We start from the raw sequence: 144,179 nt of genomic DNA, 5'->3' as shown, positions 1-144,179 counted from the left end.
TCCTGGTTGCTATAAATATGTTACTCTTCAAAAGATCCCATGAACAGATTGGCATACGCCGGCGCAGCGCAATTTCCCATCGAAGCTCCGTTTAGTTGGATGAACCAACGATTGTTGTAGGTGAAGTAGCTATAAACAATGTAAATTGCATCAATTCCATCAAGAAGATTTGTAAGTCTTCTAGGTAGGTGCTATATAGTAAGGCTTTCTCAATGGCTTCCAAGCCCTCTTTGTGTGGGATGGCAGTGTACAGGGTTTTTACATCAACGGTCGCCATGATGGTATTATCTTCCAATTTCACCTGTTGCAATTTTAACAGAAAATCGGTGGTGTCCTTGATATGAGATAAGTTTTTGTTGACCAACGGTTGTAAATGTTTGTCGATGTATTTTCAAACTGGTTCATGAATGCTCATCTTTGTCGACACTATGGGCCGACACAGTGGGTTGTGTTGATCTTTATGTACCTTCGGTACAAGTTTTCAGTATTACTTGTAGGGTTTTACCAACATGACCAAGAAAGAGTTCGGAGCAATTGAAAGTATGGCCAGAAACGAAAAAATAATTTGTCAGAAAGCTGACAAGGGAGGAGCAATGGTGATACTTAACACAGAATTCTACGAGAGAGCAGTTATGACACATCTGGGTGATATGAACACATATATGGAAATTGAAAGAGACCCAACAGAAGAAATACGTAAAACCCTACAAGTAATACTGAAAAAAGCAATGGAAAGAGGAACCATCAGTGAGAAAACCAGAAACTACTTAACACAAGAGAATCCAAAAAGTCCGTCTATGTACATGGTACCGAAGGTACATAAAGATCAACACAACCCACCGTGTTGGCCCATAGTGTCGACAAAGATGAACATTCATGAACCAGTTGGAAAATACATCGACAAACATTTACAACCGTTGGTCAACAAAAACTTATCTCATATCAAGGACACCACCGATTTTCTGTTAAAATTGCAACAGGTGAAATTGGAAGATAATACCATCATGGCGACCGTTGATGTAAAAACCCTGTACACTGGGGGGGCGGAGCTAGCCTGCGTCGATGGTGGACGCGTGAGCTTTCGGCTCCTTGCCTTAGCCCCGGAATAATCCTGTTAATTCATCCTAAGAAGTGTCCAATCTACCATAGCGGGCTCTCCTGCACCCTCCGACACCCCTAGATTCTGTTGGGTGCCTTTTGGACAATGGCTGCCGAGCCTCTCCGAGTGGTTTGAAGCACGGCTCCTAGGCGCCTCGACGGCGGAGGACTGGGCCTGACGCCGCGTGCTATCCCGGAGAGAAGGCCGGGCGACGTCGCCTGACGTGTGGCCTCAGAGTCGGGTGTGGGCGGATTGGTCTCCGGCCGGACTAACACTTGGATTTTTCCTTCACCGGAGCGTCCCCCTCTTGTCTGCTATCGCCCCACATCAGAACGACTTGTCTTCCCAAGCGGGGGGTCCCCAGCAGGGCGGACACTGTGCACCCGAACCACGAGGCGGAGCAGTCGCCATTTCGGAGCGATCACGGGAGCGGATTCACCCTGCGGCGCCCTGCTGTCCCTGTGTCCCCACGCCACAGCTGAGCGACGATGCCCGGTGCGGACATTGTTGAACTAATATTACCCAGTGTCTAGTGAATGTGGGTATCGCTGGAGTGATTGGAGACTGTTCGTCCGCCATAACGGACGCCATCTTGGCTGCACCGTGCCTCCGGCACAGACCCGGTATCTAGTGGCTGTGGATCGCTGGCTGGTGTGTCGCCCGTACTACCCTTGCGGCCTGCAGACAGCGAGGCACCTCTTGGTTCTGGGTCCCACTGTGGCAGGAGCAGAAAATGGGGAAAAACGACGCCACTCAGGCGAAGCTCTCCTTTGAACGGCGTCGAACGAAGGGACCTGATGCGACGGCCCCGGAGACATCCCCGAAGGTGGCCACTGCGACTGCCCCAGCGTCCACAGAGCTCCGGGACATGTTGGCCGCCATGGAAAAGGGCATCCAGGACAGCATTGCGTCTGTGGGCTCTAAAATAGACGCTCTGTCGTACCCCATGGACTGCATGGCGGAGCGAGTGGACAAACATGCGGAGCGCCTGGACATGGCGGAACGTCGACTCACCGAAGCAGAGGAAGCCCAGACCGAGTGGGACAAAGATAGGAAGCAGTTTGGTAGACTTTTGCAGGTTATCCGTGATAAAACGGAGGATTTGGAGGCGCGCTAACGCAGGTCCAACATCCGTATAACAGGTGTGGCGGAAACGACGCAAACTGGGAAGATGGAGCTCTACGTCGAAAAATTGCTGAAACTACTACTCGGGGAGGAGGCTTTTTCCCCCATGTTCATCGTGGAACGGGCTCACCGTACGTTGGGCCCACAACCGCAGCCAGGCGCGCCTCCTCGCCCCATCATCGCGAAGCTCCTTAATTACCGCGACAGGGACATTGCTTTGCGCTTGGCGAGGGAGAAGGGTAAGCTTCAACATGAGGGTATGGACATCTCCCTCTACCCGGACTTTACGGCCAAAGTACAGGAGGAGAGACGACAGTTCACGCCGTATAAAAAACAACTGCGTACTCTGGGCCTTGACTACGCGATGCTGTACCCTGCCAAGCTTCGCATTAACACAGGTGGGCGATCATATTTCTTCACGGATCCCAAAGAACTCCAAAAATCCCTGAAGGTATGGACTCGGGAGCGAAAGGAGGCTCGGCAGAGTCAGGAAGACGACGCTGGCTCAGCATCAAACCTGGAAGAACAAGACTAGAGGGGCTCTGCCGGAACATTTGGCTCTTCCTACCGAGGGTAGGACAGGTTCCTGCAATCTGGCAATGCTGCGCCACCCCCCAAGGGGCGGTAAGTCTGGATTACATGAGAGCTGCCAGTACTATTTGGAGGGGCGGCGGCCACACTGTTCGGACATGTGCTTTATGGATTACTGGTGAGGAGATTGTTAAGCACTGATAGGGGAGGGGATCTGGACACTGTTGCATTGTTGGGGGGTTGGTAGGGTGGGGGGGGCTGTTATACTTGCTTCCCGATGGGCACTGGATCACAAGTGGGGCAGGGACGGAGTGCCGATCTGAACAATTTCATTGGGACAGTTGGTGGTGTTGTACTATTCTGGCGCGCTTTGCCCAGGTGCCTTTGGTTGTGCGACTCTCCAGGGAGTTGAGTATCGAACTGACGAACACTCTGCTATTTTGGGGGTGATGGGGGGAGTTTTTGGGACCTGTCTGACCTGGTTGGGGGTGGTCGGCTGTGGGTGGGCGGGGGAGTGGGGGGTGGGGTCTGGGGACTGGGCAGTTGGGGTTTTTTGCCTTGGGGTGTTTGAGGGGTTTGTGCGTAATGAGTGTGGACTGCTTCGCGGAACTGTACCTGTTTGGGAATGCCGGCTGGCGAATATGGGGGCTAGTGTACTGCTGTGTTCTGTTTTGCCCATCCCTGTTGCTACAATGATTCATAGGCTCATGGAATGTCTAATGCTGCACTGAATGTTCCCACATGTGCCCAGCATACGCTGAAACTGATAACCTGGAATGTTCGGGGCCTGAACGACTTTCGTACGTTGAGGAAGGTCCTCGGCTACCTACACAGACATCATGTCGATCTGGTCTTGTTGCAGGAAACACACTTGCCACTCAATAGCAGGATGTTGCAATCTAGGGGGTTGGCGGGGAATATAGTGGCAGCAGGCTTCACGACGCACGCCCGTGGGGTGTTAACCTGGGCCAATCCTACATCACAACTGAAATTGATCCCGGTACATGCAGACCCGGAGGGCAGATACGTCCTAGCTAGATGTGTGGGTAAGGGGCTTGACATACTGGTAGTCAATGTTTATGGCCCCAATTATGATCACCCTGAATTCTATGCGACTCTGTCCGCCCATTGCAGGTCACATGCTCAGCCTGGGATGTTGTGGGGAGGGGATTTTAATTTCGTGTTTGACCCCTCCAGGGACCGCTCCGCGGGCCCTGCTCGGCGTCCGGTGGCCTCTGCCAACTATATGAAAGCCGAGTTGACCAAATTAGACCTGGTGGATGTCTGGAGAGACAAACACCCCACGAAGGGCGGCTTCACGCACTACTCGGCCTTTCACAACATGCACACTAGGATAGATTATTGGTTAACATCTCCTCCGGTCCTTAGTGGTATCAGCGCGTGCGAGGTTCTCCCGCGCACACTCTCGGACCACTCCCCCATTCTATTACACCTCTCCACTGCCAGGAAGGGGATACCGGCCTTCACCTGGAGGTTCCCTCCTTTCGCTCTGCTAGATGATGCCTTCCGGGGGGAACTTGCGGAAGATATAGAACAATATTTCGCTACTAACCTAGGCTCGGTTGAAGACTTTTTTACGGTCTGGGAGGCTTTCAAAGTGTTCATCAGAGGAATGGCTATGTCTAAGCACTCCAGTGTGCTACGCTCCATCAGGCGGGAACTCACCGCTTTAGAGACTAGGATAGCGGAACTGGAGAATCGACAATTATTGACTCTTAGTACTGCAGATGGCCCGGCGCTCACCCAGCTCCTGTCGGAGTATCAGACTCTGGCGGATAGAGAGATTCTCTATATGGGCAAATATGCCACTGCCCGAGTGTATGGTGAGGGGGATAGGCCAGGAGCCTTGTTGGCTCGCATGGTTCGGGGCTCTCGGAGGCCTCTGGTTGTTGAGGAGCTAAGGACCCCGGAGGGTGATACAGTCATGGAAGAGGAGCAGATACCAGGGACCTTTAGACGCTATTATTCTGAACTGTATCAGTCGAAGACGCAAGGTGTGGAGAGCGAAATGGACGATTATTTGGATCACATTGCCATGCCATTCCTCAAGAACTCGGATAGGGAGTTTTTGATGGCCCCCTTCCATGAGGACGAAATCCTGAAGGGTCTTGCGAGCATGAAATCGGGGAGTGCGCCGGGTTCCGACGGCCTCACGGTTGGCTTTTATAAAGCCTTCAAAGATATTTTGCTCCAGCACTTGGTTGCTCTCTTTGATGCTATCTGCGAGGATGGTGAGATGCCACTCACCATGCGTGAGGCGTTGCTGATCACTATACCAAAGCCAGGGAAACCTCCGGACCTTTGCGGCATGTACAGGCCACTAAGTCTGCTGAATGTTGACGCAAAGATCAATGCCAAAGTCCTCGCCAACCGGCTGGCTTTGTTGGTGCCAGAGCTTGTCGCCCCGGAGCAGTCAGGATTTGTCCCATGCAGAAATTTAACCTACAATATACGCACGGTGCTGGGCACTATGCAACATGTCAAGCAGGAGAACAGTGCGCTGGCAATATTCCTTGACATGGAAAAGGCGTTCGACTCGGTTGAGTGGCCTTTCATGGTTAGAGTGTTATGGAAGCTGGGCCTGGGCGAACCGTTTCTGCAGAGAATTGGGGCGCTGTACCATCGACCATCTGCCAGACTGCGGTTGGGAGACAGAGTGTCGGAGCCGATATACATTGGCAGGGGCACTCGGCAGGGCTGCCCTCTGTCACCGTTGCTCTATGCACTGGTCGCGGAACCCCTTGCCTGTGCTATACGGGAGTACCACAGTCTGGAGGCTATAAGCTTTCCCACCTATAAAATAGGGATCTCGACGTACGCTGATGACACCTTGCTGTACGTCCGGAACCCGGAGTCTAACCTGTCTGCGGTTCTTCAGGAGGTGGTCCCTTTTGGATCACTCTCGGGCCTGAGGGTGAATTGGGACAAGTCCATCGCTTTCCCTCTCACCCCGGTGACGCAACCCTTTGATATGGAGTACCCACTGCAGTGGTCCACCGACTCGGTCCGGTACTTGGGTATCCGCCTGCATACTGATCCCGAGGTCCTGGTTAGGGATAACTACGGAGTTGCATACAATAAATTGGTTGACGACGTCGATGCCTGGGTCAGACTCCCGCTTTCCCTTTTGGGCAGGATCGCTATTATGAAAATGATAGTGCTACCCCGATTCCTGTTCCTTTTCCTAAACTTACCAGTGGTTCTGTCGAGATCGTTTTTTAGACAACTTACGCACGTCATGATCCGACTGGCCTGGGGCGACAGGCAACCGAGAGTACGGTGGGCGACTCTGACGCTCCCCTGTAAGATGGGGGGCTTGGGGGCTCCGGATCTAGAGCGCTACTACCGAGTTGCGCAGGCTTCACACCTGCACTCGTGGATTCACGGTGACGCACGCACGCCGCACCTCATTCTGGAACGGTTGTTTGCGGACCCGCTCCCCCTGCCTGTCACGATCTGCCTCCCGACAGATCGATCAATCGGCCGGATGGACTCTCTTAAAGCGACCAATCATGCCTGGCACTCCCTGATGCGATCTCGCGGCTGTGATCTTCTGTACTCCCCATTGATGCCTGTAGAATGGGCCATCTGGCTGGACCCATTGGGCGAGAGGGGAGTGGTCGAGGCCTTGCGTGCTCTCGGCATAGAGAAAATGGAGGATTTGTTCTCCGAAGGTACTTTGAAAACCTGGGATCAACTTACTCCCACAGAATTGGGCCCCTCCTTGCTGCAGAAATACCAATTTCACAGACTCCGCTCTGCGTTCCGGTAGGTCCTGGGCTCTTCCATGGAGGAGCCTGAGGAGATCCCTAAACTGACCCATATCATTAAATCCAAATCACCTGCAAAACTGATTTCACAGGTCAACAGGTTGGGAGTGACACATCAGCGCCCACAACCCTCTAAAGCTAGAGCGGCCTGGCAGGACGATTTGCAAACCCCCATAGACGACGTCATGTGGCGATACTGCTGCTCCAGCACGCGCAAGATCTCCCTGAATGGCAGGCACAGGCTGGTGCATTTCAAATTCCTCCAGCGTGTGTACTATACCCTCCGAACGTCTGCACCGCTATGGCCTTCGCCCCTCTGCGGCGTGTGAGCGCTGCCGAACATTGGTGGCTGACTTCTTCCATTTGGCGTGGCTTTGCCCCGGTGTACAAGCTTTCTGGGGGGAGGTGTTTACGGAACTTGACCAGATTTTGAGGGAGACCCTCCCGCGCACTCCGGCGCTTGCGCTCCTTGGTTACTCTAAGCCGTTGGCCCCTTCTCTGCGCCGGCTGGTCAATATGGCCCTGCTGTTGGCCAGGAGGGTGGTTGCAGCCTGTTGGATGCGTGGACCCCTACCTGCCAAAGCGAGATGGTTGAGGGACCTACAATACTGCTGCACTCAAACAGAACTGTACAGCGAATTGTTACCGCCCAGGAGTAGGCCAAAGAATTTCTGGGACCTTTACAAGGAACACCTGCAAAAGGGGGAGGAGGGCGACTCTGACACCTCCGAAGTCGTTGATCTCCAAGACCGGGTGTTGGAATAGTGGTTTGAGTGCATGAGACTCTTTCCCCGAGGGGAGTGGGATGGGGTGAGTGACGGGGTGGGAGGGGGCTACACTGAGGTTCTTGACTCTTGGGTCGGTTGGGGGTGGCTCTGGGGGGGGCAATCCACTTACGGTGGGATGGCGCGGGACACATGGCAGGCACACCTTGAGGTACTCACGACTGCATGGTGTTAGTAGTTCCACAGGCACACTCAAGGGGGGAGGGAGTTGGGAAGTAGTTGGGGTAGTTCCATTGACCTTATTTCGATACAAGACCTTCTTGCCGTGATTACAGTTGGGGATTGCTAGTTGACACACTGTTCTAATAGCTGCACACGAAGGAGCATCGCTCTTGGTTATACTGGAATAGCGTCACTTCACCACGCTGCCGGGCCTCCGGGATGCCGGCAATAAGGCTGTGTACGGTACTTCTTGATTATTGCTCACAAGTTCCTTGTGTTGTGTGACACAGTGAGATGTGAAACTGTAGAGACTTGGTGATGTCAATGGCTTTGCTTTCAATAAAGGTCTTTTAAAAAAATTAAAAAAAAACCCTGTGCACTGCCATCCCACACAAAAAGGGCTTGGAAGCCATTGAGAAAGCCTTACTATATAGCACCTACCCAGAAGCCTTACAAATCTTCTTGATGGGATTGATGCAATTTACATTGTTGAACAGCTACTTCACCTACAACAATCGTTGGTTCATCCAACTAAACGGAACTTCGATGGGAAATTGCGCTGCGCCGGCGTATGCCAATCTGTTCATGGGATCTTTTGAAGAGGAACATATTTATAACAACCAGGAATGGGCCACTCATCTTCTCACCTATGTGAGATTCATAGACGACATCTTCCTAATTTGGAAGGGGACACAAGCATCTTTAGAACAGCAACTAAAAATTTTGGACGACAGGAACGACAGAATAAAATTCACCTGGAACATAAATGAGACCACCATACAATTTTTGGACGTGGAAATCACCAAGAGGAACAACACCTTCAAAACAAATCTCTATCGAATACCAACAGATAGAAACAATCTGTTACAGTATAAAAGTCACCACCCTCAGTCACTTAAAAGACATCTTCCCTACTCGTAATTCCTCAGGGTTATGAGATTGGTCTCTGAAGATGATGATCGCCAAGAACAACTGAATATAATGGGCAACAGATTCATATCACGGGGATACCCGGAGGACATCATCAAAAAATCAAAAGAGAGAGCCCAAAAGAAAACCAGAACAGAATTACTGACTTATAAACATACAGAGAAAAAAACACGAATAACATGTGTGAGCAAATTTTCGAACCTGAGCGCTCAATTTAAAAGGATAATTCATAAAAACTGGCAAATAGTTAAGCTGGAAACAGACTTTAAAGGTATATTTGATGAAGAACCACTTTTTGCTCATACCAGGGGTAAAAACATTGGAGAGTTGTTAAAAACACCAACACAAATGTCAAGTCATCGGACCTTTAAAGGAACAGAACCTTGTCTAAATTGCGGAAATTGCCACAACATTATGAAGGGTGCAAGTATTAATCACCCGATGAAAGGACATAAAATACCCTTAAAAGTGAACGCCACATGCGATACTACCAACATAGTATACTTACTGAAATGCCCATGTGGCAGCGTCTACGTAGGCCACACGGAAAGAAAACTAAAAGTTCGGCGCAACGAGCACAAAAGTAATATAAGAACACAGTCATCAAAATCAACAGTGGCCATGCACTTTGTCGAAAAGCACCATAATATCAACCAACTAAGGGCATGTGTATTGCAAATAGTCCCTAAGAAAGAAGGAACAATGAACAAAAAAAATCTCCTAAAAAGAGAAAACTATTGGATTTACTATCTTTGTAGCCTGAAGCCCAATGGAATGAACGACAGGACTGAATTTACATGTTACTTGTGATAAATTCTTGCATTAATAATGTTATTACCTATTCTGAGAAGCAAGTATAGCACTACATGTATGAAAAATATGTATTTATGTGCCCGCACGAGCCCGAGATTGATCTATTAGTAAACACCTACAATGATCGCGCAGCGACCAATAAAAAAAGTCTAACCCACACATAGCGCATGCGCGAACCAGCGCGTAGTGAGCAAAGAGTTTTCGAACTTCGAGCGGAGCGGGCCGACTCCACGGGAGCAGAATGAGTTGATTTCACTTTACGAACAAGGTGAGGAATGGCGGACATAACCACCAGATAGTCAGCCGTTATTTACGGGGTAGTAGGGGTAGCGCCCACAGCACAATGTAACTAGCGCGTAACTAAGTAGCAAACCCCCAGCTTTAACAAACTTACTTGAAACTCGATACAGTTACCCATAACGGTTAGACTTAACATACGGACGTCAACTCAAATCATAGGAGCAGCTTGATTCTTTATTTATAGCGCGTAAGAAACGTTCAATGTAACGATACATGTACTTAGTAAATGTTTTGTTTATTTAAATTGTAGACGTTCCCTGACGAAGTTGTGGACAAACACCGAAATGCATTGGAACATGGATTGTCTTGAATTTTGAAAAGTATGAAAAGTGAATAAAATAACTTTGGATTTTGAACGCAATTAGAATATGGAGTAAATATTTCTATAGAACGATTGAAGATTGAATTGTTAAAGTAAAACTACGCTGGAGGTTCCAGCAAACATTTCATTTGGGCCACATACGGTCTTACGGGACTCCCTTTACAAAATGCACCATCCAAAGGGGGGCACTCAAGCTTAAAGAGAGAACGGATTGCCTTAGGCTAACACTAACCATGTCTATCTGTTGGCACTCAGACACGTCAGCCCTGAATAGTAGAAATGCATGTCTCCAACATGAGTGGGTGCTATCTTGAAATACATCCACACTCAGCGGTCCACATCAAGTGGCACAGCAGACATCTGCACACTGAGTGGAAGGTTAACTCAACCCTAATTTTCACACATTCCGTTATATGCGCAAACTGTTAAAGTTAGTAAAGGAGCAGGAGCCTGCACTTTTTTTTAAACAGCCACATACCCCTTACAAGCACATGAAACAGTAGGTTTGAATTGGATTGCACATGTACAAGCTTGAGAAAGTGTTGCCTTTATGTTTTGTAAGATTGAATGTATGAATGCACCTCAGGTCCGCACTTTGCAGCCCCTTATAATTGTTTATTGAGGTTACTTTCAAGTCCATGGCAAGTATATGTTCTACAGGGCCTGCGCTGGTCAAGGTCAGTTTGGCAATCCTTGTGACAAGTGCCATTGTTCATGTAAGCATAGAAACCAGACACTACTGTAAGCTCACTGAAATGGCAAGCATGTTTTTTTATGCATTGGCCAAGTGAGTAGCGAAGATGAACAGTCATGGCTTACCAGTAATCATCTAGTTTAGGCAGCACAGGTATAAATATATTATCCAAGCAGTGATGTTCTTCTTGTAACATAAAAATTTGTATTACCATTTAGACGATATACAGAATAATTTTAATAGATTATTTTCTTCTAAAAAATGTTCTCTGTTACTCTGTATCTTCACTAGGTCTATGATTTAGGTACGATTATCCAGTGTTATATTTAATAGGACAACTCTGTTTAAAATCCAACCACAGGTATCTGCTATGTGATAAATGTTTTCAGTCTTTTTTAATATTCTTTGCCTAGCTTCATGGTAGTCGTCACAAGGACTGCACTATTCAAACCGTTCATGTCAGCATCAGTCACACATTCTGAGGCTACTGTTCAATAGTGTGACATTCTCAGAGTGCAGCAAGAGCCACTGGGCAGATGTGTTTATGTTGATGCTGCAGTAATTTTACCTGGTAATTTCTCAATGCAAAATCCTCATGCTACCTCTATTTACCACTGAAAAAGGTGTTGGGCTCTTGACACCATGCATTACCTTCAGGAGACTTTAAATAATCATGAACAGTCAAAAATGCAATTATTATTTAAGCCAATGAAGGGAGTTGTTGAGTATTTTAAAGGGTTTTTTTTCTAGTCAAAAGTTAAGTTTTCTCTGACCCTTTATTCATTAGTAAAATATTAATCAGGTTACAGAATTTGGAAACACATGTAGAAATGAAAATGTGGTGCAAAATGTCAGTCAAAACTCTTAAAGAGTTTCTAAGAAAAAGAGTCTTGCAAGGTGAATCAATAATTAAATAGTTTGCAAAAATCGCCCATAAGAGAAATAATCGCATAAGACAAATAAATCCTTTCAGACCTAATAATTAGTCAAAGCATAAACTTGGAATTTTAGCATCTAAATCTAAAAATCCTTTCTATCTGTTTCTGCTCTCTGCATCTCTGTGTCTAAAAGAGAAAGCAGCCCCTCCATCGCCAGACCTCAAAGGAATGTGGCCTGCTGTGCCAAAAATATGACGTGCAAGGACTCTCTGAAAAAATATGAGCAAGGGAACCCCCCCCCCCACCACCTGGCTCTCCTCGGAAGCAATCTAACCCCAAGCTCTCACCACACCTCCAAAGAGGTCAATATTTATACTCTAATTCTTGGCAGACTACACAAAAATGTTTCATATTAAGAAAAGCTTGTACTTGATTGGTTAGCCAGTGATGGCATGATCTCACCATCCTGACTCATTAAAAAATTCTAGAGCATACCAGTTTTAACAAAAGAAGCGTAAAATGATTAATACATTTTATGTTTTTGCAACATTTACTAGGAAAAAATGTTTCATTCTGATTTTCCTTCCTGTCATATCGTAGGCAGGAAGGATACTTTAACTAACACTGATACATTGGAACGATCACAAGAATGTACAATTCACAGTGGCCTTGACTCCTTCGTGTCTTGAGGAAAGCTGGCACAAGCTTCGCATGCTCTCTTCTTTTAATGCAAGTCACAGCCTTGCTGGTTACACAGGCAGCCATGTTATTTTAGGCCCAAAAACAAAACAAACAAAAGAGAGTATTAATTTCATGTAAATCAGTCCATTATGTTTTCTCAACTCCATACTAATACCCTTTATGAAATATTACCTAGCCAAGCTATTCATTTAAAGCAGCTTCTCTGATTATTTATGCACAACATGCAAAAAGTGCAATGTACAATGTAGCATTTTTATGCTTAAATATAAATTTAAAAAGCGCACATAGTTAATACATACATGCTTTAATGTTTTAAATAGCTTTTCATGCTAAAAAGCGTTCAGCCCCATGTGTAGCGTTTGGCGCATTATTAATTCACACACAATATAAAAGAGGTGTTATAAACTGAAATATTTTTTTATTCAAATATGCAACAAGCCAAAGTCTCTTAAGACAGGAATAGTGAATCTACATTGCAAGGGATAAACTGGGAAGAGAGAACACATTCTATGGTTATTCTTCCCAACTAAAAAGGTCACTTAAATCACACGTTTTTCTCTACACTGCATAAACACATGTTAATTCAGCACAAGCATTTCAGACTGACTAGGCCTCACTTTCATATTTTCATGTGCCATGTTTTTAACTTGCACCAAAATGTGTGTGTCAATTTAAATGCAGTCTGTCTGAAACACAAAAAATAAAACAATGCTTGACTCCAGATGGAATTTTCCCTCTGTTGGAGCTCACTGAGATACGGCTACATCAGAACTGAGGTTCTACTAGAATCAGGACGCTTAAAGGTTTGGTTGACGTACCTTCAGAATTCTGAGTAGAAAATGGACTTATAAAATCCTTTGGATGTATTTGTTACCTGACAGAGCTGGGAACTAATTATTGTTTTTTTACAAAAAATAGAAAGTCAAAGATCGTATCTCATGCAGTAACTACGGAGAGTCCAACTTACTCCAACATCTACTTTCATAGGGATCACTATTTGAAAGATAGATATAAAATGATCATCTGAAACTTTATACTCGGATTATTCCATTAGAACTTTTTCTGTATTGCCAACACTCGCTTTTCTGTACCCCCTGGATATCTGGGTTGTACTATCGGAAGTGGTCCTGAAGAAGGTGGCCTTGAGCCGCCGAAACGCGCATCGACCAAGTGCGGGGTCTCACATTGATCTTGGAGACCTGAATTCATGATTTTACTTCCTTGTTTCAAATGTTGTGGGAATGTGTGTAGTTTGAGTGAGAATGTGGAGATTGCTATGAATGTGCGTAGATGTTAGCACTATTTTCTTTTTCCAGGGGTTCACTGAATTATGTACTAATTTTCAGTCATTTAATTTGATATTAATGTCTGATTTATTGGCACTTTACTATGTCTTTCTGTGTTCTCACTTTTTATATTTATAAAAATGCTTTGTCTTTATAAAAATTGCAAATCTCATAATATTTGATGAATTCTATAGTAACGTTAACTGATGCAAATTTATGAAACATATATGTATAAACATGGAATAAAATATATATATTTTTTTAAATATTGCAAGTCATGGTTCAGTCTCTGTCACCAATATCTGAATAATTATTTGCATTTTTGTCATATTATAATTATGTGGTAGATAAGGGATAATTGTTCCTTTTTGTCCAGATGGAATCTGCTCCATCAAGCCACCCTTCTGATGATTCAAATCATAATCACATGATTTATAATTCATCATACATATTTAATTTCAGAGGTGACAATGTATTTTTTATTGCAAAAGCTGAGCATATAACAATTTTACTTCTATTTCTAAGGCAAACACACGTTTGGCCTGTAATCAGATCATATGTAGCCCAGCTCAAATGTTTAGTGCAGAGTTCTGTAAGTAGCTTCTTGGAATTGTTCGTCTTCTTTAAAAAAAAGTAACTAAAATAGTAAAAGGAGAATTCAACAGGACAGTTTCAGCATTTCTTTGCTTTTTGTCATCACATTGCCATCGGTATGGCTCATACAGTGTGGCATTCTGTACCTTTTTCCATGCAAATTAGAATACCTAGGTGCTGAGAAACTCTGACAGAGAACCATCAATCCGTTGCACTTTTTCAACCAAGGCCTTTTACTCTTATTTTCACTTTGATCAGATTCAGATGTTTCACCACAGCATCTCTCAGATCAAAGTCGTTGCACCATCCATTACTCAGATCTTGTGTAGCAGCTGCAATCTGGTGAGAAACTGCACACTGTACATCAACCAGACCTACACAGTAATGGCTAGTGTTCTCATCAGTGTTTTCCAAAAGTGCATTTGCATATGTATTTTCAAGCCACTTTGATGATGCTGAAACATAGTCTTTTGCAAAAGGTAACTCAGTGCTGCCATTGTGTTGCTTTATTATGCTTGACACTTCAGGCAAATAGCTACAATCCATTCCTTGTCCAATCTGTTGTTCTGCACTCATTCTTTTTGAGGCCTCATTATGATCTGATTCAGAGAAACTAGCAATCTATACCTGGGCATCAGTCTTTGCAATAACACATTTGCCACTATGCAGTTGTCATTTTCCTCAAAAACAGGTCTGATACAACCCTGTTGTTCTGCTTCAAAAACATTTTCTTGAACCTCTTTTAATTCAACTGTAAAGATTGCATAGAATGTATACGCTAACAGAACACAATTTTGTGCAATTGAATTAGCATTTCTCTCTCCCATGACAACAGTGACTTCCAATTGAGCAGATATACTGCATGTTATGGTAAGGGCAATCAATTTCGAATTCTGGGCTGAGGTAACTACTGAAAGCCATGAAACTTTGACAACATAATGTATAAGGAGCACAGCATGTGCTGCTTTTTTTTTCAGAACAAAAGCATGTGCTGCTTTTAATGTGTCATTGTTACCTTTCAAAAATGGGCCATCTACAAAATGGATATTGTTGTGCCGACTCAGACGTTCATCCTTAAAGTCTTATTTTGGCTTTATGCCTATTTTCATGACATTTAGACACTCATTTTCAGTTTTATCACAAACCAATTCATGTGCTAACTTTTCTGTTAAGTTAGGGTCAAAGGTCATTGGGAAATACATTACAGACCTTTGAACACATTCATCTTTTTGAATAGGCAATGAGAGAGCGCAGCCCTCCCTCTCACTGCAAATTGGTGTATTTTCTTTCAAATACACTTTCATTCCTAGTGCTGGGGTGCAACACTTTTTCTCTTTCAACTATAGGAATGTTTTGGTGCAATTGTGGTCCAACGGAAGCAGATCAGACACACCCTTGTGTGTCAGTCTCAGTAAAGGCTTAGCCACTAGGGAAAGGTTTGGTAACCACTCCCTACAGCAGCTAACTATTCCCAAACATTTCCTGACTTCTTTCTGAATTTGAGATGGATTTTTCTAGAAATTATTTCCACTCTCCCTGGTTACACCTTTCTACCTCCCTTTCCATTTTTGTGTCCCATGTATTTATCTTCTTTTTGACAGTACTCCTGACTATTCTCATGCAATGGCACTGTGACATGAACTTGAAAAAAATAAATAAAAGCAAGCCATTCTTCTATTGGCTGGATTCGGTACCACAGGACAACTTGGAAAAAATATGCTTTTAATCTGCACTATTGTGTTCTTTTCATTTATTTTCTGTGAACTTGTGATCAGAAATTACACAAACTTCCAATCAATTCCATCAAAAATCCTTTTATTAGTAAAATTCCTGCAACTGATGGTATTCCTGAATACATGTCATCTGGTTCTAATTTTAATAAGACATGTTCTACACATTTTATTAACCTGGCATCCTTCTCTGTGAACTCTCTTATTTCTGTGTTTATTATTTCTTTCAAATCAGAAGGTAATTTTTCGACTGTCTTTTCTGAAAACAATGCTACAGCTGTCTCTTGTTGTGCTACTTTAAAATGTACATCCTCATCAGTATTCTGAAAATAAACATTATCTGGTGTATAGTAAACTGTGCTGTTAATTGGCAGAAAATTGTTTTACTGCTAGGCCTGACTCACAGACAACAGTTTTGTAATTTTCCTCCAATGAGCCTATTTTTGGTGCAAATTCTTCTACAACTGGGGTTGTAATTTCTTTGTTTAAATCTCCTGCAACTAAATCTGGACTTTCCACTGCCTTCACAATGGACTTTGTAAATTCAGTATTGTGAGGGTTAAAAATCGAATTTTCAAACACAGCAACCTGTTGGACTGGGTTCTGTTTTTGCTTCTGGAAATAATTCACATTTGCTCTGGACAACCTATGTAAATTAATTTGAACATTTTCCATATTTTGTGGGACCACCTGTACTTGAAAAATTCCTGCCATTGGTACCTGTTTCTGAACTGACATTTGCTTTTGCTTAGCTGGCATATTTTGCATCTGCATTTCTCTATGTTTTTGTGCATCATGTTTAAATTTATATTTCTTCTTCCAATGCTCAAATCTGTTATAAATGTGGTTAAAGGAAACATTTTCCATCAGTACAACATCCATACCTCAATTTGCACAAACCAAAACACCTTTACTTCCATCCTGCATAACAGCAAATTTTCCTTGACCACTTTTTACCACTGCTTGTGAAACATCACCCTGTACCACACTTTTATTCTCTGCAAACAACTGATTCTGAAAACTTTTCTGTGCAAAGCTTCTCTGTACCATCATATGTTTTTCTTCAACCTCTTTTGGATTCATTCCCTGTCCGGCACCATAGTATCCTTCATTCTTCAGATGCCCATCTATCAGCTTTCTTTGCAAACCAACCAATATTTGCTGTGCGTTCACACTGATCTGATCAGAGAATATTAAACCAATAACCAACTGAGTCACAAATAATCTTATGCTAGTGGCATCAGGACATTCTCTACCACTGTGTTGCTGAAACATTAAACACACACTTTCACAAAACTCATGAACCAATCTTTTTAGCTCCTGTTTTGTTCTTTTAATCTGTACCCAATTAACATCCTTTGCTGGCACTCTGCCCTTCAGGAAAGTAATCACTGCTATGTTTTTCTCCATTACAACAAAACATGATGGTGCATTCATGCAAACCCTTTTCATTGCCTCTTCACTTGGCCTTTGCACAACTTTAGATTCAAACCACAATTCTGTTTGCATGGCAATGTAAAAGAACATTTCCAAATTAATGCACAAATCTTTTAAAATGTCATCAAATCCATCAACTTGTGGGTACCACAGCATAGGTTTGTCTCTCCATCATGGGATTATGTTAAAAAATGCTGCAAGTTCACTTTTATTCTGTGGCATATGCACATACATTTCTCCCACCTTTTCTCTCAATAAGTAAGCAAATGCTTCTCCCTCATTCTTCTTATTATATTACTAGATCTGGTGGCTTCTTTTCCTTATCCAGTTTCCTTGCTAGGTCTGGTGGTTTCTTTTTCTTCTCATGTTTTCTTGCCCACTTGTCTCCTAATTTCTCAAACCCATTGCATTAAAAAATATATTGTATGTCTGCAATGTGCAATTGCATTCCTGAAGAACACATCTTTTCATTTTCTTCATCATCCATATGTACCCTGAAACTATTCTGAAATGGAAAATTTCCTGAAACATCAATTTCATAATTTTGACCCAAATCTGTCAGTCCATTATGTGTAGTTAATGCACAAGCAGCTGTTTCCTTAATCAGGGAAATGTATTCTTTTTCCTGACACTGGTTCACATTTTCATAATTTAAACAGCAGGGGCTGTTCAGTTCTTCAAGATCAAATGCTGAATTTAAAACACTTGCAGCCTGATTCATGAAAAACGGGATTTGCGATTCTCAAATAGCGAAAAATTGCGAATCGCTATTGAGAAATCGCAAATCTGAATTAATGAAGATTAGCGATAAAAAAATGTGATTCGCACGCGGGCGCTAATTCCATTTGCGATTAACGATAATCGCAGAAAAATCGCTATTTCCGGCTATCCGCGTCGGGATAGCGAACTCGCAAATAGCGATATCGCTATTTGCGATATCGCTAATTGCGAGATCGCAAATTTGCGAGATCGGGAAAACGGGAAGTCGCATTTCGAGCACAGTGATGACATCACAACCAGGAAGCAGCCAGTTCCCACCCCCATTCACCACAGTGAGGCAGACCTCGAGGGAGCAAGTGGGAGAGCTGCTGCTGTTCTACTGGTGATTTGTACTCTGCAACAACTTTGCTGCCATGTCAGAGGAACCTGTTCCTGGCCCCAGCAACACCACAGGGAGGAAGAGGAAGCTCAAATTCTCAGAGCAGGAGCTCGAACATTTGATTGAAGGGGTGGTGGCCAACCATGCCAAACTGTTTGGCAAAGACTCCAGGAGGGTCCCGGAACAGGAAAAAAGGAGGATCTGGCAGGGAATAGCCTCCACCGTCAACTCCGTGGGTGTGGCCGATAGGTCACTAGATGAACTTAAAAAAAGATGGTATGACCTCTGAGGTCGTGCCAAAGAGAAGGTGGCGGAGCGCCTTGGAGAGGCATCAGGCACTGGAGGTGGCGGACCTACAGTCCCTCCTAACACAGCCTTGGAGGACCAAGTGGAAGACACCCTTGAGAGGGAGGCGTGCATTGGCTTCACACGTCTGGACTCATCCCGCCCCACCCAAGACACCCAAGGTAAGTGGCATGCGACTGCGACCCTGTCCCCTATGAATGTCCATGACCATATAGGCTCCCAGAATGTCCCATAGTCATGCCATTGTTGCACATCAGGGAATGCCCTGAAGCATTGTGGGAGATGTAGTGTGGCCACAATGTAGTAGTACCACAATGCAGCCAGACAGGTTCCAAAGTACGCAAAGCCACAGCCATTCAGGGAATGTCACCCAGCATGCATGTAGCATCTGCACGTGTGACAGATACATGCAACTAATGATCGTCCACTTACCCTCGCAGGTGGCGCTGAAAGCAGCGACAGCGAAAGGCTGCTAATTGATGAGGAGCAATACGGGATTGTGGTGTTAGTGTTTCTCAAGAATGAGAAAACGTCCGCACATATGAGCAACACAATTCTCTAAGCTCGTATACGTGTATTGTAAGTTATATACAGTTCTTAATGTGAGGTGCTCTGTTGTCCTGTCAAACACCCACCACCAGGAGTGTTAAATTAGCAAAAAGGGGTTTTTGCTAATGTTAAGTACCAAAGAAAAAACAGGCATTAATCATAGTGAGAGTGCTTGATTAATGCCTGTTTTTTCTTTGGTAATTGATGAGGAGGCCCAGGAGGAGGAGGCGCCACCACAAACACAGGCACCAGCCCCTGCCACTGCAACAACACCAGCAGCCAGGTCCACCAGCAGTGTGCCCCCTGCGTCTGGCGCACCACCTACAGCCACAGCCAGGCCTGCGACTATTGTGCCCCCTGCGTCTGGCGCACCAACTACAGCCGCAGCCAGGCCCGCGACTAGTGTGCCTCCAGTCCCAGCCGCACCAGCAACGCCTGCTATGACACCACCAGCAGCTGGTGCTACAACATCTGGGCCCGCTACAGCGGCAACACAGCGGCCAGCCACAGTGTCAGGCCAGCAGAGCAGGCGTGGCAGGTCTCGCCAGCACACCACTGCAGCAATCAGCAGGAGGGGCAATGGACAGGGGCTGGTGCGTATGAGCGTCGAAAGACGCATGTTGCGTATCCATCAGCGCCAGGCACGGCAGCAAGGTGCCATTCAGCTCCAGCTCTACAAGATTGGGCGCAATGTGGCCGGAGTGGGTGACCGCATGGACCGCATGACGGCGGCCATGGCAGGTGTGGGGGACCGCATGGACAACATGACTGCAGCCATGGCAGATGTGGGGGAGGGAATGGCCAGCATGACTGCAGCCATGGAGGCCAACACTGCAGCGATGACTACTCAGCGCAGTGCAGCACGCCGGCGCCACCATCAGCTCATGAGCCGGCTGGCTGCCTACAGCAGGTCCAATTATGTTGCAGCCAATGCAACTTCACAGTTGTCACGGCGGTCCATAGCACAGCAGCACCAACTCATCCAGTGCTGTGAGGATATGACCAGGGTCCTGGAGCACCTGACCACGGCGGTGACAGCACTACACCCTCCTGCTCTACCTGCCACTGTTGGGGGTGATGATGTAAGTGAGGCATCCAGCATGAGCATCCACTCTGCCTCACAAGTCCCGCCACTCAGGCGCAGCACCAGGCCCACGGCAGGTACAGGTGCCCCGGACGATGATGAGCCTCAGAGGCGCTTGGGTGGAACGCGCAGGAGGCGCGATTGACTACATATGACAATTACAGGCACAGGCTGACTATAAGCCTGCCACGTCCTTTGACACAGCAGTATGCAGTAATACTGTTAGTAGAATATAGTTGAACTGGTACCATTTTTGTGATTGAAACAAATATATTTATTTTGCAGCACACAGTAGCGTTGTGTCATTATTACATTTTGCATGCATTAGTGATATGTGGGGTGAGGGAAGAGGGTGCACTAGAAACTGTTCGCTGTGATGTGGTTGCGACGTCTGTGGCCTTCAGCTGGGTTCTCCCCGCGTGCATGGCGCGCATGTGCAGGTGGCCGGTTGTCCCCTTCAGATTCACTGCCAGAGATGTCGACAGGTATCCGGCGCTTGGTTGCAATGTTATGTAGTATTGCGCAGACAGCCACAATGCGGCAGCACACTGCAGGACTGTAATACATGGCCCCACCTGTCTTGTGCAGTATGCGGAACCTGCTCTTGAGCAGGCCAAATGTCCTTTCTATGCAATTCCTTGTCCGTATGTGTGCTATATTGTAGCGCCGTTGCTGGGGTGTAGTAGGGTTGAGGTATGGGGTGAGGAGGTATTCACGGAGGGCGTAACCACTGTCACCTGAATGAAAGGAGCAGAGGGTGATTGCCTGTGCTGCGCTGCTACCTAATTGCAATGTGACATTGTCGACAAAGTGTACTTACCAAGTAGGTGTCCTTCCCCGAAGTCTCCCCTGGCCAGTCGTGTGTGGAGGCCGCTCTGCCGGAATATGAAGGAGTCATGGCTACTCCCTGGGTACTGGGCCACAATGTCAGTGATGTATGTCTTAGCATTGCAGACCATCTGTATGTTGAGGGAGTGGTAGGACTTGCGATTGCGGAACATATACTCCGTGGCAGCTGGTGGGCAGATAGCGATGTGGGTACAGTCTATGCATCCGAGTACATGTGGAAAATGAGCTACATTGTAGAATTGTAGCTTGGTCAAGTCCAAATCCTGTTGGCTGGTGGGAAATGTGATGTGACGGTGTAGCTGGGTGAGCATGGCGTCAACAAAAGTCTGGAGGCAGCGTGACATGGTGGGCTGGGATATCCCCCCAGCAGCCGCTACTATCCCCTGGAAGCTCCCGGAGGCCAGGAGGTGCCGGCTACACAATACCTGCACATGTGTAGGCACCGCATTGGTACGCCTTGTTGGGTGCTGCATCAGGGGGTCAAGGTCCTGTATTAGCTGCATTATCATTTCCCCATTCAGCCTGTATTTTGCATATATCTGCTCTCTGGTTTGGCCCAGCAAGGTGACCCGCTGGCGGAAAATCCTGTCTTGGATCCTGCGTCTCCTCCGTGCTGCTCGCTGTAGCCTTCAACGCCTGACCACCATGTACATTCCTGGCATTGTGGAACTCCTAATGCTGCTGCTGATTGTCCTTATGTGTGATTGGTCAGGCCTGTACCTCTTACTGATTGGCCAACGGTTTTTTAAATGGAAATTTTTGATGGCTTTTATGGTTACCACCTGCTTTGATTTTTGGGTTTTTCGCAATTTGCGATTTTTCATGAATGCCGATTGCGATAGTATTGCGAATTCGCTATTTATTTCGCAGAATCCGTGGATTGTCGCTTTTTCCGATTCGCTAATGCTCTCCTACCGGGATTCTGCGAATATAATTGCGAATTCGCAATTATGGGTTTGCGAAGTCGCTATTTTCTTGTTGAATCACCATTACGGATTTTGCGCCCGCAATTGCATTTTCGCAGCGATTGCGGGTGCAGTTTAGCTTCATGAATCAGGCGGTAAGCTGTTTCTCTTTTTCAGGTTCTGGGTTAATTTGTTCCCCTATGCTCTCTATCTTTTTATTCACTGCTGCTTCCTCAAAGCAAGTTTGAAAAATCCCATTTTCAAATATATTTATTTTATCCTGGGCAGCAGATGTTGTAAATACCATTTTTCCCTCACCTTTTAGTGCTTGATCTATCTGGGGTAATTTTTGTTCAATAATCTGTGCTCTTTGAACCCTTTGAGTAGGGACCATATTAATTGGGACAATCATAATCTTTCTAGGCATTATCTGTGCATCTGCAGTTTGTCATTCTTGGACTGAATCAGTCACATTTGGAGCAGTAACATCTGGAGGTATCACTGTCAGTGCTGAATCAACAGGTAGTGGGTCAATATAAAATGTCTGCACAGTTCTCTCAATCTGTTTTCTCTCTGTACAACAGAAGCAGTAGCCCCTGTAGTACTTACTGATACACTATTTACAGTATTTTTCATGATTCAGGCAGTCACTCATTGAGCGGAAATATTGCAGTAGAAATGTTGGGGGCAATCACACAAAAATCAACATCACTTGATGAAAAGCAGTGCGGCAAATGCAGAATGATGGCACATATGTATCAAGAGTCATCAGCACTAAACAAGCGTACCTGTTGTGCAGAATATGAACGGCTCAGGCACACAGGTGTCAGCAGTGCCACATGTCTCAAGTCATGTGTAACAGCAACATCATAAAGCACACCAGTTTCGAAGCATCCATCACAAAACATGCGGGTGAGGCAAGACAATAGTTGCAGGTGCCCACTCTTGGCAGGCTTAGAGCTTCGGACCTCCTCAAGGCAGTTCACTTATGTTAGACTCAGGTTGAACATGCAGATCCTCTTTCCACAGAGTAGTCACCTCTAGGGTGCTTCTGCAACAGCAGTAGCAGACAGAGCTGCTTCCTCAGTCATATGGATATGGTTCTTAATGCTTCAAGGAAGACATTTCTGATTCTAGCCCTAGCCTTCCTCGACACAGGCTGCAGACTTCCAAGACTAAAAGATGAACACTGGATTGATCAAGCCCAACTGATAAGTTAGATGCAGAGCTAACCCTAAAGCTTTGGATCACATTCGCGAAGTTAAGGTGCATTTTCTTTGCATTATAATGTGCATGCAAACCAATTTCAAATAAAGCTGTCCTCCAGATTTTGTGTATTCAAGCTGCAGGGGTGGGGGTAGATGTAAGCAAACTAGCTTTGCCTTTCTCTATACCTTGCTACTATAATCACCTGCAATCTCATGATAGTTGTATCACAACATGGCTGTGGTGCCAAGAGCCACTCACATTAAATGGAAGACAACTTTTGGTGGGTTCCAACTACTAGAAAAGTAAACAATTGTATGGTTCAGCAATATGCCAGAATCACATACAACACTTGTACAGAAGACTTGTGACACAGGGTTGCCACATAGTAGTGTTTTTCTCCATTTAGGTTTCCATGAATAAAAAAGAATGAATAATGAATTGTAGGTTGGATCCAATATGCAAATGCTGAATTAACAATATTAAAGTTGAATGTTTGATGTATGGAAATTTGTTTATTTGCATATTTTAGTTAGGCCATATTTATATGAAAACTCTGTTTTCATTGTTATGGATACTGCTCTGTCATTCCATCCTGTATTCACCTCTTCCCATCTTTTATTTCCCTGTGCATCTTTTCTCTTCAGCTCTGAAAAGTGAAGACAAAGTGATATAATGGTTTTTTACTGTTGTGCTTTGAATGAATTTTCTTGTATTTGGTACTGTTGCAGTTTTCAAGACCCATCCACTGAAGGACTGCTTCCATTCATTCATGTGAAGTATCATTGTTGAAATGTCTTATATTCGTTTTAACTGCTCTGGATAGAGGTGGCATGGAATATGCAGGATGCTTTCTTGAAATGACATAGTGCTTAAATACTTAGGTCATGACATGTTTTATTCTGATTTGCCAAGAAAGTTGTTGCTTTAGATCATACCAGGATGATTCTGCTGTTTTCCCTAATTTGTTATGGATAATTGTGTAGAAGAACCCCTTGATTGTTTTAGAAGACATTTAGATAGACTTTCCTAAGCTAATAGGGATGTGGCCCAATTTATTTATGATTTTGCTGCTCATTTAGGAATTAGAATGATTTTCTGATTTTGTATTATTCTGCATTTAAGAACCTTTATGGCTTTGACTCTGTAATGCCTATTTTAGATTTTGTAATAAATCCCTTAAACATTTCTTTGGTCTAGAACTCAATTATTGAGGGGTCCCACTCATTAATTTCTGTTACTCTGCTCAATTGATAAGGGGGAGCATGCCTTTTCATGAAATAGTAACCCATAGGAAATCAGAGCAGCACTCCCTAACAAGCTTAACTGCGTGATGTGAGATGAGCTAAAGACTGCTGAAGCAAAGTCGCTCATGCCCACTAGCTGGATGATGCACATGTCCAGGAGGTATGGAGCTAGGGGGCAGGGGTCACTCATAATGAGTTTAAAAAAGTGGTGGTGAATGTCAATGCCCAAGCTCTGGGTAAACGTTTTGCTAAGTAATTACTGCCTCAGCAGTCCCATGTCTGAATGGTTAAATCATCATATAATAACCATTGGAAGCAACCCTACTTGGGAGTGAATTACCCAAAATATGCAAAAAATAGATTGCTGGCTTTTCGATTTGGGGTCTTGCCAACACTGGACCACCTACCAGAGTGGTAAGTCTGACGCAAAATGCAAACTTTGCAAGGAGTTGGAATCCGTCCTAAAATAATATGTTTGTGCCCTGAATTACTTGAACCCCCTTCACCAGCAGTTTAATCTCATGAATGTGCGAACCTGTCGACAGGGCATTAAAGCAGCCCTACACTCTCAGACTGGTTAAATTCGTGTCTATATTTTTACATATGTTGAGGCAGCTTGAGAATGCAGACCGGAAGTGGTGCCATTCCTATCTTCTAACAATGCCATTTCAAAAAGGTCTTTCAAATGTTAACTTCCACATAATATGTGATTTTATTTGTTCACACATGGATCGCTTTCCTTCGTGAATCCTATTCTAGGTCTGTGTTTACAATTTATAGCAGTTAGCAATATTAGTTTCGCTCTTCTTTTGCACAGACACAATTGTATTTGCTAGAGTTCTTTTTTGTAGTTGAATAATGAGGACTTATTGTACTGATAATGCCTATACTCTGTGATTGCAACTGTTTACATTTGGTGTGTCAATAAATCACAGTCTCCTTGTTACATTTGCACTTTCAACTGTTTGTAGAGGCACTTTGGCACTTTAGTACACTAAACCACCCGAGTAAGCTTGAGTTGAATATGACATTTTCTTTAAGTTCAATATTGGGAATTTTTTCCTCACTTGAATCTTGAATCTGCCTCAACATATCTCCATTGAACAAAAAGGCATTCTCCTCTAAAAGAAATGTCATCATGTCCAGGAACATTATATTATATTCAAAGAGTACCAGAGGTCTAGCTCTCAAGGAATGTTCCACTGCCTCCATACCCTCATTGTGTCTTATGCTCGTATACAAGAATTGTACATCCAATGTCACAAGTGTTCATGCACTCCAGTAGATTTTGAAAAATAATATTTAAGTGTAAATATGAAGGAGTATAAGAACATATGTGTTGTTCAAACCTGGTATCATTTATTTTATGCACAGGATTTTATGTCTAAAAGATCGTGTGCAACTACTGTTTAGTCAAATGTTTCAGAAAAAATACATTTGGCAAACATTTGTTTTTTATTATTTTACCAGGAGATCCGCTTGAATTGTAAAAGCGCGAGATAACCATTTGAGGTTGAGGGACGGAGAAATGACATGGTTGAAGGAAAGACTCATTGGAATATTCAGTATGTTTTTTATATTGTCTAGGTCAGCACATGCTCATTTTCTCCTTTAAATAATGTGGCTTAATGTAAACTCCCATCCATGAGCAAGCGTTGGAGAGAGGTATTGGCCTAACCGCTAGGGCGGTTGACCTTGAATCCAGGGAACTGGGTTCGAGTCTCGGCAATGACGCTGAGCAATATTGTGATTCTGGGTAAATCACTTAATCTTCCTGTGCCTAACAAATAAAATAAATGAATGTGTCCTCGTGTAATGCAACTGGTGCTCTGATACCCGATTCGGGTCAAATTTGCGCTATATAAAACTCTGAAAATAAAGATAAAATAAAAAAATAAGTCTTGAGGACACAAGCCATAATGCGTTGGATCGGTTATATTTTGCTGAAATAAAATTAGACACATTTGAAACACCACCATTCGGCCTGCGATGTTATCTCTGGCTTTGTGTTGCAACACATTGGTGTGCTTTTGAAATACACACACACAAATGTACTTTATGGACATGTTGCAATTACAATAAACTGCATGAACTTGGAGTGTGTGCCCTGTCTTCATTCAGGATTTCGGGAGTTCAAATCAGATATATAGGTGTCCCTTCCTGCACAAAAACAATCATCCTTGCAATGCAGGCACCTTTGCAAAATGGTGCAAGGGTGCCTGCGTCGGCACAAGGCTGCCCATTGGGCACCAATGCAGGGGAAAGCAAAGGGATCCGTCATATTGTTGTAGATATGACGCATCCCTTTGCTTCCAAAGTGATGCAGCGTGGCGCAGCCAAATAGATTACAGCACCGCGCTGCATTACTTTGTTGTAGATAAGGCCGAAGTGTGAAAATGGAGAATGGGATGATGCAAATGCAAGGTGGTGGAAATGAAATGATAAACAATAGTGGGATGTGAAGAAACGTAGAAGAAACACTGCTTGTCTCTTCTGTGGTAGTATTGGGCATTAAAAACATGAGTGTCACCAGAATCCAAATAGAACTCATGGAGGTGATGTTCCACAAATGCAGAAAAATGGAATTATCCCTATCATAAAATGTTCTGAGCAGTGTGCAGAATCAGAAATCATTTAAGATGTTGATACCTTCAGCACCAGTGATGCAGTAAAAGATGAGAAACATAATTCTCTCTAGTGCATGGCACTAATAAAATCAATTGATTCTGAATGATGATTCAGCAGGTAGTGGGGAGGAGAACCGCTTAAAAGGAGCAGTCCTGGAGGTAGACCAGAGGACCCATATCCTGTTGAAGAAGTCATTGGTCACCCTGTTTCAGGTTATAATGATACAGGACTACCCATTCTGTAGCTCGTTATGTAGGCGGCTAACACCAATCTCTCTTGGTAATAGAAGTCCAAGATGTAGAGATCAGAAATATACAAATTGATCATCAGGTTACAGCAAATGTTCCAGTTAAAATTGCTCACATGGAAATCTGTTGGGTAGAGACATGCTTTGCAAAATTAATTATGTGACTTATTGCACAACGGATGGTGTTGCAATTGAAACACAAGAGGCCAGATGTAGGTAGACATTTACCGACCAGTAACGGACGATTCGGCCGTTACCGACCGGTAAATGGCTATTCTAGATGTAGTTGGGCTATTTTACCGATTCAGTAAATTTATCGATTCAGTAAATTTACCGAATCGGTAAAATACCGAATCGGTATTTTTACCGATTTGGTAATTTTGAAATGTAGGTGGGACTCTTCTGAGTCCCACAGGCCTTACCGAATCGGTATTTTACCACCCAATCCAATTGGGGGGTAAAATACCGATTCCAGGTATGCATGCACATGTGTGCATGCACACCTATGGCATGTGACAGACAGACATGCCCTTAGGGCATGTCTGTGTGCTACATGTCACACATGCATGAAATCGGGGTGCTAGAGGGTGTCAAAGTGACACCCCCTGCACCCTTGCAACATTCGGTATTTACCGAATCGGTAAATACCGATTCGGTAATGCCCATTGATTCCTATGGGCTTCAATGCACATAGGAATCAATGGGCATTACCGAATCGGTATTTACCGATTCGGTAAATACTGATTCCTACAGAATGGGTAATTCAATTTACCGATTCTATCTACATCTCCCACCTTCTATTTTACCGATTCATAAATACCGAATCGGTAAAATTCTGTATTTATGAATCGGTAAAATATACTTACCTATATCTGGCCCCTGATGATGTATCAGAGTTCAAAATAAAATGACATGAGCTTGGAGTTCAGGTGTTCCTAGCACTAACAAAAGAGGATCTACCTCTGGATTTAAGACATGATGTTAAATATGAGGTCTTTGATTGTTCTGGAAAATAAATTGAATAGATAAAGAGAAAAAAACAGTTAACACAAAAGTAAGGCCAGAAGCAATATTCTCTAGAACTAAACTGTAGAGACTTACAAAAGAAGCAGAAGTGGGAACCATACCAGTGATTGGAAAAATGATTGACCAGGGAATCCTAAGGAGGTATAAAGCAGTCCTTATAATTCTTCATGAGGGGGATAAAGAAAGTGGATTATTGTTCAAGATCTTCAAATGACTGATGAGATTGTCATTCCATGCTGTCCGGTGGTACTGGACCCAGCAGTAATTGTGTTTCCTCTTTCCAATTCCCTCAGATGGAGAATGGTATACAGTCATCCACTTAGAAAGAGTTTTTTTCTACTCTTCTTCACAAAGAGAGTCAATACCTCTTTGCATTCCAGTTTTTAAATAAAATTCTCACGTGGTGTAGGATCCCCCAAGGGCATACAGAAAGCCCTTCCATTTTTTGTCTAATCCTGAAGAAAGATCTGGAAAATTTGAGGTTACCGTGTAACTCAGTTTTAGTGTAGTATATTGATAATTTGCTAGTCACATCCAACAAAAAAAAGTACTGCAAACTTAATACAATTCATTTTTAAAATATTTAGTCACACATGAAAACATGTACGCAGATTAGATGGAAATATATTGTGCATTACAAGATAAGACAGTTGTACAGGGAAATGAGAATGATGAATCAAGAATAAGCACTAAACAAAATGCAGAAAATGTGAACTGTTTGTTTATGAATTCAATTAATTTTTTTTAAAGAGAAATTACCAAGATTTGTATGTTAAAGATGAAAGTATTTCCTTCCAGATGCAATGTTGTATTCAATAGGTAAATACCTTCATAATAAATCACATGAAGGAAGGCAAAGTATGATATACACATTTAGAAAATTTTGGTAAAATAGAGCAGTTAGAATTGTTACTGAAGACATATGCGTCAGGGGCATGATATGTCAAAGAAACAATCAGGGCAAGAACACATTAACAGTGAAGAATCATATTGGCAAATCAGAAGGCCCACTTTTAAGACTCGAAGAAGATTTTGTAGAAATGCCAGCTTGTAATGGTTTGAAATACATCTTAGTCATTGTCTGCTTGTTTTTCTAAATGGGTTGAAGTCTTCCCCACCCGGATGCCAGATAGCCAATTGTTGTTGAGGGAGTTGATACCCCAATTTCGAATCCTGACTTCTATTGAGGCAGATAGTGGTTTTCATTGTAGAAATTAGGTTTTGCAGATAATTGGTACTGCATTCCAGATAAACGAGAGATTTCATTGTAGTTATCATCCTCAACCTTCAGGTGCAATGGAAAGAGCTAATGATACTGTTTGGAACAAATTGGGCAAAGTTTGTGCTTCAAGTGGTTTAAAATGACCTGATGTACTTCCTCTTGTTTTTAGGAGAATGAGAAGTACTCCTGACAGAAAGAGTGGTTTGTCGCCCCTTGAAATCATCATACAAAGAGAAATGAGGCTTGAATATATTCCTTCACCTACATTTAGTTTCAATAACTGATGACATCATGCTAGATTACTGCGAAAGCCTAAAAGCATGTCAGGAAAACGGTCTGGAGGAGAGGTGGCATGGACCCTATCAGATGATGCTGATGACGTATACTGTTGCAAAGTGTGGTGGAGTGCATCAGTAGATCCATGCTGCCTATATGAAAAAAGTAAAAGTAACAGACCAGGAACTTGGCAGAATCAGTCACTGGATCACACACAGACATGCAGAGTCAAACACAGAATTAAGCTCAAGACCAAACTTATGTTCACAGCATGAATTCAGAGGGGGGGGGGGTAATTTTCAAACTGGCAAATAAAGCAATGAACTTGTGAAATTTCAGGTCAGGGAAAACACTGGGGAAGAACCTGAAATGTCCAAAGTCCAATTTCAAAGCAGGGATCAGAGTGAAGGGGTGTTACAATGTCAAAACCAAAACCATGAGTGGTAGCAAGAAGAAGTAGTCTCGGATCCAATCAATGAGAAGGCGCAGTTGACAAACCGAGTCACAGGAACCCACAGAGGAAGAAAGCAGCTTGCAGTAAACAAAGTAGACAAGGCTGATCAAGTTCCAAGGTCAAGTTCAAGTTGAAGTCCATTATTCAGTAAAGAAACCCTGACAAAGACTGTTGGTGATCAAAGAGAGGTTGAAGAAGATATTCCTTGGGAAAGAACTTGCAAAAGAAAGCACTGCGAACCAGAAAAGCCAGAGAGACAAATATACTCTGAAAGTAGTGGAAGTAAATCAGCTTTTGCTAAAACATCATTGTGAAACAGAGTTCTGAACAAAAACTATGCTTCATCTGAATGGGAATATATACTTAGGAACCAGGAAAAAAAGAAAATGTAGTATTGGAAAGTTACAATCCAGTGAATCATTGCAAGTACAAATTCGAAATCGAATACAAAAGTGGAACACAGGCAGAAGATATAATCTGAAATAATAAAGAGACTGTTAAGATAAAGTGCTGAGCATGATGAGACGTAAAGACCAAAGATTGAAAATGAACTTTGTAAGGGGCGTGGCTAGCAGCCGACCGCGATGGCCGCACACTAGGGTGACTCTGGAGCCCTCACCAAATACCTGCCATTACTCATGAATGTGATCCTGGGAAATTACCTCCACATTTTGGGGACTCCGGACCCTGACCCCCAGGGTGATAAATAGCAAGCAATCACCGGCCAGAGTACGCGCCAGGCAGTGGGCGAGTCTCAAGGCAGCCGGTGCTCTGGGAAAAGGGCAGCAATCCCATGTCTTTTGACATAAAGCTGAGAGGCGGCGGCGTGTGAGAGCTCAGTGTACCGCTAGCGGAGCAGTATAAAGAAGTCATCAGTGCCTGTGCGGTGAGTGGCGCACTAAGATCCCCTTCACAGAAGAGGCAGGCTCGACCTCACTGGCTCAGAGGAGGCAGGCCGGCTTGGCATCTCAACAGAGACGCCGGCATGCTGGGCCTCACTGGACACTCTCACCGGAGGCCCGGAAGAAAGGATAAATGAGACAAGCTCACGTCGGAGCAGAAGTACGGCGGTAAGTGGCGACTGACTAGGCGGGGTCCAGGAGAGACCTAGGAAGGTGGATGGCCACATGCGACAAGGACGGCGAGCCCAGAGCGCCGCAGACGAAAGGACACAACACCCAAGAGGCCTGGAAACATTGGGTACTAGTGCAGCGCCTGAAATCCAAAGAGGGGCTGCTGGCTCGATGTGTGAAGGGCGGTGGAATACCCCTGCAGAGCCACACGCTACCTAGCGCCCTTGCTGGTGGCGGACTTGCGCAGGTGGGTTTAGAAGACCTGGGAGAGGGCCGACTGCTTGGAAACGGCCATCTGCCACTGCTCCTGAGTACTACCCTGAGACCTTCGGGGTTTTAGGTGCCTGAGGAGAGGCTTACAGATCACGCTACCCTATACAAATGAAGGGGTTCCTTGGGTTTGCACTATCGTGAAGGCGGGCTCACCACGCGCCTACTCCCGCAAGTCTCCATTCCCTTCCCCTACCACAGACGATGGGGGAGCTGAGCTGAGGAGTCACTTGGAGGCAATACACAGACCTGCACATCATGGTCCTTCGCCCTCCTATCTACTGTGTTGGGGTCAAGAGGCCAGGAACCCCGATTTGCCGCTGGAGGGAAGTATCCCCACCGGCAGGCAGCAGCGAATACTGGGCCTGACCCCTAACCGCTCAGACTTAATCACTTCACTGAAGATTGACAATGGCGGGAGGAAGAGGTACTAACACCACAGTGAAAAACAAACTGGCTAAATTTGCCTGGGTGAATGCCGGAGGGGAACAGGATGTCCCTCACCTGGAGGTCCAAGACAGGACACAAACCCTCCAAGTGCAACCAGATTTAATGCTTTAAGATATCATGGCAGCAATCACCGGTGTGCAAACTTCCCTGGAATCTCGCCTCGATCCATTGAACATTGAGGTCTCCCTCATCAGGGATGACCTAAGTAAGATGGACACGAGAGTAAACGAAATGGAAGATACCACAACAGCATTTAATAAAGACACTGCCCTGCTCAAGCAACAAGTAGTCCAGCTACAAGAAAAGCAAACCAAAATGGAAGAGCAACTTGATGTGTATGAAGGTAGGTCACGCAGAAACAAGGTGCATATCCTTGGGGTTCCAGGGTGCTCAGAGTGCCCCACAGTGGATGTCTGACTTCATGCCGGGAAGGAATACAGCATTGAATATCCACAGTCTTCACAATGTTCTAGGCCGAACACAATTCTTAGCGGAAGATGTAGTGGTGTTATCCTTAGACGCCACAATGGCGTTCGACGCTATAAAATGGCCCTATCTTTTTGTAGTGCTCGAGCACCTAGGATTTGGTCCCAAATGTATGGGCTGGATTAAGCTGCTTTAGAAGGATTTACGGGGCCAGGTCAGGGTTAATAATCGTGTGTCTAGAACATTTACGCTAGGAAGGCGCATCAGACAGGGCTGCTCCCTGTCCCCCTTGATTTTTTTGTTAATGTTTTAACCACTAGCGACTTGGGTAAGAGGTGTCCCATTGCTTAGAGGGCTGAAATGGGCAGAGGGGCAAGAAGATAGGACATTGTTATACGCAGATGATATCCTGTTGTATCTAGCGTCCCCTTACAGGTTACTGCATAGAATCTTAAAAATGTTTACGAATTTCAGCAAATATTCCGGTTATTCAATTAACCGGAACACATTTATACTGTTTGGTATTCAGTGGCCAATTCTAAAACTCCCCCGGGCTGCACGGTGGAGGTAGCCCTTGATGAATTCCGCTACCTGGGAATCTTTATAACCCCTGACTCTCAGCTCTTACGGTAACATTATTTAGCTGTTCTCTTGGAGAGATTGCGCAATGATGTTAGACATTGGAGATCTCTGCCCCTTTAGTTGTTACTTCGGGCTGCCATATTTAAGATGCTGGCTCTCCCTCGTTTCCTCTATATCCTTCAAAACTGCCCCTTTAGGGTCCCCGACACCTACTTCAGAAGAGTAGAAAGTGAGGTTAGAACATTATTGTGGGATGGTGGAGCATGTCCTATAGCCCTACATAAATTGACTAAGAGGTTGTATGATGGAGGGATTGCACTCTCAGATATACAACTCTTTTATTGGGCCTCATAGTTAGTGGTAGTGAATCACTGGATATACTGCTCCCGATAGACAATGCATACTTGTTAGATAGATATCAGATGGGAAGGGAGGTGTGCCTAGGAGCTCTACCTGGGTCGAACAGTTCACAAGGTGGACATCTGGCACAAGGCCACTAGACGTCTGTGCTGGTCAGACGTACTGACCTAGGCCACACCACTTCATTAAAAAATTAGGACTTTTTTGTAATCAGCCTGGATTCGATAAATGGGACACTATAGGAATCTCCACTATATGACACCTAGAGAACAAGGGCAAAATCCTCACATTCATAGGGTTAAAGGAAAAATATGACCTAGCTCAAGGGGTGGCATTTCGCTACTCACAGATCCACCATGCTCTCATGATGGCACTCCCAGATCTGGGTAGCCTGCCAGAATGATCCCCTTTGGCGGATCGGTTGCTTTCTGAGCCGATGTTGAACAAAGCCACATCACCTATCTTACCGGGGTCACACTAGCTAAAATGGGTTTGAGGAAGGATGCAATTTGTCTCCACGTACGTCGCCAAGGAAGCAACTTGTTTTCACACTATATGCGATTGTCCACTGATAATACCTTTTTGGGAAAAGGCAACACAACATATAGAGGATGCACTGGGGAAACCGATAAACCTTACATCACCACTGGGGATGCCTAATGTATGGGAGGCGACTGACCTTACAGAGGTGGAGCAACAGCTGGCTACGTTGAGTTATACGTTAGTGAAAAGTGCAATAGCAATGAAGCGGGGAGTGGCAGAGGGGCCATCGAAAAAGACTTGGGCAAACAAACTAGACAAGTGCATGATTGAAGGAAAGGAGATGTTTAAGTCTAGAGCAGAGGTCTTCAAACCTTTGGATGCCGAGACCCCCCTGTCAACATTTACAGGCATAAGTACCCCCTCCTGACAAAAATTTCTAAACCTCTCGGCAGGGCTAGTAGAATTATGAGGCAGGTGAGTACCAAATTATGCGACAGGCTTGACTAAATTGTGTGAGTAGAAAATTTAAATAATGTTCTGTGATGCTGCGTATTTTAAACACAGTAACACTGAGGAAAGATTTCACCCCATCAGTGCCACTTTATAACCAAAATACAGCCATTAACATCAGAAAGATGTCCAGTCAACATTTTGTGAAGGGCCTCCCACTCCGCAGGAATACGCGCTGCCACATTAGAAGCTCACATGGCCATGGCCGGGAGCAGCAAGTGTCCCTTCAAACCCTGGCGGTCTTGTGTAGAGTTAAGCAGTTTACCCATGCCCCTTTCCTCTCACCCCTTCCTTCCATTTCTCTCTTCTCTTCTCTCCCAACCCCGGATCCCTCTCTCACATTGCAGGCAGATGGTTCTTAGCCCCAGGACACCTTTTGGTAACAGTAGCGCACTACAAATGTAAATAATAATAGGCAGAAGCAGGGGATCCACTAGACCCAAACTTCGGGGGGTTTAACACTCCCAGCCAGGGCTGGCCCTAGCACTAGTCGCACACGGTACAACAGTCTTTCCACCTTCTCCATGAATTCCCTCACTACCACTCACCAACAATACACCTCATCTCTCTATATCACCTGTCTGACAAAATACTCATAGTTTACTCACTTCTGTGATGTGAATGGTACATCTTCTGTGTATCAGGTACTTTAACCTGCACTGTGTGGGTAACAAGAGTGCCTATGTGACTGCACGGAGAGCAATGCAACAGTGTGAGAGTAGGGTAAAAGGAGTGACTATAGTTTGAGTGAGGTGACCATACGAATTTGGGTTCAGCTGTAAGTGCAGAGTGGGACAAATTAGTGCATGGTTAGTGATGGCCTTGTTTGAGTGAGCTACAGATTGAGCAGTTAGGGGGGACAGGTGAGTGAAGTGTCACATGAGTGCAGGATGAGAAGTGTGCTCATGTGACTGCCGGGTGAGGTACAGAGTGAACAATGCAAGCACATTTTTAGTGCAGAGTGATCACTGTGAGAGCAGGGTGAGCGGGTGAATGTTGTGAGTGCATGGTGATCAGTGTGAGTGCATTGTGATCACTGTCAGTGCATTATGATCACTGTGAGTGCAGGGTGAGCGGGTGAATGTTGTGAGTGCATGGTGATCAGTGTGAGTGCATTGTGATCACTGTGAGTGCATTATGATCACTGTGAGTGCAGGGTGAGCGGGTGAATGTTGTGAGTGCATGGTGATCAGTGTGAGTGCATTGTGATCACTGTGAGTGCATTATGATCACTGTGAGTGCAGGGTGAGCGGGTGAATGTTGCGAGTGCATGGTGATCAGTGTTAGAGCATTGCGATCACTGTGAGTGCAGGGTGAGCGGGTGAATGTTTTGAGTGCATGGTGAACCGTGTGAGTGCATGGTGATCGGTGTGAGTGCATGGTGATCGGTGTGAGTGCATGGTGATCAGTGTGAGTGCATGGTGATCAGTGTGAGTGCATGGTGATCAGTGTGAGCGCATGGTGATCAGTGTGAATGCATGGTGATCAGTGTGAGTGCACGGTGATCAGTGTGAGTGCACGGTGATCAGTGTTAGTGCAGGGTGAGCGGGTGAATCGTGGGAGTGCATGGCGATCAGTGTGAGTGCATGGTGATCGCTGCGAGTGCAGGGTGAGCGTGAAAGAGAAGGCGAGAATGAGAAATGAGTTGTCTGAAAGCAGGGTGCATTCCCAGTAACTTGAAGTGTAGGGTTTCAGATATAAGTTAAACTATTGCTATAATGGCATTAATTAGGGATTGAGGGTGGAGGAAATAAATATTGTGCTGATCCTGCAACAAACTTTCAGTCTTATGATAAGGGTTACCAGCTCATTATTTTGATGGCCCAGAAATAAGCAGTCACCAAAAGCTGTATTTTTAGCAATTATCTGTGAATACTTAGACAGCAAATATAAATAGAAAGCACTTTTAATTGTGTCACTTTTAATTGTGTTCTAGGGCTGCCTCAATGATCCATGACTGAAAATTAAAGAGAACAAAGACAGAAAAGTCACATAACTAATTAATACATACTTTTTTATTTATAACTCTATTTAGTGTCAAGAGCAGGCATTTTTCTTTTGGCAACCCAACTTTATATTCCTTTTCATTAAATGCATTCTCACACTACAGCAAGAAGTGTAAAAATACAAATGTAAGGAATTGGCAGAGTGGGGGCCCAGGGGGTACTGGAACCATAAAAAAAATTAAGCCTCTGAAAACAGTTTACAAAAGGCATGTAAATATGCTAATGGTCTTTAAAGACCTGTGAAAAACTTGAGTGTCTCAGAGATAAAACTCCAGACACTGCCCAGCCGAGCCCCGCAGCTCCAGTTTCACTGCAGCAGCCCGGGCTGAGACAAAGGACGGGGGAAGAGGGGGGCTGAAGCCCTGGAGGCCAGGGCAGACATGTGACTGTGAATGTGCGACCCCCTTCACCCCACTCCACAGCCCCCCTGGGGGTCGCGCCCCACAGTTTGAAGACCCCTGGTCTAGGGGATGTCCTAGGAAATGGGACAAAAAATTGAGTAAATGGAACGCATATCGGGTGGACTTGTGTATGTCTCCAAGTATAGAGATGGAGATGACAATACATGGTGGGTATACTCTAGACACAAATGACTGAATCACAACTAACTGTAGATGATATTTATTCATATACCTGATGTGACTATACTGAAATGTATGACAACAATTCTTTTTGACTATTGGAAGTTTTAAAATTAATAAAAAATATTATTAAAAAAAAACAAATGAACTTTTAAAAGTTAAATTTTGGGTGTGCTCCCCGCCCGTCAACTTATGCGGTGTAGATAAAGCAGTGGCAGAATAAATCTGTGAAAGCAGGTGGAAGGACGCTTTGCGTTCTAGTCTCTGTGTTCGTGCCTTCCGCCCTACTGACACTCACCTTATGCTTTTGGGTCATGCAGCGCCACGCTCGTTGAATTGCCGTCTTGTTCGGGGGTGTTCTGGTGGCAGCTGCTCTTGGCTTTGCGGTATTCCTGACATCAGACCCCATATCTCATACCTGCTAAAACATAATTAAAAAAATAATTGTTGATCTTCTCAGGCAGTAACTCACATTTTGCACTATTGTATAGCTTCTCTGAAATACATATCTGACTTCTGCTCTCCAATCCAAGGAGTCATCAGTTTACCTTTGTGCCAGCCTTGGTTATTACCTATGAAGAACAAACCTATGTTACAATATTGATTAATTGTGTGAAGCCTTGATGTTTAGGCTTGATAGCCCTGCACACGTTTTTGTGCCTTTTAATTTGCTATTATCCTTTATGATAAATTATGTGTCCCATTGCTGGATATCAGTATTTACATATTGGGGCTTACTAAAGCATGATACAGAATCCTTTTTTTATACCCTTTATTTATCTTTTTAACAAAATCACAGCAGGTGTGCAGTCAAGATCAGAGCAGACAGGTGGACAATTTAGTGGAGCACATATATACCAAAGGGCTTTCTTAGTTTTGGCAATGTAGGTATCACGTGTCAAAGAGTATGTTATTATGGTAATGTGTATATCAGTTTGATTCCTCCTCGGCCATGCCCTCACTCCCATCTGACACATACTGCCCACTCGTCTGTATGTCAGGATTCAAGAACACATCACATATTTCCGTCCACGTGCTGAGATCGTCTTCTAGTTTAGCATCTCTGCGACTGGCATCCCTGAGCCATGCATCCAACTTCTGGGGGACGCTTCCTCATCCACGTTATTGCGACCCTATGCTTTGCCAACACGAGGAGTAATCGCAGGAGTTTGTATGCTATTTTGCACTTTCAGGTTTCCTGACGAGTCCCAGCATGCAGTGCTATGGCGTCATCTCCGCCCGAAGTCCTATTCCCCCCACACCAACTCCACCACCCAAGCCCAGAATTGGTGTACCCACGACACTCCCAGGCCAAATACAGGAAATCTGCCCCTATTCTGCCTCATTGAGGACAATCTTCTGGGCTGTCTGAGTCAATGAGATGCAACCTTACTGATGTCATGTATGTGCGGTGTAAGTAGTTATTAACTTAAAGCGTGCATTGCAGGATACCGTATGTGTGAGTGCAATTAGTATTTTCCACATCCTGTCATCTAAGGGCCCTGTCATGCCCGCATTCCCATGCCGCCTGCGACTTTGGTGGAGGGTCCTTTGAGTCGGCTCTCATGGCATTATATAGAAGAGAGATGAGTCTACGCCCAGCTCCGCAAGTGAGCAGTATGCCTAGCAATGGCAGGGTTTGTGGACCATATTACCTTAACTAAGTCGAAAGTCCAGCATAATGCATATAGTGGTCCTGACCCAGCCCAAAGTCCTTGCAGGACTACTCATAAGTAATGAAGGATTCGCATGGGTACAATCTGCAGAGACTTCACATCCTCCCTCTTTCCACACCTGGAACAACATATTGTCCATCATGTTCCTCGCCGGAGCAAGAATCCAGACAGAAAGTTACAGATAAAACGGTGCATATATAGTATGGTTTTAAGTAGGTGATGTAATACATTATGTCAGCACTCGAAGGCTTGTTATTGAACTGGTGAATATCAAGTATAGATGCCTGCTTTTGTTTTTGTCTTAGTATGAAAAACCTGTGTATGCAGTTTTCTTTATTTCAGAAGAGGGGAGTCATCAAGGTAGGTAAGGATTACACCACACAATACATGATTATAGTTCAATGTTTAGTCCATGCATAGTAAGCTTACTAATACTGATACTGTTCTGTTTCTATACACACAGAAAACACATAGAAGTTACCTTAGACCCTACCTACCTTACGGAAGTACTTCGTGGGACAGGTGTACTTTCTTCTTCCCTTTTCTCCCCCTCATCCCCCCTCTTATCGTGACATACTTTTAAAAAGTTGGGTGTTCGAGGTACGGTGGGGAAGTTGGGATCTGGCATTGGGTTCTTCATATGGCTCCTGGGGAAAAGACAGCTGAGAGTTACAGTAAAAGAAGATTATTTCTCAATTTTTGTTGTGAATATTGTTTAAAAGAAATAAAAAAAGATTTTATTATTGTTTTTTTAGAACATTTTTGGTGCTTTTGAATTTGTGAACTCCACAAAACTTTTTTGTCTTGATTATTAGATAGAGTACAGCAAATGCTATAAAATTGCACCGTTAGTGAATATATTATTATTAGTTTTAGTTGGCTTGTTCGTGTACTTGCTACCTCTGGTGGGATATTCTTCTAATGCCAAAGTAGCTACTGTTAAGGATAATGTGAAGCATAATATATTAGAGCATAAATAACATTTAAATGGTGGATTTCAGGTTGACATTAATACTAGAATGAGCCATGAATATGTAAATATTATGAAGATTAAGGAATGTTTCATTTGTTCTTTCTTTCCTACTTCCGTTGGCGAGGGCTCAACATAAGAGCTAGGAACGTACCGTAAAACGAATCCTAACAACTTTAAAATGATAATGGTGTGTGCAATTGTCTTAACTTTTGTGTACAATTAAGAAATGTGACAACAAAAGTAATCATTGATGAGGAAAAGGAATAATACTGAGAATTCTGATATTTTATATATTAATGATCGTATCCACAACCAGCTGAAGAGGGCAAAGGAAAGATACAGAATGATGCCGACTGAATCATTTCTTGATTAATAAAGTTCTTTTAAGGAGTTTTAATAATAATAGAATTATAGAATGATTATACAATAATTAGAGTGTAACATTTTTCTAGGTTTATATTTCCATGAATAAATAACAATAGCTAATAATGACTTGAGGTGCATTCAATGTGTAAATGCTGAATTAACATTATTAACGTTTCAGCAAGTTTAATATGATGTATATAAATGTGTTTATTAGCATATTTTGGCAAGGCCTCATTGATTTGACAGCTCCATCTTGGTTAACATAAATGCTATTCTCTCATTCACTCCTGAATTCGCCCCTGCCATTCCTCTGTTTGCCTGTGCATCTTTTCTCTTCACAGCTTTGTAGAGTGAAGACAAGCTGATGTAATGGATCTTGACTGCTTTAAATTAACTTTCTAGTGTTCGTAACCCTTCTGCTGTAATTCTGGTGCTGGGCCTGCTTCCATTCATTTGTGTGAAGCATCATTGTTGAAAAGTTTCACAGTTTCACATTACTTTGAAATTCTCTGGGCAGAGGTGGCAAGGAAGGTGCTTGAAGCTTTCTTTAAATGGGATACTCGGTTTATTTAGACAGAATATTGAAAAAAATATATCCCAATACCAAAATATTGAGTCTACAATATTGTGATATGGAAATATCATCAGCAAGAATATTGATGTCAAGAATATCGATTTTAAGGTAAGTAATATTGATTTTTTAAATTTGGAAGTCATTATTATCGTTAGTAAAAATATAGTTGTTAAAAATATCATTATATAATCAGTGTTATGTATTTTAGTATATATTTTAAATGTATGTGATGCCATTTTTTTGATATATGTGTCACATTTTTTGTAGTTATTAATTTTTTGTAGTTATTAAATGTAATTTACGAAATTGTTTTTTACGTCTGCAGCAGGTTTTGGGTTTATAGGGGTATAGAACGGGAAGTAATTTAATTAAAATAAATGAATGAATTTTTTAAATTTAATATTATTTATCTAATTGATATTTAATTGTGTTAATTGTGCTTTTAATTTTATTTGGTCAATTTTATGTGTAGGTTGTGGGGTCTATTGGGTTAAGAGTGAGAAGTAATTTATTTTTGATAAATTAATAATTAGTCAGTAATTAATATTAATTAATTATATTAATTTTCTAATGACATTTTTAAGGTGCCGGTTTTGTGGGGAGTAAATTAATTTTAATAAATGTATAAGTAGTTGTTAAATACTATTGTCCTACTACTTACCGGTAATCTTCATTACTCAGAGTCCCGTTGTCCTCGTCCCCTTCATAACTAATGAGATAGTCCCGTCTCGCACCCAGAAAAAAGAACGAAGGAATGCTGGTCCTACCCCTCCCCCTCCCTCTGGGAGTGCAAAAGCATACAGGTCCCAGCATTCCTCCTGACAATACCAAGGCAAGATGAAGGCCGGCAAGTCAGGGAGGGAGAAAGGGAAGCCATGAAGGGGACAAGGACAACGGGACCCGGAGTAATGAAGATTATAGGTAAGTAATAGGACATTACCCCCAGGTCCCTCTAGTCCTCGTCCCCTTTATAACTAATGAGAATACCCACAAAGCAACCGGCATTCATCAACAATAAACCACCGGAAACAACCCAAATGCAAAAAGACCAGGGCTTTATTGAACAGTAGATGCAAGAAATTCAGGAGCACCCAGCATTCAGTACACCCAAACCAAAATAACATCATCCCCCAAGAATTCTGAAGGTAATAATGCCGAATAAAGGTATTAGAGGATACCCAAGTAGCCGCCCAACAGATCCCAGAAAGGGGAACACCACAAACCTCAGCCCAGGAAGCAGCCATCCCACGGGTAGACCTCCCCCGGACCCCAGCAGGAGGAGGAGACCCAGAAAGAGAGTAAGCCAAAGCAATGACCTGCTTCAGCCAGCGACCAATGGAGGCAGAAGAAGCCTTCCCCCCCACGAGAAGAAACACCAAAAGAAACAAAAAGGGAGTCAGACTTCCGGAAACCCGCAGTGCGTTCCAAGTAGACACGCAACGCCCTGCACACATCCAGCAAAGACCAAGCAGGATCCCCCAGAGAGTCCAGATCAGACCCCAAGGCAGGCAACACCAACTCCTGAGAACAGTGAAACTGGGAGATTTTAGATATAGGTTGTGGGTTTTGTAGGTGTATGGGGTGGGAAGTAAATGAATGTTAAGCAATTAATATTTGTTTAATTAATATTAAATAATTAATTTAATAATAAATTATGTTAATTGTGTAAATACATTTTTGTTACATTTCATGAGTGTGTTGTGTGTTTTGTGGGGGTATAATGTGGGAAGTACATTATTTATTATTAATGTTAATAGTGTAAATAATTTTTAGGCGCAGGTTGTGAGTTTTGTCATGGTATAGGGTGGGAAGTAACTAAACTAAATGTAAATAATATATCATGTTTTTGTTAGTAAATAATTTCTAAATAAAAATATTTATTTGTATTTCATTTCTAATAGTATTTGTAGGTATTTGTGATACGTATTTAGCATTGTAATATGTTTTCATTTTTTACATTTTTAATATTAAATATATTTGTATTTTATCTTTCAATATATTTATATTTTTTTATTTACTTGGTTTTAAAATAATTTAACTTTGTTGAAGATATTTTGTTTGTTTTTAATGTTGAAGTGACTGGAGTGAGAATAGCAAAATTTAGCCATCCACTATCCAACACTTTCCCTACTGTTGCATTTATTGGAGTGGGAATAGTAAATGTTATCTCTCTGCATTACAACACTTTCCCTACTGTTGTACTGACAGCAGTGGGAATAGTAGATTTTACCCCTCCTCAATCCAATTCTTTCCCTACTGTTACACTCATTGGGGTGGCAAAAGTAAATGTTACCCCTCCCCAATCCAAAACTTTCCCTACTGTTTTAGTGATTGGAGTGGGAATAGTACATTTTACCCATTCACAAGCCAACAGTGTTCCTACTGTTGTACTGGTTGGAATGGGTACAGTAAATATTACCTTTCCGCAATCCACAGCTTTTACTATTGATGCATTTATGGGAGGGAGATTTGTAAATTGTACTCAGTTTTTATTATTTTAGCATTTTGTGGTGTTGGAGTAGTACATTTTTATATATTTATTTTAATAGTTTGCATAGTTTTGTTCAGATTGTAGTGGGAATAGGTTATGTATTACATTTTATATTTTATAATTTATTTTATGCTGTTATAATTTATAATATTATGTGTTTGTTTATTTAAAATTATAATATTTGTAATTAATATTATTTAGAATGTGTAAAATAATTGTTCCATTGTTCCTAAATTTAAAGAATTGGAATATATATATATATATATATATATGTATATATATATATATATATATATATATATATATATATATATATATATATATATATATATATATATATATATATATATATATATATATATATATATATTCAATGAAAAAACCATTGGTTTTAGGCCATATATAGTTAGGGATTTGCATTTACAAAACCTTATTTTACTCGCATAAAACCATTGAAATTCCATATATAGTTAGATGCGCTAACTATATATCGCGCACCCGCAATCCACTGCTGATGATGTCACATATTACATCATTCATGACATGGTCAGTGACATCACTGATGACATCACTGATGACAACATCCAGTGACTATGTTTCTGTAAAGTTTAAATATGTTTTACATATTGAAGAATGAGTGGATGTATAAGTGTCTGGATGAAGAATTTAGTAGGTGCATGACTGACTGTATGAAAGAGTGATTAAATGTGTCTCACTGAGTGCATGGGTTAGTGACTAAACTGTCTTAATTTGTGCATCAGTATGTCTGTTGTTGTGTAAGCTGCTGCATGTGTTGATCAGTAGCTATAAGAGTGGCTATATGGGTTATTGATTGGTTGCCCAAGTATTTGAATGGGAGGCTGAGTGTGTGTGTGGGTGGCTGGGAGGTGTGTGACTCTGTGCATAGATGTGTAAGCAGTTGATTCACTAGGTGTATGAGTTCAAGAGTGCATGTGGAAACAGCTATATGGGCGGTTGACTGTGCATGGGTGTGTTGGTGAGTGAATGGATATCTCAGTGCTACATGTGCAAGTAAATACGTATGTAAAACACAATACATGTGAGAGTTGACATATATAAATAAAGGGTGGATAAGAGCCAGTGAATGTGTGAGTGGCTGTATGGATCACTGTGAGCTTGTATCAGGGATTGTATAAGAGAGTAAATATGTGTTAGAATATGTTTGAATAAGTAAGGTGTGTATAACTGTATAGTTGAGGAAATGGAGGTGTGATTGATTCTTTGCATGACTGACTAGGTGTGTGAGTAACTCCATGGATGAGTGACAGTCTGTGAGTGTCTGTTTATACTGAGTGTATGTAAGGTTATATTAGAGTCTGAAGAGGTTCATTGTATTATCACATGAGTGATGTCATCAGTGATGTGATCAGTGATGTCAAATGAGATGTCATCAGTGATGTCATTTCAGTTGTCATCAGTGATGTCATCAGTGATGTCACTGACCATGTCATGAATGATGTAATATGTGACATCATCAGCAGTGGATTGCGGGTGTGCGATATATAGTTAGCGCATCTAACTATATATGGAATTTCAATGGTTTTATGCGAGTAAAATAAGGTTTTGTAAATGCAAATCCCTAACTATATATGGCCTAAAACCAATGGTTTTTTCATTGAATTTTCAAGGTTTTGTAAATGCAAATTCCTAACTATATATCGACTATAACCTATGGTTTTTTCAGTGAATTTCAATGGTTTTTTAATAGCAAATATGAAAAGCTTTAAAATGTCAAGTACGTGATAGATAAAAACATTTTCGTATTTATTCACGCTGATGTGCTTTGAACGCTGCCCCCCTCCCCTCTTTTCTCTTAGTAGTACTCTCTCTTTGCAGATAGTGAAGAGTAGTTAACTCAGGCCTTTACCCCCGTTGTAATCCGTCCTGCCTGCTTGTCTCTCCATTTGATTGATTATTATCCAAGCATTTACTGTTTTACAATTGATTCTCTTTGGTTCATTCTCTATTTACAAACAAGCACAAAGTCGCAATACTCTGTTTAGTCTTTGCAGATCGTGAAAAATCGTGTAAAAAAATAAAAGTAATCGAGCAAAATCAGTAGGCCACTAATTGGATCTCTTTTTGACCTCGCTAAAATAGAAATATTATAAACAACCCTTCATGAGAAATACGAAAATAGTGAGATGAACTGAGCTCCACACCATGAGGGCTGCAAGACAGCTCGGCTCCGTCACCCATCCCGCCCAAAATAACGACAAACCCTATGCAAATATTAAAAATATAGACAACACACCAGCAAAGAAACAGGGTAAAACATTTTATTAAATAACTATTTACATAACGTTGGTTTATAAGATGATGTCAGTAGTGGACCGATGTGTGAATAGGTCGGAAGCAGCACAAGGCGCCAAGATCCGGATGGCAAGTCCTGGATGTTGGGTGCCATAGTTCAGAGTTCTGAGTTTGAGCCTTTTTCAATGCCTGTGCTTTGTTGTTTCCCCTCCATCAAAAACAAAAAAAAAAAAAAAAACTGTGCAAAAATACAAAAAAATCAAAAAATGTTTACAAAAGCAGTGCTTGTAAGACTGTCTGAAGCTTATTTCCACCTACTGCAGCTTCACTATTCTCAAAGTAAGTGAGGGTCGTTTGTGGACCTGACTGCATTTGAAAACAATGTTATATGGTACCTCCCTAAACCGCTTGACGGAGGCCCCCAAGGGGCGGTGTGATGGCACGGACTCGGAGAAGACGCTTGGCTCCGACCCCCTCCCCAAGTCTTATAGCACTGGTGTAGCCTGAGATCGCCCCCGACATAGGCGGCCGGCTCCCGGGGTCCGGCGGAACTTTTTGCCTTTTGATGACTCTTCTATTCTGGACTTTGTCCCACAATCCGTTTGACCTGAAGACACGCTGTAGTGGGGCGCCCCTTTACCGTTTTAGTTGCCATTCCGCCCCCTTTTGCTACACTGTGCCTCTTCCGCCATTCAGCTGTTTTCCGCCCGCTCTTGCGACTACAGCGTCTCGCTCACCATGTAGTTAAGTTGCTCCCGCTCTTGCGGTGCAGCGATAGGCGGCTGCCACAGGACTCTCAAAATGGCGGCCGGCTCTTCGGTTTTGGGCCTGGTCCACTAAAATGGCCCTGGGACAACTTGGAACTCGGACGCTTCCCTGATAGGGCTTGGGTCCCATTCTCGAAAGCGTCCCCTCAGCCGTGAAGATTCTACAAAAGTCTTGGGGCCCCCCGACTCCCGCAGGCTTTTGGTGGGGAGCGGCTGCCATGTCTGCTCATGGAATGGCCACGACGGAGCTACGAGATAGTAGTGCTCTCATGCTGACGCCAGCTTTAGTCTGAAACATCCAGAAACACTGTAGACTACCAATTCGATCAGTTCCGGTAGCGCCCCACCATGACCCGGAAGAGAAGAACTTGCCCTCCCCTCTTTGACTGATGGTTCTTGTTGCCTGTCCCCTCTGTTGTCATTTAACAGAACTTTTTGGACTGCTGAAAGGGGTTGTGTTCCGAACGCTGGTTGGTGGAGACATTTTGACTATATTCTTGACCTACGTTGTCGCGTAATGCGTTATATGACACGCCGCGTTAGCGCACCCGGAAGTGATCCGGGGCGCGGCGCGCAGCGCGTAACGTAAGCATAACAGGTCATGTGACTTGTTAATAAAACTTTTCATTGGTTCATTTTACTTTTGTTATTTTAATGATGAAAAGCTTGGTCATATGACCTAAAAATTACGCTTTTTATTGTTTTCGAACATAATTTTTTTTTAAACATATATGTTATAATATTCCAGGCTAATGTACTTTCCCGGAAAATTTACAACTGTCCTGCAAGTAAAATATATTCCTTTTTCGAGAAAAAGGGCGTTTCTTCGTTCCATGACGGAGCCGTTGAGTAAAACAGACTCGGCCTGCTGTCTTAGTCGCCGATACGCCTGATTATCAGATTCTTATCGATCACTTTATGTTGCAGGAGTGGAAAACACAACTGCCCTTGACCATTTATCTTTACTACGTTCCTACATATTATACCTTTTATCCGTCATGTAATTGGACTGCTTTATTTCACTTGCCTTTTACTGATTCGAAAACAGTGACTAAAAGTGAAAACTTTACCAATGTAAATACTACTACCGTGTTTTGTTTTAAAAAACTTTATTGTGAAAATGTCAGTATACAAATACGGGCCTATAACCACGTGGGCCGGCCACGGAGCAAACTGAAATTGTATATGATGAGGAGACATTTACACTGTAGAGGAACGTAACGAGCGGGCCATTAGGTTGCAAGAACTAAGGTGTCTAACAGTTGCGGAATCGGTGGACGTACATTTTGTAATTAAAATAAGACAGGGCCACTTACAATAAAATTTTCTAGATATACATTTGCGGGCAAGGAGTTACGAGTCCCATTTATACTGGCGCCATTTTGGGCGAGGCCGGGCAGGTCCAAGATATAGTCAAAATGTCTCCACCAACAATCGGCCAGACCAGAACCCCTTTCGGCCCTTTATGCTACAAGATGGTGTCTTCCATTCAGAAAATATTGTTGGCAGCATTTTGAAAGGAAAGATAAACAGCCGTTCTCCTAGTGAGTCTCACATTGTTACATTTAGGAAGAATGTTGAAGAGTAATATGTGGAAAATCTGAAGCCATTTTTCTACAAACTCTCAATCAGCCTTGGATGGAAAAAAAAATCCTGAAGAATGTACAAACTGAAAACCAATTTTTGTCTGTATAGCATCAACAGCAACGCTTGAGTCAGCTTTGTGTCAAGCCGCCATTTTCATTCAATCAATAGCGTCCCCCTGCACACATTCAGGAACCTGTTCGTGTCTTCAGGTGAAACGGATTGTGGGACAAGAAGCAGAAAGGAAAAGGAAAAAAGTTCCGTCGGACCTCGGGAGCCGTCCGCCTATGTCATGGGCGATCTTTGGCCACACCAGGGCAATAGTGAAGCTGCAGCAGGTGCAAAAGAGCTTCAGACAGTCTTACAAGCACTGCTTTTCTAAACATTTTTTTGTATTTTTGCACAGTTTTATATTTTTTTTTTGTTTTTGATGGAGGGAAAACAACAAAAAACAGGCATTGAAAAAAGGTCAACAGTGCAGGGCGCCTTGTGCTGGTTTCGACCTATTCACACATCGGTCCACTACTGACATCACCTCATATGCCAACGGGGCACCCCACACTGACTTTCGGCGCAGCATTGTAGGATGGCCACACCAGTGCGGCAACTTGCTGGACACCACCTCGGTGCCATCCGGATCTCAGAGCGTTCGAGTCACTGTACCGCAAGAGTGACCGGAACTCAGCTGGTCACGCCGTCTTTCGGCGCAGCATTGTAGGATGGCCATACCAGTGCGCCAACTTGCTGGACACCACCTCGGTGCCATCCGGATCTCGGCGTGTTCGAGTCACTGTACCGCAAGAGTGACCGGAACTCAGCTGAACACGCCGTCTTTCGGCGCAGCATTGTAGGATGGCCACACCAGTGCAGCAATTTGCTGGACACCACCTTGGGCAACAGTGAAGCTGCAGCAGGTGCAAATAAGCTTCAGATAGTCTTACAAGCACTGCTCAGAACTCTCAACTATGGCACTCAACATCCAGGACTTGCCATTCGGATCTTGGCGCCTTGTGCTGGTTCCGACCTATTCACACATCGGTCCACTACTGACATCACCTCATAAGCCAACGGGGCACCCCACGCCGACTTTCGGCACAGCATTGTAGAATGGCCACACCAGTGCGGCAACTTGCTGGACACAACCTCGGTGCCATCCGGATCTCGGCGCTTTTGAGTCACTGTACCGCAAGAGTGACCGGAACTCAGCTGGACACGCCGTCTTTCGGCGCAGCATTGTAGGATGGCCACACCAGTGCAGCAATTTGCTGGACACCACCTCGGTGCCATCCGGATCTCAGCGCGTTGTGCTGCCTTCGGCCTATTCGCACATCGGTCCGCTACTGACGCCGCCTCACGTGCCAACGGATTTTCTACGCTTTTTGTAGCCCTATGCCGCATAACAGGTCATGTGACTTGTTTATAAAACTTTTCATTGGTTCATTTTACTTTTGGTTTCCTAAAGATGGAAGGCTTGGTCATATGACCTAAAAATAACACTTTTCATTGGTTTAGAATTTTTTTTTTCCCAAACGATGAAAGCCCCACCTTGTTTCTGGATGTTTCAGACTAAAGCTGGCGTCAGCATGAGAGCACCACCATCTCGTAGCTCCGTCGTGGTCATTCCGCGAGCAATCATGGCAGCCGCTCCCCACCGGAAGCCTGCGGGAGTCGGGGGCCCCCAAGACTTTTGTAGAATCTTCACGGCTGAGGGGACGCTTTTCGAGAATGGAGCCCAAGCCCTAGCAGGCAAGCGTCCGAGTTCCAAGGTGTCCCAGGGCCATTTTAGTGGACCAGGCCCAAAACCAAAGAGCCGTCCGCCATTTTAAGAGTCATGTGGCAGCCGCCTATCGCTGCACTGCAAGAGTGGGAGCAACTCAACAACATGGTGAGCGAGACGCTGTAGCCGCAAGAGCGGACGCAACTCAGCTGGATGGCCGCCACCTGGGGAGGCCCGTTCACGCCGCCTCCCCCACGCCCCCCCCCCCCCCGGGCTGCCCCCCGCCAATTTTCGGAGCAGCATTGTAGGATACCAAAACCAGTGCGGCAGTTTACTGGACATCACCTGGGTGCCATCAACATCTCAGCGCGTTCTGCTGCCTTGGGACTATTCGCACAACAGACCGCTACTGACGAGGCCTCCCCCCGCACCACCCGGGACGCCCCACGCCAATTTTCGGAGCAGCATTGTAGGATACCAAAACCAGTGCAGCACCCAGGCGACATCACCTGGGTGCCGTCCAGAACTCAGCACGTTGTGCTGCCTTGGGACTATTCGCACAAAAGACAGCTTCTGACAATTGTTGCTTTTTTTGGTGAAAAATGTTTAAAAGTTTTTACAGTTTTTGTTCCGTTCATTATATTTAAAAGTTAATAAAGTTTTATAATCTTACTTTGTTGGAGTGATATAAAAAAAATTTTAAACGGGTGAATGGGGCCTTGAATCGGGTTATTGTCATGTGTGGGCTTTGCAAGTGTACTGCTACAGGATCGGACATTTCAAACTCAAATGCACGTTCTTTTTCTTACCTTTCCGAAGCATGGAGCGCAATAGCAGGCAGAGAAAGGGTGATGCAAGTGTTGAACACTGCCTAGCCTGGAAGTTGCTGGCAGTGCCCCCCCCCCCGCCCGCTCCTGAAAGAGGACACACACACACCGCCGCCCCGAGTACTTCACAGATCTTTAAAAGACCATGTGCTTGTTTATGAGGCTTAAATGGTTTATCACCCCTTCTAGAACCCCTGCATCGACCCTCTGACGTTTCCTGGAAGAATTACCACGTAACACAATACCAAGCCCTGTCAGCTGAAACCCCCGAGGAATCATGGGGCATATTATCAAGGGGGTTTATCTCCGCTTTTTTGGCTTTAAAAGCCAAGAAAGCGGAGATAAAATTATCTCCCTATTACCAAGCTGTCGCTAACACCAGTTAGTGACAGCTAAAAGGAGATAGCGACCATCGTGGGCCCCGCTTTGCATGTCAGTGATAGTGCCCTGAGCAGTTCTTAGCCATGTTATCCAATGGGAGGTGGATAACATGGCTAAGAGCATTTGCTCGATAATACATGAATATCGCTGACTTTTCTGCGATATTCATGCATTGCGGCCGTTTTTTATCGCATTTGCGATAAACCTTGCTAATAGCAAGGTTTATCTGCGATAAAAATCGCTGATGTGCGGCGATAATTTTTGTCTCTAAACAAGTTAGAGACAAAAATTATCGCTACTTGTTGGTAATATGCCCCCGGGTTTTTGCTTGCAGAAATCGTGAGGCGGGAGACTAGCACTGAAATCAGTAGTCTCACGCCTGAATCGGGAGGGTTGGCATGTCTGGATTCTCTACAGCTGGGGCCATAAACTACATCCGCAGGGGTAGGTGATAGCCTGGGACCAGCCTGGCATCTAAAATGGCTGCTGTGCACGACAAAATTGTGGCATTGGAAAAAAGGCAAGATGGCGCAGACAATGTTTATCAATAAGGATTCATTTATAACAAAATATTTTATCGCAGTGACAAATTGGCGGTCAACACTTCCTGATTTCCATCGAATCGAACGTTAATAGACGTCACGCAGCAAAAAAAATAAAAAGCTCACGCTCAGCCGCTGGAAGAGATGTATCAACATATATGAGCCTCCTCAGCCACCCTCATGAAACATAGGGGATTAGGATACGTCTCCGCAACCCCTTATACCTAGTAATTTAATTAAAACGAAGCACAAAATGGCGAATTCCCGTTTCGCTACCAGTTTGCGGCCCAGTTCGCGGCCCGTGAAGCGCTTCTACCGTGAAAAATCATTTTTTTTTATTTTCCCCACGGGACCCTTTAATAACCCCAACAACATTCCTAGGGGGTCAAGAGGGGTATACCTTGCCCCCTTTCATTAAATTCCCCCTTCGTTTTTCACCTCTTCTTCTCTCTCGATCCTACCGAGAGATAAGATGGCGGCCGCTCCGGACTGTTTAGAATGTTGACAGACACCGGAGAGCCAATCAGCTTTCTGCGCTCAAAGTTCCGTTTCGCGAAAAGTAAGCGAACCGGAGCGCAGCCTGGAGCGCTGTTACAGATATATATCTTGTTTTAAACGTTAATTTCTCAAAAACTACTAGAGCACATATATTGAGACCTAGCAAAGGCACATCGGGCTAACAGTCCCTACAATTTTGCCAAGTTTCGTGCAAATCCATTCAGCCGTTCGAGCTAAAAGTGAGTCCAACCGCCCTATGGAAATTAACATGGGAAAAACGCGTTTTGGGACCCCCCTTTTTTCTCGGCCCCCCCTCGACAAAACCCCCCCAAATTTTCAAGGGCTGCTCAGAAACGAAATGTGCCATTTTCCTGAAAATTTCAGCCGATTCCGTCCACAAACGCCAAAGTTATTAGACATAGAATTTAGGGAATAAATCCTAACTATATATACCTACTGGCGATAGCCAGTAGGTACTATATATATATATATATATATATATATATATATATATATATATATATATATATATATATATATATATATATATATATATATATATATATATATATATATATATATATATATATATATATATATATATATATATATATATATATATATATAATTTCTAAGTTAGAATATAAATTAAAATTACTCGATTAATAACTTTTTTTTTAAGTATATAGATATGTAAATATATGTACTAATCATTATATTTGTGTCTTCCTTTTTTAAATTAAGTTTGTTATATTTGTTAAGATATGTATTTAGGCCCCTATTACGATGTTGGTCGGTTCCAAAAACTGTATTTCGATGCGACCGCACATGGTGCAGTCAAAAACTCTAATTTCTCTATGGAAGCCTATGTCGTGGGCAGAAACCGCCCGCAGCACAAGATCTCATTGAGAAATGGGAGTTTGTGTAAATCCCTGCCCCGGGTGGCAGACACCACCCTGGGTAATGTTCTGCCTGCATAAAGCACATTAAAGAGCCTGTGTGTTTCCAAGTCGGGCTTCCCTTCTTTTGTTGTGTGGATGTGCAAGATGACGGGATGCCCCATGCCCGTTGCTGGGAGGCCGCCCTGCAGGGATGGGGGCTCCCTTTGGTTGGAGAAAGTTTGATTGGATTAAATTAGGGAGCATGTTCTGCACGCCCTTTTCGCAACCAGAATGGATTATCCAAAGCAATTTTGCATTGCGGCTTCAAAAGGCGTACAGGAGGAGTGACGTCTTCTTTGCTGACTTGAACCCACGGGTGCTTGAAGTGCAAGGACAGCATTATATTTTCTGGCAGCACATTTTGAGAATCTAACACAGCAAGGGAAACTGCTATATTCAGAGCACGGGACAGTTCGAACATTACACATGCACTTGGACAAGACTGTGAGAAAAGACGCCATTGAGCATGATTACAACAATATCACAGTCTTTAACATCAGGTTGTATATAAGTTGCAACCTGTAGGACAAGAATGCTATTCAGCGATAATTATATATACACCACAATGTGCAACAGTAATGCAGGTGCATTCTGGGAACAGTAGTTCTGCATTGTGTCACGTGACCACTTGGATAAAAAATGTTTGATCTCACCCTCTGTGATTTACCTCACCTGTGAACAAGGCCACACCCAACAACCCAAATGCGCAGGGTGGTGTTCTGCCTGTCTAAAGCACATTAAAGAGCCTGTATGTTTCCAAGTCGGGCTTCGCTTCTTTTGTTGTGTGGATGTGCCAGATGACAGGATGCTCCATGCCCATTGCTGCGAAGCCGCCCTGCAGGGCTGGGGTCTCCCTTTGGTTGGAGAAGGTTTTGATATTTATTTTTATATTTTTAAATTATAATATAAATTACAATTATTATGGGGAGATGCTAAGAATGAGATGTGTGTGTAGCAATCCTATAGACCTGGAAAAAGCCCAATTGGAAAGTAGAGAGCCTTTCCTCGAAAGGGGCTATTCGGTACAAACTATTGAAAAGGCCAGGGTTAAATCTATGACGTTCACCAGAGAGGAACTCCTCACAAACAGTATCAGACACCAACCTGGGACTGAGCCAGATGTAAGCAAGAAGAAGTCAGAGGAGTTTAAGAACTTTAGAATTATCACTGGCTTCAGCAAACAACACCGTGAGATTTACAGGATAGTTAGCAGACACTGGCCAATAGTTAAGAGTGACCCTTTTATTGGTGCTGGTCTACCTAAAAGGGTATCGTTAACGTATAGTAGGGCACCCTCTCTCAGAGACCAACTAGTAGACACTAATCCTGAACCCATCATGAAGACCACATGGTAGCAGAATAACAAGGGGTTTGTTGCAATGCTAAATGTACTTTGTAATGTAAGTAGATCCAGTAGTCGTAGATGTTCTTAAATAGATGTTTATTACTTAAAAGTTGGTAAATAGGAAGGCCCCACCGGGAGCAGCATCCAGCTGCTCAGCCCCACTCATTCAAACTGATCACACATTCAAACCATGCATACACGAACATTCTAATGACATCACACACACACAGGCTGAGCAGCAGGGAAAGAGATGATCAGGATATAACACATCTCCCTCTTTTAAAACAATGAACACAAAAGAAAGCAAGAGAAAATAAATACAGTATGCCCTGATGATGACAAGGTCAGGATTTCAAATAAGCAGTCAACATAAGAAAATGAATGACTGTAAATAAAAATTATGAAATAGCAATATATCATAACATAAGAATTGTTGCATAAAACACGAAAAGAGGAATAATATCCTCTCGCACAAAACCAAAGCAAAATCACATAACCACCATCCCCCATCACAAACCAAACCCAAAATATCACCAATCATGCCAGTTGGCCAGACTGTCACGAAAAGCAATAAACAGGGAACCCAACTAAATAAAATGCACGGAGTATATGACTTCCCAACGGCACTCTGTATAAATGAACACCTCTAAATGAATAGAGCACTTACGTGGTTCAACAAAATAAATCATGTATACAACTGAGCATTAACAGAACTGAGGACTCTGCAACCTCATATAATTCAATCTGAAACAAATGGAGCGCCTCAAACAATGAGCACTTACGTGGCTCCGCAAAATATGCATACTAAAAGTCCAAACTGGAGAATTAATCTTCAGAAAATACACTGAAACAGATGGAGCGCCTCAAACAATGAGCACCTATGTGGCTCCACAAAATATGCATACTAAAAATCCAAACTGGAGAACAAATCTTCAGAAAAATACACACTAGAATTGAACACCTCAAAACATTTGAGCACTTAAAGTGGTTCAAAGCAATAAATGTAGTCCCTGCACGACTCTTCGCAGTAAAAATGTGAACACCCTCTATTAGAATAGAGCACTATGAAATAAGTGGTTCATCAAAACATACAGTATAATCCATCAAAATAACAGTAAAGAAGCACTTGAATAAAATATTTCAGCACATAACAGTTCCACGCAGTAAAAGTAAATAAGTCAGTCACTCTGAACACAAACATGTAAATAAATACACATGTGTTTAGCAAATAATTGAAAATAAGAAACTTAAATAATAAAAGTAGTCACCGTTGTCAACCGGAAAACATGCTAGATGTTGTAAGTCATGAAGAAATAAACAGTACCTTGTCTCGATGAAAATAGAACAAAACATCCCAGAGACTTGTGGAATGCAGGGTTTCAAAGAAAAGATAGCGTGCCAGTCGCTGTAAGAAATTTGAAGAAATGAAATAGGCAAATATGATAAAGCGTGCCTATCGCTGTAGGACGATGGTGAGATGCGATGGCAGACTTGATTGAGACCTCCGTAAGTAAAGCAGGCAAACCACTAGAAAGGAAAACGATGTTGGCAAGGAAATAAAAACACAATGAAAGCGTTAGATTGATGACGACAGCACGCAGCAAGCATCACGCTGTCACGTCTTCACCAGATGGCTCACGGCGAAAATGTGCTGACAGAAGAAAACTCCGAATGGACAAAGGCGGTGACTCATAGTCTGACATCACAGCAGCAGAACGCGAGGAGAGCTTCACTACGCTAACTCCTCGAAGCCCTCAGAAGACGTCATCAATCACACTGAGGCAGGGAAGAGGCAAAGATCGCTGCAAACCAACTGACAACTCAACTGTCATCTGCCAACCGGACGGTGAGTGTCAGAGTTTTTGATGAAAGGCAAATAAAGCTTACTGAGTGTGACGGCTCCTTTTCAAAATAGGAAACATTAGGTTTTCCACACACAAGCTGCTTGACAAAAGTTTATAAACTTGACCACAGCACGCTTGAACAGTTTTCCAAAATATTGTTTATGTAGGAAAAAACATATCACGAACTAAGTGAAAAGCTCTTCAAATGCCTTCACTTCGCCCAGTTGCCCCATAAATCTGTAATCATCATACAAGCAGGGTCGGAAAGGGCACAGCAAAAACAGATGATGACAGATAAAACCCATGACTCGGGCGGGTGCAATAATGAAGCCTTTCCCCTTTACAAAATCAAGCCGGTGTCCAGGCAGTTAACTCTTTAAGTTGCAGGAATCCACTGATATTCACACAGGGGCTTTATACCAAAAATAAAGTCAAGTGTAGCTTTCACTTAACAACTGTCTCCTTGAAAACACACTGCAGGCTTATGAATCAGCACAGTGCAAACTGAATTAACGTTTTAAAAATAGGAACAGGTTTGTGAAGATGGTTTAAACTACGTGAAACCTCATCAATCCTTGTTTTTGAATTTGACACAGCATATTTATGAAGGTTGATTTAAAGTAATATGAGTCAAACATTGTCCAACGCCCAAAACATACCTTTAGAAAAGATGTATTCAGTAGGCTGTCAGATGTATCATGACACCGGTGGGGCATCAAAAGGCGTTGCTTGTCTTCTTTAAAAAGCTTTTCTTCACATCTTGTAGTTCCATGTTTCAAATATAGTTCCTGCACACGTAGTTCTTTCTCCATCGTCGCCATTGTTGCAATGCTAAATGTACTTTGTAATGTAAGTAGATCCAGTAGTCGTAGATGTTCTTAAATAGATGTTTATTAGTTAAAAGTTGGTAAATAGGAAGGCCCCACCGGGAGCAGCATCCAGCTGCTCAGCCCCACTCATTCAAACTGATCACACATTCAAACCATGCATACACGAACATTCTAATGACATCACACACACACAGGCTGAGCAGCAGGGAAAGAGATGATCAGGATATAACAGGGTTCTTCAAGTGTAAGACCTGTAAGGCCTGTAATCATGGAATAAATACTAAAACCTATACTGATGGCTTTAGTGAGGTACAACATCCAATTACACAGGTACTAACCTGTAAAACTGAGTATGCAATTTATGTATTGCAATGCCCCTGTCTACTAAAATACGTTGGTAGTACGAAACTCCCTGTACACCAACGTATTCTCCAACATTTGAGAGTTATCACAAATGTGGATAATACTTACCCAGTGGCGAGACCCTTTCGTGACCACCACCAAAGTGTTAACACCTCACTTAAATACTGTGTGATAGATACAGTAAATGCTAGCAGACGGGGCGGTGACAGAGAGGCCAAACTGAGAAAATTGGAAACTCGTTACATTCTCTTACTTGATACCAAGGCCCCAGGTGGGTCAAACGTCACAGAGGATTTGTACACGTGTCTTCCATGAGCCATTCAACTACAATTTAATTCATCGTATTGAGCTAGAACTGTACATATTATTTAGTAGGCACAGTGTCCCATCGTGAGAGTATACCCGGCTGGGAAACACTGCGATAGGGGATACGGACATAATAACATTTAAACAGGTCAGACTTTTTGCTGGAGCTGCTGCTATAAGATTTTAAAAAAATGTTGTACACAATGAGGGCTCATCATATCTGTTTAGACTAGGAGGGTCCTTATTCCCCAACAGTCGATTTTCAGAATGTATGATGCAAATTCACTTACATTTTATTTCATTTATTCAAACACAACGTGGTCAGCTAATTAGGGGTCAATATAATGATACAGTATACATTTACAGTAACAATGGACTATAGGCCATTTTAACTTATTATGATTGGTAATGTGTATATAAAATGGATATTAACATGATTTTACTTATTTATAAGGGAATCAGGTATACAGTTTTTATTTGTTGCTTTACCTACCAAAGCATGTAATTTGCACTTTATTTGCTATTTGCACATTGGCGTATTTTGCACAAAAAACGTTTTTGGAGTGATGTATCCAAGGTCTTGAATTTTGCACTAATGCGTACTTTGCACATCAATATCAAGCATTAGCACTTTAGTCTTATTAATTTGAATATTGGATAGGTAAATCATTATTCATAATTTGCCATGTCAAACTACGTATACCAATTGTATACACACATTCAGAATCTATTAGTATTTTACTGTGATTTGTGTTTTGTTAATTAGCCCAATGAATTTTTCTATTGTATTTAAACCAGATTGTAATGTGTACTGTCTTCAACTGGATGTGATATTAACTCTGTTGAATGATATAAAGACCCCAGTATGTTTTCTATGTTCATTCATAGCCCTTACACGTGACTAGGCAAGAACCACTGTCATGTGAACAAGGCTCCTTTGAGCCTAAACGTCATGCGGCTAACTTGCACTAAATAAAAAACTTTAGCACTTAACTGGTTTGTGTCTGACAGATCCCTTGCTGGGAGAATTCCTGAGCATGTGGAGAGAGACGCTGGCTCTTGGATATATATATACATATATATATATATATATATACATATATATATATATTATTATATATTACATTTCACCACACGCTAACAAACGTGTAAATGCACTCGAACTCCATTCGATATTCACCATCAAATTAAACCATCCAGCAAGGTTCGTGAGTATATTCTTTATTCCAGCATGGAACACAGTTCATAGAACTAAACCCCCAACGCGTTTCAGCGACAACTCGCCTTGGTCACGGGTGAGTAGTGTTCAGCAAAGTAAACATTAAATAAAGTTTTCAAAACTTCATGTGTAAACATAAACAACGGACTCAGTGCATAAAATAAAATAAAACACAGCGGCCATCTTGGCATGGTCAAATACTAATGGTCATGTGCCCAATAGACAGACTTATCCCTTCGCCTGACTGGTTCTTGCAATTATTTAACCTGACGCCTCTTACAAGTATCACCATTTAAACAGTGTGTCAAATATCCACACCTTAATAAGTCAAAAAATAATAAACCCAAGTGGGGAAATTAATTCTCATAATGAAAACCTCCATGCTGTCATCATCAATCATGAAAAGATAACATACACTCATATACGAGGTAGGCACATAATAATCAGGTGCTCATAGGTGATACTGAAAACCGGGTTACACAGTCCCAAGTGGGAAATGGATCTGCTGGCAGTGGCCCATGGGGAACATATATGCAGTTTATGACACACAGTTTCAAAATCAATCATGTTAAAAATTAATTATATCAACCCATATATTGAAACCAAGTCTTTGAATCCCAAGTGGGAAATAATGAGCATGACCCCATGGGGTAATCAATTCTTCCGCGCAGTCTACTCTCCACAGCTATCTGTCACCTATAGAAAAACAAGAACGGTACATCAGAACTACTAATGCCATGTTCAAGCGGCCTTCAAACAATTGTGTCAATTAAGAAACAATTACAATGTGAAGTGATTTAAAAACATTAGAATCATTGCTAGGAGTACGAAAAGACAAACAATGCGATATACACAACTAAGCATCAATGTAGGCAGAACATTGTACAGTTTACTCTCCCAAATACCATTTGAGTTCTTCTTCAGAATTTAAACCTCCTGGGATACGTGTATCAAGGTCAAAAATATATTTACTCTCCAACTGGCGCAACCTTCGGATTCTGTCACCACCCCTCCTCATGCTCGAAATCTTGTCAATCACAAAGAACTTCAAAAGATTGCGATTGCTTTTGTGTTTTTCTTCAAAGTGACGGGCGACTGGCGAACTCTGGTCCTTATTATCAATCGCCCTCATGTGCTCAAGAATCCGTTTTTTCGCAGGGAACATGGTGCTCCCTACATACTTCTTGGCACATGGACACACCAATACATATATGACATGATCTGAGAGGCAGTTGAGGTATTGTGTAATTGGTTTCTCTCTGTCTTCTATGGGATAGTAGACTGATTTGACGTTATTACTGAACTTACAAGCTTTGCACTTCAAACAAGTGAAAAAGCCCTTTATTTCCTGGGTCTTCCTAGGTGTAATCTTGACCTCATTTTTGCTCAGCTTGTCCTTGAGAGAATCAGCCTTCCGATAGGTAATACTTGGGTTGCTACCTAGAACCTCCTTAAGTGTCTGTTCAGTGAGTAACACATTCCAGTTTTTCTTGAAGCTTTTCTGTACCTGCCACAAACTAGCGTGGTAAGTAGAGATAAACCTGATAACCTCCTGTTCCTCAGGTTTGTCGGTCTTGGGTACCAGTAACGAATCATGGCTGATGTTACTAGCCTTTGTGAAAGCTGCTTCAATCACCTGTGGGTTATAGCCACGTTCTTTGAAACGTTCCTTCATTATGTCTCCTTCTTTTACAAAGTCCTCATCTCTACTACAGTTTCTCCGAGCCCGGAGGAACTCCCCAAAGGGGATACTGCGTATGAGTGACTTCGGGTGGCTGCTGTCAGCGTGGAGCAAGGTGTTACCTGCCGTAGCTTTGCGTCATAACCTATACGAGGTAGGCACATAATAATCAGGTGCTCATAGGTGAGTTTCAGGTAGGCACATAATAATCAGGTGCTCATAGGTGAGTATCACCTATGAGCACCTGATTATTATGTGCCTACCTCGTATATGAGTGTATGTTATCTTTTCATGATTGACGATGACAGCATGGAGGTTTTCACTATGAGAATTAATTTCCCCACTTGGGTTTATTATTTTTTGACTTATTAAGGTGTGGATATTTGACACACTGTTTAAATGGTGATACTTGTAAGAGGCGTCAGGTTAGATAATTGCAAGAACCAGTCAGGCGAAGGGATAAGTCTGTCTATTGGGCACATGACCATTAGTATTTGACCATGCCAAGGTGGCCGCTGTGTTTTATTTTATTTTATGCACTGAGTCCGTTGTTTATGTTTATGTTATGTATATATATATATGTGTCTTGGTGTGGGAACTGACTGACCGTAGGGCAATGGTTCCAAACACTGTATTCCATTCGAACACACATGGCGCGGTCACAAACTCCCATTTCTGTATGGAAGCCTGTGTGATGGGCGGAAACCACCCGCAGCACAAGGTCTCATTGAGAAATGGGAGTTTGTGTAAATCCCTGCACCAGGTGGCAGACCTGGTGCAGGGATTTACAGTGGGGAACCATAGGTGCCCCCTCTGCCCCCAAGCTAAGGCTGCATGGAGAAGGGGGCCGTACTAGGGGCTTAATGAAACGCACCAGTATACAGCAGCGTGAATCTTAACTAATAACCCGAGCCGGGGAGTCCTGCAGAGAACAGCGGGAAACGCGACCTGGGGTTTTAGACCTGCTGTAAAACTTGGATCACTGGCGGTAACGGAGTAGACAACGAACGGGATATCGTAAGTTCGTGTCTACCTTTGGGTGCTATCATTGCTGGAAACAGCAGTATAACTAAACAGAGGCACGGAGGATGGCGGCTCGGTTTGAAGCCAAGCGCAAGGAAATGTCAGACCGTTTGTTCTTCACAGACCCAACACCTGGAGCAAGCACTGAAGGACAGCAACAGGGGGAACATACCCTGCTAACAATGAAGTCAAAATTCAACAGCTGTTTGATAAGCTTGACAAGCTCTATCGCAAGGAAGTGGCGAAGTGGTGGGAGGCGGAGTCGCTTCAAAAATATTTAGATGTTCAACGTGTTCCAAGGGGATTAAGAATATATACTATCCCCACGTTTGAGAACCCGGATCCCGAGATGCTGGAGGAGTGAGCATGTAATTCCAAGGACTGTTCAGCTACAATGATGCGAATCCTGATAAAATACGCTGTCAAGGACAGAGCAAAATTGTTGGAACAGATTGATGAAGTTTTATTGGAACTAGGAAAATTAACCACTCAAGAAAAGATCCAAGAATTCATGACAAAATTGGAAGCACGTCTAAAGAAACTAGAGGATGAAATAACTGCAAAGAAACAACGAAAATTCATAAGAGACTTTAAAGATTACCAGTCTGGCAGAACCCTCACGTTTCATAAAAAATATGATCACTTATTTCAGAAAGCAAGCGGAGAACCAACAGAAGCTGCCAAAGCAAACACCACCGTGGAAGAAGACAGCACAATTCCTGAAGAAAGCGACGCTTCAGATGGAAACCTTTCCGATGCTACCGGAAGCGCCCCAGGAACACCAATGCGAGGAGCAGGCAGAGGAAGGATTAATTTCCTGACACAGTTTCAAATGCTAAACAAAGTCAAACAAAATCAGCAAGGAGGGCAGGCGGACCAGGATTTTCACAGGGGCCGAGGACGAAACTTTCGGGGAAAAGCCGGAGGATTCAGAGGAACCAAAAAGCAAGGAGCAGAAAGAAAAGAAGATTCCAACGCACCCGCGCCCATGCAGACAAGAGCCAGAAAAGGGACAAGATGACGGTAGTCAACCTCTCTAAACGTGAGTTAAGTGACGCTTAAATTGAGTTATTGGCTTTGGGTTTGTCATTCTGCCCCATGCGTAAATTAGACTATGTTCAAACACGCATAGACACATTTTGTTTTATTCACAAACTGAAGCTCAAAAAATGGTTCAAATTCCACGCACCTAACTCTATAGAAGATGATGAAGGAGAACCCACAGATATTCAGACTTTGTCCACTCTAGAAATGGCAAAAAAAGCACCAGATAGAACTGATGATGAAGATATTGACAATGAGGAACAAATATTTGACATATCTATCAAAAGTGGTTTTAAACCCAAATCTAGATTTATGCCAGTGGTTCAAAGCGATGCTATTGATGTCTTTGAACGAAGTGTCACTAGAGACCTAAAAAATTTAAGATACAATACCAAAGGTTTGGCTAAACACAACCTGACCAAAGAACAATGTAATGCACTTGACTCCCTTAAAATGATGACTCTATTGTAATCCGTCAATCGGATAAGGGAGGAAATGTGGTGGTATGGGGAAAAGCTGAATATCTATTAGAGGGGCACACGCAGTTAAATGACACACAATGCTATTGTAAAGCAACTGTTGAAGAGCTAAAAAATTTGTATGAGACTTTCAATGAGATGTTAGCAAAATGGTATGATGAAGGTATACTGTAAAAGGGGGAGTTTTTGAGTTTGAAATGTAAGCACCCAAAACCACCAGTTCTATACCTCCTACCTAAATTGCATAAAGACCCACTAGTTCCACCAGGTAGACCAATTGTGTCCTCGATAGGCTCACAATTGGAAGTAACATCCAGATATATAGATCACTACCTGAGACCTTTTGTTATGTCCTTGCCAGCCTACCTCAGGGATACAATGCACTTCTTGAATTTAATTCATGATTTATCCTGGGAGCCAGACTATTTGCTAATTACTATGGATGTGACAAGCTTGTACACTTCTATCAAGCATGAAACAGGCATTCAAGCAATTAGGCACTTCCTAAGAGCAAGATCCATCAGCAATGTGACACACACAGGGATGTTAGCGGAAATGACACTCTACTGTTTAACTAACAACTTTTTCTATTTTGATGATCAGCTGTACAGGCAGAGACAGGGGACAGCGATGGGCACTTGCTTCGCCCCCAGCTACGCGAATTTATTCATGGGCTGGTGGGAGGAGCAAGTGTCCAGTAGCCATAGTGACCAGGGTGAAAGGGTGATACTATGGACCCGTTTCATAGATGACATCTTCTGCATTTGGAAAGGAGATGAAGCAAGTGCTAGAGAATACATTGCTAACCTGAATGACAACGAGGTTAATATCAAACTAACATCACAGATTAGCAAAGAGAGGGTCATCTTCCTGGACAGACAAGTGGGGGTCAGAAATAATAAACTAGTCACAAGCCTCCATAGAAAAGAGACTGCCGGGAATAGTCTACTGTTTGCCACAAGTGCACATCCGTATACTCTCATTCAGAGTATCCCCTTTGGGGAGTTGTTAAGAGCCAAGAGGAACAACAGTAACAACAGTGACTTTGAAAAAGAGAAAAAGGTCATGATTGACCGTTTCAAAGAAAGAGGTTATTCGGAAAAAACTATCCGCCAAGCGGTTACAAGGGTAGACGGAGTAACCAGAACAGATCTACTAGTCCCCAAACAAAGATCTCTGAATGAGGATGAAGAAAAAGTCAGTTTCATCACGACATACTCAGGGCAAGCCTATAAAGTAAAAAATATACTGTTAAAAAATTGGCCAATTTTGACAACAGACAAGTTTCTAAGTAATTATGTGAAAGAACATCCACAGATTACTTATAGAAAAGGTAAATCTCTAAAAGACGAGTTAAGTAAAAACATGGTCACACACAAAAAAACTGTATATAACAAGAACTTTACAGGCTTTGAATGCTGTATGAAGTGCAAAGCTTGTAAAGGTAGCAATAACTGCAACCAAATCAGAGTGCCTAACAGTTCCAGATTTTTTAACATCAAAGGTCCTTTTGACTGTAACACCGAATACTGTGTGTACTGCCTAATCTGTCCATGTGGAAAATTCTATATTGGAAGCACAAAACACAAAGCCAAGATTAGGATATTAGAGCACAAGCGAGCAATAAGGAACCCCAATGAGCAGTACCCAGTTGCTCGCCATTTCAACACACACCACAACCAAAATGACAACTTGTTGAAATACATAGTACTGGATGCAGTTAAGGAGAATGTAAGAGGGGGTGACAGGCTGCAACAATTAAGGATCTTGGAATCAAAATTTATCATTGATTTCGAGACACTACACCCTGTGGGGATGAATTGTAGTGAGGAACTAGCAGTCCACCTCTAGAATCATTGAACATATTTTGACCTGACATTTCTTTGCGCTTGCTTTTTTATGTGTAAATAATTTGATTTAATGGATTTTAAAATCACCAATTTTCTTTTTACTTAGGGGAATTTGAATACAAGCAACAACAGGTTTTATACCTAAAATGGAATTGTCATAATTGTTTAGCCCACTGGGGCATTACTTGCACAACCACAGTGAAATCCGGGACATTTCATTAGCCCACTGGGGCGAGACTTATTTTGTTATGAAGGAGGCTATTTTTGTTTTGTACATAGTAAACAGAGTGGCGCGCTAATACTGTTCCAAAATGGCGCCAAAAAAGGGATGAATAACTCGTTAACAGGCGCAAATCCCTTGAAGTTGATTTCACTCATAAATGACTGACAATGAGCGTAATATGGCCAGATTTAATTTGCACTGTACCCGTTTTGCAAGAATGTATTAGAACACATTTAGACAATGTATGATTTAATGTAAAACATCATTCAAGTATGGGGGCCAAAGAGGCAGAAGCAGATCAATTGTAGTCCTACCTTTATGCACTTTGTTTTCACTATGTAAATAGCACATTGAAAATGTACACACTAACCGTGACCAAGTCTTAGTGGCGAAACGCGTCGGTAGGGAGCTGCCGATTCTGTGCCCTAAATAAATTTATTTGAAGCATCCAAAGGCAGCCTGTGCCGTTCTTCTGAGAGGGGGAACCTTGGTTTCGTGAATAAGGGTGTCCGGCACCCACACAGGTTCGCCGTAACGTGAGACGAGGAATAGCCGGGAGCGGTGTTCAAATATATATATATATATTATATATGTGTCTTGGTGTGGGAACTGACTGACCGTAGGGCAATGGTTCCAAACACTGTATTTCCATTCGAACACACATGGCGCGGTCACAAACTCCCATTTCTGTATGGAAGCCTGTGTGATGGGCGGAAACCACCCGCAGCACAAGATCTCATTGAGAAATGGGAGTTTGTGTAAATCCCTGCACCAGGTGGCAGACCTGGTGCAGGGATTTACAGTGGGGAACCATAGGTGCCCCCTCTGCCCCCAAGCTAAGGCTGCATGGAGAAGGGGGCCGTACTAGGGGCCCCCAAAGTCGCTTTCCGACAGGCTTTCCATTTCAGAAAGCCTGAGACAGGAAGTCTGTCGGAAACCAACATCATAATCCCGACGGCGGAAACCCCATCCGCACAGGATTATGAGCCTACCAGAAGCCAGCTGGTTGGTTTAAATTCTGACCACCATAATCACAATATGGCAATCGGAATTCATACCAAGGATGTCGGTCGGACTGACATCGTAATGAGGGCCTAAATAGGTTTTCTGTTTTTTTTATTAATGCCACATTTTAATATATATTCAGAGGGCAGTGGAATCAGACAAACTCTTTTCTCATTGCTCTAAAACTGTCACAATTACATGCTGAACTGTAGTAGGCTTACCACAACCATTTCTGTCTATGCAGTAGTGTGGCAAGCATGTGTCTTTAAAGGAAAACCATTGGATTTCAATAAGTCAAGTCTCCAAAACCATGAACAGTCACAAAAAACTTAACATGAACGTACACCTAACCTAGGGGTCGATTAGGATGGCGGACGGACAAAGTCCGTCCGCCATCCTGTCTGGGGCAGGGACCGTCCGCCACAAGGGCGGAGGTACCGTGCCCCGAATTAGGATGCACCCACCACAGTGGCGGGTGCATCCCACATATTTAACATTGCGGCCGACGGGGCTGAAAGCACAGTCCGCCGCAATGTCAAAAATGCATGTTGTGCATTTCACAGCACAACATGACAGGCACCACACGGTGCCTGCCATGTTGTACTGTGAAACTCAGGGGGGTACCATAGGTACCCCCCATGTGCACCCCCACCCCCCCTTCACCCTGGGGGCCCGCAACGGGCCCCAAAGCAAGGACCGTATGCCTTTTTGTGGCGGCATTGCCGCCACGGAAAGGCATTTCCCTCAGCCCATCCTAATATGGCTGGCGGTGTCTGATAGACACTACCACCATATTAGACCTTTTCCGCTGCGGTCGCAAGGCGACTGTGGCCGAAAAGCGGCAGACGGTCTTCCCGTTCGCCGCGGTCCACCGGCCATTGTAATATGACAGGGGGAAATAGGTGGCGGACGGGCAATGATGGCGGACGTATCGCCACCGCCTGCATGGCGGTGGCGATCCGTCCGCCATCCTAATCGACCCCCATGTGGGGAAATAAAAAGAGGAGAGGCAAAACAGAGTCAACAGCTGAGAACGCACGTGGCCACTTCTAAATATCAATACAAATGTATCTCGCATCTATATGAAGTCAAGAATGGACCAGTTGTGAACATTTCGAGGCTCAGTGGGTCAATGTGCATTCTGAAATTATCTTTGTGAATCTGTGAAACTCATATCCTCATTGTTTTGAGTTCTTACGTAAAAGATCATCTATTCCTTAAGGCCCAAAGGCTAGATCTGTTTAATGCATGCACCATGCAAACGGATTGTTTAATTATGATTTCATCACAATCTCCAGATAATACTCCTTATGATATAAATCAGACACAATCTCCAGATAATACTTCTTATGATGTAAATCAGATTTCATCTTTAACATTTTTGTACTGGCAATATATATTGTTCAAAACCAAATCATCATTATGCGTCTCCGAAACATTACAAAGAACTGCTTTTTCTGAATTTCCAATGCGTTCCTAGGAGAAAATATGGAACCCTGTTTCTAGATTGATACCCCAGACCTCATTTAACGACCGGCTTTATTGAAAACGTGTACTTGCACTGCTGGGGATTAAAATACCAGCGCTGGGTCAAGAATAGACACAGTTCTTTTTATTAAACATAATAAAGCACACATTGTTATATGGTTACACAGGCCTCAGGCGAAGAACTCCCGCATTTTACAAGTTTCCCCTTAGAGTTGGCACCTTTCTTAATGTTCACTTTTGACACACCGTAGGACAACATTTTAAAAAGTATTATCTGAGGTGTCAAACAGAAAGAATATGCAGCATGTCTACATATGTATTAGCAGGGGAAGTTAGGTCTTCATTAAGGGGTTTTGCCTAAAGTGTGAATTGGAAGGAAGTGTTTTGACAGCAATCCTCTAAACAAACAATTTTAGCATCCCAAAAAGTCTTATAAGAAGGTCGCATCAAAGCTGTTTACATAAAGACACTGAAGAAAACAAATATTTTGAGCTGCACATGTGGCTACTATAATAACATGTGGCTTAGTAGCTGGCAAATAAAGGGTCGAATAGAAAGGAACAAAGTAGAAAGAGACTGACATTGCATCTCTGTAAGCAAGAGTCCTGGGGAAAAAACAAGAAGCTGCTTAGAGGCTTTCTGTGTCCATGATAGCCACCCCATTGTGATTTGGGTGGGGGTGGTGTTTATTGCCTTTCCATATGTCTGAACTCCAGGGTTAAATTTAACACACCAATTTTCCAACTATAGACAGTCACTTTGTCATATATAATTGCTCAGCAGAAGCACAAACATTTCAAGTCGCTTGGATGTTGCTGTGGTCCTTGTTGTGGTTCCAACTGCGGTACCTGCAGTGATGGCAGTTATTGGTGCTGCTGAGGTTGTTGCTGTGGCAAACATGTTCCAGCGGCAGATGCTGCTGTTGTATTCTTTCTAGTGTTGGCAGCTGTTGTCATAGCTGTGGTCGTGCTGTTGTCGAAGCTGTTATTGATGCTGTGATTACATCTGTTTGAAGCGAAGCTTTCCTTTATCAGAAAGGTTTGATATTAGAATGTGAAGTGAATTTGAAACTAAACCAGAAATAATTTACCAAAAGGCTCTCACGTAGTCTTATCATTACGTTTGTTCTGGGACTACGCAAAGTTACATCCGCAAAGCAGCCACAAAAAACATAACAGAGGACCGAAAATCAATTGAAGGCTCACACAGCACATATATTGTCAAAAGTAACAATGTGTGATCCAGTTTAAAAAGAAATAACCTGGGGGCATATTATCAAGGGGGTTTATCTCCGCTTTTTTGGCTTTAAAAGCCAAGAAAGCGGAGATAAAATGATCTCCCTATTACCTAGCTGTCGCTAACACAAGTTAGCGACAGCTAGTAGGAGATAGCGACCATCTTGGGCCCCACTTTGCATGTCAGTGATATTTATCACTAATGACATGCAAAGTGGGCGTGCCAAGATGTTAGCGACTGAAAACAGTCGCTAACATCGCTAACTCCTATTACCAACTTTTGGAGATAATCGCGCTAAGCGCGAATATCTCCAAAAGCTAACACCTGCACAGAGCAGTTCTTAGCCATGTTATCCAATGGGAGGTGGATAAGATGGCTAAGAGCATTAGTTCGGTAATGCATGAATAACGCTGACTTTTCAGCGATATTCATTCATTTGCGGCGATTTTTATCGCATTTGCGATAAACCTTGGTAATACCAAGGTTTATTTGCGGTAAAAATCGCCGCAGCTCAGCGGTACATTTTTGTCTCTAACCAAGCAATAGCGATAATTATCGCTATTGCTTGGAAATATGCCCCCTGGTCACTTATGAGAAGTAATCAAGTTCACTATACTAATTCAACACTAGTGCTTTATGGGTTCCAGAGCAGCGTGCTTGCTATTCGCCTAAAAAGCGCTTCAGCACCTCATTAGAGGTAGCAAGCGCAATATAAATGCAAACCTTCTCCCTCTTCTATCCCTCCACTATCCTTCTCAATCCAAATTAACTAACATATCCACCACTCAAATTATTTCATATTTCACTATACCAATCCACCACTATTCCTTTATGGGTTCTAGAGTAGCGTGCTACTCACTGAAAAAGCGCTTCAACGCTTCCTCTGGGGTAGTAAGCACTATATAAATGCATTTACATTACAAAACAATACATTGCTTTGCCAAAAACACCAACATTGTGAAACAACTTCGATATTAGTTTAAATGAAAAAGACTGCAATTAGTGCCATGCAAGTTAAAGATTGAGAGAGCTTTTAGTCAAAAGAGCTCTAAACAGTAATAAAGCCGATGTGCAAATATTTAAGGAAATGATGATAAAAAGAAATGTTCTATCATAAATATCTACAGCCATTAACCTTGAAAAGTTACATTTTGTTAGCTAAGGAAAAGATACACAGAGGAGCAAGACCATCATTTGGAAATGAATTTGTTTTTCTTTTGCTGTTTGACAGACAGTGATAAACATGCAAATATTTGGTCGTCCGTGCACGCAATTAACAATATGAAAATAAGGACAGGTAATTTTTTAACTTGTTAATTAGCTTTCTTATTTCCTGCATTGTAGAAATTTGGTTTCTGGTTGGCAGAAGTGTGCACCCTGTCACACACAATCCTAGTCACAGTACGTCAGATACATAGCATAAATTAACCAGTGCTCGCCCTCTGGTAGCTTACCACATAGCAGGCAAGCTTAACTTAAAAGGCAATGTGCAAAGTATTTAGGCAACACTGCAAACAGTAACCGTGAAAACAACACAAATATATTCCACACCGGTTTAGAAAAATAGCTTATATTTTTATGAACAAAACAAGAGCAAAACGACAAAAATCCAACAAGTATAACCGGAGTTGTGAATTTTTAAAGAATAATGAAAATATAGTGCTTAAAAGCTTAAAGTGCCAACTGGGGACAATTGGTCGCGCTCGTCCGGGGTATATCTAAAAGTTCAGACTGACCACGATGGAGTGTGGGTTGGATACAGCAAACACAAAGGGGCAGATTTATGAGGCCCTTGCGCCACGTTTACGCCGCTGTTGCGTCATGCAAGGCGGCGTAAACGTGGCGCATCCCTACGAACAATTTACAACGTGACGCATCTAGGCAGATGCTTCACGTTGTAAAGCCCTGTGCCGCTTGTGGGCGTTCCGGCGCAGGGTGGGCGTTCCGGGGCAGGTGCGCCTCGCAAAGTGGCTGAGTGAAATCTATGAGATTTCACTCAGTCACTTTTAAACAAATGCTGCGTCAAAAGCCTGCGCCTGCTTGAAGCAGGCGTAGGTCTTGACGCAGCATTGTTAAAATGGGGCACCCCCGAGCCTTGCTGGAGCTGCGTCGTGCTTGCGACGCAACTCCAGCAATGCGACACATTTCCGGCACAGATGCGTCACGCATCTGTGCCGTTTTTGCCGTTTAGCTCCGCCAGCCATGGTGCGCCGCATTTATAATGCGGCGCACCATGGCTGGCGGAGCTGTGGCGCACTGTGGCGCATGTTAACTGGCGCATCCCTGGGGATGCGCCAGTTAACATAAATCTGCCCCAAAGTGATGATAGATGGAGTGCTGAAACTTTTCAGACATTCACCCCAGTCACAGATCTGGGTTGAATCCATCATCGTTTTTTAGCTCACTTCGCCACACCAGTACAGACCTAGCCATATGCAAAGCAGTCTTGACTCTGTGCCTCATGGGAACAATCCAGCCCGAACTGCTAAGCCAGGTCGTCTCTGCACCGGAAACAAGGATCCTGGGACCGGTTTTGGGGTAACACCCCTCATCAGCCAGAAACCAAAATGGGCGCAACACTGCTGGCCTCTCCACCCCTCATCAGCCAGATTAACTAGAATCCAGTGGCAAAGTGAGCAAGAGATCCACGTCTGGGCATACCCTGCTAAATTAGGGCGAACAAAGCAAACACAAAGTAATGATGGAAGGAGTGCTGAAAGTTTTCAGACACTCACCCTTAGTCACAGATCTAGGTTGAATCCATCACTGTTCTTTAGCTGACTTTGCCACCGCAGTTCAGACCCAGGCCTATGTAAATCATTCTTGACCCTGTGCCTCATGGGAAAAGGCCAGCCCGAACTGCCAAGCCAGGTTTTCCCTGGACCAGAAACAAGCATCCTAGGACCAGTTTCAGGGTAACACACCTCATCAGCCAGGCTAGCTTGAATTCAGTGGTAAAGTAAGCAAGGGACCCACGTCTGGGCATACCCTGCCAACTTAGGGTGAACAAAGCAAACACAAAGTGATGATGGACGGAGCGCAGAAACTTTCCAGACACTATTGTTTATCCAACGATTCCTGAAAGGAATGAGAGAACGAGGATCAGGAACCTGGAACCTCTTGGGTGTCTTAATATTTGAGAAGTCACACAAATTATATTTACGTTCAGAAGCACCAGGTGGAGGTGAACCTGCACGTGAACTAGACTTCTGCTGTTGCTGCCATTGGTTCTAGTTCCAAGCCTTTTTAGAATAGACTGGACAACCCTCCTTCTCAGGAGGGGGCTTATTAGGTGTCTGTGTGAATGGGCGCACCCCCAAACTATTGCACTCAAGGATGAATAGACCTCTGAAATATTAGTTGGTAACCGACGTTCCTGATTCACTTGTAAGCAAACTGCTTCACCTTTTATGTTGGCCAGAATCATGTCGGAAACAACAGGGAACATGCCCACTAACTTCATCACAAAATCCAGGGCTGGAACAGCCCCGTGCTCATCCTGTACTTTCTTTAGAACGTTCAGTAGAATGCTCATGGAGGTGGTGCCAAAGAACAGCGTATATACTGAATCAAATAATGTACCCCAGGTCGTGCATCCACTAGAGGGGAAATAAGACCCCTCTGTAAACTCATGGTAAGTATCCTGTATTTTTCAACATCAGTAGGATGTGGAAAAACAGCTACAAGGTGCTCCCATATTTGTGCAAGCCAAATAGGAAAGTCACCCCGATTTTGACGATGTTTGCCCATCACTGAATTTATCATGAAGGGACTAATCACAAGTCTACCGCCGTGACCTTGTGGTCGAGGAGCAGCTCCATGCCATAAACTGTATGACACGTCTAGGGAAATGAACTAATTGTGTGTACAATATACACAGCTCCGCAACAGTAACATTCATATAATTTGGATGCGGTGTAAAACCAGCCTAAACAGGCCAGGTGGTCCCATCGATAGCCAAGGGGCCCATTCGAACAAAAGAGACAGGGTGAGGAAGGGAGCCATTAAACCAAATGGTATGCTCCCAGGATGTCAACGGAACTTCAATTAACGCATATGGCCTATACTCTGCCAGAATAGGAGCAGCCGTGTAAGTATGAAAAGTATTATCATTCGCATCCACCGCAGCAAAAGTAACCCAAGAATAAAAAACTTCAAAGCAGTATATGGGATCGGCCTCAACCACGAAAATAATGTTGGCCCCTGCATCGGGGACTCTATGTTGATTCAATAAAGCTGTAACCACAGTGCGATTAGGAACCTCAATAGCAACCAGTAGTGCCATGTTTATAAAGATAGGAACTAGTAAACTAACAGCAGAAAACTGCGTTCACAATATATTTTAAAATTCAAGCTTGAAAGACCTATAGAAATAGGAGTACCATACAAATACAGGAGGCTAAGCCCCCCCACCACAGACGTCTCCAGGAACGGGTGAGAGGGTATTGTGGACAAGCACAAGCACTACTCAGGGGTCTCGTGAATAAGTACCAGGCCATACATTGGGCGCATGTTGCAGGGATTCTGCCCAAAAACAGAACTATGCGCAGGATTATAGGACCTTGGTTTATAGGGACCGAGCCATCCTACCACCTTAGTACCCATGAGCCAGGACAAGCTATCTATAGTGTCTCACTTGATGTTCTACTCACTCACAGAAAAACAATGATGAGACACCCCAGAACACAACACTCCCAGATCTCTCAGGAATCACTGTTACAAGACACATCCTTTCGCTTGCACTCTTGTACTTGTCCACAATAAGATCTGGTAGAGACACGAAACAGTTTCAAATAGTTATTTCAAATAACGTGCCCCAACATGCAGTATAAGTGCCACAACAAGCAGGAAAATGCATAGTGAAAATACAGTCGGCATAGCAGCTAGTCCATAAATCATGAAGGGAGATGTCATCATGAAAAGACAATAGAGCCTAACCTCCCTCCCCTTGCTAAGAAATAGTATTATTATATATTAGAAGCTCTCTGGGCTTTGTCAGTAGACCCCATACCTTAGCCTATATATGGTAGATTTACATCATAGGTACTGTCTCGCTCTTCTCCCTGGAATGGTCCCTCTCCAAGTGTGTGCTACCTATTCGTGTATTCTAATAAAACCTAAGTACGTTGTCCAAACAACAGCTGCATCAGTATGTTTTGTCTAAGGTCTAATACCTGGCCAGAATAAAATAACAAGGGGCATTGTTGTTCGACCTCGCTCACAATATTCAGTCAAAATCCCAGGAACTTGCAGAGAGTAAACAGAGCAATGAGTCCTCATGTAAAAAACAGCCATGGAAATTATTGCAAAAATAAAGTTGTGTAGTAACGTGTTCAAAGCAGCAGGAAAGCTGCAGCGTGCTCATGCTAACTTGGAGAAACGACAAGGTCTCCATGGGCCATGTGACAACACTCACGCCTAGTCACAGATGTGGGTTGACTGCATCATCGTTCTTTAGCTCACTTCGCCACCCCAGTTCAGACCCAGCCATATGCAAATCAGTCTTGACCCTGTGCCTCATGGGAACAGTCCAGCCTGAACCGCTAAGTCAGGTCTTTTCTGGACCAGAAACAAGCATTCTGGGACCAGTTTCGGGTTAATGCACCTCGTCAGCCAGACTAGCTTGAATCCAGTGGCAAAGTGAGGTAGGGATCCACATCTGGGCATACCCTGCCAACTTCAGGCGAACAAAGCAAACACAAAGTGATGATGGATGGAGCACTGAAACTTTTCAAACACTCACTCCCAGCCACAGATCTGTGTAGAATGCATCATCGTTCTTTAGCTCACTTCACCACCCCTGTTCTGACCCAGCCACATGCAAATCAGTCTTGACCCTGTGCCTCATGGAAACAGTCCAGCCTGAACTGGCAAGCCATGTCTTCCCTGGACCGGAAACAAGCATCTTGGGACCGGCTTTGGGGTAACATTCCTTATCAGCCAGGCAAGCTTGAATCCAGTGGCAAAGAGACTAAGAGACCTACGTTTGGGCATACCCTGCCAGCTTAGGGAGAACAAATCAAACATAAAGTGACAATCTGGGTTGAATCCATATTCGTTCTTTAGCTCACTTCGCCGTGCCATGCAAATCAGAGATGCCACAGGATGCGGCGATGCATCAGGAACTGGGATTGAAGTGTTGTGCAGTCACTGATGCGAGGTCTGTGGTCCTTGCATCCGCGTTGATACATAGGCCTTGAGGAAGATGTGCTGCTTTCGATCACCGCAATGTCATTGATGCATGAATTTTTATAACTTCCAACGGCCCAGGACTGAATCAGCACCATTTGGTGGGCAGGACTTGCAGCATGCTGTTGCAGGTGGATGATATCCCTAAGACTAAGAACAGGGGCAAGCCAGCATACCCTTGGAGTAAAGTGAGATGGTCCAGTCCTTCCTCAGGAAGGCTGGAGGTAAAAGACAACAGGGAAGCACAAAAGAAAAAGAGTTCCTCCTGAGTACCAGTCAAGCAGAGTGACAGTCCATGTAGCAGCAGAGCAGTCCTTCCTCCTGGCAGTATTCATCACAGGTCTAGTAGTGTCTGATTTGGTAAGGTTAGGGATGCAGTACTTATAGCCAGTCGAGCCTTTGAAGTGGAGTCTTTGAAGTTAACAGAGGTCATATCTCACAGCTCTGACTACAAACTCACTACAGGAGAGCATGCAGCCCCTCGTGTAGGGACAGACACAGCCTATTCAGGAGTGTCAGCTCCTCCCTCCCATCCTGTACAGAATGCCCCATCATGATGTGGATGGCCACTCAGTCACACCTAAGTTACCTTTGTTCGTGGCTGCCTAGAGGGAATGCATAAAGTCTGGCTATCACCCACCCCAGACATGTAATAGAGACAAGCTGCTGGCACACAGGGCTAAGAACAGAAGATGGCATATTTCTAAAAGTGTAGTTTTTAAGATGGTAGTTATAAACTCATCTTTAAGAGTTAAGAGGATTTATCATTCCATTCCAGTGATATGAAACATGACAGATCTAATCCGTCTCAATCAAGAATTCCAACTTATAAGTGTAATAAGGTATTCCCATTTTTTTAAATATTGTTTTTATTTCAGTGTATTCAAACAACAGAATTACAGCATACAAGAGAAGGCATCTTCTGACTTACTTTGATTTACATTTAAGAGGTTTAGGTAATGCATGAGTAATCGACAAAGAGAGGCAACAGATTTGCTACAGCCGCCATCCTCTCACAGCCATCTACAACCCTGCCAGTTCCCCCAAATCTTTTCCATTTCTTAGGGCATTCTCTGCTTAAATAAAGTGTACACTCTGTTTGCCTGCACCAGTCAAGATCCTTTTCCCAGTCTACCACTTTAGGGAAGGGTCGGACCCCTCAATAACGTGAAAAGTGCCATTTTGCCACTACTGCAGCCAGAGCCAGCCACAACTTTGTATGTGTAAGCCAGGCCTTGTCTCCCGGGATCTAGTGAAAGAAAGTTATAGCTAGAAAATGTTCTAAACAATTTCTATCCTAAAGAATACCCTTCTGTGTCTAAGATATAGACATGTGTGGACAAGCACCCTACAACAACCTGATAAGCATAAAGTACTTATTTTGATCAGTTTATTTATTCATGTTTTTATATATAAATTATTTTTTTCTTTTTTGAATTATACAAAGTTCATGTTGGAATAGATGAGACAATGATTCAATTGTGCATTTGAGAATCAAATTGATTACATGTGAATAAACTCATACACAATCAAAAGTATATACAAATCCATGTGATGGACGAAAACATTGACTCAGGCAGTGCGGCAGATGTCACCCGGGATCAACAGCAGGAGCCACTTCAGCACTATCAGGACCTCCACCCCTACAACCTCCGCCATAATTCTCCCTACTGCCTTCCAATAGTCTTGTATTGCTGGGCATGTACAAGACTAACAGATAATAATACGTTCCCTACTGTCTGCACCCTTGCTGACACAGTGCATTACCCACTTGACCTAATCGATGTAATAATGTTCGAGGGTAATATATTCAGTGAAAAACCTGTAGTTGAATTAGACAGAATCGGACTGTATCGCTACTTCTCTGGGCCCTGCATTGCGCCTAGCCACTCATCATCTTCAATGTGGCCTTTATCATTATCCCATGCTGCTCTCAGTGGACCCAGGGAATCTGTGGCATTCTTTACTAATGTCCTATTTATTCGCGATATTGCCTTTTTATCAAGGGGTTCCATTGATAACCGGCCTTCCAGGGATGACGCTTCTGCCAGTTCCTCCCCCTTCCGTATATAGTTATGTAATGCACATCCCAACTGAATATATCTCAGTCACTCACCTTTCCTCATCTCATATTTCCTCTCTAGGGTGTCAAACGTGACATATGTCTGCCCTCTCCAGACGTCAGATAGGGACTCCAATCCAATAAGCTCCCGTTTACTAGTGCTAGGGGTGGTGACCTTCGCTCCGTTTGCGGAGTTTTCTGAACTTCGCGGAGCTCGCGGAGTGCAGATAACTCTGTTTCACGATGTGCAGCGGAGTTTTCTCCCCCTCTCTTGATCGCAAATGGTAAGTTCACAATTCTGAACGGTAAGTTCCCAAGCGTGACCTGCCGCTCGGGTAGAATTTCTACCTGAGCTGGAGGAATACCAGCACAAACTGCAGTTCGCACTACACTCCGCCACTCGCAGAACTTCACAGAGATTTTTTGAAACTTCGCGTAGTTCCACGTAGCAAAACTCTACAAACTATGCCCAGACCTAAACTAGTTGGGAGGCCCAGTAATATAGTTTGACATCGGTATCGCCAGTCCCCCCTTGTATACCCCTCTCTGAAACTTATGCAGGGCAATACGAGGCGCACCTTCTTCTCAGATCAGGGTTCTCAAATCAGCCTCTAATTTCTGGAATAAAAGTCGTGGGACCTAATAAGGTGTGTTCTGCAAGAAATATAGCATGCAGGGCAGTGACATCATCTTGAACAGGGTTGCGAGGCCCATCAAAGTGAGTGTGTGCATCCGCCAACACTGGGCATCGCTTCTAAATTTCTCTAGTTACGTTGTCAAATGTCATTTAAGGAACTCTTTCAAGTTTCTTGACACGTATATCCCAAGGTATTTGAACCCCTTCCTCTCTAATGGGACATTACACCTAGATGTTGAGTTTGGGGGGTCGCCTACCAGCAGAAACGGCAGGGATATGTCCTAATGTATTTAATACTCAGAGTGTTCTCCAAAAATGTGAAAGATTTGTAATATCCTGGCAATTGATTGTCTTCGCTTCTTTACATATAACAAAATGAAGTCCGCATATAGTAAGATGCGCTCGTCCTACTCACCCCCAACCGGGATACCCCATAACAGAGGGTCTTGTCCGACCCACGCCGCCAGGGGCTTTAGAGCCACATTGAATAGTAATGGGGACAGTGGGCACCCCTGCTTCATCCCTTTTTGTAAGGGAAACGCCCAGGATAATGTAGCGTTTACTCTCACCCGTGCTAAAGGCTGCTCATATAACAGCTTTACGCACCCAATAAATTTCGGTCCAAATCCAAGGCGCTCAGAACAGCTGATAAGTAAGGGCACTTTACACTATAGAATGCCATCCTAGCATCCAGGGATAGGAGGGCCGCTGGTTCTTAGGTGTCAACCCCTGTGACAAGCAGGATCCCAAAAAATCTGCGTAAGTTCGGTCTGGTCCCCCTGTGTGGCATAAAGCCGGACTGGTCTGGGTGAATGAAGGAGGAGATCACCATGCATAGGCATGTAGACAAAGCCTTTGCCAACACCTTCACTTCATAATTGAGGAGGGAGATCAATCTATTCGACCCATAGTCCCCTGATGGCTTCCCCTCCTTTGGTATTACCACAATCACTACTGTTCTGTGGTCTGGAGGCAACACTCCTACTGATTTTGTCTCTTTAAAAATGTTTAGAAGGTGTGCTGCTGTTTTGTCTAACATGCCTTTAAATAATTCTTCCCCAACTGTAGAGCCCTAGCTGCTGAGCTGATCTACTCCACAGTCAGATTGCCATCTAGTCTGCCTCTCTCCTCTGTGGAGAGCTGTGGTAAGTCTATATGTTGTCGGAAGTCACCACAGCCTTTGCCGAGTAGGAATATAGGGCTTTGTAGTATGTTGCAAATGCTTCTGCTATCTGTGCCCCATTTGTAAGCTGTGCACCCGCTTTGTTTATTATCCCATGGACTCATTTATTTGTTGACTCCTTTTTCTCTAGCCACGCAAGCAATGTGTTGGCTTTGCCTCCCACTTCATATAATCTGTGTTGAGTGGCCAACGTCTGTACCCTAACACTATTTCAAGTAGCTCTCGCAGTTCCCTCTGGTGCAGCCTTAGACGATGCTCCACCCCTGTAGGGACTCCTTCCCCCCTTCCTACTTGGTCTTCTAGTTCCCGAATGGTCCGTTCAATGGAGTGGCATTGTAGGGCCTGCTCCTTTTTTTGAGCACTTATTTGAGCCTGAGTATGATCCCCATATTATGGCTTTGTACACCTCACAGATCGTTACCCTGGAATCTACTGACCCCAAGTTTTCTACGAAGTACTGTTCCTCTCTAAGTCTTCTATTGTCCTTAAACTCCGGATCTTTTAGGCACCATGTGTCGACCCTTGGGGGTAGGGCGTGGTCCTATCAGCTGAGCCTCTACAGGGGAGTGATCAGATATGCCCCCAGACTGTGCATGACACCTCTACAATGTCCCAGGTAACTAAACTGTGTGATCAGGTAGTTTAATCTGGAGAACCCCCGTGAGCTGCCGACATATGTGTATATTGTTTAAGAGTCAGGTAGTGTTGGCGCCATACATCGGCCAAACCCATAGTGTCTCAGATGTTCCCCAGGCCTCCCACCATTTGTCCTGAGGATATCCCCCCAATGAGTCCATGAGATAACGTCAATCATGTTTCCCCTTTGTATCAATTGTCCCTCCGGGAGTTCCATGAATTTCACGCCCAGTTCGTCCAACGTTGATGCCTGCAGCTTAGGTGGGACATAAACCAACAGAAGTTGAGCGACTGTCTCTCCCAGTGACCGCCCACCACCACAAATCTCCCCCTTTTAACTGTTCGGGTCCCCTTTGGCACAACGGGGAGTGACTTCTTGCACAATATCTCACCCCTCTGGAGCCTGTATATCCTGCATGTGCTAATAGCATGTATCCTAACCTATTGAGTGCTCTGCATTGGTTGCCTTTTAAATGTGTTTCCTTAGGCAGGACAATATTTGGGGCATGCCTTTTTATAAAGTGCATTACCACAGAGCACTTAATTTTGCCATTGAGGCTATTACCATTCCAGGAACAAACTTTAAGCCTTTGCGTCTGTGGGTCGACCATAGTAGTACCTGCCTACCTTCCCTCTCATCTTTTACCTGCATGTTGGATAGAGACTGCTCATTCCCCCTACCCCTTTGACTCAACCCTGACCTCTCATTCTAATCTGTGTCCGGACACTGCATTTAACAGCAAAAAAATGTATAGAACCATTCCCATTTCCCCAACACTGCCCCCTCCCTCCTACCCTGCGAAATTGGTTGTGTGTACCCCAACTACTCAACCTGCAGAGCACCTGTTGCCAATTCCAGAATATTGAATAACAACAATAAGGGGTGTCCCAGCCACTACAGGATTCTGTAGTTATTTCTCTTTTTTGAACCCCTGTCAATAAACAATCCATATGTGTAGTCCCCAAATGTTCGAGGTCGGTAGTATCTAAACAGGGTGATTTGACTCTTTCTTTACAGTTCCCATTTGTCTGTTCAGGTTAATCTTCTCTACTCAGTGTACTAATCCCCTTTGGTATACAATCACTGTCTTTTCTTTTTACCTTGTGAGTGGCCCAATGTCTCACTTTTCTTCACCTCCACCAACCCCCTGTTTGTCCGACAGATCAGCTTGTGGAGTGCGCCCCACTTGTGATTCAACTGTCTCTGATATCTGCTCCGGGCGCTCACAGCTATGCCTTGGTCCTTAGGGTCGCTCTCTACCCAACGTATGCCACCGCTCCAGCCACTCGAAAGGCTTCCCCTGGTGATGTGAAGTACCAGGTTTTGTCTTCTGTGAGTACTTGGAGCATTGCCGGGAAGAGCATCATATATTTGATTTCCTTCTCTCTCAGTTCTCTCTTTACCACTTCAAAGCTCCTCTGTTTACGCTGAACTTGTAATGTGAAGTCGAGGAAAAAATGGATCTGGCATTCTCGAACTGTACGTCACCTTTTGATCATGCCGCTTGGAGACCTGCATCTCAGTCCGGGTAGTTAAAAATTCTTGCTATGATTGTGTGTGGGGGGCTCCTGGTTTAGGCCTCGGTATTGGGGCTATTTGCGCCATTTTCACTGATAAAAAATATTGATAGTCTTTTGGGCTTTAGTGTGTTCATAATGAGATATTCCACAAATATTTCCACACTAAGACCCTCTGCCCCCTCTGGGACCCCAACCACCCGAATGTTGTTTCTTCTTGCCCTTCCTTCCTGATCCCCCAGCTTTGCCACCATTTTTGAGGTCTGTTGTGTCAGCGTCTGCCCTTGTGCCTTCAGCTCCTTCATTGTGGACTGCAGTTGGGATGTATGCATTTCTGCATTTCTGCTTCTGAGACCTTGTCACTTAACTTGTGAAGGCCCATCCTGAACATGTTGAATTTCCACTGTCACTGCATCAATTTTGGGTTCCAGAGGGACTTTGACATCTTTACTCTCCTACATATTTGCCCCTAGTGGGGGTTCTCCTGCCCCATTCCCCTCTGCCTGTTGCGTTGGTCTAGGGGTGGTGTAGTTATCCATCTTATTGGATTGCGGTCCTCCCATGGACTCCTGCTTCACCATAGTTGAATTTTTTTGGGGGGGCCCGGTTGTATACCCCTTCTCTCACTACTCCCTCCTTCAGGACTTCCGCACGTGGTCACGTCTGTATCTCAGTCTGCTCTCCCCCCAATATAAACCTCGCAGCTGATCCAGCCATCAACTGATCCCAGATCATGACCCCTTTGTCAATCTGCTATTGTTGTTCGTCGCCTCACCACTGAGTGTAGCCAGGCCACATGTCCACCTCAGCCCATGCACCTCTTGCAGTGTGTACCAGGGTTTTCCCCTGCCCAAGAAGGCCCGTGCTCCTGGTCCTTAATACAGATGTCTATTGACACCACCACTCCAATCAGCACCCTTCGTGCACGTCTGATTTGTGATTTTACTCTATGGAGGGGCACAGTCCACACCACCACTGGCGCTGGACCCCCCACCTCTACAGGGGCCGCTGATCTCTGCTGCTTGTGGCGCTGCTCCCACTCCAATGAATCCAAGCCTGTGCCCTGAGCTGTATCGCAGCTCCAGCTTGACCCCTCCATTTTTCTGCCCCGTTGCCAATTCCATCTTCACTTTTTGTAGACCTGCCAACCTGTCCCCCTGTAGACTCTCAGAGCAGGAACAGAATCTCCAAAGCAGTCCCCAAGTGCTTCTTCTTATGGGCCACCCCTCTGGGTCTCGGGACGCAGGCCCAAAGCATTCTCGGCCGCCACTGCCCAATCCTCCACCACCTGCCCCCAAGGAAAGAGGGGGCACCAAGGCAGAATCAGGGTCCTCACCTCCGGAGCAGGAAGTACAGCCCCCCCTTCTTCTCACCAGGCACCGCGATCACCAGCCGCTGGCCTCTTCTCCATCTCGATGAGTCTTGTTACAGCGTCTCACTGATGGTGGCAGTCAAGATCCTCGCTGCTGCAGATTAACGTTACGGGGGCCTCAAAACGGTCTCGCCGGTCTCGTCTCGCCGCACTCCTCCACTCTTTCCGGCTTGGGGGGTAACGAATGTCATGCACATGTTTAGGTTTACCGAGTGTGTGCTTGGAGCTCCGTTAGAGTGCGGTCATTCCTGTTCCGGGCCAGGCCACGGCCCCTAGAAATTCCCAATGTTAACCTATGAGAGGGTAAGCTTCACAGTTGTGAAAAACGAGAAGTTACTTATATGTGAAAAAAAGGGGAGTTTAAGGCTTGACAAGTGGTTGTAAATGCCAAGTCACCATGGCAGTGCAATCGGCACACACAAGCTCTGCACTGGCAGACCTGAGACATGTTTAAAGTTCTACTTGTGTTGCAGGCCCACTAGTAGTATTTAATTTACAAGTGACACATGTAGTACATTCTAATAGGGACTTATAGGTACATTACATATGCCAATTGTGGATAAGCAAATCAAACTACTTTTTAGGGGAGAAGCATATACACTTTAGAACTGGTTGGCAGTGGTAGAGTTCTCAAAGTCCTATGGCCAACTTCAGCAAAATTAGGAGGCAACGGGGTAAAATGTTTAGGGGAAGACCACCCTAAGGCTGTCAGGTCTAACGCTGCAGTTTAAGTAATTGGTATGCATACCTTGACAGCAGCTGTGGTGACTGTCTTGGTGAGAATTGCAACTACAGTTGTGATTCTAGCTGTTATGGTGCCTGTTGTCTCTAATGCGGATGGTGATCATATTGACCCTACCATGGTGACAGTTGTGAATCCTATGGTCTGTTTGATGTAATTTGTTGTTAATGCTGTTGGTCTTGCTGTAGCGACTTCCGTGGATGCTGTGGTGGCTGTGGCTATTGCTGTGGTCCCCATTGCGGTAGTTGATTTCACTACTTTTGTTCCTGATATGGAGGTAGAGGTTAACATTAACATGGTCAAAACTGTGCACACTGCTGTTTTACCTAATGTGGTGGCAACTGTTGCTGCTGCTAATGTCTGTTCTGTGGCAGCGCAGGTCATTGCTGTCCCAGCTTTTAAGGTAGCTGTGATTTTTGTTGTGACACCTGATGTTGTGGCTGCTCTGGTCGCTGCTGTTGTGATCTCTGTTGCTGTTGAATTCATGGAAACTGTTAATGCTGCTGTCAAAGGAAGTCACCGCTGTGTTCACAGCTTTGGTTGCTCCAGCACTCATGCATGTGGTGACAGCTATTTTATTGCCTTCATTACGCCTGGTGCTACAGCTATTTTCACTACAGTGGCCCCTTTGAAAGTTGTTTCTTTGGTCACCAAGGTGGTCCCTCTTATTATGAAAGCTGTGTAGGGTCTGTTGGGCGTGCTGTACGGGCAGCTGAGAAGTTCTTGCCATGATAGCTGTTGCTGCTGCTGTGGTACTTGTTGTGGTAGCTGTGGTCATTGTAATGGCTCTGCTGTGGATACAGCTGTGCTTGCTGAAGTGGTTCCAGCTATTGTGTCAGAGGTCATTGTTGCTGTTATCCCTTATGTCAGAACAGTGCCAGTTACTGTTGTGATCTTTGCTAGTGGTGTTGATGGGGACCTTTATGTTGCCTTAACTGTTGTTTCTACGATAGGGGCGGATGTGGGTGCAATCATTGTGCACAATAGTCACTGCCCTGACAAATCTTTCTACACTTACTGACAATTTTTCCTTGCATGAAAGCAGTGCCTTCTAAATGCACAGATACACAGGCAGTTTTGCTTTTTCCTTCTATAAATTTCGAATAATTTTTAAGCACGTTATGTTAGACAAACAAGTATAGTAATATATATTGCACATATTTTATTTATGATGATTAGTAAACGACTAGTAAACATCCACAGCACCATCCGCTCTTCCATTTGCTCCCAACACCATGGTTGGAATAATGCTTTCCATTCTCAGAAGTTCATTAGAGTGTGGCGTGATAAATGAGCACCTTCTATTTTAACGAGTTCATTAAATATAAATAATTTTCACAGGGCTCTTCCTGCAACACATCAAGGAGTATAAAAAGGGACACACATTTAAAACAATGAAGAAGCTGACGTTTTTACAAAGTCATTTCAGGGATAACAAAGACTGCTAATGGAAGTGTTTGTGAGCGGAGAAAGAGCAAAGGGCAGCCCATAAAGTAAGATCATGAACTACTTATTTCACACTCAGTTTGGTTCCTGCTCTGACTCTTCCATCTGCACGTCATTCTTGTCCTTTTAGTCTAATTAATGGACTCAAACTTCACTTCCATTTGGTAAAACAACACATAAAAGTCAGTGGATGAAGTGGGCCTACTGCCTTCTTAGTCATAGTTTACATCAGAGACTCTTAAGAGCAATTATAATAAAAATCCACAATTCAAGGAATCCTGACACTCTGCTGTCCCAGGCGAAACATAGTGATTTTAAAAAAGCTAAGGCTTATATTTGTGTTTGATAAAGCACCTTAACACAATCCATTCTTTCAAAATAATTCAGACAGCAAAGCCATGACGAACTGCATATTTGGTATCCTGTGACCCAGGTCTCACTGCACAGCTGCTTCTCGTGTATTCTTGTGTTTACTGCTGTTCCAGTGTCTTATTTTATGGTTTGACAAAAAAGTACAACTTTAAGGAGAAGTGAGTTATTATTCCCACTCAAAGTTATGTTCCTGCTAAATTGCGCTTGCCTTGTTAATGTACTGAGACAAGGAGATCACATTTTTTATTTTTTATTTTAAAATTGCACCTTCATAAGCACAGAAAAAGGGAATTGCTTACATCCAGAGTAAGTGATAACAAATACAACAAACTCTACCCCAAACTTGCAGAAAGGCGAAGGGTTAAGGTGCCATGTGTTAGGAAATTAAAAACGTTAATGTATGAGGTTAGAGGTATCAGGCAGGACCGGACTGGCCGTAGCGGGCACAGGCAATCCCCTGGTGCGCTGCATGGGTGAGGGCCGATTTTGGGCCCCTGGGGGGCCGATTTTGTTACAGGGCCCCAAAATCTGCTGAAAATCGGCCCAGGCAAAGAGCTCGGCGGCGTACTGGGGGGTGAGGGGGGGTTCTGAAATATATGTGTGAAAATAAACATAAGTAAAAACACTACAGATCCCATAATACAGATGGAACCACAAAGGTATGTTAGCAGCCCCATCGGAATTAAGAGTCCTTTCATAAGGAGGGCGGCTTAATTTGTAAAATATGAAGTGCAGGTGCTAAAATGTTTGTCGGAGGCCACACCTACTTTTCTCTGGCTCCACCCACTCCCTCCACTGGCTCCACCCACTTACTCTATTAGCTCCACCTACATCTTCAACTGGCACTGCTAATAGGGACCTTACTCCTGCCGTCACATTCGGTAAGGTTGGCACTTTACCTTCAGGCAATCTCGGGAATGGGCTGGCGAGGTGAGCTAGCCTCCCTCGAAATGGGGAAAACTAACTTACCCAGATAGGAAAAGCAGACCTGTGCCTTGGGTTAAGCAAGGCCTCAAGGGCACTTTTCAGGCAGAAAGTAGGCCAGGCCTGTGTTGTTTAATGGTAAAAAGAGTGAAACAACTGCAAGCTATCCCGATTCCCGAGCCTATCCCAGAGATGCTGTGCTGGTAGGGATTCTTTGTTGAGCCTCCTGCAACAGCTGTGTGTTGTAGCTACTACTAGGTTAAAAATTGTAAAAGGTGCCAAAAACGTTACAATCAACTGCACGTGGTATACTCCAGAACAACAACACAAATGACAACGTCCCTTCAGTACATCCATGCACCCACATAATGCTTCACATGGATATAATACAAGATCAATTCAGCCACTAGATAGTTTAACGCACCAGTAAACAATAGTGTAGGGCACACCATCCTGCCAGTCGCCATCTAAAAATGAGTCCTATGTAAATTAAATTAAACATAACCAAATGCAATATCACCAGCTCACTTTTGTTCTAATCAACCAGAATCCCAGAACTGCAAATGGTGCTCAGTTTCAGAAAGTGCTTCGAAACCAAACAAATGGTGGGAATGTGCTATACAAACGCATGTGATGTAACATTTATATGGCATACACCACAAAATAGTAGGCGTTGTGATCACCCAGGTTAATCATAGTCACGGTATCGAACACTGAAGGATCAAGGGCTAAGTTAACACTCCCAGATTTCAGACCAGTAGCCATACACGGAGCTGTGTAGCTGCCCCTCAACCCCCTGAGCTATGTGATGTGACTATTATTATAACTGATAAAACATACAAGGAAATTTGTGAATCTCAAACTGGGTCGAACGAACGATGACATGCCTCAAAATGTTCCATTCATCTTTTTATTAACATCAATATTTTATCAGTGTTATAGATCGTAATTTTTAGCACTATATTCTTTACTTTGACGTGAAGGTTAAAGTCCTAGCGCCTTCCTGAGTGTGACGAAATATATAAAATATTAGTCTAATGTGTCTATCATTGAGACTGCGCCAGTGAGCCCGTGAAATAATGGAAAATCAATGTGATTGGCCTAAACACGTACAAACAAGCAAAGCACATGTTTAAATAACTGCCTCTCACTCCCTTGGCAGGGCAGGGAGGCCATTGTGAGAGGTGGATCTCGTCAAAACCTTACCACGCTTCCTAGATCAGCCTTTTAAAAGTTATTCACTCCCACATCACTGCACAGGTGTTAGAAAGTACAGTTTTCTTACATTAATTCATGAAGAGGCTTAGAGGCCGTCAGTCACCGTGGTGTGCGAGCCCCAATTAATTTATAGGGAATGACTTGGGGAGGCCGGGCGCAGTTGCGCGCCATTTGATTTAATTCGTGAAAACTTTAAGAGGCTTGCTTGCAGCCGGCTCTGCTGAGTAAGGGGGCCCTTGGAGCGAGGGGGTCTGTGGTACGCCCCTGGACTGCTGGCGGAAAGAAAACAAAGCTGATTAGGTAATTGCCTTTTAATTACTGCCCCTGTGTCTACTACTTATCATGTTCTGGTAATTTAGCTGCGTCATAAAAACTGTGAGGCCTTCATTTCCTGAAATCCCTTTTCAGCTAGGATGGTGCTTCCAGCGTGTCTGTGATATATATTCACAGTCACAAACCTTTCCTCCAGGAATCTCATATTTCGCGTGCAATAGTTAATTATAACAGACATTAACATTAATGGAATGGGTTAGACCTCAGCTAACCCTTTGTGTTCCGAGGGGGAAGTGAAACACTTACAAAAACAGTAGTGTGTTTCACAGAATTGCTCCCAGCGGTGGCGTCTCAGAACTTTTTTCAAAGTGACTAACTCCAGGCTCTTTTACCTTTGAGGATATCTTCATCTCCTAAAACCAGACGGGGTGCAGGTCACTACGAGTCACTCGACGACGTCGTTGAATTCAGCCCGATCCGACTGATGACGATGTTGGGCGGGCAGCCAGCCCCTGCAGGCATCACCGGATGGTTCAGCCAGTATTACAGTCAGTACTGCTATCTGTGAAATTAATCTGCGCATGCTACCTTGCGCTGTGCGCACACTCGCACAGCCCCGGCCCTACCCCCTTCAGAAGAACCAAAACCCAGCCCGCCCAAATAAATCAGTGTGTGATTGTCCCGCGGCCCGCCCACCGGCAAGTTGCAACAGTCAACTCAACACTGCACTGTGACTGAACTAAGGGCCGCGGGCTGCGGCAACATATATATTAAATTATGAATCTTCTCTTGGGCTCAGGCAGCCTCACTGCCTCAGGGCCGGCTAAGCAGTTTGACTCACACTCGGAAGACGTGAACACGCTGCGGCTGCACCGAGTACAGTAAAGCACATTTTAAAAGACATCAATGTGTGATGTGTGCAGCTGATGGGTAGACCCGGCCCTGATAATTAAGTGCCGTGCTAAGCACCGGAAAGCACGGCACAAATTAAGCACTGCGTATGTGCCTCAGTATGTGTGTGTGTGTGTGTGTGTGTGTGTATAAATATATATATATGTATGCATGTATGTATATATATATGTATATATTACCTACTGGTGATTGTCAGCATAGTTAGGACCATGTTTCCATAGGCAAAGCGTTTTTTGACTTGCCTATGACTTTGCCGCCGTTTGACGCATCTTCCCAAATTTTTCCAAGCAAAATGTAACAGTAAGGCACTTTATCCAGGAAGACCCTGTGATAGGTGACCTGATGCCCTCAAACCCATCTATCTCCTTTAGAAAATCAGTGAGTATGGGCAATATGTTGGCCAGGAACAGCCAGGAGAGCTGTCGGAAGGATATATGGTTGACCTCTAGAAAAGGGTTTTATAAATGTCTTACCTGTAAAGCCTAGCTAGCAGCAGAGTACAAAGTTCCCCAGGGGGCGTTTAACAATGTGGAGCAAGGAGTTGGTATTATAAATACCGTGGCTGCAAAGAAAGGGTTCCCTAGTCGGAACTTAGAGAGCCTCACACACCCAAAGTAATAAGCGTGAAACACACCCTTACTAGAGGGTGTCCGGTGTCATCATCGGCTCACTGCCCCTCGTCAGACCGGCGCTGCAATGTCTGACGGAGTCCCCAAAGGTACTCTTTTGACGGGGTTCTTTTAGTTCCTTGCCGATGGTGGATGTGGGTGAGGATGAAGGAAGGTGTAGTCAGTGCAATGGTGAGTGAAGGCGATAAAAAAGGTAATCAGTCCACTTCCAACTTTAATAACGTGGCTGATTCCTTAGTTAAAAGGGGTGGGAGGGGAGTTTAGAGACCGTAAAGGTGTACAGAACAATAACTCTACCCCCTAGTGTGGTCAACATGTTTCTCGCCAAAAGGCGATTCGTCAGGACCTAAAATAAAGTACTACACAAAGAAACAAATGTGGACTCAATGCTCAATCTATATAAAGAAAGCAAATACAACCTCGCTGGGTCGGAGGACAAGAGGGCCAAGGGGTCCTGCTCTATTTAGGCGACATAGAGGTAGGGGAACAAAATATAAAAACAGAAAGAACAGCTCAAGTCAAATGCAACATAGTGACTCAATGCTCAAATCGTGCAGCGTGACTCTTGTGACACAGGCTCCACACTGTGAGAAGTGAAGGGGGTGGTGTGGAAGGGAAAACCAATTGAACCGGGAATTTGAGTGCAACGTCCCTTCTATGTCATACACCACCCAAATGTCACAATTGGAGAATTTCCATTGTGTGTTTAAGAAAAAACTGTGGTATATAGCCGAAGCTTTCAAGATAACAACCCGTCCCTAAGGAAACAACAGCAGGCGTGCAGCATTAGTCATGTTCTTACCCTAAGGGGATTAAGACTGGGCCCCGCAGCATGCTCCCGTGAGGCCAGCGTTATAAGGTTGGATACACCTATAGGATGTAAAAATTGGTAGCTGGTAACTTAGACAGGTAAGGTAGATGTGAATGGTGGTACACTTAGCAGCAGCAATAGCGGCCCCAGATAGAGCGTAAAACATTCTCCCAGCAGCAATTCATAATCGGGTCAGGTAGGGAGAGAGGCTGGGCGGGATAATCCCCACTTAATATGGCTCCCTGGGTAACAGTACTGTCATGTGATGTTGGACACGTATCACTCACACCACTCCTATCCATTGACATAGGGGACAGAGAGGCAGCCGAGGTACAGCCCTCAGCCCTGTAAAGCCTGCCAATTTGGAAGTAACACCAAAACATATACAAATGCCTTTTCCAAGAACATTATAGAAATCAAGCAACACCTTACTTGTAAAACCGAATACTGTGTTTATGTCTTGGAATGCGAATGTAAGTTAAAATATATAGGTAGCACCAAATAAACGTGTCCTTCAACTTCTTAGGGCAATAACCAACAAGGATCAGACATACCCAGTTGCTAGGCATTTTCAAGCAGTACACGGTAGTAACCCGCAGTATTTGCGTTACTATGCAATTGAAGCTGTACCTGTAATGAGAAGAGGGGGGGGATAGAGAGGCCAAATTCCGACGCCTGGAGACTTCGTATATTTTAGAGTTCGATTCGAAGTCTCCGGGTGGATTAAATGCCACGGAAGACCTCCACACCTTTTTATAAACACCGTACCTCTCTCATAAATTGCAACTGAGTATAATATCCCCTATATTGAGAGGCGGTTTAGACAGCATCAATGAAAGTCAAGACAAAACTGACAAAGGTACAAAAAACAAGAAGGATAACGGAATTTTAAGTTATAAGGGGCAGTGCTATTGGCAATGCAAAGGTCATCGTATTAATACACATTTTTTATCACTTTGTGGCACACCCCAACTTTCATGATTGTTTTTTAGATGGAAGGGTAGTTTTATCTTTTTGTCTTTTTATTGATAATTTTAGAGTGGGTTGCTGGCAGATATTAAACAAAATATTTACTGTGTATTTATATTTACTTGTTTCTAGTGATGACCCCTTTCCTCACCACAGGTTAAATGAGAAAAGTAAATGAAATAGCCCCTGTGTAGTTGTATAATGTTTTTAGATTTGTCTGACCATGATTTAAATATCAAATTTGAATATTTTCAGCACAGCTTTGCACATTATCATCATACTGTAGCACTAAGTCACTTTACTCCCTATTTATTGAATTGGCAGCACGCAGTCACTTTACTTAGACATGGATTTCTGTCAGTGGTCAAGATTTAAGCTAATTAATACATGCTTTGTAGTACCAGCCATTGAGCTGTGGTGTGATACTTGAACCAAGAACATTAATGAGTAGTGGCGAATGTGTGAGGGAGACATTTAACAACAGTATAAAAAGTATATTAAAAAAGTGTTTTCAAAATACTGTGTATATATGTCTCTGGGAACACCAATATCAGTACCGATGTTGGTCAACATTAGGATATGATATTTTCATGTAATAGGGGAATTTTGACTTGTGTCTATCTGATCAACAACTGTAATACAGTGAGATCTGAGTCCATCTCCTCCATTAGGGAGCGTGGACCACCGGGGATATGCACTGTATTGGTCCTGAAGAAAGCTGCATTAATAATTTCGGACAGCTGAAACATGTCGACCTAATTCTTAAAGGATACAAGAGGCCAAGAATATTACCACTAAGAGTATCCGACACACTGTTTTTTATGATATTAGCTGACCGCTGAATAAAGTTGGTTCTGGCACAGCTGATATTTTTTAATTTTCACTATCACTTTTACGCAACACATATCGTAAATAACTTCCTTCACAACAACCTGCTCCGCTGTAAATCAGGCGTTGAAGCACACTGGAGGGACATTCGGTTCCTCCAGTGGGAACCCCATGATGAAGCATGTCACCACTAGGGTGAGTGAGGGTTTTTCTTAAAAATAAGTTATTTTTCACTGTTATTCTTGTGTATAGTTTTTCACTCATTCTCTGCCTTTGTTTTGGGTATTGCCTCATCACTGATGGTGTGAGTTTTTTCTTGGGTGACTTTGGTTTTATATTTCTCACCACAGCATCAACCAGTCACTCTTTAGTTGTTTTTTGCATAGATTACTAGGGATATAGGAGTGACCTTTTGAATATCCTTACTCTCTTGTTGTTAACATGTACATACATTGGCCCTTCATGAAGATCGTAACAGAGTCGGCCATCTTTACACAGGTTAGAAAACACTTTTGTTAAGAGTAAATATGGCTATATACATGGATTTGCACATAAATATAAACGTGTTCTGCATCCCTGTCAGCCTGTATGACTTTCCTATGCACATTTGCATATTGTGTCAAGCGGATAATGGCTTACATCAATACTCCTGCATGTTGCATGAACGCATCTACATTGCAGAGCATGTCCCATTCACAGAGGCTCATAAGTAAAGTTGTTGTGCTATAGTCAGTCTACAAGAAGTGCACTTATTGCGTCAATCTCAAAAGAGCATTTCGGTTTCAGCATCCTGCCACGTAAGCAGTAGCTGTTTAGGTATCACCGCATATCCACTAAATACATTCTATATACATATGCTGAAGGTGGATTCATGTGTAACATAATGGTAACGCCGATATGTGTGCGATCTAAATGGTCCTTCGCGATAAACTACATCATGCTCCAGTGTGCAAATTGCTATACAGAGATCAGAAGCAGAGTTGATCTTTTTCATTTTATAAGAAAACTCAAACTGCATAAATGGCATAAGTTAAAAGTTATGAAAAATCCACCAGGGCTAACAGACAGAAATAAAGTAACCTGACAATTGGGTACTTTGATAACCTTTTTACACTGACCAAATTGGATTTGGAACAGAGTTATGTGGTTGATATATTTTTTTCCATGAGTACTGAACTAGGTGAAAACTGCCCAAGTGAGTTCACCAGTAGATTTCGAGAAATTTAAAGAAAAACAAATTTGTATATCTAGATGTACGGATACTTCACAACAAAAATTTGCGGCGAATGGTGAATGCACGCACCAACAGGAATGCAGTAATTATGGCCGCTATTTTATGTAATGGGACACAGCCCGAGAGCTCTAGCTATTTATTCAAAGTAATAGAAGGGGTCAGGAAAGAGGTACCATGACCCCATGGCAACAATGTAGGGCTGCTTGAGGGAGCCCCTATGTGTAAAACACCTTGAAAAAATGTTTTTTTCTATGTGCGATGTTTGTGAATGCATCATTATGCTCAGCGTGGCCCCCTGTGTATCCTCACAACAAATTCGCAAATATTATGAAAAAAATAACAAAAAAAGATATTAACAGACTCAGACACTAATGAATTTGCTCACAGATGTACTTATGCTCACCCACCCAGACACTCGTGCACTCACTAATAGACCCACTCAGACACTCATGCACCCACATACAGACTCACTCAGAGACTCACACACCCACACACACACACACACAAAACTCACATGCCCACTCACAGACCTACTCAGAGACTCATGCACCCACTCATAAACCCACTTAAAGATATATGCACCCACTTGCACACCTACTCAGAAACTTACACATCCATTCACAGACCCACTCAGAGACTTATGTACCCACTCATGTATCCATTCACTCAGAGACTTAGGCACCCATTCACAGGCACACTCAGACACTCACGCATCCATTCACAGACCCATTCAGAAACTCATGCACCCACTCACATAACCACTCAGACTTTCACACACCCAGTCACAGACCCACTCAGAGACTCATGCATCCACTCACAGATCACTTCAGACACTCAAGCACCCAGTTATATGCCTAAAGTCACTTATATAGTTGTGAATCTTAAATGTGCTGTTGTCTAATGAATGTCTGCTTTTGTTTTGCGTATTCGCGACATATTCGAAAATTTGGAAAAAAAGGATTAAAAAGACAATGAAACAGTGTTTGGAAAATAGGGTTAGTATGAGAAGAGCCTTTGTATTCATTGTGTCTAGAGGATAACTGCACATAAAACAGGATGCAGTGTTTCAAATTGCTTAGGAAAAAAACAGCCTGTTGACTTTCTCTGTAGAATGAACTCCATCATTTCTATAGATACCATCCATGCCAAAGCGTAAGTTGTTATTGTCGATAGACCCAAAGTCTTGGTCTCTGATGAATGCAGAAACAGTCTTATTTACATGTTTCCTAGCTTTCTTGATCTGTGGGCAGAATTTGTTTGGCCACTTCCATTTCTGCTTTTGACATTTGTTAGACAATACCAAGGTAGTCTGAGGGAAAAGTACCATTAATTGAGCAAAGGCATCCCTCATTAGGATTTTCAGTCCTACCCCAGTAAGTGGGCCTAGGTCATTGCCAATACAGTGCAAAATCATGTAGTCAGGGTGTTGGCAATCTGCAATGCTTGCAACTAAAGGCAGCAATTGATGTCCCTTTAACCCTCTCTGGCCAATCCAAGTAATGTCCACATTAGCCAAACTTAAGTCCCTACCAATGCTCTCTAGCACACTCTATAAACCAAAAGATTAAGCTATGACCTACAATCTACACTCCAGCCATTTTGAAGGCAAGGAGGAGAGGCTGTGCTGAATAAGACCATGTTTAATGTTAAAGGCATTTAAATTGGATAACAGGACCTGGTTTAAAAAAACACTGGATGGTGTAAATATGCAGGTTGATAAATGTAGGTTGTGTCTTTATAGGGTAAGTAAGTAGATCTGTAATTGACTCCGGGAAAAATAAAAAATGTAATGGAAACTTGGATATGCTTTTTATTCTGAATAGTCAACCACACCTGCTGCTGTTCTGTGCACATCTGTTTCTATCATCTATCATACGTTTATCTTTATTAAAGGATGCAGGTTTCCTAACATAGAACCTTGTCTGTCCATCCACACTGTTTTTAATCAATACGGGTTGACCCTAATTAAAAAAAAATTGGGTTGCAACTTTGTATTTTTTTAATTAGCACTCACATATAAATACACTTTTCTGTTTGAGCACTGTCACACTCAACACCATCGTGCTCATCTGTAATTCAGGCGTTGTAGCACGCTGGGGAGGCACTCGGCCACCCCAGCGGAGACCCGATGATGAAGCATGTCACCAACTAGTGGTGAGTGAGGGTCCTTCTTTATAAGGAAAGAGTTCCTTCTCTTCCCTTATCGGCACAACTGGGCTTAGGTTGCTCCCAGTAGCTGATGTCCCCCCCCAAAAATGTTTGGGGTTTCACTGGTCTTGGGTAATGGGATATTAGTAATAACCATTCAAATTAAGGTAGTCTTGCCAATATACATTTTCATGCAAGGACACAGTATCGCGTAGACAACATTTTTGGTCCTACAATTAGAAAACTCTGTATGTGACCATCTAACTCCTTGGTGTGTAAATACCCTTAACATCATTAAAAGGGACCTTGGCATTCCACCAGTGCCGTTTCAACCATCCAGCCCGTGAATATAAAATACATTGAATCCAAAAATGAAGAACATACAAGAGAACATACAAGAGGGTAATACTCACTACATACAACAGATTAACCTTCCAATAATACAGCGCCAATTTTTAAAAATTAAACACACTGTGGCCCTTAGACTCATACTAGTTAACCCCCCCCCCCCTTTTTCAAATCATTTTTTTCAAATCATCTGTTTCACTGCGACTATTTATCACCAAAAACTACTAGGTCCATAGTGCACCGGGGCTCGATTCAAATAAATCCAGCCCACAAATGAACGGCCATTTTTATTGAGACCTCGAGGAACACAGTTGCTGAGAAAGCGCTTTTGGAGAAGGTAATTCTCTACTCTAAAGGTGCCACTTTTGAGCCAAAACTTGAATTTTGTTTGAATTTCCAATAAGCGTCACTTTTACTTGACAGGACCGCGAATGCTGGGAACACATTGAATTCAAGAATAAGGAAGCATTTACAAGGTAGGCTCTTGTTGTCACTCCATAGTGTTCACTAATCTAGATGAGGACCCACCCCGCCTTTTTTCAAATTTACTTACACACGCTTACTTTGCCCTTGCTAGGAAATAACGTGGATGGTCATATTTCACAAGCCACCTCGCCGGTTGGCGGCAGGCACAAGGTCAGTGTTGGTGATGAGTTATACCGTCTATTAACTTATTCATTAGGCAACAATGTAAACGCTCAGCCTTATTCAACCAAACCCTGATTTTTCAGATAAAATCCCTACCTACAGAAAACGATTGATCCCTTTGGTTCCCCGCACTCTGACAACAAGTCCCACAAGCCTTCTCCACCCCATAAAAAGAGCCTGGTATGTAGATTCTATCCATGCACAAACTAATAGTATATGTAGCAACTTTAGAATAGAGGCTTTCATTTCATCAAAATAGTAAAGCGCTTTTTCTTTGCATCTTTCAGATACATAGAATAAAAGCCCTGATGAGAGCCCAGGGACGTTTGTCCTGGTCTCGAAACGCGTCGGCAGCTTTGGTGGAATAGAGCATTATTAACAAACAATACTAGGATTAGCCAGTCAATACATTATCAATTTCGAGTCATTCAGTTGACCATATTCCCCATTCTTTCGATTTGTTTCATTCATTGATTCTATATGTATATGATATTGGTGTTTTGTTATGTATTAATTTCTTTGTAGGATGTTTGATGTTTTATATATTATTTTGACATTGTTTGTTTCTATGTGTATCAAACCAATTGTACAGTGATGTAAATATTGAATGCACAGTCCGTTTCATTTCTGGCTATTAATGTTAAAAAAGATACTTTAAAAGTCAAAATAATTGGCATTTAATAAGCATGCCTGGTTGGAATGTAATAAATATTTTTCTAACCTAAAAACGTTTTTTTCGTTTAAGTAAGTGTGGTTTAGGCAATTTGGGTGCTTTAGACTAATAGGTTATGGGATAACCTTTCAGTGGTGGCTGGAAGCAATGGGAAGTGTTGTAGCGTTATCCTGGGTGAATACCTCAGCCGCACATCCTCCGCCCGCGCCAACCAGTGCCATGCTTTTACTGTACAATCTACAGTGGTTGGGTCGCTCCCCCTCTCCTTGACAAGCGTAAACAGGCACCCCTCAGGTGGCATTGGGGCCATATAGCCGTCCTTCACCGCGAGGTGGGGCATGAATGGAGCGGATGGACAAAATCCTAACTTTACTACTTTCGGTATTCACAAAAGGCATTTAGGTGTAGTAAAGTTAGGATTCCTAACTTTACTACACCTAAACTGAGGAAAATCCTAACGTTACGACTTTCAGTATTCACAAAAGGTATTTAGGAGTAGTAAAGTTAGGATTCCTAACTTTACTACTTCTAAACTGAGAAAAATCCTAACTTTATGACTTTCGGTAGTCACAAAAGGCATTTATGAGTAGTAAAGTTAGGAATCCTAACTTTACTACTTCTAAATGCCTTTTGTAAATACCGAAACTCACAAAGTTAGGATTTTGTCTCAGATTACGTTTGTGAATTGGACCTGTTATTCCTCCAGCTCTACTGACTGGATTTTTGTTATTTTAGTGGCAAATAATTTATTACATTTTACTCTATTTTGTATAAATTTGACCGCTTCAGACCTTGAAGGGCACTGAAAGCAGATATGTGTTCTCTAAACTCTCAATACAGGTAGCGCCTGTTATTGTTGTTTTTGGGTACCTGCCATTGCCGACTAAGACTGGGATTCACTTCCAGCTCAGTAGATTACTTACATCATTTAGTACCTCCAGGGTTGCCAAAGGCGGAGACTGGAACATGACGTTGGACACCTTAATGGACCGATCAGGCATACCAGACGTGTTTTATGACGGAGATAGAAATGCCTTGCGTGGCTTGATGAAGGATCATGCCCTTTATGATGCTTGGAGGTTGCTCCACCCCCAGAACAGGGGCTGTCCTCAAAGATCCATACTCTCATTGACTACTTCCTCTGCACTCCCTATGTGTCCCTTCATCTGGTGGACACAACCCTCACCCCCTGCTGAGTCTCAGATCATGGCCTTGGGGTTCCAACAACCACCGTCCACAGACCCCTCGCTCTTCAACACATCTCACTATAAAGACCCAGAGGCAAGATGTCACCTCGCAGCTTACATAGAGGGGTGGGGACAACCAAGACTCAGACACATCAGCACAGACTTTAAGTTTGACTGAAAAAGACATCCTGTGCGGCATGCTGACGATTGATTCAGCACTACTAAAACGGAAGTCCACAGAAACAAAACATAAGCTTAAATCTCTTATTAGGTCTTTGACCTCTGCCTATTCCTCTTCCCCAAAACCAATAATCCCCAATGAGCTCCTAACGGCCAAATACCAACTTAACACCTACTGCACATCGGAGGCGGAGAAATGCCTCTTCGGCATATGACAGAGGAACTATGAATGGGGAGAGAAGGTGGCCAGGTTATTAGCCTATCAACTTCACCAGCAGGACTTCTCCAGAACGATCCCTACCATCTGTGCACCAAACGGCTGCCTTCTGAGCCACCTGATGACAATAGTGAAGGAATTCCCAAAATATTATGAAAATCTCTATGCTACAGCTCTTGACCCCAGAGGCTTAAACTTCCTTTTTTAGACAACTCAAACTGCTGAAATTGACAACAGCCCAAATAGCACAATTGGAGAGCGCAATCACAGCGGTGAAGATTGCTATGGCATTTGGGACGCCCCCTGGAGCAGATGGCCTCCCAGTTGAATTTTTTAAGGCCATCAAGCCCCAGTCCTTTGCAATCGTTGTGTTGGTCTACAAAGATGCCCTAGATAATGGACACATCACTCATGATTTTCCCAGAAGCCAACTTTCGTGATTCTGAAAACTGAAAAAGAGCCCGTGGAATGCTCTTGCTATTGGCCAATATCTCTAACAAACGTGGACTCAAGATATTGGCCAAAGTTCTAGTGACATGTCTCAACAAAATTATCCCTTGGCTTGTGCATTCTTCACAGAAGTGCTTTGTCCCCGGTCACTCCTCTGCCAATCAATTGCGCACTTTCTTCAAAGTACTTTGGCAGGTAATAAGCAAACTAGGCAAGACAGCCTTCCTTTCGCCGGACGCCAAAAAGGCCTTTGACCACATGGACTGGGGATACGTGTTACAGACCATGGAGAGGATGAGCATAGGCCATGATTTTCTTACCCTTACTAAAGGTATGTATCATGCACCCACAAAATTGGTCGCCTGTGGAGGATTCCCCTCGCTGTACTTCACCAGACACTGTGGTATACGATAGGGATGTCTTTTATCCCTACTGCTGTTTCTACTGGCGCTGGAGCCGCTGGCCATTGCCATGCACTCTAATGATGGCATCAAGGGCATACACACATTGGCAGGGGATGTCAAAGCTTTCTACTATGTAGACTGTCGGGATCTAGCCCGACGCGCCTGCATAATAAACTACAATTACCGGCGGTCCTGGGCGCCGAACTACATTACCCAGAGTTCCTGGCGGCTTCCGGGATATCTGCCGGTCGCCCAGGAACGCCGGTGTCAGTGATTCTTCGTTTGCTTCTGAGGACGCGGCTGCTCCTCGATTTCTGCTCCTGTTCTTAGGCTTGGGGGGTCATCTGACCGGCGGATCTTCAAGCAGGTTAGGCGGGTGCCGAACAGCGCGCTGGCTAGCGTGCTGAGCTTTGCAGATACTTTGAGTGTTTCTCGTTTTAACGGAAACAGAGTTTTTTGTTTGTGGATTCTAGCCTCGCGGCTGCGAGGGAAAACATTGGTTGTTGTCGTGCGCTACGCTCTCGTTGAACAGGCTTATTTGGAGGGAGAGCAGAGTATTATCTTTACATCCCTTCCAGTGGCGGAGTGCAGGGGGGGATTGAAGGACCTCCGCACTGCCGTCACGAACCCAAGACATAGGGTTCAAGTGTATTTTGAATTCTCAGACAAAGCAAATACCAAAGCGGAGTGTGGTAGTGATGGAACTACACACTGCCGTATTTGGGTAGTTAAAGCTATTATTCCCTTCAAGTAGCGGAGTGCAGGGGGGGATTGTTGGACCTCCGCACTGCCGTTACGAACTCTAGGCAAATGGTTCAGTGGCATATAGTAACTGTTGACATGGCAAATACCAAAGCGGAGTGTGGTAGTGATTAAACTACACACTGCCGTGTTTGGGTACTCTTTGGTGTTTTGGCATATGTTGAAGGAACTTCTACGTTTCTGTTTAAAACAAATAACAGTGTTAAGTTACAGCATTTATTCAAGCACAGGAAGTGACTTTTCATTTCACGTTTTGGGATCCTTGTTCCAAACTCGTACGTTATCACAGTGGGGTATGTGTATGTCTGTTATCTTTAGGCTTTACGCTTCCCAATATAGGCTTGATTGTAACTCTGTTCTTTTTTGATCAAGGAGGAAGACAGGAGTTACAGCAAGAGGGAGGTTTAGTGTCAATCATGTTCAGGTGAATACATGTTGGTGTGGTGTTAGTAAGAACTTATGAGAGTCTGGTTTAGCAATGTACTAACCTGTGTATTTTTGTCTTTCAGTTTCTTTATCCCTGCTGTCCCTTCCTTCTCCTCTTTATTCTTTTGGGTTTTTCCCCTTTTGGGGTTTTTTCCCTCGCCGTATCGTCTGAACACCCTGTGTTTATACTTCAGGGTGTTCGGAGGGTCCGGAGGTGGAGCATTGTTGCTGCACGTGAATCCTGCGGAGTGCAAAGCCTTACATAGACAACATGACACTGTCACATCCCTCGGACTCAGCAGTCTCCCTGATACCACTACTCACTCCTTCTCCCAGTTTCCTGGATATAAAAATAAATTGGTCTAAATGTGAGGCCCTACCCCTGATACCAACTACTACAGGAGCCTCTTTAACATCTGTATGGTTTTGGTGGTTGTGGAACAAACTACAATCGATAGGGGCTTACAAGACATGATCCAGGATAACATCTAACCAATCACTGACTGCATGGTTCGCAACTTTTGTAGATGGTCTGCTCTGAATCTGTCGCTGTAGGGCAGGGTTCAAGTCATTAAAATTAATTTGATCCCTTAATTCAAATATGTTTTCATCATGCTGGCCCTCTTCATACCTACATATCTGCTCCAGAAGGCTCAGAGCTCTATTTTCCATTTCATCTGAGGTTCAGATAAAACAAGACCGTGTAGAGACAAACTCAGCTCCCCCATGGAAAAGGGTGGCCTACTTTGCCTGCATCTGGAAGTTTAATGATTAGCGCACCAACTGGCCCCATCAGTCTACCTGCTGCCCACTCCTAGGACTACGCCTATTTGAGTGACAATGGGATGTCATATACTTAAAATGTTGTGAGATCTCGAGATATACTATATCTTGTGCCCGCCCGTAATTCCTCTTTTCAATCCCTGCATTCTTGCTTCACAATATGTGTGCGATTGAGCTCATAGATTGCTATGGGTTGCAAGGCACCAATATGGGATAATTCAGATGTCACAATAGGTGGCAAGGAATATCACTGGTCCATGCGGACCCCAATTGGTATTCTATATATCTCCATGGTTACTTAAAACTTTTCCCTGATTTGCAATGCAAATTCTGCTACCCCCACTGCAAGCTGTGGAGATATAATCACCTCTCCCATGAGTTGTCTAGTATCTTGGGCAGAACACATATCAACTTACCAAGCTCTTACATTGTTACAATAGATTCACACCTGGCAAGACTTTGGAGGTATCATTGCATGGATATACGCTGAATTGATTCTCCTCACTTATGTCCAGATCACGCCTTGCTTGGTGGGAAACACACCTTAACATACAATTTCCAGAAGAGGTGTGACACCCTCTTAGCTGATTATAATAAAAGAATCCAAGAAGCTTGCCTTAAGTACAGATAGATCAAGTTCCTTCCCTGTTGGCACTGGTCTCCGGCAAAACTATGTAAAATCTGCTTTAGCGCGGACTCTTGCTGCAGGAAATACAGCCCAATGGATTGTGACATAGTTCGTATATTTTGGGAATGCACCAGACTGAACATTTTTTGTTCATAGATATGGGATCGTCTGAAGAGAGATCTACAGGAGACTAGACCAAAACCTATCTGCCTGATTCTCATGCATGGTACTTGTAACCTCCTTTGATTATACAACATGTCACCAGATGGCTCTCCACAGCCCTTAGAGTGGCCAAACTGGTGATTTTACACCACTGGAAAATGGTCCAAGTCCCATCCCATCAGTCCTGTTTGGACAACATGTATGCCATGGTGTGTTTTGAAAGAATTATCTATAAACTAAACGATAAGTTACAGACTTTTAAAGGAGTTTGTGGTATGTTCCACAAGGGTTGACAATAATTGTGTTACAGATTGGACTGGAGGTACCCCATGTATGCTCCCATCTTCCTATCCTTGCACTCGCTCACACCTATTTAACGTCCTGGTCTCTCTCATTTACCCTCATTCCTTGAGTTTCGTATCCTGCTGTTCTCCAATTTATGTCTGTTTATTGATGCACCCCTTTGAGGGGCATTGTGAGAGACTGGGTTACTGGTTGAGGGGGGCGAATCCCTACTCAAGCAGCACCTACAATCCTTGTCAGGATGATGCACAAGCTAACCCCAAATTAACCTGTGCTCAGCCCTCTCGTAACTTGGCACCAAGCAGCCAGGCTCAAGTTGGAGGCAATGTGTAAAGTATTTATGCAGCACTTCAAACGGTAATAAAGTGAAAACACAACGCAAGAAAAATCCCGGATCACTAAGAAAAATATAGAGTACATTTTAATAAATAAAACGAGACCAAATGTACATAACTCGAGTCAGTAGAACCAGAGATATGTAGGTTTGAATGTTACAGTGAAAATAGCGACAGAAATCACAAAATACCAACTCTGTGGGACTGCTGCTCAGATCGGGTCAGGCTGACCACAAATAGAGCACTTGCTGGCTACATGGACCCAATTAAACATGGTAAATACCTTATTTAATTGGGTCCATGTAGCCAGCCGTGCTCCATTTGTGGTCTGCCTGACCAGATTTCTTTCAGGCCTACTGTCAGGGGTCCAGGACTGAAGTGTCACTACTTGACAGGGTAGAACATACAGATGGCAGAGTCCAGGTCCTGTGTCAAGGTTATTAGAGCCTACTGTCCCTGAGGCTCTAGTCAGGAGGCCGGCCAACTAGTCCTTGGAGTCATTCTGGGGTCCTGGGTTCAACAGATGCCGGTGCAGTCCTTTCCACCCAGGCAAGGGAGCATTAGGGCAGCAGTCCTTTAAAGCAGCAGTCCAACAGAATGGTAGTCCTTGCAGACGCACAACTGTCCTTCTTCCTGGCAGAGTCCAGCAGTGTACGGAACAGTTGGCATCTGAGGTCCAATATTTATACCTGAGCCTTCCTTTGAAGTGGGAGAAGCTTCTACACATGTCCCTTTGGCATGCACAGGTGTCCTGCCTTTTCTTCCCTGACTCCAGACTAACTTTGGTGCGGAATACATACTTGTGTGGGGGCAGGCTGGAAGCACTGAATGGCTAACACAGGGAAATGCCAAATTTCTAAAAGTAGAACAACAACAGAACAGCTATATTGCACTCAATTTTCACAGAATAAGCAATGTACACAATAGAAACAAAACAGAATTTGATTTCAGTGTGCACCCTCTGAGGCGGTTCTACCCCACCGCCTGCTTAAACTTAAACAGGAGAACTAGGACAGAAGTCTTAGACAGAAAGTGGACTACTTCCTGCACTCAACGGAGTGTCCCACAATTGTTAGACTTCAATTAGACTGGTTTATAAATATACACATTGTTTAAATTCCAATGTAAATAACAGATTCATGAATAAGGATCCCAAACAACTGTCCATGACACCATCAATTCATTGCTTCATGAATTTGGGTTTATTCAAAATTGGATTTGTTCCAAAACAAAGTTCTTATATATGTTGATCATGAATGTCAAGCATGGATCACATAAATCACATAAATCCCGATGCATGACGGGTGATAAGGCCACCCTTCTTCATTGGCATTTAAACAGTGTGTATATTTATAAACCATTCTAATTGAAGTTTAACAATTGTTAGTGCAGTTTCTGTCTTAAACTTCTGTCCTAGTTCTCCTCTTCAACTTTCTAAAAGTGTCATTTTTCTAAAACTGCGATACAAAAATATGACTTCACCTTGAGAGAGAATTTTTCATTACAATACCAAAAACACCAAACAGGACTTGGTTACCTGCTCCCATTTGGAAATACTCTCTTATAAAAGGTAATAAGGTAACACTAATATTATCCTATACAAGCAGGCCTTGCAGTAGTGAAAAACAAATATAATATTATTTCAGTAACCGGACATGTAAAACTAAAAGTGCATGCCCTTCCTTATAAAAACAATGCACTCTGCCGTCTGAACGGCTCAGGGCCTACTCTAGGGGTGACATATGTATTATGAAGGAAGGTTTGGGCCTAGCAAGAGGTTTATTTTGTCAGGTCCAAATGGCAGTTTAAAACTCCATGCACAGCCTTCAATTGCAGGCCTGACACATGTTTTAAAGGGCTACTTAAGTGGGTGGCACAATCAGTGCTGCAGGCCTACTAGTAGTAGTAGTTACAGACCCCGGCAAGATGTTGTAGCACTTTACTAGGGATTTATAAGTAAATTAAATATGCTAGTTGGGTATAAGTCAAATCTACCAGGAATTGCGAAGAGAGCACAAGCACTTTAGCAGTGGTTAAATGTGGTAGTGTGCAAAGTCCTAAGGCCAGCAAAAAAAGTCAGCAAAACTGGAGGGTTGACAGCAAAAGGCTAGGGGAAAATCCACACCAAGGATGCCAGGTCTAACAGGCATGATATGTTATCTAAACTATGGTTCACAGCATGTTGTTGTGGTTCATTTTGTTTATCACTGTCAACTGTGTGGCAATTCTGTGCTATATATTTGTATTGTTCAGCACAAACTTAATAATAAAATGGAAACACAAAAAAAATTGGTGTGAAACTTTTCTTGTGTTGTGTTTTCACTTTATTACTGTTTGTGTGTGTTAGACTATTCAGCCTTAGGGTTGTCTTCCCCCAAACCTTTTGTCTACGTAACTCATTTTTTTAAAACTAAAATGTGTTTTGTTGGCCTTAAGACTCTGTGTACTTTACAACTGCTAACCAGTGCTAATATGCTTGTGCTCACTCCCCTAAACATGGTTTGATTGTCATACTTAATTTACTTATAGATCCCATGCCCAGAACCTGTAAATTAAATGCTATGAGTGGACCTGCAGCACTTATAATGGCGCCCACTTAAGTAGCACTTAAAAGCATGTCCCAGGCTTGCGATTGCCGCCTGAATTCACCTTTAAACTGCTTTGTCACATTGCCATTAAAATCCCCTTGCCACGCCTTAAACTACCCTTTCATTTAGTATAAGTCACCACTAAGGCAGGCTCTAGGTAGCCCATAGGGCAGGGTGCTGTATAATTAAATGGTTAGAGATGTACTCCTACATTTATTTTTCACTACTGTGAGGCCTACCCCTCCCAGAGAATAACATTGGTGTTTCCTTATTACATTTAATATGCTGTAATTTCCAATTGGGATCTTCTTCTCAATCCTGGTCATGTTTTGTATCTATGAAATTGTAATGATAAACCCTTTTTAATGGTAAAGCTAGATTTGTCATTACAATATAGAAAATGCCACTTTTAGAAAGTTGGTATTTTCCTGCCCTTTAGTGCCTTCAGCCTGGCCTGGGTCACATGACTTAGTGTAACTGATATGTTAGACTTTGTAAATGTCTCCAAACCAGTCACACCATAAAGGGATTAGATGTTCCTGAATGAGCTGCCCGATGGCAGGATGGGGGGCTGAGCTGAGCACAACACCACCTGTAAATGAATAACCTGTGCTTTGCCTTCACACCAACAGCATCACATTTTTGCTGGAGCCAGGGCTGCAGAGTCACGAATTTCCATGCACTTCAAACAATCTTTTCAGAAGCTTCTCCAGCTTCCAGCTTCCAGCTTGCAGAGTAAGGGCACGAGGGTATAATGATAGGACCTTCAGACCCACTCTTCATTTCACTACTGGACCTCTGGAAGGACTCTTAGAGGAATGCCAACTGCTGTGACCTGCTGTGCACTCTGTAAAACTGCTGCTGTATCTGGAAGGACTACTTTCCTATCTGGAGCCTGCCTTGAACCCTCAGAGGCCAGCCCTGCTGTTGAGCACTGCATCTTCAACTGAACCCAGAACTACCAGGGTGACTCCGAGGGCTAATTTGCTGGCCTCCTGTTCAGAGGCACAGTGACACAAAAGACTTCCACAAGCTTCAATCCACACCTGGACCCAGCCCAAACCCCCAAATAATGTCCCACTAATTCTGGACCCTTAGTTGTGGTGCTAAAGGTGCCCATATATCCAATTTCCAAATCTGAGGTCTTCATTAATGTTGGCCAAAGACTGCCCTGAGAACCAGGAAAAAACCAGGACCAAGCTACTCACCTAATACTCCGAGGTGCATCACCAGGCGGGTTGACTTTGCGGCTTCACTGCTACATTCTTCTCCACAGCAGCAAATCCTTTTCTGCAGTCCTTCACCAAAAGGGGTTCCAGCCTCATGGAACTTTCTTCAGCTACAGCCCTCTGCTTCTTCCTGCTGGAGATTTTTGACTTCCATTTCAGAGACTAAGTCCAAACATAGAGATCTTCATAGCTGCTTCAACACCTCCTGCAGCATTGCCCCACTGAACTTTATCTTCTCAGAACACATTTTCTCTGAATATCTTCTAAGTCCGAAGGTCAGCACTGACTGGGCACAGTCCACTTCTTTTATCCGAGGCACGCTCCATCATGGCCGGCCATATGTTTCGACTTTGATACAGTCTCATGCAACTAGATGTCTGCAGTTGGCGCTTTGATCTTGTAGCAACTAGTTTTTACAAAAAAACGTTTAAAATTCATATCTCCATTTCTACGGTTTGGATATTTGTTGTTCTGGTGTCAAATAATTTCTTAATTTTTACTCTATTTTTCCAAATTGTGTTTTTGCTCTATTTTCTTGTGTTGTGTTCCACTTTATTTCTCTTTGTATGCTACAAAAATACTTTACACAATCTGAGTTAAACTTGAATGCTTTTTGTGTCAAGCTACCCAGTGTTAAGCACAGGTTACCTTAGTGACTTTTTGTAGTTCACCCTGCAATGGATTGTGGCTGTTGCTTGACCAGGGCTCAGACCCCAGTCAACCAACAACCCAATTTCTTAGTGTACTGCATAAATACTTTAAACATTACCTCTGAGATAAATCTGACTACTTTTTTGACTATCTCCCAGACGGTTAAGCACAGGTTAATTTAATGACTTTTGTGGTTCACCCCGACAAGGTTTGTTTCGGTTGCATGAGAAGTGCTCACGCCTCACCCTCAACCAACAACCCAATTTCTCACATGGTACATACAGCTGTCTTTTTGGCATGATTAGCATGGGTTTTCACCCTGTTTGACGCTGATTCACGTGAGTTTTTAGAACATAGTAAGTGCCAGTAATGGTTGGGTGTACCCATTTCTAGTGATGTGGAATTTTGGCCAGTGGTCCTTGTGGGTTTAGCTGTGCAGTTTTTGATTTTAGCACGGATATGACTGCATCTTCACTGCTTTTGAGGAACAGAGTGTAACCGTCATCTCTACTGTAGGTCATACATTGATAAAGAGCTGTTTTTGTTGTTTCAGTTGCAGTTTGATGCTGTGCTGGTGCCCTAAGGGACTGCCCTGTTTGAGGAAGGTTTCAGGGTGAACTGTGAATGGTGGATGATGCTTTCTTTTCAACAGTGCTGTGTGGCCTGTGTGCTGGGTTCAGGTCTCTGTATGCCCAATGTAGCTTTTACCCCTTCTGTCAGGTGGTCTTCAATTTAGATAGTATGTTCCACCCTGGTTGTGGTGAAGTTGCTCAGCAACTTTGCAGCCCTCTTTGTTTGCCTGCTGAGCAGGTATAGACTTAAGTGCACTCAGGCCTAAAAGGTGGCTTGCTCAAACTTCAGTGTTCCAAATTGATTGGCAGGGATGCTGCTGCATTAGGTGGCATTAGTGCTGTTACATATATTGTTCAAGTAATTTCTGTCAGCTAGCTACCTTCTTGAGAATCACACATATTTTTGTCTTGTGGGCTAGGTCTATGGTGAGTTGTTAGTCTGCCTTATTCTGAGTTGCTATATAGGCAGAATAACAACTCACCATAGACCTAGCCCACAAGACATAAATATGTGTTCCATGTACATTTGTTTCATTTAAATGTTTGGCTGTAGGTGATGTTACAGAAAGATATAGCTATAATACCTTAACATAAAGGTATTAAGTCAGCCCATTAAGGCATTGGGGTTTGTGCCTCTCCTGTATTAGCCAGACGATAAGAGGTTTTGGACAGAGGGGGGTTGGCCTCTGCTCTTCTTACATTCCTGACATTCTTTATGATATGTATAGTCCATTTTCTTTAGGCTTTCTTTCATCTATAATAATGCAAGTTAATTTTTCTGCTGAATTGAAATCTGTCATGTTTGTAGTAGCTGGCCTTCTGGTGATGCCTCCACTGGTTGGCATGGAGTTTTTTTGTGTTGGCTAATACCATTTTTAAGTCATTCTCTTTGGGTGTCAAGTGCGGTACATGTTCCTTTATTGTTTGCTTGTGTTGAATGGTAAATCAAGCTGAATTTTCATCTCAGTCTATAGCAATAATAATGCCTGTTTTTTAAGAGCGTTTTCTTTTTAACACATATTAAGTAATTTTATTTTAATATTGCCCTGCTCTTCGCTATACCTAGGTTGTGGCACATGCATACTGTGACCTTTCCACATTCCTAGACTGGCTTACCATTGCTGTCAGCCCTCTATTGCATTGCACTGTGGCTTGGCGTTGGAATTCCCTGCAATTCAGAATCTTTCACTCTGTAGGATGAAAAGCAAAGTTGTTGTGCTTTACTTTTAACACCTGTTCCACGTGTCTAATATTCGCTTTGGGTGAGACCATGTCAGGATGGGGCTGATCTATGAACAGATTCCCCAAGAAGTCCCACCTTGCTGACATTAAAGCATACTTTCTCCTTCCTGCTAAGCCTAAGCACTTTTTTTCTCTTAACAAGCATTCCTATTTCATATATTTTGTTTTTCCTCTCACTAGTTGACATTATGATGCAGGGTAAGTTTGTTGCTTTGACTCATAGCATTAACTTAGTTTTGGTTCATGGCATTTCCTAGTCCCTTCCTGGTCTTTCTTTTTAGTTTTGAGTTTTTATTCAGTGGACTTCTCTATCAAATATTTCTAAGGGTTGTTGTGTTTCAAAGGACACACTACTATCTTGTCCTTTATACTGGAATAGTGGGATCTCAGGATCCCACTCACAAGAAGGGCCCACATATAGTGTTTTCTTTTAGAAGCTTTGTGTTCTTGTTTTCAACAAGTGTCTTTCTTGACTTGTGGATAGGTGGCTGAACTCTAATTGTGGAATCCCATTTCCTTTTTTTACAGAGGAGTTTGAGGGTGGTACAGGCCCGGACTGGCGGTTGCGGCCGTCGGGCAATCCCCCGGTGGGCCGCATGGTTGGTGGCCGGTTTTGGGCCCCTGGGGGCTGTTTTTGTTACAGGGCCGTTTTTGCCAGGGCTGGTTCTGGTTCCCAGTCCGGCCCTGGGTTAGTACACTACAGTCATCGCCCGTGTAGGGCGTTCCGCCGGCCGGTGACATGGGGCAGGGGAGAGGCAGTGTGGGGGGGTTGTAAAATACGGGAAACTGACGATTACAAGTAAGTAACGTAAAAAATAAAAAAAACAAATTTTGTTGCGAGCGCTGCATCTCATTTGGCATTGCGAAATTCGTTTTATTTATTTTTTTACGTTACTTACCTGTAATCGTCCGTTTCCCGTATTTTACCCCCACCCCACCCCACGTCACCGCCCGGTGGAACGCCCTACACGGGCCGTGGGTGGTACACTACTTACTACACCCTTGATTGTAAAGACTCTGACAAGGAGGATTGATGGTGGTATTGTCCTCATTGCTTACCCTTCTCTTCACTCAGGGTCAGGTTTATGCTATCCTTAACAATATGATGATTGATAGTGAACAGGATGTCTGGAGGTTCTTTAGACTTCTTAGGAGGCAACATTAAAAAGAAATACATTTCTGTGAAAGATTTTGTTTTTTTTTCTAAGGGGTCAAGTCAAGTCCTTTTTCCTGATTGCCTGCTCCTGAAGAAGGACTCACCTCATTTATAAGCACTGTGATAAGGAAAACTGACAAAGTATTAATTGATGATTTTGAGCCTAAATAGATGATGCAGTTTAGGCCTTCAAAGCTTGCATGGGGTCTGCATTGTAGCTAGATGGTTTAAACAATATAATATATTTTGGTGGGCTTCCTAGTGGTAGAGAGCTGGTGGGAAGGAGATGTTGAGTTTTCTGTGTGAACATATATTTCTTGTTTTTTATTTGTTTTTATTTTTTTTTATTTTAACCCTAAATACTTTTCCTCTAAATAAAGATCCAGGCGGTGAAAGGAGTACGATGTTTGCCTTACTATGTCAAAGAGGTTCTTTGCACAGCTGCTGACCACATCTGTTTGTAACATGAAGTACATGGGTTTGGCAAGCTAAAGGTTCATTTGTGGTGCATTGGTATGTACCGCAGCTGGTGTAAGTATTTAGTGACAATGTTTATATTGCTCAGAAATAGCTTTTCTTGCACATACAGGGTTTTTCTCTGATGTCAATGGGGGAAACCCATTAACCAGAATGATATTTTATTTTTCTCCTAAACGTCTGTAATGCAAGCTCATTTATAATGTTGGTCTAGGTGTAGTGGTGAAGTAAGTTTACATTTTTTGTACTATCTGAATTTTCCACGTAAATTTAGGGATAACCTGAAAATACGCAGGAGCCCTCTAAAAAATATGTCATTTCTAAAAATTAATCACACTGGTAGGAGTTAGTGTGCTGGCAAATGACAGTGAAGCATTTTATCAAGCTTCTGAACGCACTGTAAGGATGGTGGTTCTCCTACAGGACAGTGTGGCAATTTTGTTTACGTACATTACCGTAATCCTTCTATGTGTAATAAATGTCATTGGAAGTCACCTTCTGTATACTGTTAAACAGCACTCACGTTATAATTATAGTGCAACAAATAAAGTGTGTGACCCTTGCCTCCTTTTTTGTGAAGAAGGTAGAAACAACATATGGTTCCTCCCCTCAACATGTGGTCCATAAGGGGCCTGTGTCTGGACCCTTATGCAGTCATACTCTGGCTGCTTTTCCGCCTATCTCTCAAAAAGAGCTGGTTGTGATCTGCTGTAAGATTAAATTTGGCTCTCCTACTGACCCCCTTAAGCCGGATCAATTCTTGAAATTTCTACCTGTGTTTTTACCATCTCTAAGCCATTTGATTAATCAGTCCCTGCTCACATCTGTGGTCCCTAGTGCTTGGAAGCAAGCTAGGGTGGTCCCGTTGCTGAAAAAGCCCAAGCTGGGCACTGCTGTTGCGTGTTTATCTAGGTTCCTGATCGATACTGCGACCTTATGCCCCTATTCGGCTATAAATCCATTTATTCCCTATATTGGCATAACCGTTCAAGTGCGATATTCAGAAAGTCATCTCTGGCCTCATACGAACAGAGCCACATTCCAGAATAGTTCTCTGCCACTTCCTTTGCAACCAATTAGTGCAATGACAGAGCAGAAGTCACTATCTGATATTCCTAGATTAACACTACGAGTTCTTCAACAAGATAAAAACTCAGCAAACCTGGAAATCCCCGCTTGCTGTGTTTTGATTAGTAATGGAACTCTAATGAGCAACTGATAGCTATCACTTCCTAGTGACATCTTTAATTGACGTCTTATGTCCAGCAAACTTGCGTCAAACCAGGCACCTGTCAGGTATAAATACTACCAACGTTGCCTTAAGCAATAGCCTGTTGCCTGTACCCTGTTGCTGCAGCCTGCTGCCCATCGCCCGAAGCTGCTGATACCATTATCGCTGCTAAAGCGCGAACGATGGTGTGGTGTAACTAGGAGCTGAACAGCCGTCCCTCTGCGAAGACCTCAAGCAGAAGCCAGCTGCCCGCGGACGCTGTCCCCCCTCCTTCTCCTCGACGCGCTGAAGAAGAGACGCTGCCTTTCTCCTGCAGAGAAATCCAGCTCCAGCGTTTCTGGTGTACCCTTGCGGGTGACTGGGATACCGAGTTCCTCCTGAAGGAAATACCAGACTTCCATCATTCTATTCAGAGGTATGGTGTTGACTAAACCCTTAGAAGAGAATTCTTGAAGCAAACCTTGGCAAAACCAACTTAACTTAAAGCTACTCACTTACTCCCCTTCCACGTGTTAGGCTTAGGTCAGGCACACTGGGGTAGGCGTAGTTAGAAGCACCAGTTGAGTATTTTAGCCTAATGTATATATGACTGTATATATGTTTTATTACTTTTAAACCATTGTATGGCTAAGAAACCATATCAATGCTTTTACAGTATTACTTCGCAATACTTATCTTACTGTACGTACTTTTTATAATAACAAGTCTTGCAATTGTGGCAATACATTTCTCTTGTACGAGAAGAAAGACTGTTCAATAAATGTTAACCCTTTATTGACAAACGCCCGTCTCTCTAGTCTCTACATATTGTGAAAGTAAACTGCACTAACCTGACTGAGTGAAATACCTGTCTATTGTTTCACACGACCCTAGAGATTGACTCTTGATCTGAGGAGCAAAGTTGTCATGTTGCACGGTTGTTGGAAAGCTGAATCCCTTCTTGTCTGTGCCAGGGAAGCTGATCACTTCCTATGCAGAGAAGAAAGTTTCCAGTGACCTCTGAGCTAGTTGGTAACACACCCAATTAAGTTTAGCATAGTCAGTGGAGGCCTGGAATATCCGCAGTTCCACGTCGATACTACTGTTTATGTTATTCCAATGCGCAGGGCCTAGTGGGAAACTAGGAACTACACTACATGGCGCCCAAACGTTTGGTAAGGCGATAAACTAACGCAAGACGTTAGAGTAACTCAGTCGTGCATTTTTCACACAGACCCCTTTCTCCCGTAAATACTCCAATAGACGTCTGGAGTGGGTGAAAGGTTAAAATCCGCCCGACCTTAGTAGGAAGAGATTCCTATGTAAAGCTCTGGTTTATTCAACGTTGAAGGATACAGTGTTCCAAAATATTGTGCACCTAATCTTTGTCTCCTTGGAGACCAACTCTGCAAAGCCTGCATTTATAAAAAATGACAGACAGTGAAGAGGAAAGGGAAGCAGCTAGGCTGGCAGCCCTACTAATAGAGGAAGACTCGAGTCTCCTACACACAGACCCGGATGCAATTATCATCCCGGTCCACTTAAGAAAATCTATAACGTTAAAACTTATAGAAAAGGGACTGACACCACAAGGTGGTACAGTAATTTTCGTGATAGAGGCTCACGAATATCGGCAGACAGAGGTATTCTATTCATGGATAAACTTTCCAGCGGCAATTGCTACAACAAAAGAGTTTCACTATTACAAAATAGAGGAACCTCCGGAAGAGTACGCTCCTTTCGAGGAGATTGAAATTCCACTTAAATTCCAAGAGCACCTGCTCTGGTTTAATGGCGCCCTAAAACATAATGATCACATAACTAGGCTCGGTCCACTAGGTAGACCAGGAGCAACGTGGCCGGTTCTAGCCAGCTACACACCACATCCTGACATTGTAAAAATGTCAAAGGAAGAGCTGTTAGTACAGCTAAAAACACTAATAAAAATACATAGGCAATTAGTCCAATATGTAATGCGGACTGCAACAGTCCAGCCAGCTGTTAATATACCACAGCTGACCCCTCATCAGGGGAACACTAAGAAAATTACACCACAGAACATACAGTCATGTCCTGGTAAAACACCCGTAAAACGGGAACAAATTCCTTCCTGGTTAGCACAGAAAATCACTCAAATAGAGGCAGTATTTCCTGATACTACCCCTATAGAGAAACACAGAATCTTGACCATCTGCCTTCCTATGGGAATCGCACCACACGTGGAGGACTGCGACACTTGGGGTACAGTCTTTGCTTCTATTTACACAAAAACACACGGTGTTCCGTCTATGGCGGTAATACCAGAAGTGCTAAAACAGATTCAAAATGAATATGGTCCAGAGCCCGCTTTAAATCTAGGTATGAAATTACTGAAAGACTTCAAGCAGGTGTCGGCTATATTATTAGCCAATATAAAAGGAGAAGCTGCATCTGTGGCGATTCGCCAGAAGTTGAAGGAAACAGATATAAAAGATCAGCCATTTGAGCTTGCAAAAATCATAGAAAAATGCTATGAAGAATTCGGTAGAGACAGCTTGGGTGGGAAACCGGTAAAGCCCCAACTGCTCGCAAATCCTGAAAAATTATTTATTAAAAATAATTTAAACACTCCTAAAAAGAGCTGGGATGGAAATAAACAATCCACTCCCAAGGAAAAAGTTTTCCAGTCCAGAGGAAGGTCTCCTCGACGGAGGGAAAGAATTCCGACTCGAGAACGCCAGTCTCCCCAGCGGGAGCCCTCTGAGAAAAGATATAAGCTTAGAAATAGGGATAATCTGAAAAACCCTGATAGTTATCAAAGTATTGATACACGTCCCTCTCGATCTTTTCCACAGAATTCGGAAAGAAGAGGACGGTCAGACCCAGGAGAGCACACCAAGTCCAAAGACAAGGAACCTGCTCAGAGTAAAAAATCTCAATTTCAGTAAAAGAAGGTAGCCAGTATTAGAGTAATCAACCATGCCGAGAATACTGAGGACACAGTTGAAAAACGGGGAGTGGGCATTGACAATGTTGGACAGTGCAGCAGAAATCAGTATAGCGCGCAAGATCTTGATGAGTCATCTGGAGACAGTGGACACGAATGAATACATTCAGGTTGAAACTGCCGACACCAGACTTAGCGAGCCCCATAAAATATACGAAATAACATTGCGTATAGAGGGTGATAAGACTAGGAAAATAAGAGGTCTATTTTGGGATAAGCTCTCAAAAGGCTATCATATTCTGTTAGCTGAAAAAGATTGGCCCCCGGAGTTTGTCAGGGAGTGCCCTCGTGGCGAAGAAGTGATTATGCCTGCCTTCTCGAATCACATTCCGATTCACAAAAAATATACATATGCAAGGAAATGGGCAGTAGCCCAGGCTCCGGCATTGTATAAAAATCATGTAGGATGGGATGAGGACTCAACTCCTCACAAAATCCAATTAAAAAGTGAACCAACTGCCCAACGGCAGTATCCCATTAAGCAAGAAGCTAAAAAACAAGTCAGGGAGATTTTAGATCAACTTGAGTATCAGGGGGTGATTGAAACATGCACCTCTCAAATGAACAATCCTTTGTTTCCTGTCTCCAAGCCAGACAATTCATATCGTCTAGTTTTGGACTACAGACATCTTAATACATGTTGTAAAACTTTTGCAGTACAAAACTCGCATAGTGCAGCCCTAATGAATAACATAGTTAGGAAAAAATATAAAACGACATTAGACATATCTAATGGTTTCTTTTGTCAAAACATTGCACCAGAAAGCAGATATTTGACCGCTTTCTCAGCATTTGGGTCACAGAAAAAATTCTGTCGACTCCCACAGGGGTTCGAGAACAGCCCAGGACTATTCTCAGCTAGAGTAACAGAGTTACTACAAATATATGATGATGAGGCATTATCTTACGTAGATGATATCTATCTCACAGACGACGACTTGGATACTCACTTGAAAAGAGTGAACACCATTATACTTGGGTTCGCAGCAGAGGGTTACAAATTCAACTTTAAAAAGTCTCGAATTGCCCATCTTACAGTACTATTCTTAGGGTATGAATTATCAAGTGAAGGGAAAAGCCTAGCGGACAAATTCTTAGAGAAGTGCGCTGTACTCCAAGCTCCAAAAACGCTGAAGAATTTACAATCCATTCTAGGTTTTCTGAATTTCGGAAGAACTTACATTCTAAATTACGCAGAGAGGGTTAAACCTCTCTACGAACTAATTAAACCTGTTTTTAAACAAATCAATTGGACTCAAAAACACACAGTAATTTTGAGATCACTGCAAACAGACATGTTAGCAAAAACAAAATTAGATACACGTGACAACACGATCGATCTTGTAATCCGAGTCATCCCAGGAAGATGCGGATTCACATACCTGACCTCTAATGAGGGAGAAAAGGTACCAATTTCAATTAAATCTCACTTGTACACAAAGCAGAAAAAACATTCAGTCACACAGAAAGAACTGTGAAAGCAGTGCAAATCGCATTAGCAAATGAAAGAGAACTAGCACACGGCAAACTGATTAATATCCTCACAGCGGAATCCGCCTTCGAGGTGCTATTCAGCCCAGTAAACCTGCCTACAGTGTCACTGGATCCGAAATGGATACAGTGTGTAGATTCTCTAGGAGCGGAAGACGTGAAATACTATTTCGCCCCGCAATTTAAAGAACTGAATGATCTAGAATATGAAGAAGAATATCCTCTGCAAATCGAAATTCTGCCTCTCCCACAATACGCATGTATAATCTATACAGATGGATTTGTACAGCATTTCAACGTAGAGAGCAAATCCTACAATGCAGCATGTGCGATCATTAAAGGTCGTTGGCTGTGCAGTAAATTCAGACCGAAAGTAACAAAAACTGAATCTGTAAGAAACTGTTCGGTTCAGAGAACTGAAATCAGATGTTTAAAGATGGCGCTCGAAAATGCAGAACGTGAATTCCCGACACTTATCGTGTGCGATTCTCATTTTTGCGTCAACTCTTACAACAATAAACTGCAGAGGTGGATTGAAAACGATTACAAAGATGACACAGGTGCCACAATAAAGCATAAATTGCTCTGGAAACAGGTAGCTCTTTTACATAAAGAACTACAAAAGACTCACGTGATTCACGCACAGAGTCTTCAACGTGATGGCGTTCACATTGCAGGGAATTCATTGGCTAATACAGCCACAGCGGAAGCAACTAAACCGGCTTCCGTAGCCACAAAAAAGCGTACAGAAAAATACGCAGACGGGGAAACCATGCTGGCAGTAAAAACGACCGTAAAAGGCGACTGTGCAGCACTACCCGTAAACTATCCACTCAACTATGCATACGTAATAGATGCAAACTCCGTTCCTTTTGCTCGAATCCCTGGAGTGGGGGACAGAGTAATTCCAAACAGGGAACACAGGTTAGGACTAATCAAAGCGGCACACGAAGGGCTTGCTTCTGCACACGCTGGCGTTTCCGCAACAATATCACTATTAAAACAGAGATATTGGTGGCCTCGCTTGAGAATACAGACTAAAATGTATGTATTAGAATGCGACATATGCCAAAGGATAAAAGTATCAACAGTAAAACGACCAGCGCAGACACCCCTTCTTATCTCGGATAAACCATTTGCATGTGTTTACCTGGACCACTGTGGTCCCCTACAAAGGGACGGCAACTATAGATATATCATGGTAGCAGTGGATTCCTGTACGAGGTTCATATGGATGTGGCCCCAGCGCTCGGCTGACGCTAGAACGGTTATAAAAGATTTGCGAGTCTTTATCGGCACATACGCAATTACCACGTTCCATTCTGACCAGGGTCCTGCTTTCAGCTCTCGAGCTTATAAGGAGGCCATGGCCAGCATGGGAATTGGGTTGCGGTATTCTTGTCCGTCGCACCCCGAAGGGAATAGTGTGGTTGAAAGAAAAACCGGGACATAAAGCGATCTATAACAGCAAAGGTATTAGGTTCAGGCGCTGGGTGGGTCAAACATTTAATAAGTGTCCAGACTAGTCTTAATAACTTGCCAAGAAATTCTCTAAAAGGTTTCAGCCCATACGAACTATTGTTCGGAATTAGAATGAACATTCAGGACCTCGATAGTCAGATGTCAGTGGTACAAGAAAAAACAACAGACTTTGATGTAAAGGATCGTTTGGCTGTTTTACAGGAACTGAATGAAACAAGAAAATCCTTAAGCAACATAAAGTTAAAGCAACAGCCATCTACCACTGACGAGGCACCACAAGCAACAGCCCCAGCAAGGCCTGTCTGGATTCCAAAGATTGGGGATCTAGTCAGAGAAAAGATCGCGGTTAAGAAGGAATTTGGGCCTTCTTACAGAAAAGCAGTACCTGTCTTGGCAGTCACCGGAACAAGATCAGTTGTGCTACCGCCCCTTGCTGGTAAAAAGGAGAACAGAGTTGTGTCTATCGACCTGGTAAAACCACAAGCATGTGGCCTATAATCAACAGTAGGCCCAGTGGACTCCCAAGAAACAACAGAATACCCAAACTTGCAACAATCCAAGAGGTTCAAACTGAAAGACTAATCACATTCGATCAGCCTGCAGTGCACAGTGAAGGACTATGCAATAATGCCATGGAACTCGTGCCTCTTGAAACACAGATTGAAACAGTTCATCAAGAAACTCCAGTCTACACTAATGTGGCATTAGAAAGTGCTACCGAGAGACAGATTGAAAGAACAATCCCATCAATTGACAGAACTGCCTCTGGTTATTTCATCAACTTCGACAACTTCTCTGAAGATCAAAACGACCCCGAAGTGATGCCAGAAACAAAAAAGTATTCGAAAGAAAATACAGCAGGACTCCTTCAACAAATCAAAGAATTATATCTGGATTCACCGTTGATTGAGCATTGGATTATCTCATGTGTATTCATACTCCTACTATGCCTAATTTTAGTTTTAATTTTAGGAAAGTTTATTACAATTGAATGGACACAGCAAGTCAGAACATCAACCTAGTCCTGAAACCACACAGATCATCCCACGTGAAGAAAAGAGAACTGTCAACAGTAAACGTCACAGCAATTCCAATACCTGGTGGGGTAGTATGGGAGAAAACAGACTATGAGATTTATGGTCCGGTCGAGATCCTGAAGTATCCTCATCAACTGAAGGTTTCCTTAAGTGACTTTGTAACACCTAGTACATTCTCTGATGATTGGGACTTTAACAGTATTAATGACATGATGTCTGATTTAGTAATGTCAGCTAGATTCACAGATCATGATTATTTACAAGGTTCATCTAGTTATGAGCAGTTATTCTGTTACACACACTATGGTGATCATTACTTGCATAAATCTGCACAGCCTAGAAATGTTTTTATGTATAATCAATGGGAACATTGTGCTACACCACCTAAAAGCAGTTCTAAAGCATTTTTTGAGAAATTCAAATACTTCTCAGGGTTTAACACCAGTAATGCAGAAATGTTTTATTACAAACTGTTAGATAAAACAGGAATGAAAACAATGCTGACAAATTCTAAATTGATATATTCAGAAGCATTTTATGACAAAATGATGACATTTGGTTTTGATTATTGGAAAAATAACATTGAAACGAAAACAATTTGGGGTACAAAAGATTGGCAGGTACAAGGCGTTGAAGCACTATTTAGAACCTGCATGATACCAGAACAAATGTTGTTTTTAAATGACACAATACACCAAACATCCTGTCTTGGCCTAGCTAAGATCAAAGACCTTAAAACACCGTCTATTCCAAAGCCAATACCTGAAAATATAACTGCAGATATTGAGCTAGACGTATCACAAATTTTACATTTTAACAGAACACATCCTGATTGGAAAAAGTGGTTAATCTGGCCTACAGACACAAACAACTGTCAAGATAGATTCCTGAATAAAACACAGGGGTTAAAAATGACCAGACTAGACCCGAGATACTCCCAGAGACAACATCCAGGGATAATAACAACATACAGTGTAGGGAAACTCTGCCTTGAATGGCTATCATCATCCACACTGGCTGAAATTAAGCAACACTTGTCTTTACTAAAAGATGGTGCTGATTTGCGCGATTTCATTCTTGGACCACGCAAACAGCGTCAAAAGCGTTTCATAGCGACCAGTATCTATGCTGCGTACAACGAGGCTTGGAAAGTCAAACAAATTGAAACAGCAGAAAAAATACGAGAAATTGATCGTATTAATTTGGAAAAATCACTTTCTGTAGTGGACAATGGGTTAATGACTCTGTCTTCCAGAATATATTCGTTGGACAATATTGTATCCTCTGCCTTTGATGTGATAGATAGAGACTTGCTAATGTTACAACATGGCCAATCTCAATTACGTTCTATTATAGAATTAGGCTGGACGCTGCAAAATCTTCGTTCAGGCTATGTGCCTTGGCGTTTAATCAACACAACGTCATTATTTTCCATTTTTAACCTTACTGATAAACAGATCAGTTGGGCACAGAAAGGAGCAGACTATACAATCCTGAGCATCGAAAAACTTGAGAGATTACCATTGACAATGTCAGAGAGTCCTGTCATTGAATGGATAATACACGGAATTATCACTATTCCGATAACAACTTTCCGATTTAAAAAGTGCCTTGAATACATACCTACTGGCCAGTATGAACAATTGGGTAAAGGATATGTAAAATCAGAATGGAAATTACCATACACACATTCTTGCTATAGTGACAGCGACAAAAATGTATTTCTTAGTGGTGAAAATTGTAAACACTCACTAAGTGGTATACTTTTGTGTCAGGGTATTAATTTACACGGAGCATGTGATGGAAATTCTAACAACCTTTCATGCCACCAGCTTGTCACACCTGCAACTCAGATAGAGCTCTTCTTTATGCAACTCGCAAACGGGAGTTACATTTTTAGAACGGATCACAGATGTTGTGGCCTTGTGCCAGGGAAAAGTTATCTAGTAAGCGTAACATCCATGGTCAAATGCTGTATGCAAGCATTGTTCCCGAGTGGGCCTGCAGACACAGTGACTCCCATCTGGTCTCGTCTGAATCTCTATTCTATACGAATTGATACTTTAAGCAAAATGAAGTCTGTGCTTTTGCAGACAACAGTGCCTATAACATCATCAAAAGAGACGTATGATCTTCTAGTTGCAAGGACAGCTACTGAAGTTCATGAACTTTTATCAACAAATTGCCCCGTGCATTTCGTAGAAATGCTCAGCCAACTCCTTAACATTTCTAGTGCCACAAGCATCCCAGGCATATTTAAGACAGTCTTTACGGGACTGCTAACACCTTTTCAGGCAATTTTGGGAATCGTTCCTAATTTTGTACACTCTGTTTTTGGCGGCATACCATTATTTTTGGGACTCGTCGCAGGGATTTTATTTTTGACCCTCCTGCTTCGTTATGGCAAGCCGAAACTCAGACATAGCTCCCATGGGAATGGAAGAGACAATCCTAGCAATGCGCTACCGGGACAGGATAACTAACGTCCTCGGATTGGCCAGGCTGAGAGATCTAAACATGACCTGGTTCCTTTCATTCAGACCTATATGGCAAAATTGCATCTTACCTGTGCTACGGTGTATGCTTTGCGGAGATGAATGCGTGTTGGACATCTGTCTTTCACTTCCATCAGCAGTACCAATGGACGTCGATACTTTGCTCAGTCCAATAACGGCTCACGCATTGTGTTGTCCCCAGCGGCTACCAATCCTGATGACGGCATTCGTTGAGACTCCTGTGCTACGACTAGGTGGTAACAGTGGAGCAAGTCACAAAAGCAACATCATCCAGGTACAACGATCTGAGAGCATTGCTGCTCCTGACTATGATGACAGCAATCATTCTCACACCTGCCAAGTTACAGCACTATCGAATTTGGTTGAACTGTCACCTGATTTTGTAGACCAATTCTTTGAGAGCCTGTCTGATACGATGTTCTCACCCGTACAGAAACAATAACTTTGGAGAAGCTTTCCGACACACAGCGTTCCCATGAACTCTGAATTCGGCCTTCAGTTTTGATCAACAAAAACTGCTAACAGCGTTGGAACTCTATTTCCCCGTTCAAGCATTCATTCTTTTGAATTGGACATTTTTTAATATTGACCTTTTTTTGGCACGAACAATTCTTTGCTTAACGTAAAAACTATTCTTAGAGAACAGAAGCTTCAAACTTCTATTTCTACACACATCTAGCGACATAACAAACTTACATCAGCCTCTAGCACATTCATTGCAATGCATTTATATGTGATGATTTATCTCACCCTTCTTCTGTTTCAGAGATACTTCATGTGTAATTCTTTTTGCATAATCGTTCATTGATTTCATATGCAATAATTTTTGAATGATTTCTATGCTTAAAAAACGTACAGTACCTAAATTTCACGTATTACAATATACGCCTATTTTGAATGCATTTATGTATTTTGGGGTGGGCAATGTTACACATGCATCCTATTGCTCTAGTTTTAGTAATTTGATGGACATGAAAACGTGGAGTGGGTGTTGCGTGTTTATCTAGGTTCCTGATCGATACTGCGACCTTATGCCCCTATTCGGCTATAAATCCATTTATTCCCTATATTGGCATAACCGTTCAAGTGCGATATTCAGAAAGTCATCTCTGGCCTCACACGAACAGAGCCACATTCCAGAATAGTTCTCTGCCACTTCCTTTGCAACCAATTAGTGCAATGACAGAGCAGAAGTCACTATCTGATATTCCTAGATTAACACTCCGAGTTCTTCAACAAGATAAAAACTCAGCAAACCTTGAAATCCCCGCTTGCTGTGTTTTGATTAGTAATGGAACTCTAATGAGCAACTGATAGCTATCACTTCCTAGTGACATCTTTAATTGACGTCTTATGTCCAGCAAACTTGCGTCAAACCAGGCACCTGTCAGGTATAAATACTACCAACGTTGCCTTAAGCAATAGCCTGTTGCCCGTACCCTGTTGCTTCAGCCTGCTGCCCATCGCCCGAAGCTGCTGATACCATTATCGCTGCTAAAGCGCGAACGATGGTGTGGTGTAACTAGGAGCTGAACAGCCGTCCCTCTGCGAAGACCTCCAGCAGAAGCCAGCTGCCCGCGGACGCTGTCCCCTCTCCTTCTCCTCGACGCGCTGAAGAAGAGACGCTGCCTTTCTCCTGCAGAGAAATCCAGCTCCAGCGTTTCTGGTGTACCCTTGCGGGTGACTGGGATACCGAGTTCCTCCTGAAGGAAATACCAGACTTCCATCATTCTATTCAGAGGTATGGTGTTGACTAAACCCTTAGAAGAGAATTCTTGAAGCAAACCTTGGCAAAACCAACTTAACTTAAAGCTACTCACTTACTCCCCTTCCACGTGTTAGGCTTAGGTCAGGCGCACTGGGGTAGGCGTAGTTAGAAGCACCAGTTGAGTATTTTAGCCTAATGTATATATGACTGTATATATGTTTTATTACTTTTAAACCATTGTATGGCTAAGAAACCATATCAATGCTTTTACAGTATTACTTCGCAATACTTATCTTACTGTACGTACTTTTTATAATAACAAGTCTTGCAATTGTGGCAATACATTTCTCTTGTACGAGAAGAAAGACTGTTCAATAAATGTTAACCCTTTATTGACAAACGCCCGTCTCTCTAGTCTCTACATATTGTGAAAGTAAACTGCACTAACCTGACTGAGTGAAATACCTGTCTATTGTTTCACACGACCCTAGAGATTGACTCTTGACCTGAGGAGCAAAGTTGTCATGTTGCACGGTTGTTGGAAAGCTGAATCCCTTCTTGTCTGTGCCAGGGAAGCTGATCACTTCCTATGCAGAGAAGAAAGTTTCCAGGGACCTCTGAGCTAGTTGGTAACACACCCAATTAAGTTTAGCATAGTCAGTGGAGGCCTGGAATATCCGCAGTTCCACGTCGATACTACTGTTTATGTTATTCCAATGCGCAGGGCCTAGTGGGAAACTAGGAACTACACTACACTGCTAAATCGGAGAACTTCCAACCCATCTCTCTCTCCTAACCAGGGGCTCCAAGATTTTGGAGTCCTACATCAATTCAATACTTACAGGTTATCTGGAGGAGAGCAACTTACTGGACCCCTCCCATAATGGTTTTCGGCCGGGTCTCAGTACGGTATCAGCCCTCCTAGCTGTGACCGAGCATCTGAGGGGGGCTCTAGATGAAGGGCACAAATCAGCACTGATTTTGTTAGATTTCAGTGCCGCATTCTACACTGTCTCCCACCAGATCCTGTTGCAGAGGTTGGAGGAGGTGGGGATCGTGGACTCTGCCTTTGAGTGGTTTGTCTCCTTTTTAGCTGACAGGACTTTCCAGGTTGCAGTCCCCCCTTTTGCTTCCAAGATTCATACCATCAAATATGGGGTACCGCAGGGCTCAGCTTTGAGCCCAACGTTGTTCAACCTATATGTGCAACCTTTGGTAGCAGTGGCAAAAAGCAGAGGGCTCACAGCAGTGTCTTATGAGGACGACACACAGTTGGTAGTGGAACTCTCTTAATGACTTGGGACAGGGTGCATGTAAGTTCCAGAGGGATCTGGAGATCATATCTGATTGGATGACTGACAACTGTTTTCAGTTAAATGCCAACAAGTCCCAGGTCCTGCTGGTTGGGAGAAACACCGAGCTGTGGAGCGAGCACTGGTGGCCTGCTAAGCTGTGCTGTGCACCCGTCCGGAAACAGGTGGTAAAAAATCTGGTTGTGTGGGTAGAATCCACCCTTAACTTTCAGACACAAACAAAGAAAGTAGCAGGAACCTGTTTTGGCATTCTACGGGGGCTCAAACCAGTGCTGGGGTTCTTTGACCCAGCCATGAGGCAGGTGATTGTCTAGGCATCCATTCTGTCTAGACTAGACTATGCCAACTCACTCTACTTGGGAGTCAATAAGGCAGAAATTACAAGACTGTAAAGAGTCCAGAACGCTGCAGCTAGAGCCTTGTTAGGTCTGGCCAGGACATGCCCCACTTCCAGTGCTATCTGTAAGCTACATTGGTTGCCTGTGGCTAAACACATAGAATTCAAGACTCTTTGCATGTCTTTTAAAATCTTAAATCTTTCCTCACTAGACATCTTGGCCAATCTGCTTACACACCCTCCCGCCAGCTTCGGGCTATGGACCAGCATTTGGCGATTGATCCACGGGCGAGGAGGGTTTGTGCAAAACAAAAGGGCATGAAAGCGCCATATCTATCAGATACGGAGCATTCCTGTCCTTTCCCCCTACGCTGGCGCACAATGGGCTGCTGTGCGCCAATGCAGGCAGCTTTGCGCCATAGTTCTGGGATGATTATTTTTATGCAGGAAGGGAAACCTTCCTGCGCACAGAAAATCACAACAGACTTTTTCCTGTTTCTAGGTGCTATGTGTGTCACACATAGAAAAAAGAAAAACAAAGAGAAATCAAGATATTTCTCCTTGTTATGCCTCTCGTGGGGGGTGTACATTTTTGGCACTGCCTCAGACTTACGATTTCTCGTAAATCTGGGGCCATGTCAAAAAGCCATGGATGTTGCTTGGAATGCCCCCAGCAACACCCAGTGCACACCCCTTTAACACAGAAAACTGCATTACAGGGAACAATATTTACAAGGCAGCATTAAGCCAAAATAATGGCTTAGTCCTGCCTAGTAAATGAGGGGCTTGCTTGTAGCCTCCAGTTCCTGCTTGTTCAGGACTGATCCGGTAACAGGCAGCCTCCCGGGCTTTGCTGCTGGGGTTTTCCCACCCAGGTTTTCCCACTTACCGTTCTTCCTGCCAACAGAAGTCCCGCCTACTCTAGGACCTAATTAATGCAAGCCACAGTGTGACCACATCAGTAGGCACCTGGACACCTAACTTGCCACTTGTCTGTGGCCTCTACTTCCTGCTTGTTCCAGACTGATCCTGTGACACCACAGCACCCCGGGTTTTCCCGCTCGGGTTTTCCAGACTTGGTTTTCCCACTCACCGTTCTTCCTGCCAAAAGAAGCTCTGCCAACCCCAGGACCTACTTAATGCAGGTGCAGTGCGTCCAAATCAGTAGGCACCTGGACATCTAACTTTCCGCTTGTCTGTGGCCTCCAGTTCCTGTTTGTTCCTGAATTATGGGATCTCATACCACCCTCACACTCAACATCGTCATCCTCACTGAGACCTGGCTCAACCCACATCTGCCTCAGACATTGCTACAGCGATTTCTGATTGATATAAAATCACTTGCCAGGATCGAATCAACGAGTTGGGAGGAGGAACAACCATGATCCACTAAGAGACCATACAGTGTACCACCACCACCAACAACACCACCACTCCCATGGAGCATTCCAACTTCAAGCTCCACACTGACAACAAGACAACCATCAGAGGCACCCTCACATACTGACCACCAACCACAGGCTCCAGCTTCTGGAAAACCATTGCAGACTTCATTGCACCCCTAGCCTTAGACTCATAGAAATACATCTGCCTCAGTGACCAAAATTTCCACATCGACAATTCCAATTAAAAAAACACTGTAAATGTAAATGTATTGCAATTTATATAGCGCACGTATCACCCGAAGGCATCAAGGCGCTTGCTTAGGGAACCCGTCCTGGTATTCCCCTGTGAGATACCCCAGCATGGTATCCGTAAGGTGAAAGCCAGGCATCCCGCCGCGAGGGGCCGTTGTGGAGATTAAGCAAGCTATTGCCCAGAGTCGCAGAGTGTGAACCCATGAATCGAGTAGGAAACCCCGAAGCGAGAATTGTCGAGTCCATGGACATTTTAGGACTCAAGACCCCGCTGAACCGGGAATCGAACCCTGGTCCCGGGCTGACCTCTGCTTCCAGGTCTGCCTCCTCTAACCAGTGAGCCACACTTCTCCACTGCAATGGTATGAGCAGACTTGGATTGACCCAGATCATCCACGGCCCTACACACACCGCAGGATACATGCTGGACCCAATTTTCACCTCCGGAAACCATAGCCATGTCATAGAACTCACATGGACTGATCACTCCATCATCCACTTCACCATCTACAGCCCCTGCACCACCACCTCCAAGATTGCCAATGTCCCCCACCAGAGGGGGAATAAAATCGGGGAGACCAGATAAGCGAACGTCGTTAACACCTCCAACCTTGCTACAGCCACCAACCTCGAACAGGGATTGAAAAACGTCAATCATTGGATCACCAGTTGCGCAGATGGCATCATCCCCATCAAGAGCAACATCCATAGAAAATCCTCCAAAAAGGCCAGCTGGTACACCCAAGAACTCAGAACAGCGATACAAGACAGCGAACTGTTGGAGAGGAGATGGTGCACCATTAAAGGACACCTCTAACAGGGCAGACTTCAACACCTCCCCCAACCACTTCCACCTCCTGATGAGAGCAACAAAGAAGACAGACCTTGCTGTATGCATCAAAAGAGAGTCAACAACACCAAGGAACTTTTCAACATTGTTAAAGAATTCTCCAGCCCGGCTGAAAGCGAAAACAACATCACATTCTAAAAGGAGCTCTGCGACAACCTCGCCCACTTCTTCCATGACAAGATCACAACCATATACAGACACTTTGAACCCACAGCTACGGACTTCTTCAACAGATATGCCCAGGGCCCGACTGGCTATCAGGCGTTTTGGTGTTGGGGCTGATTTCTTTAATGGGGACCTGCGTGTGCTTGAAACCATTAATTTTGCTTTGTTGATTTAGAAGCACACGCAGGTCCCCATCAACAAAATCAACCCCCACACAGTGAAATAAGCTCCCAGCTTGCAGCCCACCAAAACACCCGGTAGCCAGTACGGCCCTGGATATGCCAACACTGCAACCGACACGAACCACACACTGACCACCCGGAATATCCTCTCCACCCAGAACACCATCTCCACCATAACATCTATCCACTTGGGAGCTCCCACAGACCCATGCCCACAACACATCTTCAACCTCGCAAACCAAAGGATCGGCAAGGAACTCACCGCCCTTCTCAACACATCTAACACCGCCTCAGCATTTCCCAATGCCTGGAAGCATATTGAAGTCAGACCACTATTCAAAAGTGAGTTCCAACATAACAATAGGTCTGTTTTGTATGGTAAATCAATCTTATATCTTTCAAAGATAAAAAGCCAACTTATTTATGATTTAGATGTATCATTTAGAAATGCTAAAAGGTATATAATAAGTACCGAGGCCAAAAGTATTGCTGAGAAGCTGCCACAGGCGCTGCAGAAGATCCTGGTGCGGAATACCAAGGCTGCATAGTCTTGATTCCTCCAATCCCATCCACCACCAGACACTCTCCGACCCTCAATCTCACTCCTGCATGTTCTTGTTCCATCCTGCGTTCTCCCTTTTTTTTTATTTTTTTTATTTCTCTTCATACAAGTTTCTCCATTTTGTGTTTTCTTTTTCTCAGGAAAAGATGTGAAGTGGAAAAGTAAGTTCTGGTGCCCAAAAATAAGTGCCGTACGCTCCAGCTGCAATCACTGTCTCAAATTAATAAAAGTAAACTCAACCTGGGAAATAGGCATTATAGGTCCTTTTATATATACACTTGGCAATCGACCCCAATAAAGTGGCTTTTTACCCTAACTGACTTGTAATGCATCTATTCATTAACACGTAGAAAAACACCAATTTCAGGCGATCACCGACTATGCCCCCTTTAAATTCCTGTCGTAAAGCACAGCTGTTGCAGCTGCTTCACTCAATTTACCAAACCGGTTGGGAAAGAAGCCCTGGTTTATGTTGCGCTCATGTTTTATAATGTTCCCCATCGTATTTTAATCCCACATTAACATGCACACATTGATCCTACGCCGACGTCGGTCAAGTTACCCCAGTCGAGTTGTATTATATTTCCCACTGGAGTCATATGTAGTAAAATATTTTTTTCTCACAGGGCACGCTGAAAATGTTTTCAAGCACCCCTCTAAGCGTTGTGTTTATCCTGACACCTGTCACTGCTCTTGTCGCACATACTTCTGAGCTTTCATGTTGGCACGACCCAGTCCTAGTTTATGTGTAATTTTACTAAAACTAAACTTGCTTTGATAATACTTCTTTTTCAAGCATTTTCACGATTTCATATTCGTATTTAATTCATGATTTCGGTCACCCTTTCCCACAGCAATTACAATAATTAACTGTTGGACTAATAAAACGTTATCACTTGCTAAATAATTCACTAGCCCATTAATGCTGTACCTTGAAGGATGTGGGCAGAAGGGCTACGACTATGAGGCGTAAAACTTTTAAGCGGTGTGAGAGAGATGCTGTGCTTTCATAGTAATTCAAAGTGTTTTTTACATTTTCCAGGAATTTTGTTTCAAAACAGTCCGTTTCCATTTCGTTTCATTTATCTGTCATAACTGATAATGGGTGGAACGGGGCCTAGGGCAGAAGCTCTCTCAAATAAATAGAATACATGGAATATAAATATAATAGAGGAGATAGCTTGAACTTGTCACAAGGGCGAGGGTACGGAAACACATTTTGTGGAAAAAGACAGGCTTTGAGTCCCTAATTAGGAACAAGTTCTCGGTGGCAAAAAATCCAAGAGTAAGACTATTCCATAACTTAGCACCTATACATGGGTTTTTTATTGGTATGTAATTTAGACAAAAGAGGAAGTTTGCAAAATAATTGAATAAAAGAATGAATTAAATATGTCTATACAATAAATCACCTCAAAATGTTTTTGTAAGGAGGAGTAGGTGCACAGAGGAATCTGAAAATGAGTTTTTGTTTTTTCCCCAGAGCCTCTAGCAACCTTAACATTGTGTCAAAAATATTGCTAGTCTTTAAAATAATTGTTCTAATATTGTGCTGTCAACTGTATCTTGGGATATATCTTTTTTTGGCGAGGAGTTTTATATAGCGCGAACTCGAGCCGAAGGTATCTTTACATGAGCACCTGTTGTGGTTGCAGACACGGGGATATTAAGTGATTTGCACAGAATCACAGGGGACCTCATTTATGAAAAGTGTCACATCGCTGGGGTGAAACAGCAATGCAACACTTTTCATTGCGCTCTCCTTGTGACACCATGGATGCACCATATTTATTGTACGCTGCTCCATGTGGCAAGGATTGACGGATACATCAGGAAACGTGACGTATCTGTCAGTGCAAAAATGGCGCATTGCTGGGGTGTGTCTGGAAACAGAAGCAACTCCAGCAATGTGTAATTTCGAAAACGGCTGGATCACCACTTACGCCTGCTTCAAGGATGTAGTAATTTGACAGCGATTAGATTAAGCATTAGCAGAAGACATCTTAGTTCTGGCCGTTATCTTGACATTTAGCGGACTCCATTTTGTATTTACGGCAGCCATCTTGTCTGCTACATGCTGCCTCGTGCCGACCATGTGCTTTTTCCTACCTTCCTGTCCACAGCGCTTGAAATCTGCCCAGCAACAAGTTACATTTAGCATCCCCCACTTTCGCGCATGTCAAGTAGGGTCCACATCTGTTAGTGATTAGTTCCAGATAGGAATGTGTTGGCCGACCCCCAAAAACTATTAGCTCCTCCCACTGATCGATTGTGCCTCTCGATATTACCTTACATGTACATAAGTCGTGCTCTTGTGTTTGTACCGCCTTCCTTTGAGCCCCTGTGCGGGTAAAAATAAACCATGCTTTCTTGGCTCGTGGTGCTACTTCTTGCAATACCGAAGGGTACTGTTTGAACCCTAACACCACCTCATGAGGTGTAATAAATGTTACTTTTTCTATTCCAGTTTCCGTGCCAACTTCTTCCTATTGGTCTGAGGACTTTGTGCAGAGAATGCCAAACCCCTTGCACTAGCAGGTCTGGCTGAGGCCTGTTACCACAAGGAGGTGTAAGGAATTGACACAGTGAGGCCGTTGAAGTGGCACAGTGAAATCTCATAGATTTCCCTATGACACTGCAACAAGCCTTTTCTGCACAGGTAACCCACCCTGCATACATTGTATCTGTCGCAGATATAATGTAGCACAGGGATTTACAAAGTGACGCATCTGCCTAGATGCTTCACTTTTGAAATATGGCACAGTGTGGTGCCTTTTTTATACCGCTGCAGCGTCACAAAAAGTGAAGCAACGGTAGCGTAAGGGGTTCACTGCCGAGACTCAAATCCAGTTCCCCACCTTTGAGGTCGACCCTCTAACCGTTAGGCCACATCTTGCATGTAAGGATGTTTTTAAAAATGTTTTTAATATTGTGATTTGTATCACTTTTAGTCTGTTTATTATTATTGTTAGTATTTTTTTAATGTAATGTGTTTATCTGGTATTTAGTTTGTTAACTTCTTTATTTAAGTGTACTCCATTAAAATAGACGATATAGCACATTATACACGCCACTGACCTGTCCTTGTGTGTATGCTCCACTGACCCCTCCTATCACCCCCCAAACAATGCAGTTTAGGAGTTTACTCATACAGAGACTGCGAAAAGTAGATGGACACTGAGATCTAGTCCGCTTACATTCAAACTTACAATGTTCATATAATTGGTTACACAGTGTCTGAACACAACTCTTGGCTCTTCTCTTCCGCCGTCTCAGCAAATTCTTGCAGCACCTCATCCTATGTTTCCAGATCATCCACAACGGTTTTGTCTATTTTCAAGTTATTTGGATCATTGTCTCTTCCAGGAAGGCCCATTCTATCTTGTCTCTTATTCACAACTTGAAAGGGGGGTACCGGCTAACCATCCAGCCTATACCTATTTGCCACTTGGCCAGCAGTAGTAGAAGGTGTACAAAGTTGCATTACAGTTTCTTGTGTTGCACTCGATTAATGATATCCAATAAACATTGTTTAGGAGAGGAAGGAACCTGAATTCTCGTTACCACTCGTATTTTCATGCAGACTTCACTTCAGAAAGTCATGACTCCAGGGCGATTCCATTTTATCTACAAGAAGGAGGTTCTGAGCCCCCACATCGTGGGCAAACTGCAGGTCTAGATGGATATGTTTTACTAAGTGTTGTAGGTGCTAGATATGTGTGATGTAAGAAATTACAGTGAATTCATGTGAATCTTGAATTTCTTGACACTCTCCTGACTCATTTACTGGCAACCACCCATTCTTAGTCAGTGAGCAGAACATCCATATCAGCATCACAGGCTCAACAAGCCTTAAAGAGGTTTAGGTCTATCAAGCATCATGGTTTTGTACATTAGCGCGATTATATATCGACCCTCACCACAGCGAAGGATATCATCATTTACGTTTGATGTGCGTGGGATACTGAGAAGCCTGTCAAAATTTCATGTGCTGTGCTAGCCAATTTAGCGTACTGCAACAATTGTCCTGGGCCAATCCCAAAGGCATTGTGTGCTTCCTGGAATCCAAGAAAAGTCTCTCTATGATACAAATCCCTCCCGCGACCCCACAATTGCCATAGTGCCGCTGATACGGAGGAAGGGCTTAAAGTCCCACATGTTCAACTCCCTAGCAAAAGGTGAATGTCGGATTGCCCTTGAGCCAAGTCTTTTCGTGATAACCACAGTCTGGCGTAAAACATAGTGATATCAAGAATCGAGACCGCCTTCCCTCATAAGTAAAGCTAGCAAAGTCTCCACCCCATATTTCCTTTGCAGGAGACATTGGGTAAAAATCTTATAAATATTTTGCGTAATTCTATCTTCGAAAAATAAAATATGTTTCACATTTTATGGTTTATTTTTTGAGATTTTGGTTTTCATTTAATTTATATTAATTTGAAAACCTTTGTATAAATGTATTGTTTTCTTGAAAGAAATTGTCAAACTTTTGTATAATATTTGTAAAATGTTAAGTGTTTTTGAATTTAATTAATAAAGTGAATTATTAACTTTTAAAAATGGCTTGAATCAAACTTTTAAAAAAAATGTTTATGAATTTTGGGTCATATTTACAATAGAAGTGGCGGAGCACCTAGGGCTGCACAATATTTCCAACAATATGGTACAGCCCTGCATTTCCCTCTGCGTTGGTGCTTAATTTAGCTGCCTAGCACCAACGCAGGCACCCTTGCACCATAGTGCAAGGGTGCCTGCATTGCAGGGAAAGATTGTTTATGTGCAGGTAGGTGTCTCTTCCAGCACATAAACAATCTTTGAATGGCGTTTTGTAACTTCTGTGTGCTGCTTAATGCAACACACATGGAAGTTGCAAAATGTCATTCTTTTTTAAAGATTGTTTATGTTCAGGAAGGGACACCTTCCTCCACATAAACAATCAATGGCGGTTTGCTGTTTCCATGGAAACAGCAAAAACGAGGAGAAATTAAACATTTCTCCTCATTGCGTCAGGGTAAGACATTGGGGCACATTAGGATGGCGGGCGGGCTTTGCCCGCCCGCCACCCTAACGGGGATGTGGACCACCCCCCTACAGGGCGGGGGTCCCGAATTGGGCATTAGGATGCGCCCGCCACACAGGCGGGCGCATCCTGTATATTTACCATTGCGGCGGGCGGAGCTGAAATCTCCGCCCGCCGCAATGGTAAAAATGCACGTTGTGCATTTCAAAGCACAACATGACAGGCACCGCGCGGTGCCTGCCATGTTGCACATTGAAATGCGGGGGGGTACCATAGGTACCCCCCATGTGCACCCCCCAAGCCCCGGACTCCCAGGGGGCCCGCAACGGGCCCCCGCAGGGAGTCTCTGCATGCCTTTCAGTGGCAGCATTGCCGCCACGGAAAGGCATTGACAAATGCCCATAGTAATATGGCGGGCGGTGTCTGACAGACACCGCCACCATGTTACTGGTTTTCCGCCCCGGCCGCAAGGCGACCGGGCGGAAAACATGCGGGCGGTGTTTTGCACCGCCGCGGTCCCCCCCGCCATACTAATATGGCGGGGGGGAATTGGGCTGTGGATGTCGGGCGGATTTGCTCCGCCAGGGTGGCGGTGGCCACCGCCACCCTGGCGGAGCAAATCTGCCCGACATCCTAATGGACCCCCATGTTTTCCCTGGTCTTAATTTTGGCACAGCCCCATATTTACGGGACTCTTGTAAATATGGGCCAGCATCAAAATCAATGGGTGTTGCAGTGGAAGGTCCACAGAAACACCCATTGCCCTCCCCTTTCACGCTAAGCATAGCTAGCTAGGTTTTGAGTGGAAAAAGTTACTTAAACTCCCTAAGTCCAACTAACCACTCTGAAGTCCAGCATCTTTCCCAAAGTGGCTAAGTTTTGGGGGAGAATAATAAATTAACCTGCCTCCAAAGTCCAACATTTTGACCAGTGTGGCTAACGTTGGTATGGGAAATATGAATCTAAGCCACCCAATATGCAACATTTGCCCTAAACTGGTTACATTTGGAGTAAGAATAGTAAATATTAACAGTTCGAAGTCCAACATTTTCCCCAAAGTGGTTAACTTTGGACTTAAATTAGTAAATGTCCTTTCCCTCCAATCAAATCGAAGTATTTCCAGAAGGTGTCAAGTTTGGAGGATATTTTCATGTGATTTTAATGTATATATCTTTAATATATTTAGAATAATACGTATACACATTTTTGACAGGGACGTGGGCTAATTAGATTTTTTTTACTTGTGATGTAAATTACTCATTTGTGGGCATTCTATACTAAGCATAGAGTTTTGTATGTACCTCTGTATACTTTGCTCAAACTTATAAGAGTGCCATTGTATTGCTGTATGTAGATACACTTTTAGAATAACTGAAATCATGGCGCATTCAAAATCAAAAATGATTTTGGAGGATTGTATTTTTTTTGTTTGATTAGTGTTCAAAGTTCCTTATAGGTTGCACATTGCTTGCTTGACTGACGTGAATATACAAAAGAGAGGTTTGTGTTATGATAGTGCTCATGCATACTATATATTTGGGTAAATGGTGCCGGGCACCATTTAAATGTCGCTTTCATAACCCATGTGTTGTGCATTTTGTTAGGATTAGTCACGTATTGTTAGTTGCATATACAATTATTATTTTGTCTTTATTTTCATTGTCACATAAGAAATCTTGGTTTTTATGTGTTATTTTTAATTTTGGGGGATATCTATTTCTTTGTATGTTCTGGGTACCCGGTACCCTCCTTATTATAGTTATTAATCTTTTTTATTCCCCACGGCAGAAAGTTTGTTTTCTTGGAACTTGGGGAACTACTTTTTTAGTATAGTTTCTGTAGGTTCATGTAAGATTGTGCCTTGTTCTCTTACACCCTGCTGGACATTCCTAACTCGAATGTTTTTAACGCTAGGAGGCTGATTGTATTCCTTTACACAAGTGTGCAGCTCTTACCGAGAAGAAAACGGTCAAACGTTTCGCTGCTAGCATTGCCCCAAACAACAGCAGACGAGCAGTAAAATGGAGCAGAGTACTACTCCAAAAAAGCCATCTTAATGAAGGCATGCAGGAATTCTTTTTGAACTGCACCATGTACAGTGAGGAGCATGAGGAAATACTAACAAACTATACCAAACACTTAAGGGAACTTAGGCGCCATTGGGTCAGACCATAAATATCAAGGAGCAAAAGCGGAACACCATACAAAAGTTACTATGACATGAGTGTACAGCAGTTTAGAATACTCTAAAATGGGCATACAACAAGTGGCATGACTCTCAGGAAAAACAGTAATCTTTTAGGGCCGCAGGGAGAGAATACAAAGCAGTACTCATGTGCAATAAACTGAACTGCCAGTGAGAACTGTGGCAAGACCTGATCAAGGCTGCAGAGTATTAGGATAGTAAATACCTTTTACAGGGAAATTGCTGAAATATTCAGAGAAGGTACAGGATCTCAGAGCAGACCTGGATTAAACCAAATATTTCAGTGGCGACCGAACACAAATTCTGGTTGAGTGCGGTATCCCCTGTCATGTCATGGCAGCTAAACATTCTGTAGAAAGAGCAACCCTGGACCAAAAGGCCAATAAAGCACCTGGCCCAGAATGCTTACGGGTAATCTTCATTACTCCGGGTCCCATTATCCTCGTCCCATTCATTACAAAGTGGAGATGACCATCTCCTGACAGAAAAAAACAAGAGGAATGCTGGGACCCTAATGCTGCCCCTCCCACCTGGAGTACATAAGCAGTACTTACCCAGCATCCCTCCTGTACAACCAAGCCCAGAGAGGAAGGCCAATCGTCCGGGAGGGAGGGAGGGGTGTATGAATGGGACGAGGACAACGGGAGCCGGAGTATGAAGATTACTGGTAAGTGATAGAGCATTACACCCATGTCCCTTATGTCCTCGTCCCATTCGTTACAAAGTGGAGAATACCAAAGCAGAAAACCAGCCTTCCGCACCCACAAGCACACCCAGGAAACCACCACAAAAGCAGCCACCCAAGGGAGGGTAAGGGGGACCGCAGGAAACAATCGGCCCACAACCCAAAGTGGACTGCAGGAATCAAACAAGGACCGGAGACCAACAGAAGGCAAGGACCCCAACAAGGAGGCCGTCAACCAGAGAAAGCGGAGACAGGGCAAGCGGAACCAATGGACGCGGTGAAGCAACCCACCAGACAAGGCCGCCATGCCCAGAACCACCAGGAAGGCACCCAGGACCCGGCAGCGATACAGACACAGAGCAAACTGAGATAGCCCAGAAGAAGGTCAAAGAAAGAAACGGCCAACAGAGCACAGGCACAAGCACCCAGACCAAACAAGGAAGGAGGAAAGTACAGGCCAGAACCGGCCCACCCCACCAAACTGAACGACCCGGCCCCAGAGAATCCAGAGGAGAAAACCCATCAAAACTCCGCTGAGGAGGCCCAGGAAGCAGCAAAAGCCCGGGAGCCGAACAGGAGCGAGACCCCAACCAAACAGAAGAGACAGGTAAGGGGAAAGAGACCCCAAAACCCCAGGAGGCCAAAAGCCCAACAGGGAAGAAGGCCACCAACGAAACCAGGAAGGCCACCAAACCCAGAACAGCAGGGGTAGAGGAGGCCAACACAAAGACCACAGGATAGAGATGGCCCCAGAAAGAACCAGCTGAAAGCCGACTAACAAAGGAGAGGCCAACAATACCGGTAACCAACAACGAACAAGCCCAACAAGGGTGGGGACAAAGCCACCGGCCACAACCCCAGAAATCCCCCAACCCATAAAGGGAGGGAAAACAAAGCAGGACGGGAGGCCAGAGCAACCAGGAACACCCAGCAGCCCCCAAACCAGGCACAGAGGGCATATAAAAACAGGTACCAACACTGCAGAGGATCGAACAGGTACCCCACACCCAGGCCAAGCAAGCAGCAAGGGCAGGAGCTGCCAAAAAAAGAAACGGCCCAGGGCGCACAGCACCCAGACGAAAAGCTCACAAGAACCGACCCCAGCAACGCCGGAGAGGAGCGAAGAAAACAGCACAAACCAGGGCAACAGACGCCAAAGGAACTAGGAAGCCATGACCATAGCCAAGCAACCCAACCACGCAGGAGGACCCGCAGGCCCAACCAAACCCCGGAAGAAGCCCACGCATTGCCCAGGCTGAAGCAAAGTGCAGGGAGGAACAGGGATTCCCCAGCACAACGCCGGGCCACACAGAATGCCGGAAAATAAACAGAGGAAACCGTTAAAGCTGAAGCCAAGAAGTGAAGGCAGAGGGTCAAGCAGCAGGAAACCCTAGACAACCTGCAGCCAGGAGGGAGAACCCCACAGAGGCAAGAGCACCACAGAAACACACCCAACCAGAGCTAGATGGCTGTGTCACGATCAGAAGGTCGCACAGCTGGTGATAATTCCGACCCAGCCGGGCCTGTGACCGTTGGTGTGCAAGCAGACAACAGGGTAACGTTCTCTGAACAATATTAGGAGTATCTAGGACTGTGGTGCCCGGAGATAACAGAGTTGACGATTCAAAAGTTAGGCAGTGTTGAACACAGTGCTGTTCTTGATAGGTATTCTGGTCAAAGGTTTACGTCGGGTGCAACTTGATTAAATCACGAGGGCGCCCCAGGCTTTGTAGAAGCGGGAGCGGCGTATGGCGCGTCCTATCTCCGGGCTGTGTTCCTGTTCCTGTTCGCGAGTGCGATGAAACATGTGTGGGCTGGCTGTTTGATCCATTAAAGGACTCCACGAACATCCCTTCCACTGGAATTTCTGAGAAAAAAACTTTTGTCACTTTGATTTCTGTACTGAGTGTTGTATTGTTACATAACAATTAGTCTACTGTTGATTTGAGTGCATCGGCAACCCAGTCAGTTAGTTAATTGGTAGTTTCTCTACTCAATCAGAGTGGTTCTAAGGACTTCCCACTCGCCGGCTTGCACCATATAAATTTTGTGTTGTTCAACTTTTGTGCGCACATACAGGCAGTGCACCCAGTAGCTTGACTGACTAAAAGCCTTGCAGGATCCCCACCCCAACCAGAGAGAGGGGGGGGGGCACCCAAACAGAATCACACCAGGAACAAAGCACGGGGAAGCAAGGGAGGAAGAAGCAAGTCAGGACACCAGAACCAGGAAAGAACCTGGAAACGCCCAGCAAAACATCCCCTAGAGCAGACCGAAAAGCGACAGCACAGCCAGAAAGCCCAGGATGCACAGCCCGAGGACATCACAGACCAGCATGAAGCCAGGAGACCCGGAGCCACAGGACCCCACACATGCCCCAACACAGGTGACACAAGCCCGAGAAGAGAACCGCCAGCAGGGGAGGGCCCCGAAGGACCCACCAGGACGCGGCCACAACTGCAGAGCACCCGGCCAGGATACGAAAAAAGAGCTCAGGCAAGGAAGCAGAGCCCAAAACGGAGACCAACAGGCAGCAGTGGAAAAGCCCCAGCAGACACCCAACCAGGCACCCACCATGGGAACCAGACGAGAACAGAACGCCAAGGAGCAAACACACCAGAGTGCAGACGGACAAAGAAGCCAACAGCACCCCGCAGTCCCAGGCGGCCATGCAGGCATGAACCCGGCCCGACCATGCACAACCACTGAGAGCAGACGAAAGCAGGCGCAGACGGGGGAGCACGGCTACAAGTCAACCTGGAGAAAGAACAGAAGAGGGGAAATCGGAGCCAAGCCAAGGATACGGCAGCAGCAAAAGACAGCCAGACCAGCCAGAGAAGCCTCCACCGGGCACCCAGAGGAGGCCCCAACCAGGAACAAACCAAGAAGGAATGTCAGCAGAACCAGGGGGGGCGGCCAGGAAACAACCAGAGCAAGTCAAAGGCAAGCACAGCGAGTGCCAGGGCAGGAGCAACCAAAAACAGAAGCACCCAGCAAAGATGAGGCAAGTAGCAGGAGACAGGACAAACCAGCCAGACCTCTGAAGCAACGCTAGCACACAGAAGGCCAAGGGACAACACCCAAAACCCCAGGCCGGAGCAAAGTAGAACAGAACAGCCGCATATGAGGCAGCACAAGCAACCCTGGAACACAGAGAGGCCAACCCACAGAATGTAATGGAAGGCCGCAAAACAAAAACGCATACCGGACCCGCAGGCAGAGGAGAGGCACAACACCAGGAAGCCCCAAGAAGAACCAGGTGCAGCCCAAGGGATGGGAGGAGCAAAGCCCAGAACCAGAAGCCCCCGAGCACCAACCACGCAGAAGCCAATAAGCGGAGGCAAACCCCAGCACACCCAAGTGGAGCAGAAGCCACAACAGAACAGGCTGCTCGCAGCAGAGGCAAGCCCCCCCCCCCCCCCCCCCCCCGAAAAAGGGTGAGCAGACAAATGGACTCAGCACACCCAAGGCCAGGCCACAATACTCTCTCCTGCGATACCCCGAGAAGCAGGGACGCATAGGGGCAGCAAAGAAAAGTGGGGAAGACCCCGGCAGGCCAACAGGAACCCAGGGGAACCAACAGGATCCCCCAAGCAACCGCCAAAGGAGCAGGAACACAGACCCACCACCAGCCGGGGGCAGAAGCGCACCCCAATAGGCCGCCACTGAGGAAGGTAGAGGCGAACCCCATTTGAGAGCAAGCAGCAGAGGGCCAAGGGACAACACCCGAAACCCCAGGCCAGAGCAAAGTAGAACAGAACAGCCGCACATGAGGCAGCACAAGCAACCCGGAACCAGGAGCCCCCGAGCACTAACCACGCAGAAGCCAGGAACCAGAGGCAAACCCCAGCACACCCAAGTGGAGCAGAAGCCACAACAGAACAGGCTGCTCGCAGTGGAGGCAAGCCCCCCCCCCGAAAAAAGGGCGGGCAGACGAATGGACCCAGCACACTTGAGGCCAGGCCACAATACCCTCACCTGCGATACCCCGAGAAGCAGGGATGCATAGGAGCCGCAAAGAAAAGTGAGGAAGACCCCGGCAGGCCAACAGGAACCCAGGGGAACCAACATGACCCCCCAAGCAACCTCCAAAGGAGCAGGAAAACAGACCCACCCCCAGCCGGGGGCAGAAGCGCACCCCAATAGGCCGCCAATGAGGAAGGTAGAGGCGAACCCCGTTTGAGAGCAAGCAGCAGAGGGCATGGCTCAAGCAAGCAGGCAGAGAGACCCCAACAACACAGGGAATCCCAGGAGCAAGCACAGACAGAGCCAGCAAAAAAAAAGGAACCTGCCACCACAGCAGAGACAGGAACCCATGCCATCCTGGGGCAGGCCACCAAACAGAAAGTACTAATGCCAATAGCACAGAGAACCAGGAAATGAACGCAATGGAGAGGAGAACCCCCACCCATAACAGCACCCCAAATGGAAAAAGGGAAGAAGCACGTGTGGCCAGGCGTAGGTGCACCATCAGAAGGCAGCGACCCAAAGAGAGAAGTCCCACAACAGCTAGAGGAACTCCCACCACACAGTCAAAGTGAAGCGCCAGGCACCCACAGGCTGACAGAACACCCATGGCAGAAAAGAGGGGAAAGGACACAGGGGAAACACCAGTGCCCTGGGCCCACCCTGTACCAATACAAACATGCGGCCGTGAAGCAGTGCAACACCCTGACATCGCCCTCTGAGCTGTGATGGGCCACAGCCGCCGGGGGCCGAACCCAGAACACAGCGCTCGAGAGGCCAGCTCCAGCGGTAGAAAAGGAAGAGGCAGCGGCAGGAGACACACCATGCATGCCACCTGCCTCAGGGCCGTCAGCAACACCGAAAGAGCCCAACCACCCTCTGCCTCCCCCAACCACGCTCCACAGGTGGGGGGGTCGGGAGCCAGAACAGGAGAAACTGCAGAAGGAAAGAGCACAGGACACGGAATCCCTACCAGGAAGACAGCGTTCCAGCCGAGAAACATGAGGGAGATCCCAGGACCGACTCCAGTCCACAGAGGCTCCTGAAGAAAAAGAAGCAAGAAGCCCCAGAGCGGGGGCCCCATCAGCACAACAAGGTCCCCGCCGCCACTGGGAACAGCATGAAAACACAGAAAAGTGAAGCCCTCAGAGCAACTCACTGTCCGGACTCGAACCCACCAACAGCTCCATGGCAGAGACACCACTCTCCAGCTGGCGCCATCAACACCTGAGCAGGGATGCGTGCACCGAAGGAAGGGAAACACTAAACTCAACCTCCGACCAGCACAGACAGCCTGCCATCCTGTGGGAGAGAAGAGACTGAACACACAGCAAGAAGGCATTGAAAACCTGGCAAGCGGGACTCACCTGGAGTGGGGACCAACCCCCGGAACAAGGCCCCCACCCCAAACGTTCAGCACACCAGGAGACCGGCAGAAACACAGCAAGCGCGCACATCCCACCTGGCCAGGCTCCGGAAGAGGAGCATGCGACCCGGAAGAAACCCGTCAGACCAAGCCCCAACCACAAAGGGCCGGGAGGCCAAGCAGGACACCGGTTCCAACAGGGACAGATTCCCAGCAAGCCCAGCAGGCCAGGGGAAAGCCCACAGAAACCCCATGCCTGCACAGCCAGGCAGCTGGGCGAGGGGAAAAGAGAAGCACCTCCACTCCAGCCCTGCAGGAGCAGCACCAGCACACCATCCATTCTGTCGACAGACAGAAAAAGAACAGGAGGGATGCTGGGTAAGTACTGCTTATGTACTTCCGGTGGGAGGGACAGTATTAGGGTCCCAGCATTCCTCTTGTTTTTTTCTGTTGGTAGATGGTCATCTCCACTTTGTAATGAATGGGACGAGGACATAAGGGACCTGGGGGTAATGTGTACCAGTCTATATGTTTAGTTTAGACTATAACTCTTGGTCTGTAGCCCTAAGATATTCAATGCGATCCTAGGAATAAACGATGTCCCATGCTTCTGGCAATCCGTAATCATACTCCTCTTCCACAAAAAGGAAGCAAGTTGCTACCATGTAACTATAGGCCAGTGTAGCTTCTAATTGGTGCCGAGAAGGTGTTTGGGCATATCCTTCTGAACAGACTACCAGCATGGGCGGACAAGAATACAGTCCTCAGACGCTCAGGAGTGGTTTTGGAAGGGCACTAGTACTATCGCCCAATCCACCAAACTATTTATGATATATGTCAAATACATAAAGTTGTTCAAGCACCCATTCTATTTGTCCTTTATCGATCTTAAATCAGTTTTTGACTCGGTAAATAGAGCCAACTATGGAAGACGCTTAGAAAAATAGTAGACAAAAAAAATCTTGTGCAATCTATCAAAATAATAAAAAAGACATTCACGCTTGCGTTTGTTATGGAAGTAAAGGAGAATGCACTCCTTATTTAGAAATCTGCTCAGTTTGCGCCAGCAATGTGTCTTCACCCAACTAGTGTTCTGCCTCATCTGGAACAACTCTGAGTATTTTCTACTTAAGGGAGTCACAAACCTGCTAAGGTTGGGCAACGAAAACATAGTTATCCTCCTGTTTGCAGATGAAGAGAAAGTAGTATTATCTTGCACACAAAACAAGCTGCAAAGGAGGTTGGGCAGCTTTGAAAGCTAATGTAGACAAAAAGACCTTGTCATCAACAAGCAAAAGACAAAAATAATACTGCATAGACTATGTCCACCGCTGATAAAACCACCAAGAATCGTTGACAAGGTACTTGAAACTTTGAAGGTCTACGAATATCTGGGAATATCCTTAGAGCGCTTATATTGGCAAGGCAGCTGCCACCTTACAGGGGTCTTCCAACGCAGTCCTGAGGCTCAAGAACAAGATCAGCTGTTGCTCACTGACCAGCTGAAAGCTGAGGTGCAGAACTACGGGGGTACAGGAACAGTAAATAGCTCCAAAAGATAGAAAACGGATCACTGACAAAATATCGACCTACAAAATATCAACCTACAGGAATATCTATGCAAAAATATCGAAGGCAAGAATATCGACATCCTATCTACAACACGGTAAGTACAAAAATATCGAAAATAAAATATAGATGTAAAAAATATCGATGTTAAAAATATCATTTTTTTCTGTAAAAATAGAAATGTAAAATAAAGTAAATAACACTAATAAATAAAATCAACATAGTTAAAAATATCTAATAATGTTTGAAATTAAAAAATAATACAAATATAATAATACATTAATTAAACATATACAGAAAATATATAATATATATGTACTTAACAATAAGTTGTAATAATTATTTTAATAATTTATAAATTAATAAAAAATATTATAAATTACAAATACATTTACAAACATAAAACAAAAAGATAAATAAAAAGTAAAGAATTATGTTTTAATATTTTTAAATTAATTATATAAAGCATTGTATAGCGTAGGGGTAAAAATTACTATTCCAACTCCAAAAAGTGCAACAGTAGGGAAAGCGTTGGATAGCGTAGGAGTAAAAATTACTATTCCAACTCCAGAGAGTGCAACAGTAGGAAAAGCGTTGGATAGCGTAGGGGTAAAAATTACTTTTCCCACTCCAGAGAGTGCAACAGTAGGGAAAGCGTTGGATAGCGTAGGGGCAAAAATTACTATTCCCACTCCAGAGAGTGCAACAGTAGGGAAAGCATTGGATAGTGTAGAAATTAAATATAACTTATTTATAAATAATTGTTCTAAATAAAATAAATAAAATTTTTATTTTTAAATAACTACATCAATTGCAAATCCCCATTGATATTTACTAAAAACGTAATTACAATTAAATAATTAATTAACAATAAATTAACAATACCAATAAATATTAATTATTAAATATAAATAACCAAATAATATTGAACACTAAAATATTTTTCTAGACAAAAAACATATTAATAATTAAAAATGTATTAACAATTAAAAAAATGGTAAACAGTAAATTTATTTTTGAATAAAAAGTATTTTTTATAGAAAATTATTTACCAATTAATAAATGAATTTCCAATTAATAAAAATTAATTAACAATAAAAATTATTATTTACCAATTTAAAAAAATTAATTACCAATTAAAAAAATAATTGCCAATTAAAAATTGTAATTACCAATTACAAACCTTAATTACCAATTAAAAAAAGATAATTGCCAATTAAAAAATGTAATACCAATTACAAACCCTAATTACCAATTAATAAAATTAAATACCTATTAAAATAATTAATTACCAATTAATAAATAATTAGAAAACAAATAATTATCAATACCAATCAAAAATAAAGAATTACTTAATTACAATTAAATTACTTCCCACCCAATTTCCCTATAAACCCACAACCCGCTACAGAACTTAAGGGCAAAAATTAATTAAAATTAATTTACAATTACTAAAAATGTATAATTAATTTAATATAATTAAATTACTGCCCGCCCTATTCCCCTATAAACCCACAACCCGCTCCAGTACTAAAACATAAAATTAAATTAAAAATAAAAATTTTAATATATAATAAATAGTACACATATAATTTAAAACAAATAAAATACTTAACAAAAACATATAACACATACATATAAAATACATAATAAAATACATAGCAACAAACAAATATCGATATTAGTAACATCGAAATTAGTGACATCGATATAATTGATATCGATATTACTAACTTCGATATTACTTACAACGATATAAAAAAAATTGATATTACTTACCTTAGGGTCGATATTCTGTCCAA

The sequence above is a fragment of the Lissotriton vulgaris genome, chromosome 3_1 (assembly GCF_964263255.1).
Source record: "Lissotriton vulgaris chromosome 3_1, aLisVul1.2, whole genome shotgun sequence".
Taxonomy (NCBI): domain Eukaryota; kingdom Metazoa; phylum Chordata; class Amphibia; order Caudata; family Salamandridae; genus Lissotriton; species Lissotriton vulgaris.
This window is presented reverse-complemented; position numbering follows the sequence as displayed.